General features: G+C 39.5%; 2 protein-coding genes and 1 pseudogene across 2 annotated transcripts; 2 read left to right on the forward strand and 1 right to left on the reverse strand.

Moving 5' to 3' along the window:
• Positions 1-10,331: 10,331 nt before the first annotated feature.
• LOC140232173 (uncharacterized) lies at positions 10,332-11,047 on the forward strand (annotated as a pseudogene).
• Positions 11,048-41,854: 30,807 nt separating this feature from the next.
• LOC140233164 (leucine-rich repeat protein 1-like) lies at positions 41,855-50,954 on the forward strand. The gene is made up of 6 exons (XM_072313284.1): positions 41,855-41,908; positions 43,510-43,725; positions 44,610-44,708; positions 45,462-45,669; positions 46,302-46,833; positions 47,545-50,954. Exons 2-6 carry the CDS (start codon positions 43,543-43,545, stop codon positions 47,807-47,809), a joined length of 1,287 nt encoding a protein of 428 aa, XP_072169385.1. The 5' UTR covers positions 41,855-41,908; positions 43,510-43,542; the 3' UTR covers positions 47,810-50,954.
• An 82-nt stretch (positions 50,955-51,036) lies between these two features.
• LOC140233175 (dual E2 ubiquitin-conjugating enzyme/E3 ubiquitin-protein ligase BIRC6-like) lies at positions 51,037-117,647 on the reverse strand. Its single transcript, XM_072313295.1, has 59 exons — positions 117,233-117,647; positions 110,128-110,309; positions 109,056-109,184; positions 108,334-108,593; positions 107,719-107,764; positions 106,010-106,092; positions 105,380-105,500; positions 104,467-104,810; positions 103,870-103,946; positions 103,290-103,412; positions 101,426-102,946; positions 100,841-101,066; positions 100,126-100,277; positions 99,216-99,686; positions 97,036-97,198; positions 96,320-96,490; positions 95,597-95,716; positions 94,707-94,961; positions 93,738-94,150; positions 92,873-93,075; positions 91,892-92,110; positions 91,127-91,238; positions 90,331-90,545; positions 89,169-89,911; positions 88,906-89,054; positions 87,242-87,412; positions 86,144-86,313; positions 85,284-85,355; positions 81,706-81,942; positions 81,266-81,449; positions 80,381-80,626; positions 77,880-78,847; positions 77,078-77,214; positions 75,843-76,750; positions 74,486-74,713; positions 73,773-73,970; positions 73,109-73,436; positions 72,193-72,455; positions 70,066-70,171; positions 69,434-69,652; positions 68,729-68,898; positions 67,675-67,946; positions 66,810-67,533; positions 66,079-66,237; positions 65,316-65,852; positions 64,681-65,006; positions 63,868-64,234; positions 63,241-63,455; positions 62,619-62,780; positions 61,803-61,998; positions 60,997-61,177; positions 59,983-60,170; positions 59,355-59,474; positions 58,531-58,748; positions 57,398-57,559; positions 56,719-56,796; positions 55,846-56,034; positions 55,320-55,454; positions 51,037-54,743 (listed from the first exon to the last, which is right to left on the reverse strand). Exons 1-59 carry the CDS (start codon positions 117,405-117,407, stop codon positions 54,402-54,404), a joined length of 15,849 nt encoding a protein of 5,282 aa, XP_072169396.1. The 5' UTR covers positions 117,408-117,647; the 3' UTR covers positions 51,037-54,401.
• Positions 117,648-123,584: the final 5,937 nt, after the last annotated feature.

Genomic DNA, 123,584 nt, shown 5'->3' on the forward strand with positions numbered 1-123,584 from the left:
ATCTAAGCGTTACAGATCATTTCATCATGCAACCTCTTCGTGATACAAAACTTCTACAGTAAACACTATGTGCATTCACTAGCAAGCAAAATAAAATTCCCAGGCGTTTGAAAGCAACAATTGTGAAAACATGGAGAGGACAAAATTGCACAAAATTGAGGAGGTTGACTAGCAAGGAAGGATGAGTAAGGTGGATGAAAAAGGGTGAGCAGACTGATGGAAGAAAGAGATGGGTGGGATGCTGAAAGGAAAGCCTACATTATCATAAACAAGCAGGCGGCAGACGATGGCAAAGACAGGTTGATAGATAGAAAAACAGCGAGAGTAGGTAGCAAAGTGGTAGCACCAGAATGAACTCTGGCATTATGGAGAAAAAAAAAGATTATACACTGTTTGCATGGTTGCTGGGAGGGATGGTGCACCAGACTAGATAACATCCATTATTCGCATGCCACTCGCCTGGTCCAAGACTGCCGTTTTGATTAGGATGGCACAGGCAATGTTCGTATAAATAATCATGCAGAAAGACCATATGAGAAAGTGATAGGGTAGAATGATATTAAAACTCTTGGTCTATGCAGCAGGTATGGTAAAGTGAGAGGGGGTTTCAGACTTTCAAACAAGTTTGTTTATAATCACATTTCTTAAAAGTGATTTTAATACGTGCGTGATCATACATTGAAATCAGTCTCCCTACACATGGGTGTAGCAACTACAAATGATATTCCATGTGACAGTCTGTCTCAAACTCTAGCTTGTCAATCAAAAAAAGCAACCATTGATACAATCACATGTAGGAGTATGTATGTATAATGTGCATATCATGGCTGAAGTGAATACAAAGTCGAGATAAGTTTAAATGATAACACCTCACGACCGCAATTTGAACACATGGCCTGAGAAATATGTTTGGAACACTTACAGACCTAAAAAAAAAAAAAAAATGTATGACTTTATTAACATTAAACATATAATATTCATAACCACATGCACATAGGCAATCTTTTCTAAGTCTGAAACCCCTCTGCACTTCCCTCAAGTTCTTCATGTTCAGAAAGAACACTCAGACAACCATAAAGAAACTTGTTGTGATCTGATGAACAAGGTGCATACACACACCCAATATACAGCTTATAGAGATCAGTTAACTCACTATGAACACACTTATAAAGAAGGCTCGGTTTTTACATGGAATGAGAGGAATGGGTACAGAGCAACCTTTCAGACATCTCACATACACATGTACACATATTTTGAATAACAGACATACATTGTATGGTATGATTTAAAAAAAAAAAAATGAATGTGCCTATGTAACAAAAAACAAATGCGTTAAAAACTCATCTAACCTATGTTTAGAAGAATACATGTCAGTGGAGCTGTGGGGTGTGCTCATGGGCACTTTGTGTTACCACTCCCCCCCCCCCCCCACACACACACACACACATGCAAACAAACATACATAAATACCACACATAGAAACAGGGAAACTCAATTGGAAGGTTATTTCAATAAGAATCAAGGACAGAGAGCAGTTCATAGAAAAGAAAAATGGAAATTCCATCTAGAGAGAGGACGAGTCATGGCTAATTAGAAGTCTCCTATATAATATGGAAAAATTCAAAGAAAGGATGATTTAGGCTTTAGTAACCTTTTGAAGACACCCTACCCAAAGTCACAGGATACAACTCTCAGTGTGACGGTCTTCCTCTTTTCCCTGTACTGTGATTTCTGGCTTACATGAATCATGAACCATGTGAAATACTCCTGTGCTGTTTTATCACTGCTTCCCTTTTCCCTGTTATAACCACCACACACGTGTCAACGGGGAACGAGCAAAAAGTGATACTTTTGTCAGCGATATGATATCCCCTCAGGAAATTGTCAGATTAATGGTAAGTGGTAATGCTGGAGATTCCACAAACTCCAATGATCCACACTGTTCCTCTACTCCCGGCTTTCTCTCTTCCTATCTATATGTCTTCTTCTGACAACTTCCCTCATCCTGTCTAGTTGTTTTATATCTTTATGCCATGCTCTTCTTTATTTCTCTACTCTGTACCTCTCCCTTTACTGAAAACTGACAAGTCTATATAAAAAAACAACAACAACAACCTTAAACAGTAGCCTACAGTACCTCTTTCCATTCTATCTGAACTAGAACGAGGGCTGATGCTTAGGTGAAAAATAAGGAGAACATTGACTTCATTTGATTCAAGTACACAATACAAAATTTATCATTCATCAGTATTAGTAGCCTCTACCCCCCCCCCCCCCAAAAAAAGAGAAAAAGTTGGTGACTTTGAAAATGCTGTTGTGCTTGTTTATCATCAGTACAACAGTGGCTACTGCCAAAGCTGGTATAGAGGACTTAAAAAGGAAACTGAGTCCATAGAAATATGAAAACATAATTTGAAGAATTGACTGTTTTAAGAGTTTTCTACAGTACCACAAATATTGCATTAGAGAACATCTTTTAAATGGTAAATTGGATACCATTCTAACTAAATACTACTGATCTTCCCTTCTTCATATTATCTTAAAGGGTCACTCCAGACCAGTTAAAAGTTAGTCTGAAAACAAAGAATAAAATTTCACAAGCACAAGAGTACAAATCTGATTAAAGTCAGATAAATATTAGGGATTTTAAAAACTTGCGAAGTTTTGCTTATTTTCACAACACAGTTCAATACAAATTTGTAAATAGTCAATTTGAATATGCACACAGCAAGTTGATAATGCCATTGAACCATCACTTGCTACATAGTTTGTACATAAAATCATACAATTTCCAGATTATTTATTTCAACACAATTATGCCCCAGTCTAAAATATCTGACTGATCATTTACTATTTTGAAGTTGTTCAGCTGGGAATACATGTAACATTATGTTTTACACTTTTATTGCTGAAGAATTAAATCTTCATCATTCTTTGGCACACGATTAGTGGGAAATTGTGAGGTGATGACTTCATCACCATACTCATTTGCATTATATTCATATCATCTGTTTGACAATTGTTAAGCAAAAATCAGCGAATCTTTCAAATTTCATAACCCCCTTACTTTGAATCCCATTTAGATAACATTTTCACTGTTGTGCTAGTAAAATACTACTCTTTTTTTTGTTCAGACTAACTTCTAGCTCTTTCAAAATTGCCCAGTCAGGATTCTGTTGAGGATGAGTCCCAAGTATTATACTCGGGCAGGTGTCTATGGGAAATGCGTGATGAAGCAAAATCAGTTTGTCCTCAACAGGTTAAACAGCTAGTCAAAGAAAAGGGAGACTTCATTCAAAGCAACCCACAAGCCATTAGGTGAAACCCTTCCATTGCCGTCTGTTCCCACCTTTCCTGGTAGCAAACCAAATGTCTCCACTCCCTGTCTTCCATACTTCCCTTCTATCTAGCAGCAAGAAGAGGGCCTTGGGGTTAGGCCTTTCACCGCTACCTACGTATAGCTGCTTTTTTTTTTTTTCTTTCTTTCAGGCTGTGCTCTCTCAACACTGCTAGCAATTTCATCCTGATGTAACCATGGTGATGCGCATCTTTACAAAATGTCTTGATTCCCTAATCTGACTGAAATCAACTGCCAAGGTGATTGCAGTAATAATACTGACAAAGGCATATTTCTGGCAGCAGGCACTGAAAAGGCATCTTTCTTCAGAGTCTAAGGAACCATGTACAATGTACCTACCCATTAGGTATTATTCTGCCTAGTTTCTTAAATTTTTATCAAGCTTCTCCTCTGAGAAAAAAATAACTGGTAATCTTCATACAGCTTTGCAAATTGAGAGGTTGAGAAATAAGTTCTCTTTCATAGAGTACTACATGATACCTGAAATAATAAATACCTGAAATAATATAATAAATCAATGTCTACCAGGGTGGTCCACAAGGGTTTTCATCATGTTGCTGCAGCATCCTCAAATTTTTATGCAACATCCTCAAAAGCCTGAATCATACTATGCAACATCCTCAAGAATTTGCAACAAGCTCAAAATAAAATGTGAAAAACATGTGCAAAACATACAAGAAACATCAAACTGCCTAGTACATATTTGTGTGCAGAATATGAGAGAGAACATTGAATGTAAGCAGCACAAAGAGAGATAAGCTGCAAAATATTGCATACTACATGCTCGTGACATGCTCTCCACGCACATACAATTTCTACAATATTCTCAGATTCTGAGCTTGCAACATGCTCAAATTTCAAGGTGTGGACCATCCCAGTCTACTACCAATCAATATTTCTTTTCAAAATCTTAACACCAAAAGATATCGTATGAATATATTTTCACTGATCAAATGCTATGAAAAGTGCTCACTCAAATTTCAGATTCAACAGAGGGACATTATTTTGAAATGTGGTACTATTTGACAATGGTGATCTATCACACAACAATTGTGATCTGTAAAACAAAATTTTATGAAAACTTCCTTTCTCAGAGATATGTTGACCCTAAAACAAGTGGAAAAGTGCAAGGTGTAACTTATGTTCTGCTGCAATCCTAAAATTTGTAGGGTTGGTTTTCCCACTTACGCTCAACCCAAGGGTCCTCGAAGCCAGACTAGACATTCAAATTAAATACTGCCTGTATGTTATGAATCTACATTGACACAGATGTAGACCCTCTACATCTGTCTGAACACATTTCCAGCCTCCCAGTGGGGTTAAATTTGTACAGGAACTACCCTTCGTCAAACCATCTGAGTATTTATTATGACAGTCACATGGTTTCCCCTACAGTTTGTAGTACTTGGAGTACGGTTCAATGCTGGGACCCAGAAAAAAGTCCACCATATCTACAGGTGTGAGACCTGCAATGTCACTGCACTTGGGAAATTTTTCTGATCCCATCAGACCCTCTGCTGAAAAGGATGGGAAATTGCACGTACACATAAAACAAGTTCACATGCACACACTTCCCAATATACACGTAGAAAGTGTTTGAGTAGACAAACACACACAATTCTGCTGTACTCATTTCCATGCCTTGTTCTCACAACATCTTACAAATACAAATCGTCTAATTAGCTAATTAGCTGATGAGCATCTTCTCACAAAATTATCAATAACCAGTCAGGTCCTTGACAAGATTATCCAATGATACCAAAGATATTACCTGTGCTCTACCGATGCATTTTTTATCTTGTACGTACTCTGACTTAAATCATGTCATCAAAAGCAACATCTGTTTTTTATGTCTCAGTTCAACAATACCATGAACATTGTTTTCACTATTTTACAAGATTCAGTCTTGAAAATTCTACAAAATTCATGTTTTCAAGATGAAATAAAAAAAAAAAAGGCATCATGATAAAAAAAAAATTAAAAAAAATCACTGCATTTTGAAGTTTGAAGAATTGACTAATTGAAAGGTTCTCCATTTCCAGAACTCCTAAGACAAGACAAATTGCCAGACATTTCAAATGGTTCTTTGTACCTCTTCCAGAACTGGTGAAATTCTGCTCAAATTTCTCCTAACCTGCTGAGCACTTTTTTCTCTCTCTTTTCACTTTAGCTGCCTCTTTGGAAAAAGAAATCATTGATCATTATGTCTACATGTGCATTACTCTAAAGGAGGATATTTCTTTCCATCATGCTGTCATTACTCACTGATATCTAAACCTCTCCAATACGAGTCATGTAGTCTAAAATCACACATTTGGTTCTTGACCCTAGCTCTTTAGGTCATGTTTCCACATCTCGGATCCGTTCCTGTCATCTCTCTGCTTGCTACTGTCTAGTTACCGTCTTCATGAGTTCAGAAGGGTTAATCATATCAGGACAGCAAGAAAGCCTGCCTGGGTTCAAGGTCTGAGGAGCTGACGGGATTGAAGGGATGTACGCTCCTTTCAAACGGGTCTTTGCACAAGATTACACCCCTTCACCCCACATGTACACCCACGTTTGAGGGATTGCCTTGGTTAGGCTGGTGTCCACGCCGCTGGCTCTGTACGGGACGCGTGCCAACCATTAGGCTTCAGGCTTTACCTACAAACCTCAGATTATGCGAGAGATGACCTTGAATCACAGCATTTGAGTGGATTTATCAGCTCTAGCGTACCTCAGTGCGAAGGACCAAAGGCTTAAGGGTGATGTACCAACAACTGGTCACTGTATTATAAACAAGATGCAGAAGACGTGTGCTATTCACGATCAGCAGTCAAAAGCATCTTTACTGTGCATGTTTACCGCACTGGTTTATTAAATCATTTCTTCTCCATTTTTTACAGCCGAGTATAAAAGGACATTGAATATATGAATATGTGTATAGTATGGACTTTATTTATAATCAATTTCAGTGAATATTCATGATAAACATTGCTCACAGTATTTTAAATGCAATTAAAATACAAAAACACAAAAATAAATTGGAATTGCAACGACACAGAAAATGCTTCTATTCTGAATTTTGCTTATACCAAGAACAAGACAATGCACATTTTAAATGAAAAAAAGTGTAACCTTCATTTCTCCAGGGCCCCGTTGCAAGAAAGTTGCAATCAATTGTAAATAATTGCTAATTTTGAAACAACCATTCTGATTGGCTCAGGGTCTGCCCTATTAAGAAGACATGCATGCAACAATGATTTTGATTGGCCAGTGACAATCAGTTGCAAGTTGCGTTTAAACGCAAAGTTTCTAGCAACGGGGCCCTGATGTGGTAGAGTCTCTTTACAAAAATGAATGATGTTCGAACACATTATACCGATAGTCACTGTTGAGACATGGAAACAAATAAAATGGTGTATCGGCTATGCTTCTCAAAAGATGAAAGCTGTCCCACTCCATGATCCACTCCAGAAAAATTTCAAAGAGTACATGAAATCACTTCCTATCATCAGAGAAGGGAACGGTTTGACCTAGACTTCAATCTGATGCTGAATGCTGCCCATGGGGTGAATCTTCTGGATTTGTATGACGATGTGCATCTGAGGATTTATACTCTGATGCAAGACCATGGACTGATCTGATGCTTGCTATTATACCCGCAGCTCTAATGCACTGCTGCCATAAAATGTGATCTCACTACAAACTCACGTAATGTACATCTCTTTTTGGAATTCGTCTGAGTTTAGAAATCACTCCAGTCCTCTGGCACCGCTATTTATTTACTACATTTTAAAAAGGCCTTCCGAACAAATATTGCAAAATGTCACAGATGTTCAGCTCAAGACAGCTGTAAGGGTTTGTGCTTTCAGGACTCTCTGCACACATGCCTCTACCCTATCAGAAATGAATCTGAAATTGGATTTTTCATTTCATTTCCCCTCTACCCTTGCAGTCAGCTGCCAAAAGCGCTCCGATCGGGTCCTGCAGGAAAGCTTGCAAATGGATTTTCCTCATGAGGCTCGGCTAGAGCCACACGGTGGTGAATATGTCTGGTATGTAGGAGTGTGCTACAAATTTCTCCACTATTCTTCCTCATAGAGCTGATAGAAAGGCCATTCTATCTTCCCGAACAAGATGAATACATAAAATATTTCATTTCAATGCAGCTCAGAGTCAGGGTCTCTGGTCCTCATTTGTAAGATCTCTCAATTTCTATCAAATGTCATCAAAAGTTGGCATTTTATGTCAAAAACAAACAAGTACAAAATCTGAGCTCCAAATGCACTTCAAACAAAAATTTGCCAAGAATTTCTGATTACATTTCAATGAATACTATGCAAATCTCAATTAAGTGACCTTCAACAGACCATGAATTCTGAGTTTTCAATTTGAAGACCTATCTCCCGACCCTCTCTACCTCCATCCCAGTGAAAAAGGAACAATCTGCAAATGATGGCCACTGATATCAAGAGTGAGAGAGGAAGAGGGAGGGAGGAAGAAAACAGACCATGAGCCCCTAACCTAGGTGAAGGTAAGAGAAGAATGGCAAGGAAAGAGATTATCACAAATAATGGGTAAAATGAAATAATGGATTACTGAATCACAGAATAATTTTCCTGGTATCGCATCGCAATTTGCTATGCATTTTTACACCACTGCTACACAAACTATCTTTTGTGTAGCAGTTTTCTTCCATAGAATTGTGCAGGATATCATTTGAAATATTGTTCATCAGTTGAAATTGCTAATCAAATTTGAGCTGAAAAATTATTCCCTGTGAATGATACACGACACAAATCACAATGGTATCAGGCTACCTTCATGTGTCTTATACCTGGACTACAAGTCTCTCAAGTGACAGACGAGGCCCATCTAGCGAAGCATCGTAACGTGGCTTGCTGAAAGGCACCATGCTCATTGTCTCTGAAATTTATATACTTGCAACCTTGCAACTACGGTATGCAATTTTGTCACAAGATTGACAATCCTATTCATGTCCTCATTTTGCTGAGGCCTGGAATATTTTTGAGAATTAAACAAAAATCAGAGGATTTCAGTTTAAGTTCCAGGCTGTATATATTTGAGTATGCCTAATGCAGAAAAGCTTAAATTGCTAAAAAAAAAAATAATAATAATAATAATAATAACAATAGATAAATAAATAGATAAATAAAAATAAAAAATGAAAATAAATAAACATATAAATAAATAAATGAATGAAAATGAATAAATATGAAAGAGAGATTTAGAGGAAACTTTTGTGAGAAGATTATGAGTATGATAATTTTTGAGGTTATACACATCAGTTGGGTTTGATATCATCACATATTCTCTCTGTGAAATGCAATATCAAATACAGCTGCTTCTATAGGAGTGGGGAAAACACAACAGACATTATCTTTGCCATATTTTAGTGTTGTTTCCCCTTTTCATATACTGGAGCCTGGAATGGCTTCTTTGGAACAATGAGTCAGTATTCATTACACATACCCTAGTGTTTACTGCTTTGCAGCAGTTGGCAACAAACACATACAGTCAGTCCGCAGCGTCGTATGCTAATGAGCAAATCCACCGAATTTATTCCACGCGCAGGAATTCTGCGCATGTGTCTGGCGACGAGGCTTTTCGTCGACGCAAAATGTATATCCCCAACATCGCTCGTTGTTACGTTGCCATGAACCTGTTTCCGGAGCCGTGACCGGGTAAGTCTTGCAGTCCAATAAAAGACGATTAATTCCATACTTTTTTTAGCCGAATTTGACACTTTTTGAGGGAGATACAATGGATATAAGAAGCTGCTTGCGATAGAATCTGATTTTGACATGCACTGATACATTGCTGGATCCTGACCCATCTACAACTCCTATGGTTATTTTAATCAGTTATTTGAATAGATGAGATTCTAGCGGAAATTTTGATACCAGCCTCATTTTGGCTCAAAAATAAACGAAGTGATCAAAATTGCACCCAAAGTCGAAGCAAATTTCCGAAAATATTGGTTTTGCGATGCCATCTGTATGCATGTAGGGTCACGTGACCTTCACGTTAACGAGAATTCCGGACTCGATTTTGTCTCTGCAGTGGCAAGTTTTGATCGCGCACGCACTGGCCGTAGTCCCGTATGTACAATTAGATGTCCTGTTCTGTAAAATAGTCGTCCACGGTATCGTATCACAGCTAGCGCTACTACTGATAACTGCTGGTTAGAACTAAAAGTACAGAGATCGATATAGATCATGACAGAGTACGATCTACTAGTAAAATGTGCATGACATCAGTCAATTTCCCTTGTTGTATTTGGCATAGACCCTGCACTATTTTATTATCATTATTATCATTATTTTTAATAGAACCAACAGTTAAGTTCTACATTCTATAGTTTGATGAATTCAAAATACATTATGATGGTAGGCCTATGGGAATATGTACAATCATGATAATGTACCACCTCATACTAGTCATACTATCACAGTCGTAGCATTAGCATTTTGACAATTTGAATACAATGGGGTGATGTACCAATGTTTTTGTGACAAATGAAATATTATTTACTTCTGGTTCCACTGTGTTTTAATAGACTTGACAAATGCATGTTTCGTATACTACGTTCATGCCAAATGTCATTTTATTTTCATCTCAATTGTTGCTATTTCACTTTTTTCTTTTGCCTCTTTGTAAAATTTCTATAATGATCTTTGAACAATAGAAAGACAATGCTCTCCTTTATAAATGCCATTGGAATTGAACTGTATAAATTCCAGTTGTATACATTTTTGCAATTAGTTTCATTCCTGACAAATATTTAGAATAATTATAATTGTTGTGTAATTGAATTGTACTGTAGTCCTTCTCAAAGTATATATATTTTTTGAACTCTGAATTAACCTTTCAGCACCAACCCCATGCGAGATGTGTGCCACAAAAGCAGCTTCTTGCCAAAGGTGTATGAAGACACCAACCAAACACCATCTCCTGCCCCAAGCCAACAATGCCCCACCAAGCCAGCCACTGCGGGGACACCAACCCAGTCAGCTCCTGCTCTACGCCAAGAGTGCTCAAGAGACAGAACATCCAAGCGTGTGACCCTCCCGCAGGAACTGGTAAATTGGATACAGGATTGCATCTGTGAATTATAATTCTTGCTCTTTTCAACTTGCACTCAAGTTCCTCAAACAGGGATTAATAAATTGAAATTTTAGTTGGTACAGTTGTATTGTAAATTTTTGTTAATGATTATTGAGCAATAGAAAAAGTGTAATGTTCTTATTTAAGATGCCACTGAACGTTAAGTCATGAAATTTAATCGTACACATTTTAAGAGTAGTCAAATGAATTATGGGCAGTAGCTTGAATGACTGTAATCCTTCTCTGGCTGTCATGTAATTGTAGTTCTTCTTGAAAAATATTTTTTAAACTCTGATTTGCCTTTCAGCACCAACCCCTTACCAGATATGTGCCACAAAAGCAGCTTCTTGCCAAAGGTGTATGAAGACACCAACCAAACACCATCTCCCCTGCCCCAAGCCAACAATGTCCCACCAAGCCAGCCACTGCATGGATGCCAACCCAGTCACTGCAGGGATACCAACCCAGTCAGCTCTTGCTCAACGCCAAGAGTGCTCAAGAGATGGAACATGCCGGAAATGCTCCATTACAGCTTGTTTGTATGACCCTCCCGCAGGAACTGGTAAATTGAATGCTGTACAGGATTGCATCTGTAAATTATGATTCTAATTAAACCCATTTTGTTTGGTCAGTATAACACTCAAGGTGTATCCCCAAGTCAGTAGAATGCTCATGAAGATCAACTGCTGCCCCCTCATTCTGCTCTTAGGTTTCACAGGTTGTAATCATGCTGGGTGAGAACTGTCTGGGCAAATGCCCCAGACATGTCCCACTATTCATGTATCCAGACATCACTCAATATGGCTGCTTTTCAGTTATTCAGGAAAAAGATTCTACTTTTGCTGACTTTTTTGGGATTTACAAGAGACATTGAACAAAGAAGAAATAATGTTGCATATTTAACAAGACAATGTTGATGTAAGAAAAATAAGTGTGTGAATAAGCAGTGCAAATGTAAAAAACAGGGGCAAAATTGTGGTCCTGGTTGTACATGCAGGAATTTTACAAATTTAGATAACCATGTAATTATGGAAAGTGAAGGTAGTGATAGTGACAATGTAAAATCTAGACACTGCAGATTTGTCTGAAAATGGTACAAATGTATAGCCTTGCTTGCATTGTGATCAAAGTTGCACAAACCAAGCATATGTGCATTTATACCTGTTTACAGAAACTTCTTTTTATTTCTTTTGTTTCAAAAAAAATTAAGGGGGGGGGGGGGTGCGCCGGTTGCGGTCCTCCCTGGATCCGCCACTGTGAAGATGTGTCAGTCAGTTTTGATAAGTTATTTTGTCTAATGCGGTGTGTGAAGAATGTGTGTGAATAATGAACATGTATTCATCTAAGAGCAATCCTACCTCTGCATACTACTAGTATACTGATTCTTTGTTTTAGCTTTCTCGTTTAAAGCCTGTATTGTAGTTTATACATTTATGAATTATGTTATTTGCCCTAGGTTTGTGTGGCAAACTAAAGTTTTGATGGGCAGAATGTGACCAAATACCTACCCTCATCAAATTTGAAGTTCCACATACTGTAACAGTGGATATTTTCGCGCTTGGCCGGGTAAGAAGAGTTTCGCGTGATTTTAATTCCACGGAATCAAGACATCCCACACAGGAATATATGGCAAGCAAAAATATCCACATACTTTTATTTTCGCGCTAGTTTTTTGGTTGCGCAATATGCACGAAAATTTCAACAACGCGAAAATTTCCACTTTTACAGTAATCATTCTCTTACAAAGCTTTTATGTATGTGAAAAGGAAAGTACAAATACAGGTGTATCACTGAAAGTAGCTGTGTATGACAAAGGAGGTACTAAGCCTCCTTGGTATGGTATTATATTGTATGTATAATAGATACCAGGCATGCAGCCAACATTTTTAAAGACACGTATAAGATTGGGAGAGAACTGGAATAACGAAATGTTGGACATCAGATACCTCAGTCTATGAAAATGTGAGTTATATACAGCTGAGTTATTACACTGAGAAATACGCGTGTTGTCACAATCATTCCTATGACTACCACTTATGTATGATACACTTACATGCGTTAATGATCTGATTGGTTAAGCATGTACAAATTCATGTGGTTGCTATCATTATTACATCATAATAATACAAATTGATCTTGACTGCAAGTCAGCATGCTCATAAGAAACGCACAATGCCTCTACTCAGATACCACACTCGGGCATTGCCATAAGCATTCCCCATGACTACCACTTTAAAGGAAATATTCATTTTGTTTATTTTCATAATTGTTATTGTGAACCCTGAGGAAGACATTCATGTATTCTTCGAAAATTCAGCCTGAATAAATAGCGCTGTTGGACTGAAATGCATTACTACTCTACTTCGCCATCTTTCATATACTGTATAATAGTCCGTCGCTGGGGTGACAAGACCTTGTATCTGCAACTTTGGTGAAAATGACTTTTTTGGATTAATGGTCAAATAATGGGTTAAGTGATGTCCTGTCCAAATCCCAACTGTCTTACTCCAAAAATGAAGCCACCACGGCATGTCAAAGGAAAGGCTATCCCATTCGCTACAGTGCTTTGGCCGCCATGTTTTTTGGCTCTCCTGAACCTTTGACATTTTGTAGATACGTGGTCTTGTCGCCCTAGCGACTATATATATATATATATATATATATATATATATATATATATATATATATATATATATATATATAGCATATATATATGCTGTTCTTGCCAAATACATGTAGTACTAGTGGTACATGTGCCTTAAAAGATGTAAACAACCAACCTTGCCAACAGAAATGTTTTTGTTTTGTTTTGTTTTTTTGCATCACATCCTGTTTAACAAAGAGCAATAATGTTTACAATATTTTGTTAGTTTGTTATGAACTTTAGGGTAATCCGTATGATAATGAAAAGTTTTTTCCTGTCATCCTATACTGCCAAGTAGTTGAAAAGATAATGCAGAATAACTGAAGAGCGTTGTGGAAACTGGGTAGAGGAGAGAGAAAGAAAGAGAGAGAGATGTACAGTTTAAGGAGGGGAAAACAAGCAAGAGTGTGAAAGTCGTGTCTTGTGGAATTTGAATGTGGATTTCAAATCAGTGTAAATTAATGAATGCTACACTGATGATTACTTTTTTCTGTTTTGATAAAAAGGCTCGAGTACACATACATGTACATCAATCTGTACAATCCATAGTAGATTTTCAGCTTTTGTTCTCTTGTCTTGCTAGCAGCTTGCTTCCATCCACCAGAGACAAAAGATGAAATGTAAAAAAAAAAAAAATAAAATAATAATAATAATAATAATAAAATATGAAAGATATATACATTGTATTTAAATATCTAAGAACATAACAGATCCGCAAGGAAGCCAGCTTGCTTTGACTATCGTCATTCTCCGAGTCCCATCAGTGATTAGTTACCACAGCCTATGTACCGTCTTGTCATCTGGACACTACAATGACCAATGCACCCATTCACACAAGTGTCCAGAGAAATACAAGTACACCTATGCTGGACTAGTACTACCACTGGCTGCTGCTGCTGCTGGCACTACTGGTATGGTATTACAAGTGTACTAGTACTACTAATGTACTAGTAGTCCACTACTACTATAGCTACTACAGTGTACTAGTACTACTATTAGTGCTACTACTATTACTATAGCTACTTACTACAGTGTACTACTACTAGTTCATAACAATCATAGGCACGCATAGATCTACACGTGATACTTCTTACGGAAATACCTGCTTCTGTGGTTCACCGCAGCGAGTGTTCGGTGCAGTTACCGTTTTTGCTGCAATCGCAACACTGCAAAACGAATACTTGGGACTACACTGATGGGTTCGTGTTTGCACTCTGTATATATTCACATTCTTCTGTCGATTCCTTCATTTATTTTGATCGATTGGACTCATCAAAAGACGAGATACATACTGAAATGTGATAATAAGTGTTCAAATCAACTTCAAAATGGTTTGATGTTAGTCTATAAACAGTTAGTTTTACGTCGGGCCCGGCAAAAGCAGAAGCCGTAAGTGGAGATTCACTATGACGTCATTCATGGCAGCCTCTGCAGACGGTAATCGACCAATCACAGCACAAGGAAATCGGATTGTCTTCATTAGGGCTAGTTGACAGTGTAGTTGCTCTAGATTTTGCTGGATCCTGACCCATCTACACGAAATGACCCATAAAGAGTTACATTTTTCGATTGATTGATACATTTCCCCCCATTTCGTGATGTTTTTTTATTAACTCATTGTCTAGAAAAGTGAAATTTACCGGATGATTTTGAATTGAATTATTTTTTTTTCAACACGATTTTTGATGTGAAATTATAAAATGTTATCGCAGTCTTTTCTACTTGATATTATGATTTCTGAAAAATTCAGAATTTCGCTGATCATCTGCAAAAAAACCTGGTTTGATATCATGCACATGAAGTGAAATATCGCAGATTGAAAACCAGTCCTCGAACACGGCACGAGAGACCATTTCAAGGTCACACCGCTGCGCTGTAGAATGATTTAGACACATTTTCGCGACGCTGCCGGCTGGCTGCATAATTGTAAACAATCTGTGCTAACGGACTGAGAATGCAAACAAAGCAAGGGGGGCAGAAGATGAGGAATGTAGGCTTTAATATTTATGTGTGTCAGGCATAATACTGTAATTTGTGGAAGAGTGTGTGAATGAATGACCATGTTTAATAAGAAAACAAGAGGGGGGAAGTCAGCTGCAGATAACGTCTCCGCTTGCCTCATTATTAGGTCACAAAGCATCGTACTGCCTCACTGTACACACACAGTGAGTTGGTGAATACATAGCCTGGCAATGGATAAATCAGAATTAGCAAAAAGTCGGCTGGTGAACACAATGGGATAACAAAACAAACAAACAAAATCACAAAATAGTACTCAGGTCGGGTAAGAGATGATTCAAACACAAAACAGTCTAGCTATGATAAATCAAAACTAAAGACTGAATTTATGTAAATTTTGACTGTTTGCCTTTCTGTTCATCATATTTTTAACCAAGATAACTTCACGAATATACTATTACAGACCTTCATCATATTGGCCAAAATTGCTCAGTAAACTGCTCAATTATATTTTATTCATACATGGCAATTCTCATTGAGTTACAACTTTACTGGATCTCATAATGGGTGAACTGCGACATGTTGGATTTTAAACTTTGGAATTCTAATTTTAGATCATTTACTTCACAGTAAAACTTAATATTTAGACTTTGACCTAACTCCTTCACCAGGTCATCATCTTGAATCAGTTTAGTATGTCACAATTCATCCAGCAGATGGTTCAGACACCATACCTTTACACATGCTGAACACTGTCTCAACCAAGAAATGCTAAAATGTGATCTGGTTTACCTGACCCAATGACCTACTACTGAACTGTTACCACAAGTGAATTTCTTGATTACCCTCTCATATTCCATCCTTTAATATCATCTCATGAAATCAAACACTATGTAGTTACTATGCATGCATAAAACCAAGATATCGCAGGAAACAAAGAAACAAAAAATATAAAATGACATATGATATCTGATATAAAGCAAAATCACACACTCTACAAAGACAGATTGCCAGTATACAGGGGAAAAAGCTGAAGGAAATGACCGCTGACATCCTCGGTGTAAAGGCTCCACAAGGAGAAAACACATTACCCATGGCTACAATGTATTTCAGGTGAGAAGGGCAAATATGGGGAAATAAGTACACATGTTCACTGTAGAAATATGATTACAGCATGCATCAACCACCTTCATCACTCTGTCCATCTGCTGGTTGAGTTTGCTGACCCTCACACATAATGAGCTTCAGTAGCTGCCCAGTACTAATGGACAGTCCTACCCATGACTCAGCCGCTGTAAGAGCATGCCACCCCACCCCAAGATCTTAACCATTCTTGTAAATTAATTTGGATTTCTGACAAGGTTGCAGTATTGATGAAATATTCCTTTGGTCTGGTGTTCAGTTCTCAACCCTTATTTTCACACACACTTCAGAAAAATAGTGACTTTTCATCTCTTTCCAACATTCTGACATCCAAGCAACAAAACTTGAGGGAGGAAGTGTGTATTTTGCTTCACAGTAGCCGAGTGACCCATCCTCAAGAACTGAGCAATGCTAAATGAGTTATGATTTCTATAAATTGATAAAACCTTGGGTTAAATGTTTGTTCAATCAAAGTTAACAACTTGGGCAAAGTACCACTTTCACTAAACAATAATCTAAATGGAGACATGGGGTGCATACAAGGTACTGTAGTGTATATTTCACCTTTTTTTTTGTGAGCTTTGCAAGTCAGGTGCTACAAGCAACAAGTATTTGTGAGTTTTTTGAAAATTACTATGCATGAAATTATCAACACTGACATTGACATGAATGTGACATGCATGTGGCTCCCTCCATTACTGTACTCCAAGATCACGAATTTAAGTACTCACAAAAATTTTCGCGAAGTCCTGATTTGCAATTAAAATAGACTTGCTAATTGCAAAATAGTGATTTTGCCAGAAGGGGTTTAGAATTAGTTCACTCAGCAATCTTTTGGTAAAATCTATATTTTTCTACAAATGTGTGAAAGCAGTAGTCCCAATATGATGTCAGTATGTGTTGATAGCTCTTCAAACATCCCTATAGAGATAGTCTCTACCACATTACTGCTAATCCTGTTACCAAGGATAATGTTGTATGATCAACCACTCAAAACAAACTTTAGACAGGTTCTCCACACATGCATGTACAGTGGTGTAACTTTACCTTGGTGACTTGCTTTATCAATTTGGATGCTTTATCAGCACTTTTCCACTGATAAATTTAAAAACATTAACCCGTTGAGGACGGTTTGATTTTGCTACAACACGCATTTCCCATAGACGCTTGCCCGAGTATACTCGGGACTCGTCCTCAATGGGTTAAATAGAGACTACCAATTACTCTATGACTTTTACAAACCACAATACCTTAGACTAAAAAGTGTTAGAAGACAATATTTGCACATTACACATGCATGCGAATGAAGAAAAAAAAAAGATACCCATTACAAAGCAATGACTACAAATTCAAATGGTTCTTATCTTCTACAGATCTACTCTTGTCAGCAGAGGTTTTTTTTTTTTTTTTTTTTTTTTTTTTTTCATTTCTATCTCGTATCTTCAATCCAACAGAAATATGACGCATAAGGGAAGCCTTCAACATGCTCTTGCCCTTTCAGGTGTCAATGGAGAGCACACTGTAAAGCCAAAAATGCATCCATACTCCTGCACAAACAACCACTCACACATTCTAAACACCTGTTGCTGTTGCCTAGGCAACCATAGAACTGTTAAGACTGCTGCATGACTGTACGTATTAATTATGAAATGCAAGAAAGAGATTCTGAGGACACTTTCCACAGTCAAACGGGTATAATGCCATATATCATAAATCACACAATTCTCATGCCCTTTGAAACCCTCAAATGTGTCACTCTATAAGCATAAATAACTCAGCAATGTGTAATATGAGCACCAGGCTCTGCTGTTCAGTTTTGTGGTCTGGATTCAAGTTGGCAATATTAGATTCTACCACCACCTCACTTTTGTGAGAGACGAGATCACTCTACTACACACACTACACTAGGACATTGCTCTTATGCAGTGGTTTCACACCAGATGTTGACATGGGTCACTCTTCTTTCCTGACCAAAAAAAAAAAAATTATAATAATAATAATAAACAATTAAAAAACACATTTTTTGTAAGTGCATGATCATATGCAGACCATGCAGACACCACCATTTTCTATAATCCATGGAGTGCACTTATTCATGCAACATTATGCAGACGAGTTACTGTAGTTAAGCTGTACAAGAAATATCCAACTTCAATTGTGTTGTCATGGCAATGTGGAAGTGATATTTGCATACTTGGAAAGATTGAAAGATTGGCCACAGGAGCCCTGACATGATGTCTACGACAAGAGGCATAGGCTGAGACGGAGATCCTCCTTTTCTCTGAGTCTCCCATCTTTGCAAATACTCCTTCGCAGGACTGGCTTTTAAGACGCATGACTCATTCATTTTGTCAGTCAGTGCTGAGTGGGAAGCCAACATAGCTTTTGTTGTGATCTTTGTCAAGCTTTATTTCATCTGCCAAACAATGGTGGCCTCGTCATCTCAGCTGATCTAAGGAGAGTGGATCACACGTCTCATTGCAAATACATTTGTACTTCGTCTTGGTGGAATGGCTTAGCTTTTATCAGGCTTCACCTTACTTCATGTCTCCTTAACTCACACCTCTACACAACAACTATCAATTTGATGATAGCTGTTGGGACTGAAACAATGAATTCATGACCATTACAGGATAAGTTTAAGGACCCAGTTGATCATCCCTGTATTCATATGAATTCCAAATTGTCTACATTCTTAGATTGCACTACATAAATCTTTTATTGTATGATGCCATGGGAAAGAGTTTGCAAACATGACACTTTCTCATTAGTTACAATTTGTATCTCACCTACTTTGCCTCAAGTCAATCTTCACATACATTGTATAATCCCTCCTACACTTCTTGAAAACACACACACACACACACACACAAAACAAACAATCATACTGTATACCAGTCAAATGACATCCTAGCAAGCACATTCAATGATATCAACATTGTAAAAAAAATTATATTTTGTGCAAGTCTCCAAATAAAACTGTCTTCCACTGACAACAAAGATGGACTCCAGAGCCCAGAAGAAGGCAATCATCTCCCTTGTCAAGATCTATAATCTTCATTTAACCAAATAGAAAACAGGGCAATACTAACAAATTGAACAGCCTCCTCCTCCTGCATAATCGTCCAATCTAGGGAGCACTTAATGAGTGAAGGTTGCCATGCCACTACAGAATGAGTCACTCAGCTCCCATTGTACACTCGGTGGATGATACAGGTAATAATGCCCCTCTCCCTACCTCCCTCGGGGTACCCTCACGAACTGGGCCAGTGTGGAAGTGTGCTCTGTCTGCTTTCACGCATGGTTCTCATCTCATCTCCTCCCTGATTTGCCAGTTTATGGATTCAATTTGCTTCTGGTTGGATTGCCCATGTTGTAATGGCCTGTATCTGTCTCTGTTTCAAATAGAATGAGCACGCCACTCTCTAGGGACGGGTCGGTTGTAGTCTCAGTCATCAGCTCAATGTCAGTGGTGGAACCAATACTCTTACAACATTAAACATTATGACACAACAACAGCAGAGTACAGGATATCATGACCGATTCCAATCAAAATACTGAAAGAGATGGTCACAGGCAGTCTTTGGTCAGATGAGTCCAAAGAGAACTCTTTGTCCACTACAGTTTGGCTTTGGACCTTTGCACATACACCTGATTGTAATACTGTAATGCTATGCATAGTAGATCAATGGTCAAGGGTGTTGATAATAGAAAGGTTAATGGCAATACTCCTATCACTTTACATTAAGCCTTTGAAACTGTTCACTGCTGGATACTTTTCTAAAGCTAACCCAGGACAGGTGCTTTCACAACAGCCTACAGTGGTTTACTTGCTGTCATAAAGAGTAATATGCAGGCCCCATCTCTCCACTCACTCTAGGCTGTGAGCAATCTCCAACAATTTTCTGTTGTGAAAGGAAATGAAATGCAATGCTCTGAATGATATTGATATGAAAATGGCTTTTCCACTTACTGCAAACCAGTTTTTTATGCATTCACACAGATGTGTATGTACCCTCACATTCAAATGTTTATAGTCATATACACTGTACTATATAAGGCTGAGGTGTATGATGCAGAGTCCACAATTGACCTGATCAGGCTTGCCCACAGACAGACTACTGTAAAAGTGGAAATTTTAGCGGTGTTGAAATTTTCACACATTTCCTGCAACCAGAAACTAGCACGAAAATAAAAGCAAGCGAATCTTTTGCTTCCCATTATGTTTCAGTAGTTGAGATCTTAACTCCATCGAATTAAAAACACGCAAAAGTCCTCTTAATACCTGGTCAAGCGCGAAAAATAACTCACACAAAAATATCCACATTTATAGTAATTCTACAGATGACTTACAAATGGTTACATACCATCCTACACTTTATTTTCACGTGTTTCATTAGCACAAACCACTTCAAACAGAGTCCTTGTGGCAAAATTTGTACATACAGACAGCTCAAACATGGCTTCATCAAATTGCTCACTGTAACTATTACAGGCGCTTTGAGTAGGGCCTCAAGCCTGAAATACACTCAAATTTGACTTCTACCCTTATCAAGCTGCTGAGAAAGAAGTAAACTATTTCATTAGACCTATACATGTTACTTTCCCCAATTCAAATTTTATTAATACTTTCATCACAAATGTTGTTCGGCCGACAGGCAATTTGCCCGAGTTTGCCTGTCTTCACCTACATTATGAATATGCACTGCATATTGGATTCAGAATGTGAATTAAAATGGTTCATTCACACAATATAATCTCAGGGAAAACTGTGCATTTATCATTTAAATACAGTAGTAAACTAGCCTATCAATGACTAGAAACTCATTTTCAGACACATCTCTCACAGTTCACACTCAGGAGAGTAAGATTATTATTAATGAATACCTGCAGCTGATGCTTCTGAATCCTACCATCAGCAGGAAAGCCTGATTATTATTAGCCATAGTTTGATAGAGGTTATACCACTGGTTCATTAATGTTCCCAATACAACGTTATACCCACCTTGATCAACATCTGTCAGGTATGGTAGATGAGCACATTTGTGTAGACAGTGTTGAATTGTGGCTGCTCTCTGCCAGTAACATACCATTTCAGGCTCTGCAAGAATAACAGTGAACACATTACAATTGCAACCCTAGATCTTTAGGCCTATTCAGCATACACACATGTAGAGTTGAGAACACAAAGCAATCTTTATCTTATATTTCTTTCCTATCAGATCGAGTCAGGCCTTTGTTGATCACTTTTTTTTTCTATGTAAGATATCTATAAAAACAAACAATAGCAAAAGTCACAAATTGGAAATGGCCCACACAATTCAAGAAAAAAGCTAAGACAATGGACTACTAAGTATTCCACCACTAAGTAGTCTTATCTTTTAGAAACCATCGTTGACAAGTATACAAACATAAATCCGAACAGATCCTGACTACTCGCTAAAAACCACCATTATAGTATATCAATCTTGTATGGTGGATGTTCCTCTGTTCTGTACATCCCTAGGGCTCAATGACTTTGCTACCTTCATGTACTTGACGGAGTATAGAGCTGAGGGATTAGCAGGTAATGAAAACTGGTGCAAAGGTTAATGATTGAGCATGAATACAATTATAGATTGGAACAGATAATTCCCAGTGTGCACGTACAGTAGCATACAATGTTTGCGTGCTGTTCATCTCTTGAATGATCAATGTGGAAGTAAGAGCAGGTGTTTGTACATTCTTGTGTGCCTTTAGCATTAAAGTGACACTGAAGAAATGCAGAGCCCATTGCTCCCAACATCCAGTCATCACATCCATGCATTTATAAAAACATTCACATCAGAAGGTGAAATTGTGTATCTGTTGCCCATGAAGAAAAGCAGTGAGACATGATAATCATATATAGATCTGTGAAAATTTATGAGGAATAGGCTGAAGAAAAAAAAAGAAGAAGAAAGCTTTAACCATCTAAATGTCAGTATATATTGAATCATCACACATGACATCTTCATAAGCATCTGAAATACACATCCTGGTCATATGACTCCTTAACTCGCTGGATTTTCCCACAGTAACTCACAAACAATACCTGTTGAAATCAATGTTTGTGGAATATGTTATCATAATCTCTGTGATATTATGGAGATAGTGTAGAAAGATCTAACTACACTTGCCATTGTTCTACTTTAAATGAAAATTACTCTTCACACAATGTTCCAAGAGTTCTGATAAATTAACTGTTTTGAGATATTCACAGGATGCAATGTTAAATGACTTGATATTCATGTTAATAGGATTTCCTTTAAACATACTATCTGACTTCGCTAAAACCTGGGCAGATTGTATTCAAAATACAATGTGTAACCTTCCCATACAAAACATTCTCCTTCAAATGTATGAATGGAAACCATTTCTTGAATTCCTTCCTAATGCATCTGCCATCAAAATAGACTTTACTAATGTTTGATTCACTCTGCTCTCAGTTTTCAAGGGCAAAATAGAACATCAATTCATGAGATAGACATATTAGGGTGTGGGTTTCTTTTTTTTTTTTTTTTTATAATACCAGTAGTTCCGCATCTGGAAATACTTGCACAGTATTTCTGAAATTCTAATTATAGTTTCAACAAACTAATTAATGCTTAAAAAGAATTGAAAGCAATGTAGCACACTACAAATGATTAGCCCAACTTATATTGTTCTAAAAATAACCTCATAAACAAAAAATATACAATTTCATGCAAGTCTTTACAGACATGTTGGTCCATTCATATAAAATATCCAAGGACAAATTACAATAAACATAATAAAATCATGTGTAATAATATACCAAAACTATTGCCAAAGCTCACTATCAAGTTCATGGTCGGCTGAACATTAATAATAGTAGAATAAAAAAGTTGCAAGCATAAATTTAAAAGTCACATGTTTCCTGTTTCCTCTAAAACAAAAACATCATAAATCTGATCCCAGATCCATATCTTTAACATATACCGGTAAAGCAAAGCCTAAAACCAACTTTGTGGTCTTTACTGTAATTGTCAAGCAATTCTTGTACCAGACTTTATTACCATGAATTAACCAGGACTGACCCAATTTACAAATGGATCTTCATTCTTGCTCACTGTTTAAACTGCTTTATTGCTGCACAGCTGTTTCTAAACCAATTATAGGTAGATAAGTTACCAATCTTTCTAATAAGGTATAATGGTATCTTCTCTGTTTAATTCTCTAATAGCCTAGAACACACTGCCCTCCAAATGTGTTCTCCAGGCTCACATGAGCCAAAATAAATCTTCCAATTTGTGCATATTATGCTGGGCATACATGTATTTTGCACAATTCCCTAAGCCACTTATGATATTTTTGGACAACATGTGAATGTTGCAATAGTTTTGATTTGGCATGCAACACTTTCCTTAAAATCTTAGCATCCTAAATCTCCTCCCATGAGCATTGTGTTGTAGCTCTTGTGGCAGTTGCATAATGACATTATCACATGACTAGCATTTGTACTAGCTGTGGTACTTGCAATCCTCAGTCGAGAAGCAAATCTTCACATGATGACTGCACAATTATCCTATGTGTTTGCTTCTTTTTTTTCTGACTGTAGACTGTGATTGTCAAACTTGGACTTTCATGTCCCTTGCAGATGTGAATGCACATAAATAGCAAGTACAATATGCCATGTTGTGGTACCTAACAATATAGTACAGTAGCTCAATCTAGTGTACTAGTCCTATATCCTACATTACCTAGGCTTGAATAAGCACATAAATCTTGTCCATCTGAAGAGTCATGATCCATGCTTTTTCACTGGCAAAGATACAAATGTACATCATTAAGATGATTGTGCCATTTAATGTTCTTTCTTTTTTTACATAAAATAAGTCCATATTCAGGGTGTTATGACATATAACTTATTACTGAAATCACAACATATTTTGACCAGATTCTCTCCATGCCTGAAAGCTTGTTTCAAGACACCATGCCACAGTTTTTTATGTATTTTTCTGAAGGTCTGCAACTTATGTAGCCTTTGCCCATATGCCATTTTTTTAACCTACATTATATGAGTGAAGCTAGGTGAAGCCGAGCACATCAATGAGAGCCCCTTTTGATATGATCTATGAATATGATCAATATGAATGACTAGGTAAATACAGTTCTGGTCGAGGAGAGGATTTAGCTTTTAACGTTTTGCGAGATATTCAGAAACCACTCTATGGGATGTCAAAGAGCATGCAATTCTAAGGGGTATCAAAAGTTTATTTGATGAAAATCGGTTTTGAAATGGCTGAGATATCTAAAAATGAGGTGAAACAAAGAGATCCTAATAAAAGGCATGGCCTGTTGCCTTTTATCATTATCACTTTTTTGGATATCTCAGCCATTTGAAAACCAATTTTCATCAAAAAAACGATGAATCCTTCTTAAAATTACATGCTCTTTCGTATTTCATAAGAGGTTTCTCATTATCTCACTTGATATGTTCAAAACATGAATCCCCACCTCAACCAGTACTGTACAGTCCCTTTAACCTACCAACCAATGGAACTGCAAGATTTGTCCACTAGCCATCAGTGTGAAATGCATGCATTAGCTCTTTGGCACAGAGCTCTGTTGCTTGGTGTGAATTTTGCTACCAAATGCTATAGCAAAATTCTGCAACTTTACGCGTGTGAAATATATATATTAAAAAAACAAAAGACCCGCGGGTCTAGCGCTCAACAGAGTATCGCAAGCTCACCTTTCCCGCAGTCACTAATCTAAAGCACACACAGCTCTACCAAAATTTGACCAGGCATTCTCAATTAGAAGATGAACATGTACAAATTAGGGCCCAAATTCGGACCCTCCACTCATAGTATCAATTTTAGCTCCATCACTTCTGGTTCTAGAGAAGAACAGTTTTTTAAAGATTCCTTAATTGGGGGGGGGGGGGGGAGGGGGAGGGGGAGGGGGAAGGGGGATGGGGGGGGGGGCAGGAGCATGGTGCCCATTTTAACAAATCGAGATCCTAACCCCCTAGGGATGCTACCTGCCAAGTTTGGTGAACATCTATCATGAGGTTTTCAAGAAGAAGATGAAAATGTACAATCTAGGCCCTAATTTGGACCTCCCCACCCCTACTCCTGCCCACAAGGGGGGCACCCCTGGATCTGCTATCAAACAAACTTGAAACTACAGTCATTAAACTCATAGTATTAACTTAGCTCTATCACTTCTGATTCTAGAGAAGATTTTTAAAGATTCCTATCTTTTGGTAGGTTTGGGTCCCTTGGGGCCCTCCAGGTGGGACACGGTGCCCATTTGAACAAATTGAGATCCTACACCCCTAGGGATGCTACCTGACAAGTTTGGTGAAAATGGGTCATGGGGTTCTCAAAAAGACGAAGAAAATGTAGAATTTAGGCTCCATTAGGTCCCCTCCTCACCCCCTCCCCTGGGTCCCAAGGGGGCATCCTGATTCCGCCATGTGAACAAATTTGAACTACGGTCATCAATGTACTAACCCATAGTATTAACTTAACTCTATTACCTCTGGTTCTAGAGAAGAAGATTTTTAAATATACCTTAATTTTGAGGGGTTTGAGCCCCTGCGAGCCCCCTGGGAGGGGCATGTAGCACCCATTTTATCAAATTGAGATCCTTACCCCCTACGGACTACCTGCCAAGTTTGGTGAAAATCCATTATGAGGTTTTCAAGAAGATAATGAAAATGTACAGTTTAAGCCCCATTTGGACCTCCCCGTCCCCCCGTCCCCCCCCCCCTCAAGGGGGGCACCCCTTCATCTGCCATGAACAAACTTGGAACTACAGTCATTAATGTACTAACTCATAGTATTAACTTAGCTCTATCACTTCTTGTTCTACAGAAGAAGATTTTTAAAGATTCCTTAATTTTGGGGGGTTTGGGGCCCCCTGGGGGCCCCCTTGGTGGGGCATGATGCCCATTTTTACAAATTGATATACTAACCCCCAGGGATGCTACCTGACAAGTTTGGTGAAAATCAGTCTTGGGGTTTTCAAGAAGAAGATGAAAATGTAAAAAGTTTATGCACGACGCACAACAGACGACAGACGACGGACGAAGAGCGCTTGCAATAGCTCATTTAGAAGGCTCAGGTGAGCTAAAAATGGACAGGTCTTAAAAAGCTCTCTTGCTGGGGCTTGCCTCTCATTAGGCCTGTCTTCATCACACCGAAGTTGTAAAATAGTACCATATTTTGTGGTTAGGAAATTAGCGCAATGTCAAATTAAACCACTACGTGTGCAATGAAGACGCAAATAGTGCCACGCTTATTTGATCAGTTTGTGAAATAGTGCTCTTATTTGTAAATTAGTGCGCAATTTGGGTTGTGTCTCCTGTGTCTCCATCAGCCTTTCTCGATACTACCATTTGAACAGCATGCTGAGCCCCAGGACTCTACGTAGAGTTCTTTGGCTGAGCAAGTCGATCCGAATAATGATGCAAAGTACCGTACGCATGCGTCAACTTCTAGCTAATTTCGAGTTGACAAGGGTGCACATTCTTAAAATCCGGCTATTTTCCTACACCACAAAATAGCCAACTAGTTTGAACTTCGGTGTGATGAAGACACGCCTATTGTCTGCATGACAACCCTCTGCTTGCTTCTCTTGCAATTTACAGCAAGAGAACCTTTGAGAGGGGCTACCACTTGTGCTACTTTATGTGTACATTGCCATTCTGTATTTGCACAACACTGATTAGTGTACAGCAAGCACTCAGTATGAACAAAGATTGGGGCTCATCTCAGCCATGTGTAATGGATTTGTGAAGGAATACATGATGACAGCTACCAGACAGATCTTGAGGTGACATTTGAATTTCTCTCTTTCATGACGTATGTAAGTGCCACTGTGACTACTGTACCCTATTTAAAACTGTGCAGTGATTTGTGAGTTGTGGGATCTTGTGTGAAAATGTTGAAACTCATCAAGGCACGCGCCAAACAACAGTTTCATACTCCAGTTGGTCTTCGACCAGTTTTGGTTGGAACTCCTACCAATGTCCAACAAAATACTGAACATGATTTGAGAATCAGTTGTAAATTCACATTCATATTCCAAGCAATTTGGTCTTCATACAATGTACAATTGTAGATTAATAAATCATGACATTTGTTTTGTTTTGTTTTGTTTTTGCTTCCTTTCTTTTCAGTGCATAATTGCAGATAAATAAATCATGACATTTGTTTCTTTTTGTTTTTGTTTCCTTGCATGAATATCTCACTATGCCCTCTTTATTGATCAGCACATCTACTGGGCTATCTTTGCTGATCAGCACAGATGTTCAAAATCTTGCCATTCGTGAATGGGATTGAGTAATCCTCTTAATCTCTATTGTATTGCAGTGGCTTATTGTGTAGGTCTCCCAATTCGTTTCACACAAGTGGGTTTTTGTTGTTGTTGTGGGGCTGGGTTTTGGGGGGGGGGGTTGCCTCTGATACATAATGACCAAGTTGGGTGGATTTACAAATTGAATATTCTTTAAAAAATGTTTGCACATACAGAGCTAAAGTATAAAGAGATATAAACAATGCAGTCATACTGCCTCCGTATCACAGACCACACTTAAATTAGCTATGTTCACACAGTTCAGACCGGCACCTACCATTCATCATTATAAATGAACATTTGTGTCTCGACAACCATACAAAAAGACTGTCAACCACATAAACAGATTCACAGTGAGAACATGAATGCATCCACAGTTAGCATGTCTTACATACGGTACTGTAAACACAGTGCTCAGCATAAGCCAATAAAGTGTTGTGCAAGATTTATCACAATCAGCCAGAATCCAAGTGCGGCCACAAGGACAATGACATTCATTCACAGTCACATAATATATAAACTATCATCTTCCCACAGGATCCCATCAAACAGTACTCTGAACCTGAATCCCTGCACTATTTGTCAGTACAACAGCCAATCTGCCCAACACATCCCCTAATGGTCTACTCTACAGACTGATTAGACATTTAGAATTCATGTACATGTATGGCGAGTATGCCAACAGCCAGCTGAAATCAGTGACGCAGGAGATAACTTGCCAATGCTTCAACCTCCCATCCCCATCCTGTGTCCAAGCCACTGAACTGTCAGACCTACAAAATCCCTGCACTCTAACCCACAGAATTCTTCCCCAAATAAACATGTCTTCCAACCCCTATCCCTGTCCCACAACTGCAACAGATTACCATGCCTCCGTACCCCAAGTTCTGCAACTGGTGAGGGTGCTGCCTTCCTGAAATGATTCCAGCCACACGCTAAAGGTCACTTTATAGCGCGACACCTTCCTAGATTCTTTCAGCCTGGACCTGCCCCTTCCTTCCAACCTGTTGAGTGGCCATATCACTTTGACCTCTCCACACAAGGTTACTGGGTTCATTGGGGCCACTGACAGCCAGTCCCACTTATAGTAAATAATGATGAAATCTAATATTTTCTTTCCCCTCTGTCAAGTTTAGTCAGGAATTCCTCTTCAGCTTGGTTTCACTTGCCCCTTAGGGTAAGGGCTGTCCTCATTATGTCAGAAATATCACCATGGCTATCTAACTTTTAATACTAGCTTCCAGTTGCATGCCTCAGCATTCTAAACTGTCCAGACTGAGAGGTACACGTATGTGCAAAATTTGGTTGAAATGTGCATAAATTCATAAACTAAAGGGTTAATAAGTAGACGAGGATCTGGAATTTTGACTGGCAGGGTCAAATGATTGCACAGAGAAAAGTCCCAGGTAAAGCATTATCAAAATATTTGCTTTTTTCCTGGTGAATCAGTTGTATGCTCTCAGTAAATTCAAGCAATCTACTCAGTATCAATGGCTGAGACCCCATTTACAGTGAGTGAAAAGGCCGGGCTCTGCCGCGGCCGAGCCCAGCCTTCATTTCACTGTAAATGCGCAAAAGGCCACATGCGGCACCAAAATCGGCTGTGCATTTGGCCAAGCTCTGGAGGTAGTATCGGCCACGACTCCGCCCAGGCTCGGCCTGGCCTTTTCTCACTGTAAACGCAAACTGGGCCAAATGTGGTACCAAATTGCGACTGGCGCACTCCCAGTAATAATCATTTGTTTACAAGCAGAGTGCCGCTACGACAAAATATTGAAAGGTTTGAATTAAAAGCCTGGGCCAGGCCCTCCACTGTAAACGGACAGAATTGCAGGGCTGAGTACCGTAATTGAGGCCGGGCTCGGCCCTGCCTTGTACTGTAAACAGGGTCCAAGTCACTACAATGCAAACATTTACTCTACAGACCTGGCGATATGGTGCAATTAACTCTGCAATAGGAGGCGAAAGCTTTTGAATTTGTAACGGTCATCGAAGCACTGTGCTAAGCGAAGGAAAAAAATCTTGAAAGTTCACCTCCTTGTAACTCCCTTATTTTACCACCAAATCCCTTGAAACTTCACATATATCTGATATCATGGCTATATTATCATCCAAATGAATATTGGGCAAAAATGCTGATGTATCTTTCGAAATATTTGTATTTTTCTATTTGAGTGGATTGTGGGAAAGGGGAAAGGGTTAGGATTATTTCCCAACACAAGTCTGCTACAGCATGATATGCATTTGATTAACATAACTGCTAGTCTGTATACCAAGAATCACTACCTATGAAGTTTTGTGTTTGTGCAATTAGTAGTTAGGTCAAAATCAGAGCAAATAGACAACCAAGTTTATGAGAAAATAGTGGACATGAACAACTAGATTATCCTTTTGCGTATGCGTTCTCTACTGGTCAGCGCATGCTTAGTAATAGCCAATCAGTGATGTCAGGTTCAGTGACACGGTTCGGTCTCACTGTTCGGTCCACAGGGCAGAGGGCACAAACCCTGCAAAGTGCTTCAACAGTCGGATGCAGCACGGAAAATAATACATCGGACTGTGTAACACTTACCCTATACAAGTTTTATGATGAGCCACAAGTGACGGTGATCTCAATTTTTTTCCCAGACATAACCATGCGACATACATTACAGAAAAGATATTTGGAACAGAGTATAGACATACATTGTACTACCACAAGCCATATAGATACTGAAGTTCCATTTTTGGGCAATAAAATAAATGTGAGAAAATAACACTTTTTTAAAGACCAAATTTTCTTCTTTTGGAAGCTAAGTTTTGCCGTTATTTTCTCAGGTTTTCCCTCAATAAAATCCTAAATAACTAGCATTGCAAGTTAGAGAATAGTTTATCCTTCAATTTGCTGTATAGATTTTATAGATGGCTTCTGAGGCGAGATATTGCAATTGTCCTGCAACACTTCCCCAGTGGTTTTACATAAAGATGTTGTTTACCTTATGCAAATTAGGTAGCAAGGGCGAAAGCTTTTGGGAAGTTAATTGCACTGTATCGCCAAGCCTGTTTATGGCTGTCCTTTCCTGAAAATTTAATAATCAATCAGATACTACTTTCAATGCTTTCTACTATACTTGTACACTGTACACATTAAATCAAATCCTGGGAGTCCATTTTGCAAGCATTAGTTGATCCGGGGTTACTAAGCCTGTCTACTGTCTAATACTGTTAAGAGGAAATTTTTGTGCAACATGAAACTACCATGAAAATATAAGCATTTAAATTTCTTCCAGTTAGGGTCCTAAATGAGATACTACTGTATTTTAGAATTTGTTCCCGGGGACTAAAGACACTTTTCAAATTCATCTTACCACGCAGAGCATGTAAAATTACTCACATGAAAATTTCCACTTTTAAAGTATGGTACTTGACTCACTTCTCTTTGCAACACTCAAGTCACTATTTATGCCAATTGTTACATGGTTTAGAAACTGAAGCAAGATTCACTGAAACTTAAAATGATAACCTGTCCTATTTAAAAAATAATAATGATAACACTGAAAACTTTATTCACTTCTTCTAGAGTAACATGGGACACAGACTATGTAGCACTACTTTGTATGAGCTAAATTATTTGCAGTCTATATGTCGTTGAGGTAAATCTTGTTTAACCTTTGTTTAAATGAAAGTTTCACTTTCATTTAAACAAAGGTCAGGATGCAAAAAATGGGCCCAGGAGCTTTGCCATCAGTTAGTCAGGTCACATGGATTCATCACAAATAAGAAGACGATTTGCAAATGGCAGCTGAAATTATTTTTTTCTCTGGGACATTACTCAACAGCAAAAGAGGAAAACCCTTGATATCATATAACACATAAACAACACTGTAATCTCATCTGTTGGGCACAGGCAATCATGCTGACAATGCACAGAATGTATGTAACCAATGGGTATTAGGATTTCTGTCAAAGTCCATGTTAATCCAAACAGCTATTAAAGAGGGTGCTGACAAGTGAACACTTTCCACTGAGGAAGTCACACGCTTGTATTCCCATATGAGAATGCGATACAGGATGTGCATCTGATAATATCAGTTGTGTTTATCGATGTGGCACCAAGCTTTCAATGAAATAAATATCCAATATCCTTGAAACCAAATATCTTAATGACTGTGAAAAGACAAGTGTGATTCTCTGTCGACTACATCTGTACACTGTCATCAAAGTGTAGTTACTGTAGAGAGTGAATGCATTAAGTTGATGAAATACTTTAAATTTCAAGTGCTAAATATATCTACAGCATATCAAGTTTCTTCTTTTTTTAACAGACTCAGTATTCAGTAACCATCAACCGCAAATAGAACTTGCCCTGAACGTTAGACAAAGCGAAAGCACAGAATATAACACAAGAAATAGGACAACTCCTGGGGTTCAGACTACTCTAGAAAGCCCTAGACAGCTGCCTGTTTAAAGCATCTCTCAGCTTCCATGGAAGGAACTGCGCCTGAAATATGCCTAGCGAGACACGCAAAACAGACCCAGGAAGGAAATACTGTCGAAAAGATCATCGTAACATTGACAGGACATGCATTTCTGTACAGGATATATGCATTCTAGTAGGCTGACAAGAACAAAACAAAATAAACCATGCATCATTTTCACCCAAACTTAGATGCTGGTTTTCCCAAAGAATGCCTACAACAAACTTGCAGGACTGGAGTAAAATTGTTTACTATAGACCTTATACATTGTAACATTTACATGTACGGTAATTGAAACCAACAATAATGTACTGTATCTTACAATCTTGCTCAGTGTAACATTTACACATGTACTATGGAAGGCAGAGTATGCTATGGAAGGTAATAACAAGTGCTTGTACCATGGTACATATTCAAATTAAAAAGTGTTTATTATGTGTTACAGTAAGACATAATAAACACTGTAAATTGTAATCGACATCCTACTGTACTACAATGCACTGTCACACTATCAAAGCTTCCATATCAATGCATTTAATGCTATCAAACATAATGCACATGACATCATCATGTGATGCTTGAACTCTTCCAATTTCCTCAACTTCATCCTGTGCTAGAAAGAACAAAAACAAAGAAACACAAAAGCACATAGGCCTACACCCCCCCCCCCCCCTTTATATCAACCTCAGGCAGGTACATGTACATTGTACCAGAAGACCTACATGTACATGTTGTACTTGTATCGACAATGTGTATAATCTAGATATCACATTTGAGCCATAGAATGGACCTTTGAATAGTCAGTAAAGTGGGAATGCATGTTACTATGGATATGAATACACTTTTGAATGGTAACATAAAAGTGAATATCATCACACACAAAGAAGGCAGTTGCATCAAGACAAGCAAGAGACTGAAAGCCGGCTGCTCATGAATGTGCTGATAAGAGGGGCAGACTTTCACTTCTCGCTGATACTGAATCCAGGGGTTGATCAGGTTACAGAGTCAACAGATGGGAGTATGCTGACAGAACCACATGACGGTGTCTATACACCCCTGCTTATTAACTTCTCAACAAGCTTTGTGCATTTCCTTCTTAAAAGATATGAATTCCGTTCCCATAAGAATCGATATGAAATTTTGAGGAAACATCAACGCATTTAATGAAATCATCCAAGCCCTGTTCATGGCTGTGCTTGACAGGCAAGATGTGATACTGACTTCAGCAAGACTAGAATTTGATAGACATTTTCCTACACGTCCCTCACTATTTCATTTAGGCATACCCTCAGGATATCTCCAAACTGAACTGCTTATTATATAGCGAAGATCTGACAATAAAGTACATGTATGAGTACTCGGCTTGCCCATAAACTGTGATACCAACAAACCTTCAGGTTTGTATGGGAGAGAAATGAGAGATGTACAGTACATGCAAATAAGTAGTTCTGTTCTACACAGCCAATAAACTGACCACATACACTGTATGAAAAAGTGGCAGCATTTGAAAAAAAAAAAATTATAATGAGCCTTTTGTATAGTACATAAATGCAAGCTGTCAATTTAAAACAGACTTTCATAAAATTGACTTTATGTACTGAGACAGCAGTTTTTGTATACAGACATTAGAAAAGTAAATCAATTGAACTTTATCATTTTTCATGAGCTGTGCAAGGTAACAATAAGCACTACAGATGATCAGGCAAAAATATGATCTGTAAAATGCAAGTATCTTTCTGCAGTTAAAGTTTTTGATAATTACAGAACTACAATCCATAAACCTGAGAGGTACAAACTGTATAGCCTAAAATCTTACAGTGCATCCATAGTGTCTTTTCGCTCTGTTTTGGTTAATGGGAATACACTACAGGGATCAACTGATTTTTGACCTACAAAGAATGATCTATTTAACAACAAGAGACCCGCGGGTCACGCGCTCACCTGAGTTTCGCAATTTCACCTTCCATGCATTCTTGCACACTCTTACCTGAGAACATTGGAAACTTAGGTCTGCATATGGATCCCCCTCAACTCCCGGGGGGGGGGGGGGGGGGCAGCCCTGGATTTGCAATGAACAAACTTGGAACTAAAGTCATCAATGTACAAACTCATGGTATTAACATTGCTTTATCATTTCTGGTTCTAGAGCAGATTTTGAATATTCCTTAATGTGGGGGGGGGGGGGGTGGGACCCCTAGGGGCCCCTCAAGAGGGACATGGCGCCCATTTGAAGGAATTGAGATTCTATAACCATAGGGATGCATCATGCTACCTGCTAAGTTTGGTCAAATTCATCATGAGGTTTTCAAGAAGAAGATGAACATGTACAATTCAGGCTCCATTACAACTGTACGACTTCTCCCCATCCCTCTCCTGGGTCCCAAGGGGGGGGGGGGGGGGGGGCACCCCTGATTTTGCCAACCCCATGAACAAACTTGAGACTACAGTCATCAATGTACTAACTCATAGTATCATCTAAGCCCTATCACTTCTGGTTCTAGAGAAGATTTTTAAAGGTTCCTTGATTTTAGGGGTTTGGGCCCCTTGGGGACCCCCCAGGTGGGCCATGGTGCCCATTTGAACAAATTGAGATACTATCCCCCTAGGGATGCTAACTACCAAGTTTGGTGAAAATCAGACATGGCGATCTCAAGGTAAAGATGAAAATGCACAATTTAGGCCCCATTTGGACCCCTTCCCACCCCCCTCCCCTGAGTCCCAAGGGGGGCACCCCTGATTCCCCCATGAACAAACTTGAAACTACAGTCATCAATGTACTTACTCATAGTATCAATTAAGCCCTATCACTTCTGGTTCTAGAGAAGAAGATTTTTAAAGATTCCTTAATTTTAGTGTGTTTGGGCCCCCCTGGGGCCCCCCAGGTGGGCCATGGTGCCCATTTGAAGAAATTGAGATCCTATCCCCCTAGCGATGCTACCTGCCAAGTTTGGTGAAAATCGGTCACGGGGTTCTCAAGAAGAAGATGAAAATGTAAAAAGTTTACGCACGACGGACGACGCACGACGGACGACGGACGACGCACGACGGACGACGCACGACGCACGACGCACGACGGACGCCGGACGAAGAGCGATCGCAATAGCTCACTTGAGCCTTCGGCTCAGGTGAGCTAAAAATGCTATATGTAATGTACATGTGTAACTGCCAGCTGAACGTCTCTCTTATCACATATTTTCATTTCAATGCATACGTGTAACTTAGATTCTGTGGAAGAATAAAATGAAGTACCCGGTAAATCACACAATACACATGTAGTTAGGGGTCACAGCTGTGTGTACATATTTTAGGTGTTTAAGCAGAATTCTGATACAGAACCTAAAGGATAAGAGACACACCTTTTGTACTTATATTTGACTATCACTAAGACTGTACCGTAAAACATAATATTTTCGCGGCATGAAATTTTTGCGAGTTGCCTCTATCATTCAACACACATAGTGTAGACAAGATCTTTAGCATGCATTTTAATTTGGCAAAACTCGGCTCTTGCGAAATTTGTGAAATTAAAATGCACGCGAACATTCCTCATTTTCCAGTATTCAGGGTGCTTCAAACCTGTACCCCCCCCCCCCAATAATACAGACCAAGTACGTACTTTTCTCAGTTCTGCTGTCTTACCCATGCTAGTATCAGCAATACATCTGCACAGGTGGCTGGTAAGCAAAGACAATTTGCACATGGGCATTTTGCTCCTAGAGTCTTGAAGCCTCCTTCACTCAAACAGTCAGTCTCCAATATGAAACTTGTCAAAACAAGGCAGTTGACATTTGGGGCTGGGGTAGGCACACTTCTTCATGTCTTTGTGTTTTCATAGAGAGAGCAATATTGGATGCTTTCTTACAATAGCATGTTGAATTACAGAATTTTTATTCACAAGAAAGATATCTGGATAGCTAAAGAAACACAAGGATGAACACTTATTTTTGAAGGTTTCATCAAATCTCATCAATCATCAGTTCATGTCAGTGCTTAGTGAGTCAACTCTGTGGGCAGACATCATGGCTGAGGGAATTGCCCATATCTGCGAGCCCGATTTGCCGAAATGTCACATCTGCAAACTGAATACTCTGGATCCAAGAGAAAATCATGCAAGATGCCACGCAGTATATCACAATAAAAAACTGCCTTGCTGAGACAGCCAACCTATGCACCATAGAGTAACACACCACACAAGATTCTTTTTCTTCTCTCTATGCTTGGATGAAAATTGATGACTTTGATCAAGTTCTGAACCATGTCGCTGCAAGCAAGATCCTTTGCACACCCTCGTACACTGTATCACACTCACAGATAACCATTATGACCCCATGGCACGGCTAGAGGTATCCGGGTGATTTACATTGCATAATTGGCACTTTGGTGCTGCAAAACGTCAGCTTTCTCCCAATCCACATGACAGTGAAATTGATCTTCCTGTCCAGAATCCAGGCCTGTTGGATAATCCCAACAAGACTGAAAGCATCACGTATAGAAATGGAAGCTGTTCACATACACTGTACAACACCTCTTCAGGAATCCTTTCTTCCCTACAGCACTTGGAAAATGGACACGATTTCCAGGACAAAGACAACCACTGTTCCTGATTTTACTTACATTGTGTTAAACAACAACAACACACACACAAACAAACACAAAAGCCCAAATGTGGATACGTCCATTCTCCAAAGATATTTTATCTCCACAAACACTGACGAATTGCTTTGAAAATTTTCATCTCAACTCGGACCACAAGCCAGCAATACTTGTGTCTTCTCAAGCAGTGCATGCTATCATATTCTCCTCCATTTACTTAAGTGATGTCATCATGTACAGATATGAATACCTGAATGTAGGAGAGACCCAAGTCCATTACAGAGAATTTTTGGGGAAAAATAATATTCAAATATTTTTACATTTCAATTATCAAATGGGAATGTTATGAACACAAACTGAATTGTACAACATTCATTTGAATGATTATAATTCACATTACTTCACAAGGAGTCCCAAGAGATGACTAAATTTGGACTCGGGCCATTTTCATATTCAGGTATCCATACACATAACTTAATGTTGTGATAGTTCAATACACTACAGTACATAGTGCACTTTAATGATTGACATCTCATGCTTAGCACATGATGAGAATACTGCTGACAATTATACAGAAGTGTAGCAGACTTATTATTGAGTGCACATGAAAATGGAGAGACAATTGCTAAATAAATTATAACACATCATGTGATAATCCTGTTAAAGGCATTACATGTATTCTAACGGTACACTATGGTAAATGAGGGAAGAGAGGTCCTACTGTTTGGCCACACACTCCTTAAACTTTGATCTGAATGTCTTTGTACAGCTGTACAAAAAAAAAAAAAAGAAGAAGAAGAAATAGAAGTTATCCTACTTTTTTTCCTCTTTTTTTCTTTTTTTCATGTGAAAATGTCAGTGGTGAACACATTGTTTTCTCACCAATGTTGCTTTTGTTAAACTGTTTTCCTTTCACATAAAAATGTAATTGCCGACAACATCAATTTCTCAACTCCTAATTCTTCGTAGCAGGGACAGTATCTGAAATTTTGTGAACAAATACAAAGTGACAGCTGTAGATGAGTAGTACCATCTTAATATGAATATTATTGACAATAATATACCATCTCTTTAACATAATGTAGATTGTTAATTATCACCATTCTGGTAGTTCGTACAGTTTTGGTTGAGATATAATTTCAGGTTTCTAACATTTTTTGGTGAGATAATGAGAAACCTCTTATGAAATATGAAAAAGCATGTAATATTATGAGGAATTCAACGTTTATTTGATGAAAATTGGTTTTGAAATGGCTGAGATATCCAAAAAAGAGCAATTTTAAGAAAGTGTGGGACCCACACTTTATTACGATCGCTTTGTTTTACTTTGTTTTTGGATGTTTCATTCATTCCAAACCCGATTTTCATCAAATAAACTTTGAATTCCTTGTAAAATGGTATGCTCTGTACTATATCATAAGTGTTTTCTTGGTATCTTGCAAAAAGTTAAAAGCCCAATTCTCAACTCCACCAATCTATTCCTATAATATCAAACCACTTTTTTTCTTTTTTTCTTTTTTTCTTTTTTTTTTGCTTTGATTAGTTGAACTGGGGACAATGCCAAGTATGTACAATTGTATATACTCTACAATGTGACAACAAACTACTACCTGCCTATTAACATAGAAAGGAAAATCTGATCATTGTAATCAACATCACAGATTTATTCTAGCACTAAAATCAAATTAAATGTTTGTTATGTAACACATTGTATCTGAAAGGTATCATATTGAGGCTATGCAGCATGAAATAGCCAATGAATGTGAGTAATGAATTTAATGGACTCAACAATAAACATGTCCACAGTTTTCAATGGAAAGAAAAAATAGTGGATAAAAAGAGGAAAAGATCTACAGAACTGGCTTGTAGCACAAGAACATACCCGCTGAAAATGCAATGCTTATCTTTGTCAGGTGTATTACATTTGCCTTTGAACATGCAGTGCACTTGTATACAACTTGCAAAATGTTGGAACTTTATCCAATAAAGCCATACCAGTATGTAGAGAAATAACAAAGTGGAAACATCAAGTCTACATACAGACTGTAAATGCACATAACACGATGGTGCTCAAATTTCAAGAGACCATCACATTAGATTCAATCACACATACATGTAGCTGTGATATCAAGACAATGAGCAATACTGGGAAGAAGCATGCATATTGCCGACACAAAAAGGCGGAGCTTGGTTCAGCAGACAACATTCAACACCGGGCCCAACACCACCTACCGGAAATATGTCATAATTTTGGGGTTAACCGCAGACAAAACAACAACATCGACTGATTTCAGGTTCAGTCTTATTGCCGGTACTAGTGCTGAGATAGCACTACTGTAAAAGTGGAAATTTTCGCGGTGTTGAAATTTTAGCGCAGAAATAAAAGCACGCGAATATTTTTGTATGCCATGTGTTCCAGTAGTTGATGTATTGATTCCGCGGAATTAAAAACACGCGAAACTCTTCTTATCCGGCCAAGCGTGAAAAATTAGTCGCGCGAAAATATCCATTTTTACAGTAACTGTAAGCACTAGCAACTAACTTGAAATCACCCATTATACTATCTCTTCATGATGGAGGACCATTAAACTTTACCATTATCCTTTGCGCTAGTGCAGTTTTGCACCAGGTGCCTAAATTCCAGTTTTATGGCATAAAATTCAATCTTCAAGGTGTGAACACCTTTTCCCAACTCTCTCTGAGGTTGTCGTCTCTTTGAATCATCAAAATGGTGAATTTTCACCTCAAAATTAACATCGACAATGGTACACATTCCATGCGATACAGTCTGTGGTTGGATCTGACTGCAGCGATCTCAAATCAATCACAGCGAGTTTTTCTATTATCTTTAAGAAGATAATTTTGTTTCCACTCTCCATCAGCTGATACCTTGCCTGGTCCAAATCTTGATGTAGAGTGGTTGTATTATCAGCATGATTAGGCCTCCAGATCAGTTGAATATGCCTTGGGTTTTGTTTTTTTTAATGTGATATTGCATGTGTGTTAGTACGTGTGTACTAACATTAAATGAAATTTAATGATCATAAGAAAGTGTGTGTGTGTGTGTGTGTGTGTGTATGCATTCTCCTATCTTTCTATCTTCTTTTATTTTCCAGTACTATCTTTCTTTTTCCTTTCTATTTTTAGACCCTTTTTCCTTCCTCCCAACTTTTCTTCATTTCTTTTTCAATGTTATTTTCTTCTTCTGTCATTCATTTCCTTGCTTTAATACATCTTTCCCTTTCACTACATTTAGTTTCTATCCTCTCCAACCAACCAATATTTTTTTTTCCTTTTGACAAAGTCCTTCCATCAATAAGTATCTTTATTCTTTCCTTTTTGTACAATACAATTCCGTTTTCCTTCTCTATTCATTTTTTGGTAATTAGTTTTTGATCTATAATCTCTCTTTCTCTCTTCTTCTACATTCAATTTAATTCATCATTTCCTCCTTTCTTTTTTAACCCATTTGTCTCTTCTTTCTTTCCTTCCTCTTTTTCTTTGCATTTCAAAGCTATTTCTATCTTTAAAATCTTTTCTACTTTCATTTTTTTTTTATTTCATTTTTTTTTTTTGGGGGGGGGAGGGGGGCTTTTCAGTGCTAAATCTTTGCATTCATGTATTTTCTTTTGCCCTTTTTCCCATCCTTTCTCTTTATCTTCCCTCCCCCCCCCCCCCCCCGTGTTTATTCTCTCCTCTTTGTCTCTATCTCCTGTCTTCCCTCTCTTTCTCTTTAATTTCCAATCAACTAAATTCTATAATTCGCTATTTCCAAGATCAACATAAAATCACATTTTTCGTTCTTATTTCATCCAAAAACACACACACACAGGCACATGCTACACAGAACACTCAACACCTCAATCAACCACTTTGTAAACAAACAATACCATAAACCTTAAGAAAAGCTGATTGAGGGTAAGGGGAAAAAAAAGTACCGTACAGTGTAGTTACATGATACATTGTATAGGTAAACTCGGCCACTTGTAATGAGGGCACTAGTGGCGGAGTTAGTAGTTTAATATACAATACGGTATATCTTTTTAAAGATCCCATAGTCAACGATAGTCATAGAAAAACTCACTTTGATTGCTACATTCAGATCCAACGATCAACTGTACTGTGCACTGCCGTGAGAACATGTATCAATCATGCATTCATGGATTTTGATGTGAAATTTCATCATTTTTAGATTTTTAAGTGACAAGCCCAAAGTCAAAGAGAGACGGAAAAAGGGTTTCACATATTAATGTACAAAAGGTAAAGATTGAATTTTGAATTCAGGCACAAGGTGCAAAACTGTTATCCTTTACAACTAACGTTAGTTCTCAAATCATCTTGGATCCATTGCAACTTTTCTACTGCAAGACTTGGCAGTTACGGTAATATTACGGTAATATTAACGTCCTGCACGGAACCAGCAACAGACCCCAACACATTCACTGTTACTGGTTAGTTACTGCACTGGCACTGGTTACAGCGCACCGGAGTTTAATATGACATGGATCCATTGCTGGCTGGCTGCTATCCTCCACCAGTACCAGTCGAGGTGGGCTAACGTGTAGAATCTACCTCCTAACAGTTGTTAGACCTAGCTAGCTCGTTGGTATCCCGGCCCGTACCACCACTGGAGGTCAAACGTTAACGTTACTACTATGTTACACAGCACAGACGGACAAGGCATGGGCGGCAGACGAGCAGCTCGCTGTCGCGTCGTAGGACTAACCTATAGTAGACTGCACCATATCACATTCACACGGCGGATAGTCACCGACAGTCGCCTTTACCTGCCCAGCTTGTGACGCATTGTTTCGCTGCACGAAAAGGAAAGTTCAATTCTTACCTTACCTAGCTAAAAATTCATTAATCTACAATATGAAATGGAAAACTTACCAATAAATTCAGACGACAGAACAAATTCAGTGAGAGATAATCATACGCATCCGAACGCCATTGACAACAGCATAGCACGTAACTCTTTGCGATCGCGAGTCAATTCCAGTGAGAGTATGCCCTCTGCGGTGATATTGCATGCAGCCGGCCGGCTGAGCGTACTGTACTTGCTCGCTGCGCTAGTACCTCCTTGGTATCGCTAGCTAGCCCAGCTAGCCGTCCGTACCGTTTTCAAGCCGCCGTGTTTGCGACTCGAGAGTGTCGATGCCATGCTTCGGGTAGGTGTGTGTACGTAACCGTACGGGTCACGTCCATTCCGTAAACCGTCCCGTGCGTGGGGAAATCGAAATTTATATCCCGCGGGAGAGATTTGAATGGCTGAAAACTTCCCAAACACTTATCGTGGTGAGTTTGATTTGAAACTTATCAGTTAACTCTACTCATACCTCTCTTACAATCCTTGAAGCCAGGGTAGACTTTAGAATCTATAACTTCTTCGTCGTGTTTCATCCAGACCATCTAACTAACTGTTACTGTAATAGATAAGACAGTAGTGTTAGGATCTTTGCTGTTGTAGACCACCTATGGTACTTGGTAGGATCTCAGTTGACCGAAAGATCGGTCTGTAATCAAAGACTGTATCTGTCCATCGGGGAATGTTCCGCGGAGACTACGTCTGGCTTCACGGATCCCCTGGAGCTGGAGGACAGCGTCAATGGCGATATATAAAAGAGTCCTCCGGACAGACGGATCTTTCTGTCTAGGATCTCAGGCGCTCATTTAGCTTGTATTGGGAGCGTTGGGGCTGGTAGTTACTTGCGGGTGTAAGGTAGTCAAAGAGGGGTTTACTTGCGTGACTTGTGTTGTTGATGAGTCGTGTTATTCATCATTGCACAAGTTTGAAAAAATATCATAACAACACGTTTTGGTTACTTGCCTTAGATCTTCTTCTTCAGCATGTTCAGTGGTATTGTCCAACGTCCATTGAATTTAACGGCCGTTAGATCTTAAAAATACCACTGGCACTAGATGCCTCAATCCAGTTGAGTCGGGCATGACAATACACCACTGCCACTCACTCACTGTCACCGCATGCTGCAGTAATGCACTGCCACTAGGGGGTCTAGGGGTGGCCGGAGGCGGTGACTATGGGTGGTTGCCTGAACATTACTGAAAGGCAGTGTACCGGTTTATCTACAAGTACAACCACACACATGTCTTTACCATCCAGCCACACAAGTGTGGTTGTACTTATGTAGCCATGGCCTGAGACGCTGGATACAGCCACACGCCCGTACTGTAACACTCTTACATAGAATTCTATCCACACACATGCATGGAGAAGCTGGATATCGCCACACATTTGGGGAACTCGCTGCACCGTTAGCGCCCCATGAACACATCCAAGGGGTGCACAATTGCCGAACACCACACAACCAGCTCGCTCACAAGAGTGATGAAAGAAGGATAGGAACCTAACCTCATTTTTTTTTTCGCTCCATTCTTATTGTATTTGTTTTTTACGATGGATTTAAAATCAGTAGCGAGGTTTCAGCTGTCGCTAAATTGTGAGACTTTGGAATTGACATTGCTAGTGCTTGTGATAGAAAACATTGTGACTTGTAAGAATCTGTCTTTTGTTCTCATTGTTATAATGGAAGAGCACGTACGCATGGATTACAAATACACATTGTTCATTATGGGAATTTTTATGCCTCTCACACGAAGTGTCACCAGGGGCTTAATTTTGGGCTCTCCTTCCAACCATCCTTCCGTCTTTCCATCTGTCTGTGACGGCATAGCTTCAAAATTATTTGAGGTACACTAGATTATGTATGTATGAGTGGACAAAATTTGTGCCTATCAACTTTTCTGAAGCAGATAACTGGTTCAGAATAAAGAAAAATAGTTTGAAACTGCAAGGCAGTGTGCTAATGTTACATTTTGTGTGTGTGTGTGTGTGTGTGTGTGTGGTAAAAATCGTTGATATCTCTTTTTTTCCCCAGGAATTTGACTGGTTGCGCAGAGCATCTGGCATCATGAGGCTTCCATGTGATGTGGAAATCCAAAATAGAATGCTGCCCTCTCATGGCATGGCCAAGAGAGGCAGGACAACGAGAGCTTCCTTGGTGATAGGACGAAGGCCAATGACGAGCAACAAAGAAGGCAGCATTTTTCTCGCTGTATGTACAGCAAAGGATAGAGATGGGGCTAAATACTCTGTAAGTTGAATCGTGAAATTCTCTGCTTCGCTTAACCCGTTTAGGATGGGCTGATTTTACTTCAACACGCATTTCCCATGGACACCTGCCCGAGTATACTCGGGACTCATCCTCAACGGGTTAAGATTGTGTGTACTATGTAAGTCAGAAGAAAAGTGCTGTTCATAACAATGCTTCTTGCCATAAGCTCCACTGTAGTGTACACAACCTTTTCCTCATTACAACTGAAATCCTTGAAATGTGTCTAGAATGCATAAACATAGGGTGATGTTTTCATGTTAACCTCATATGTTTTTAGTCATACCGGTAATTATAAACGTTGGACTCTTTGTGATCATTGTCATTGGGCAATAAATGTCATTGAAAAACTACACATAGTTTATTTACTTGGGCCAAAGTCACAATATTTATGATAAAATAAAAAACATAATGCATCAATTTAGTCACAGAAACAGCATAAAAGAGGGCGTTATTATCCAGGGGAATTTATCAGATTTCAACATCTCCCGGAATGTTATCAAAGTATTCATAAAGTAGTTACTCATTTATAATGCAGGGCTCGACACGGTGGCCTGGTGGCCCAGGGCCACCAAAAAACGTACGTCGGGCCACCAAAATTTCAGAAATGAAGAATTTGGTGGCCTGATCGGGCCACCAAAAAAGGTCAAATGTTTGCCTTTGGGCCACCAAAAATAAAAGTTAGTGTGGAGCCCTGTATAATGCATTGTCATTCAATGTATATGTTTCTTTGTACAGTGTATGTACATGGTGCCCAGGTTTCATGTTTGGACGTAGTTGTTAAGTATTGCTCACTTTAAATATAGCAGTCATACTGTTTTTTGTGACATTAATTGTCTTTTTGTCTTTCCATTGTTTATTTTCAGTTGAAAGGAAATGTGGAGAAGATCTTTGCTCGCTTTGCTCAGGAAGGGAAAGCAACTCTACGCCTGCAAGAGCCAGCACAAGACGTGTGCATCAGCAAGGTACACATCAAGAGCCAAGAACAGTGGATAGATTTGTTTGTGATTATTATATGAGCTTACAATTGCATACTGAAGGCTACCAGCTGGTTCCAAATGGGTCATGAGGAAGTGCTGAGTGAAATTTGTGCATAGACAAGCTTAAAGGTCATAAATGATGTGTAAGAATGCAGATTTAGGTAGCAACGTTCTTGTTGTGATTGAAGGTCAGTGTAATAATGGTAACCTCGCCTACGCTGGTAATCCTACCAAAAAAAAAAAATTGAACAACATTTAGTCAAACATTCTTGACACACAATTCTTTGCTATAAATTCCTTTGATAAGAGGCAAAATGGGATGTCTTGGCCATTTTGTCAATGTAAAAATGGCATTGTGCTTGCTTTGCTTTTTCTTCTATCTACTGTAAAAGTGGAAATTTTCGCGGTGTTGAAATTTTCGCGCATTTCGCGCAACCAGAAACTAGCGCGAAAATAAAAACACGCAAATATTTTTGCTTGCCATACGTTCCCGTGCGTGATGTCTTGATTCCGCGGAATTAAAAACACGCGAAACTCTTCTGACCCGGCCTAGCGCGAAAAATTAGTCGCGCGAAAATATCCACTTTTACAGTATCTGATGCTGAAAAGCATTTAGTCTGAAATACAAACGATATTCAACAACGGAGGGTTCTCAAGGTAACTTGTTGGATTGTACCATTGAAAGAGAGACACATTGCCTGGCATTGCCCAATTGATTCTTTCAAACCCCTGCTATAGGCTGACCCACTGCAGTTGAAAGCATTCCTCACAGCAGTGAACATGGCTCACAGAGACAAGTCCATCCCCAACGTCCAGCTGTCCAGTCTGGTTCCAGCCAAGCAGTCCCAGGTTGAGCGTCCTAAGACTAGTGTGGTGGTTCGATGCCCCAGGGACTACCCAATCACAACTAGCTTTCCAAAGACTATGGAGAACCTACAAGTCAATGGTGAGTTGTATCTATTCTTGAGTTCCACCATGGATAATAGCAATATTAGCCTCAACAGTTTTAAATTTCATGCAAGTGTTCTTCCTACATACGACATATTGACTCTGCCTCAAGTTTATTTCCCACAAGTGTACAGTGGCGGATCCAAGTGCCCCCCTTATTTTTGGAAAATGAAATAAATAACAAGAAAAAACCTGAAATATTTTAAAGACTAAAAGTTGCGCTGAAGCCTCTTTTTTTGTCAGCCGATGAGACCTGGAAGTGAGGAAAAAATTGCACAGGAGCCTTTTTTTTTTTTTTTCTGTTGCTTGTCAGTAGATTAAACCTGGAAGTGGCACCACAAATATTTGTTACACCCCCCTTTACGGAATTCCTGGATCCGCCACTGGTGTAATCTGACACTAAACATTTGTGTCTGAGACTACAAGATACAACAACCAGACATGTCACATGTTGCTTATATTTGTAACTGCAATGATTTTATGTCCATTTTTTCCTCTTCATAAGAAAATACTTTGTATACCTGTGACATTCAACTTATACATTTCTGAACCATCTATAGCCAGTGCTAATTGTCTGTGTATAAAGACTTAATTGTAACTTTGGTAGGTTGTTTGGACTTGTCTTCACAGATTGCAGACTGAAGAAAGTGGATAGTAGAATACTGCAGGCAAAGCACCTGAGATTGCTGGACCTGAGTTTCAACATCATCCACACCATCCCTGACACACTGAACCAACTGGCACACCTCTCTGAGATCAACTTCTCCCACAACCAGCTGCAGCACTTCCCCGCGAGTCTGTGCCAGGGCCACTTGACGAGAACTCTGCAGTATGTCAACGTCTCACACAATTGCCTCAAGGGACTGCCCCACCAAATCACCAACCTGGCCAGTCTCGTGCGACTAGATGTCTCACACAATGACATGGAATCCCTGCCTGAGAACTTTGGTCGTCTACGTCAACTCAGATTCCTGAATGCCAGCCACAACAAACTGAGCTTTGTTCCCTTCTCATTTATGGAGCTGCGAATGGACGAGATTGACTTGTCCCGGAATGAATTTGATGCCAATGCCACACAGATGTGCATATTTAGGACTACAGAGCATTGTGGACCTGTGCCCAGCTTGCTTGAGTTGGTTGGAAGGACCATTGTCACCAAAAAGTGAGTAGTTCACAATCCATTGATGTAGCATGATGAATTGCTGGTGTACCTTCGTGGCAATCTTGTGCTGTAAAGTTTTCTATGAGATTCTCTCAGCTCATCATTTCACAGGTTTAATTTTGTGCTTTAATAACGGAGTGCAGATGATATAGCTTTGAAGATTTGAAGAAAAATTAGCATGTTTGTATCATGTGGGTTAGTCAAAGTACTTTGAGAAAGCATACCTTAAACTTGAATCTTCCATGGTAGCCGTTTTTGCTGTGTTATCAACAAGCCCAATGCGTGCATATAGCACAGTTTTTGTACCTCATGGTCACAGTGGCTAATCAGTTTATATGTCACAGCCTCACAAAATCACATTTCCCTACACATCATAATCATCATTGCTTTAACAGTGTTCAGTATTGCATAAATATAGCAAATTTATTCCAGCAATCATGCTCAGAATGTTCTGTCATTCATTTATACACCTGTTGAGAAACATTACAAATGGTCCACTGTCACACTATCAGGTCTATTCAGTGACCGATTGGTATTTTACCAACCCATAAAATGTCGAGGAATGTTATTCTGATTGAAAGAATCTGTCAGTGCCCATGATGGAGTTTGTTATGCTTGCAATCTTTGTACATGTCATCTAAGCGGGTGACCACATGAGTTTTGGAAGGGGCCATGATTCTAGTTGTCTCTCTCTCTCTCTCTTTCTTTCAGGCTTCCCTTCCAGGAAGGTGAGATTCCAGTCACTTTGTGCTTCTACCTCTCCCCCTCCCAGTGGCACTGGTGCTACCACGGGTCACCAATAAGCATTGAGCGGGAACCTCACGGCACATTCTCCAAACCCCTGGACCTATCCCGGGTGGCACACTCCGTGACCTCGTCAGACTTTGGGCGTCGTTCCTCCCTGGTGCCTATGAGAGGTTACCTGTGTTCTCGTGACTGTCAGCTGGACTTCATGAAGAATAGTAGATACATTTGATTTGCATCCCAGACGGTACAAGAAAGTCAATAAGGAAAATTGTTTTGTTTTTGTACTGTCGACCTGTGGGACTGTTTGGATTGGTGCAGTTGAGAAAAATCCCTCTCTCTTCAAAATCTTGCCAGGAAAGATGTCATGGAACCACACCTATCATCATGCAAAGTTGTTCACTAAGAGTGCGCCATTATGGGATAAATATAACAAGAGCTAAGCAATGTATTAGTAACTGTTTAAGTTACATTCAGTGTGAGTGAAATCAGGCAGAGAGTCACAAAGTGGTGACTGTTTTGTCTGTAAGGCATTGGTTTTAGTTTGCCGTGGGAACATCTAAACTATGTTGTGTCAAATTTGTTTCTGTAAAACCAGAAATATTTGTCTGCATCTTGATTTTGCGAGAGCCAAGATTTGCAAAATTAAAATGCATGCGAAAAGTTGTCTACACTGTATGCATTGAATGCCAATGACAATTTGCGAAAATGTCATGCCGCAAATAAGGCCATTGCCTCCAATTCATGAAAATTTCATGCCGTGAAAATATCTTGCTTTGCGTTATTCAGACCTCATGGTATTATGCTTTTAACATTTCACATGTCTTATTGTAGGTTTTCATGTTCCTTGTGCGTTTGCTGGAAACCTGCTTAGGATACCAACTGAAATGCATGGTATTTTCATACTTTGGTATAGGAAATTGGTCTGTTCTCCACATTTGTTGAAGGAAAACTGTATCATGTTCAAAGTGAATGACATCTAGTCATGCAATACCATTGCAGTTGCGTAGAATGGCAAAAGGTGCAATTTATCCGTTATGGAGTTGCTATATGTACTACAAACTAGGATCAACCTGCCTGCACCAAAGCAACTAACTCAGTTCAGAGGGACACTGCTCAATTAACGCAGCATTAGTGTGGCCAATGACTTAACTGTTTGAACAGTGAACTTCAGTTTTTGTACAGTTTACATGTTTTCTTTGTATTGTTGTGGTATGTAAAAGGAGTGTTGTCAGTGACTATAGAAAAAGATCTATTATGTTCTAGTTTCTTGTTTCTTGTGTGACAGGGTCAAAAGCTCAAGTGTACTTTTGGATATATTTGCAAGTGAAATTCAACTTAGAATCCCCTGTATATGGCAATTACCTTACAGAATGGCAGTGCAGATGTGTAGTTAAGACCACTTAAAAACAAGAGGCCTTCAGGTCTAGTGCTCACTTTAGCAGTATACTTTGCCTTCATTGCACTCTGCCTGAAGCAAACTACGTATCTCGAGGTCTGGGGATGGCTGCAGGCCCCTTGGGCAACCCCTTCCTAATTTGGGGTATTTGGGTCCCACCCAAAGGGTCCCCTGGGGGCCCCCACCACCATTTGTACAAACTGTAATCTCCTCCCTACACCGATGATTCCTTGATCCTTGTCCTTGAATATGGGCTATCCAGCCAACTTGTCAGATGGAAAATGAAAACAAACAAACCAGATTTGGTCAAAGTCCTCTCTCTTATTGTCAAGAAAATGAAAATGTCAAAAATTATTAAGATTAGCTAATTTGGGGTATTTGGACCTTACTCTTGAGGCTACCCAATGGGGCACCACTACCATTTGTACAACCTAGAATTCTCCCCCCCCCCCCCCAATCTTTAAGTCCTGCCAAGTTTGGTTGCAATTCAGCCACCTGTTTTTCAAGCTGTTATGTCAAAAATAATAAAACTGCTCATTTTGGGTATGTGGGCCCCATCCTAGGGGCCCCATATAGGGCACCACCACCATTTGTAAAAAATTATGATTCCCTCCCTCGTTTACGATTCCTGCCAAGTTTGGTCAAATTCCACTCTCTTATCTTCAAGAAGATGAACGTGTCAAAGATTATGAAAATTAGGTTATCAATATTTGGAATATTTGACCCCACCCTAGAGGCCCCCAAGGGGGCACCTCCATTTGTACAAATTGTGATCCTCTCCCCCGTTTGATGAACCCTGCCAAGTTTAGTCAGAATCACCGGTTTCCCACGGAGATAAAATTGTGAAAGAGTTGAGACATGATGCATGGCAGATGACATGAATGGCATGATTGACAGTGGATGATGAGCAATGGGTGGCAAATGATTGCAATGGCTTACTTGAGCCAGTCATTTCTGCAGATTTAAGTACAATCACCATTGTTTGATATGGATGTAGACAAACAGGAACACAGGATAAAATCTCTTACATTACAATATCATTTCTGACCTCTGAAAGAAAGTTGCCCAACGACAAAGGTTTCTACTGCCAATGCATCCCCAATGAGGCGGTAGTGACTAATTACAAAACAGTTCTACGTATTACCTACCTTTAGAGAACATTCATTGTAGCCCACTGAACAAAAATTGAATTGTACGGGTAGCAAGGCATCCTACTATACTGTAAAAGCACATGAAAATGAAGCCTTCAGTGTTTTACAGGCTAATCAGCCATTGAAAGTACTCACTGTAAGATGAAATTGTAGGGAAAGTCGGACTTAATGCTAGTGCATGTTCCTTGTCAAGTTACTCGTTCTGAAGACGAGTGAAATATTACTCCCTCTATTGCCTGTTATTGAAGTGTTGTCGTTAATCTCTTGACGGATACCAACCTGCAAGTAGGTAAATGTATCACCTGATGTGCAGAAATGTGTGGTTACCTTTACCTTCCATCACAGGAGATATGCATTCTATGATAACATCTTTAATCTATGAGGTGATTAATCTTTGTACAATAAAGTAAGACATGCCTGTACATGGTTCTCAAGAAGGAAGGAGCTGGAAGGCTTCGGTGCTAACTTCTTGTATCCATGCAACAGTGTCCCTCACTGGTCATCCTCAGTCCAGCTTGTGATTACAAGAGCTGCTTTCACAGCATGGAAATTTTCATGAATTTTTGCATCCAACTGAATTATCACAATATTTGGTATTGAGTTTATCAGAAGATATTAGTAGAGTGCAAAGTATTCTCATCTATGAGCAAAGTTTGCCGACATTTGACTTGTGCAGAAAAGAAACTAGGTAAGTTTCAACTTTCACAGTGGCTGATTCTGCAGCATTCTCAGGACATTTCTGATTACGATGATGATGGTATCAACACTGATTTTGTAAATTTACCAATAAATGACAAAGAACAAATGCAAAAGAAAGCCCTGTCTTCATTGCATGTTTTAAGAATTGTTTTATTTATCTGCCTGTACATGTGACATATGTTTCAGAAGTATACATCATTTCTCAACTGAGAAACATCGATTGAGCAGCTTGGCTCACTGCGTGATTTTCCTTTCAATGGTTGATATGTTTCACAAATATTTAAACACATGAGTCTAAAAGTCATCATCTGGACATATACTCTATTTCTGATCCTGTACAGATAGAAGTTCATAGATTATAAACAAGTGTTTAGTATCACTCCTGTGATTGCCTCTTCAATTGCAATATCTCTCAAGCAATAACTCATATATATATATTTCTTATCTCTCAAGATTCACTCAGTGTCTTGACAGTTTCCCATGTGCAGTAATAGAAGACATCTATGCAGGATACAAGCACTGCAGCATTTCTCAACGTGCTGCACACAGGTGGACAAAATACAACAAAAAATCATTTGCATAAGAAAACGACATACATACACACAGTACATAATCCTCGATAGTCCAATAGTCTCTACATGATGAACAGATTTGGTACAGTAACTAGCAACTTCATTTCCTGTTATGCAACACAACTACAGAAATACACATAAAAAAAAAAATAATTAAGTGGGTGTTCATCTTGCATTTGCAAGATCAATATTCTCCATTAGTCTAATACAATATGTGTCGACATTTACAAGTAAACCTTGTGCTCAAGAACTATGTGCACAGTAAATCTCATGTAGGCATAGTCAGTTGCGACACACGAGGCCGGGACTCTAGACTTTGCACTCAATTAATGACCTTCAGAGTTACTCAGAAGTCATATCTTTAACATTTGGCTCGAGACCTCACGAGCAACACATTGTAACATACTTGTTCTCTGATATATTTGTAACATTATTTGGGACAACCCACTGTTTTTAACCCACAATGTGTGCAGCATAATGCATCATGCACAGAAGGTCTTGCGTGACATCCACTTCCTATTCTAGGACATGTTAAAAACATCTTTCTGACAAAGTGAGAATGTTGCCTTGCATGTTCAGTATTCAAACACACACACACACACAAACACACACACACATACACGCACAAAATCTAACGAGTGCACCCTGTTGTACACAAGAACCATTATCTGCTACAGCTTCTACGCTGATCAGCAGTCTAGAACAGATGGGAGTAAACTACTATCTACTTGGCTTCCAGTTGAAGAGACTTCTTCCAAATCTGGCCTCTGCATAAAACACAAACAAGCTAACAAAAAGAAACTCATTAAATAGCTTCTCACTTTCCCTCTAGTTTAACAATTAAGAAGCAAGAGTGTATCAAATTAATTATAGGTGGTTTTATAGACCACCCAAATTATGTATGCTTCTATATGAAATGTATCAACTCAAATGAGTCAGTTAATGCACATATATCATTTTCAAAAGCAACTATTAATGATTCGACCAGTTAACTACAACAATAAAAAGAAATTACATGGGCAGGAATTCTGACATGAATTCCGCTGTAGAGGACATTGTGTGAAGACATTAACAATTCAAGAACAATTGAAGTAACTTAAAGTTTTCCATCATCATAAACAGCATTTCTTTTATATAGGACCTACAGTTACATCATCAGCCCTTAATGTGCCAAGGCACTAAGCTAAACATGCCATATTTCTTTATTTCAAGCCATCTGATCTCGATTTGGTTGTACAACTGACAAGCCTACTCAGGTGAAGCAATGGGTCTCAATCTAATAGAATGGTCACAGTGATACCGTAGGGATTAGAAGGTTAGATGGTCTCCATTCATTGACAGTTATTCACCAGACATTTGAGCAAAGCAGAGAAGAAAGCACTCAAACATACATGTCAATCAGTGAACAATGCACTGTAAGGGTTAAGCATTTCTGTCTCTCAATATGCCACATCAACTCTTTCTGTCAGTTTACATCCCATGACATTTCTTTAAATTACTTCCTTCTGTTAAAAACAATCTTTGTCATTCACTGGCATTACCTTTAACCCTGATCTACACGAGATGATCTCACTTGACAATGCAAGCATAACATATTGCAAATAGCATTACGAAAAATGTTATAGTTTGCTAAGCTACAAAGATATTCAGTAAACGTTGTCACAAAGTTGTCCCTTTGCAATGAAGATAATGTGCCATATTAAATGTCTGGTGTAAGTAGCCACCCACATGAACCAATGATAGTAATACACAAGAAAATGAATACAAGGAAACTGAAGAATGAGCATTTGGGGCTTTTTTCGCCTCCATTTTCAGTTTGTGTTCTTGCACTTATTTGGCATCAAAGTCCTCAACACATATGATATATTCTGGACTGGTCACCTTGAAATCTCACTGGTTTAGCTCAGTCACACCTGACACACCACACCACTCACATCTCATATCTACAAACACCATCAGGAAAATCATTCTTATCAGAGTCATACACTCTTCCTTACAAGAGAACAGGACATGAAGAAGATAGAAGTTAAGAGTCAAGACAAGAGTACAGTACTGCAGTGGTTTGTAATACTTCAACTCCTCTCTCTCCCAATAGAGAGACTCGCAGCCGATGTCTTTCAAGTCTTACCAGGTTCTCTCTAGATATCTATACACTCCAGCTGCCTGTGCGTTTGACACCATTCACATGTCGAGTATATTTCTGAATTTGTCCAACACCATTTGCTTTTAGCATTCTGATATCTTATTACTAAAATTATACATCAATCAATATGCATGAAACTATCGCACCTTGTATGAAAGTAGATATGAGCATTATGACGCATGCTAATGAGGTTATTTTTGCTTTATCAAAGATTGCATTACCTTACACACACACAGGATTGTGTATGCATAAGTGTCATTGAACATAATTTCCAAATTGCATGCCTTACAATAAAAGTTTACATATATAGCTCTTAACATACTCTGAATAAAATTTGATAAAGCATACAGGTATATTCACATCTACACATTCAAATTAGTACAGACTGCTCTGAACACAAATATTCATATGATGACAGCTCTAAATACACACAATCATCACCATGTAGCATCACTTTAAAACCAAAAGAAGTAGTTCACATAGGTCACAAACAGTTCAAGAATATAGTTAGTCAAATATTTGGATTACAAACTTTCCCAAGGACAATGAAAGATAGAATCACTGGCAGCCTTTAAGTCTGCCATCACTAAGCCACAGATATGGCACAATGCCTTCTGTCACTGCATGGCCCACTGGTATGTGGCAAAATGAACATCTTGTACAGGTTCACTCGTTGATATTGTGGACATGAAGATGCACACATTGCAGCTGCAGAACAATCGGTGCAGTTCTAATCATGATATTTCCAGAGTTCATCTTTACTTCATTATACGCTGTCTATCACAATGTCAAACACGAAAGACTGGGGAACCTGCATCTCACTCCCATAGACATACATCCACTACACATCAGAGGATGGGTCAAAACAGCCCAGCCTCATCCTCCCCACCCCCAGCTGCCATCTCCAGCAGGCTGACAGGCTCGGCAATCTGGCTGTCCGCTGTTGACGTCTCCGCCGTCGTGATCTCCTGCGAGGAGGACGAGGACCCGCTGTGCTCTGCATCGTTCTCGCTGCTCTTGTCCGCATCCTCAGACATGGAGGCAGAGCCAATGTCGTTGGTGATGTCCGAGGAGAGAGGGGGTAGGACCACACCCGAAGCAAACTCAGTGGTGGTCTGAGAGCCCTCCAGCTCCAACTGATCTCTCAAGAAGTCTGGTGGTTGTAACTTACTCAGCTCCTCACGCAGCTTGGCTGTGTGTTTCTGAGGAGGGAGGTACAGAGAATTGAAACCTATTGAAAGTACTGTGGGTCTGTAACCAGCTACGAATGTCCTCTGAGCCAAAAGTTGCATGATAACGTGATGTGACAAATACCTAGTTCCAATCAGAGGACTCGCTCATTTACTGTAAACAACTGTTTACCCTTGATATAAATTTGACAGATGTGCATTCTTCATAACAAATAACAACACTCCGCCTCATAACAACTCTACAAGGATGCATAGTTTCTTATTCCATCTGCTCACATCAAATTAAAATCTTTGCCAAAAATACAACAGATGGTTTTCTATCTTCACATACATTCTAATTTTATTGCCACATTGAAATATAATCACTGTGGTCATGAACAACCATGACAACAAATTTTGTGCAACAAAAGATACATTTTGCTTTGCTCTGCGTCAACGTATTCTACATTGCCCATCCTATTAAATACAGATCTATATCAATCACATATGAAGCGATCCTCCTCAACTCTCAGATCCAGGACCAAGTTGTAATAATTGCGGTCGCTCTGACAAGACCACCACTGGCCAAAGTCTGTCTCCAGAACTCACCTTGAGGTTCTTCCAGTGGTGCAGCATACTGCGTCCCACTCTCTTGTCATTGCAGTACTGTCCCACCTGAGCTATCCATTCCTCGCACTGTGCCATCACTTCAGTCTTCTTCAGGTAGAAGTGGGTTTGGATTACCTGCAAGCCAAGCCAAACCAATTCAACCATATGGATATCAGTGCAGCAATCACACATATCAATGCATTAACATCAACGTAGACATCAATTAGAAATGCAGGCTATACATAGTACAGATACCAAAAGAAAATTAATAATAATTCAATTCAAATGAAGCTCTTTTCTCAACAAAGCATATGACTGGATGGAATGCTATGAGTCATGATCCCTGATGGGGAGAAGGCTTTGCTAGGACTGCTAACATTCATGTATCAGAACAGGAAGGCTCCAAAGAGCCAGTTATTGAGATCTTTGTGTGCAACTACATCTCACTGGGTGAAAATTATTCCTAAAATATTTCCAGAGAGCTTTCTGCAGAATGAGTCAGACTTGGCAGCTCTGCTAAACTCACATCTTTGAAAACTGGAGGAGGGTTCCTGATCATGTCCAGCATGCCCCACTCCACGGTGGCCTGCATGATGTTGGCATCATACTCTCTGGAGCTCCAGGTACCAGCCTGGGTGCCACGGGAACGCTCATAGCCTGGTTCATTGAAGTAGGGCTCAGATACCAGGATGAGTGACTGGATGGAGACTAACACCTGACAGGGAGAGATGGCAATAAGGACTTTATATAAACACCTAGATTTGTTAATTATCTATGGAGTCATGTGGCATGTCTACCAAAAAGCTAAACAGACACCTGCCAACTTCTGCTAATCAAAAAGCAGATTCATACACAGTAAAATGCACATTTTGAAGGCAAGATTCATGCTTTGGTTTGAAAAGGGAAAATTGCATACATCAAAGCACGCTAAATCAAATTTCAGAAAGCACATAATATTTTGCATCTAGAAATGTTCTTATTTGGATGCAAAACAATCATGCTGACTATAAAAACATACCACTTGGCAACCAAATCACCAACTTAGAAAGATACAAAGAATTTCTTTTTCACGTATACACTCAGACCTTCATATATTAATAATGATTTTAACAAAAATTCTACAAAGCAACAGTTGCCAAAAGACTCAGCATACCTAATATCACAAGCCATCTAAGCTACAGATTCAAATGCAGCTTTGCTACTTACTTTTCAATTTTTACCACATTCCAATCACCAGTTAGTACATGATTAAACTGGTTCTGCAACAGAATGTCTTCTACTGAAATTTGAGGAACAACACAAGTCAGCTCAAAAGTTTTCTATGCTTTCGACACAAACAAAACACATACACAAAAGATTCTATTTCCTTTAGAGAGTGAGTGAATGTATTTGACTTTACCTGCAGAAAACTGGATGTCTGTGCATTCCACTTTTCCTCTGGTCTTCCATGCCAAGTATTCAGCACACTTAAACACACCTGAAAAGACAATCATTTTTTCATTACTCTCTACCTATCATGACTGCATAGCTCTCGAGGAAACTGGCATTATTCTCCTTATAAGTCTCTCACATCATGCACGGAAATAAAGAATGTATTCTCCTGTTATTCATATAAAAAGCTATTGCCAGCATTGCACATCCTTTTACTACATAGCACTACACAATTTTAACTATCAAGATAGATTTTACCAATACAAAAATGATCAAGTAAATGAAAAGTATCTCATCATTTTGGAGATTCAATAGTATAATATAAATTGAACATATGTATCACACGTCATGAATTACAAATGAAAATAATCAAGCCTTTTCATCTGTGGATCAAAGTCAATAATATTAGAAGAGTATAAAACTTTGTATAATAACATCTTACCACTTTAACATGAGGAGTTTGGTATAGATGAAAAAACATGACATTACCATGATCTGAGGCAGACACTAGCTGCTATATGATTAGGACCTTTTCATCAGAAAGGTTTCTCTTTCTCAGTCCCATCTATGAATGTCAAAAAAGAAAGAGACCAATCTAAGTGATACTAAGTCCTCTTCCTTCTCCATCAGTGTCAATGACTTCGTACCTTGCCATCATTGTAGAGGTTTGGGTTGAATCGCACAGAGTGCTGGCCTGTGGTCTCTAGATTGACCAGCATGGGGGAGTTGGGGTAGTCTGCTGGGAAGTAAACATCAAACTCAAAGCAGCCATTGGAGTAGGGTGTGTCTGATGGACCTGTGATGAGCACCTGTGCAGAGCAAACAGTAGAGTGATGTTTATTTTAGCCTGAGAGAAGGAAGCTGGCAGTTTCCTTATTTCACAACTATAGGTGTTTATTTGTATATGTGTGCATGTTTTATTTCCTGTCTTTCTATGAGGTAGTTAAGATTTGTTTACATGAAAACATTCTTGGGCCAAAAAAATCCTTTTTATCTGTAATAATTTATCAATATGTTTCCTACTTCATTACTCATAAGAACAATGCATCAATGTAACATAAATCTAAAGTATTCATTCTCTTTATCTTGACAGGTAATAAAACAATAAAGTGAAGCCTCACAATTCTACCACTATAAAACATTGATATAATTCATCCATCAAGGAATTTATCCCTTCTTGCTGACAAGACAAAGTTTAAAGAATTACATGTTAATTGAAAGTATTAAAGGGACTGTACAGTACTGGTTGAGGTGGGGATTCATGTTTTGAACATTCGTAAGTGAGATAATGAGAAACCTCTTATGAAATATGAAAGAGCATGTAATTTTAAGAAGGATTCAACATTTATTTGATGAACATTGGTTTTCAAATGGCCGAGATATCCAAAAAAGTGATAATAATAAAAGGCAACAGGCCACGCCTTTTATTAGGATCTCTTTGTTTCACCTTGTTTTGGATATCTCAGCCATTTCAAAAACGATTTTCATCAAATAAACTTTTGATACCCCTTAGAATTGCATGCTCTTCGACTAAAAGTTAAAAGCTAAATCTTCACCTCAAGCAGAACTGTACACACCCTTTAACATGGACTGCAAAATTTCACAATTCTTTGCCATTCCATTTTTTTCAGGTATCCCAAGCAAAGGTTTAAGAACAAGGAGAGAGAAACTTAAAGGCAAAACTTCACGGACATTTCTCTACAGATCCTTGTAGATGCATGACGAATACACATGAGGGATTGTTTACATCCCATGCTGAGAGGGAGTAAGGGCTCTTTACCTTCATGATGTCCAGTCTCTCCTCATCACACCGGACAAAGACACTGGACGAGGCAGACAGTGGGAGTGAAGTGGACAGGGTCACAGCTTCCTGGGCCAGACGCCTTGCTCTGGACGCATTGGTTACGTTGCCAACGGACTTGGCATTGGACGCGTAGTGGTGTGGAACGTTGAACTGAACCTTGCCCTTAGAATCCTCTGACACCATTTGGAAAGTGTCTGCAGGCAGGAAAACAAAGAGAAGAATATATCAGAAAAGTAGCAAGAATAACTTTATATGAAAGAAAGATATTATTCAGAGGCTTGAAGGTTCAGGTGTGAGTGTCTTCAATTTGTCTCCCTCTACAAATTAAACTTGTTAAGATTGCAACTGCTGATCTGTAGACTAACAAAATAACTTTATAATTGATGTTACTGGACTCTCAAACGCAGATAAAAAGACAGGAAAAAAGACAGCGAGATATATGGATGGATAAACAAGCAGACTGATTTGGAAATGTGTTAGTTCAGTCTGTTCATCAATGGGGTGAATGATATTACTACCATTTCAACTTACAATCTTATTATCTGGCAAAATTCTATGCTTTCTCTGTTAGAAATGAAGGCAACGTCATTGCCTATTGTAGATGAAGTATGTGTGACACAGCAAATACTACATATACATGACATAAAAAAAAAAAACAAGACTTCTGGACACAATTTCTAGACAGTCACAAATATCCAAGAAAATCTATTGTAGCGGCCGAGTATTAGTTTGTTCATACACCTCCACATTATGGTTAAACAAGGAATTCCTCAACTTGCTCTGTTGAACTGTTCACTCACCGAATCTCATTTCACTCATGACAGCGATGTATTTCTCATCAGCTGTCTGTGACTGGGAAGCCTTCTGGTTACTGGCTGCACTGGCTGACATAGCTCCGCCGTCTGGGTCATTGACCTCTCCTGTGAGTAGCACATGACAGGGCCAAGAATACCTCATTATCATTCTTCTTTTATTCAATGATGTCACAGTGCAACAACAAAAAAAAAGAGACTTCCAGCAATGTCACATAATACATTCAGTCCTGCAAAAACCAAGTTTGAACATGTACGTTGTCATCGCTCATGCATTTAGGAAGGAATTGTGGTTCAACACTACATATGTTTTCCCCTTTTTTTTTTGGGGGGGGGGGGAGACAAAGAGCCAACTACAATATCATTTTGTCCTCGGTCCTGGAAGAAGTATGCTGCACATGACTCCAGCTCCATCATAAACTGGCCATCATACATTTATCTTAGTGAATGGTCACAGTATATTTGATGACTACTACCATCGCAAACACCCAAATACTTGGAAGAAGATTCCTTGAAGGATCTCTAGCCATGCAAGCATGTGTGGTTATGATTTATGATAGCATAATAAAGACTCTCAGTACAGGCATACATTGCAAACCATCACTCTTGACAGTACCTTGTTTCTGTGCCAGTAACTTGCTGGTAAGTCTCTTGACCAACTCCACAGTCCTCTGGATCTCAGGCACTAGCTGTGTCAGTCCCTCGGCCTCGGCCTCCTCTTCCTTTGATTGCGATGAAGACGACGATGATGACTCCTTGGAGGAGCTGTGTCTGAGGCTGGACTTCTTACCAGTCTTGCCAAGTCTAAAGGGGGATAGATAGAGCACTCCTCCATTAGGAATCTTCTACCACAAGGAAACAGTATCCTCTTCACATCTTTAATCAGATATCTTATATACTTCAGAATCAACTCCCTGATTTTATTTTACGGTGTCATGATGATTGTGACAATCTGTCTCACTTAAGCACAAACATTCAGTGTATGTACACATAAAAAGACACATTATAACAGCAAGCATAATTAGAGTCAAACAAGGAACATTATGGGTCTTTAAAGAGTTTCACATTCTCATAAACTAGTGACAATAATCTCCACCAAATATTACAGCAAATAAGGTGAGGCACTGATGTAATCACCTTATCTGATTCACAAATGTAATTGCATGTATTACTGTTCCATGAAAGCATACAAACTTTACAATGCCACAACTTTCTTGTTTTCTGTCCAAAATTAGGGCATTTCCCCAGTTCGCTTGTCTGAATGTCTACTTGAAAACAGAACGAACCTGATGTTATTTGATAATGCTGCATAGATAACAGAGGGTGTATTGATTTGATTGCTTTTTAGAAAATTGAAACTTATTTTATCAGCCAGAAAGTACATGAGCATGAACAATTTTTTTTTTTTAGAAAGTGCTGGCATTGGACAAAACCTCTTTGTAGAACATTCTTATGAATACATGATAACACCTAGTGCCAGAATTTTTAAATAATAAATGATCTGAACAACATTCGATCTCTAAATCAATTGCTCCCCAAATAGTATGCAGGTGACACAAATATATAAGTAGCTTCCATTTTGAGCATGTTCTGACTGAGGGAAAGTTAGGTGTGGAGACATGTGACTTACTTCAGCTTGGATGTGTATGTATCAACGCATGCCTTCATATTCTCCAGGAGCCTGATGACAGACTTGTCACTATCTTGGCCCTGAGGGAGCAGTAAGTGCACTAGGAGGGGGCAGAGAGCCAAGGCACGGAGGTTCTCCAGGAGGGCACAGTACAGAGGGACGTGCCTAGACATGTCCAGCACTACAACAAACATCACAGAAGAACATCCATATACACTGGTCAGTGATTTGCTACTGTCATTACTGTATCAGCATGACGTTTTGAAGAACACCTCACCCGGTTTGGCTTGTCACTTCTGTACGATGTCATGGAAATGCATTAATCCTGCAACGGATTGGCGACCACCTTTTCACAACCAACAAAAATTCTGACTAAAAACAATACATTTGCCCCAATGGAAGTCTTACCTTGACAATATGCAATCATAGTGCTGCTGAAGGTAAACATCTGAGCACACTAAGGATTCCAAATGACTTCTAACACTTCAAAATGTATCTCTAAACAACAGTTTTGATAACAGTGTCATTCTGCACCCTGCAGATTTTCAAAAAGCAACACATGCATTCGTAATTTATGTACTTATAAGATCAAACAGAATTTATTTAACCAAAACCTCAGAATCAGATACTACACTGTTTTGACATTCTGATCTTTCAAAACCTATCCTTCACCCCTAACATGGAGAAAGACACTTTAGCTTGTTCAATCAATTTGTATACCCTACTCTTTCCTTTACTGAGAATAATTCATCCCTAAAACTCTGAGAGAATTGTCTGCATCCTGGGGTATACTGAGGTTTCCTCACCAGAGTCATTCCTGAGATAGGAGGACATGGCTGGAATGAGGCAGGACTGGGTCAGTAGCTCCACAAAGACTGGAGGGAAGATACTGGTCAGCTGATCCTCACTCAGGTCACTGGTTGGGTGTTCACTGGATCCTGCCTGCTCACCGGTGGGACAGTCTCCCATGCTGCCTGCTGGGTTGATGTAACTTGAGAGAACCTGCAGTAACATAAAGCACACAAATAGTAATGAGGTGCCGCTAGTGTCATCTACACAAAAATATAAATCTTTGTCATACTTCATGGAAGCCTTTCATGGAGCGTTTTGACCGACAAATTTGTCGCACAAATTTGCTCTTAGCCAATCAGAAGCAAAGGACTTCATTAGCTTATAACAGTTTGTCAGAAAGAATATTTGACAAAATACTTGATGAAATGTCCTCATGTCTGTGTTGTAACCTAACAAACATCCACATATACTGAACAATGTTAACTACATTTTTGCATGCCCTCTTCACTTGCCCATCATTACCCTTTTTGAAAAAAAAAAGAAAAAAAAAGAGCATGCACAACTTCTTTTTTTCTACTGGTAATCATGAAGCCACTGATATACGTTAATACATGACTGACCAAAGAAAAGGAGAGAAAAAATATAAAACATTCCTGCTGGTCTTTTCTCACTTCCTAAAAAATAACTCAGACAACACGAATGTGATTTGGGTTCCACAATTAAATTTAAAGGACATTTTTAACTTGCACAAGGACTGTGTCCTCTACCACATGCCACCTCTTCAAACAGTGGTAAAGCACCATACGAGCATACACAGAAGCCTTTAATACCTTCAGCAGACAAGTCACATGTTCCTCTTCAGCTTTCTGTCTCACGAGGGCCTCCTCCACATTCCATCCAGAGGTCGTTGACCCTGTGCCAAAGCCTGTACCTTTGGCCCAGTAGTTCTGGTTTTTATCTGCACCGGCTGTGGCAGGGGCACCATTGTTTCCCTGTTAGTTCAGGGGAAGATTCAAGAATCAAAATATGAAGCTTAATCAACTTTGAACAGTGAAATGCCATCAAAATACTTTACTTTTACTATAATACCAAGTTTATACCTTTATTGGCCACATGGATACTAATTCATAATGTAACTTGCACTATGAATGCACTGATGCTAATACAATGACCTCTCAAACACAGAAACCAAATTCTGACCACTAAAGCTCAAGGTCATCACTGTCATCTTTCCTGAATTCTTAATGAGTAAAGAGAATCAGCTCACATAATTTTGGGTGATGAATATCATTCTTCACATCTACCAGTCTAAGATAAATCAGATGTTACAGCAAACGAGATATTCTTGGTATATTAACTTACAATTGATCTTGCAATATTTAAAGTTCAGTTACACAAATAGACATGGCACAAGACTACAAAAAGGGGCAGAGAAATGAGACACATCTGTACCTCTCCTTGATTGGCCGATGCACTTCCCCTGGGTCCATGGTGGCTGAGCACCGACAGACAGGCAAGCACCAGATGAATGGCACCGATATCAAGGGTCATGCGGCGCAGCAGTACGCCATCATCGGTGGTGAGTGGAGTGGAGTCAAACAGACTGACGAGGACAGTGAAGGGAAGAGTGGGTAGGGATGCAGCCAGAGGAGATGATAGTATCTGGCCTGGTGGGGGCAAAACAGAACAGGCAAATGGTAATATCAGGTACTTTTAACACTTCTTATACATGGATTACTCATCATGACTGCTGTATAATAAACTCCATAATGTTGGTCATAAAAGTAATTGTGCCCAGGCTCTCTTGGTTTCATGTACAGACATTCACATGGAACTGTATATAGTTCTTACCCACACTTCTTATATTTACAAACTCTGTATGGTATGCATTAAGTTTGCAACATTCATGTTTACAGGTAGGATACAAAACTGTGTATTGTTTTATATCATTATTATTACTTTAGCATGCTTAATTTCTGTATGTCTGGTAGATACACAAGGCAAATGTGTTTCTAGTATGCTCTTCATGTCATCTTGCATTACACTTCATGAATTAGAGCAGTTATTCAGACTACACACCTCCATCTCCATCATCAGTGACACCCAGCATCAGACGCAGCAAGAACTGAGCCTTCTTCTGCTCCTTCAGAAGCACCTCAGCATACCCTGGCAGCCGCAGAAATAGGCCAAAGGCAGCCAGAGAGTGGGGAGGAATGGCCGCCGCTGAGCTCCCCATGCTGGGCCCTGACGTTGAGCCTTGAGGGGCGCAGGTGGAGGAGGAGGAGGAGGTTACCGTGGGAACCTGGGGAATGTTGGAGAGGTATGCCGATGGGAGCTGACTGGATCCACCAATCTGGACGTTAGGTGCATTGGAGGTGGTAGTCAGGGTACTGCCTCCCACTGAGGTGATGGTGGTGTTGGGTGGGGCCTCCATGATGACAGGATACTGTACACAACAGGAAGCAGCCATCAGTCATTCACTGTTAACACCTCATATTTTGTTTTGAAACATTGCCCTTGCACACATGCTCCTTTCTACTGTGCTAGCTTCAGCTCTTTGTGTTCTTAGAACTAATAGGAGTCACAAATCAACAATTGTTTACAATTGCTTACCAATCTGCAGTGTTTTATCACACAACTTAAATGTCCAAAATCCAACATTTTATGGCCTTAATATCGTATTGTTTATACATAGTGTATAAATGATTCGGCCAAAAACCACAAATTAAACTCATTAAGAATATGCAAGATAGCTCTTGGCAATGAAACTATTGTTCCCCATACATGTTCTTACTGTAAGAAAGAGTTATGCTCTTGGTAAACAATGTATCTACTTGCGAAAATGACACATCATTAGTACTGTCATGCAACAAAAGTTATTTCAGGGCCCACCTCAAAGTCCTCAAACTCTCCCCAGTCTTTGAAACCTAGATCTGAGCTGTACTTCCACCAGTTGGAGGATGATGATGCTGAGGACGCTCCTCCAAGCTTCTCTGAGGCACTCCCACCATTGGTGCCTGCTGCACCATTCTTGGCTTGCTGCTGGGCTAGAGGGGCTTCCTGGTAAAGTTGTGGCAGGTGCTCCGCAATCAGGGCCAAGCCTCCAAGGCGGGCAAAGACCTCCAGGAAGGATGAAATGGGAGGCGTGTCTAGGAGCACTTGGTCTGGGATGTGATCAGATTCCCCAGAACTGGCCATTGCACTTGCTTCACTGCGACCTAGAGAGCAGAAGAGAATTCATTTATGAAGGCAGGAACATTTCTGCAGCTTTTCTTGATTTAAAGAGGAAATTAAAAAAATAAAATAAAAAACAGAAAATATCTTAGCATACATATATTCTGACTACTCTAGTCTGGACAAACAGGAACCCTTGCTTGTTGGTCAAAACAGCAATTATAAATCTATACATATGCTATGGTAGCATCAACTTCAAGTGAGAACACACAGTAATGATTGTAACAGAATAAAGATATCAGTGTCAACTGTGAATGTCAATCGCAAATCCTCCAAGTCAGAGAGATAATGACCTTCTTGTGCTTCCTGTGTCTTGGAGCTATCAGTCTTGGACACACCCAGGAGGGAGGAGCTCATCTTGATCTTCATCTCCAGCGTTGGACATCCCTCTGGGAGACCACGCCCCTGCAGGATGGTGATCACCTGACCAATGGTCAGCTGACCTGGGAAGTTCTGGCTTGCCATCAGCTCATGGGAGAGGACGAGGCCAGGCATGCTGAAGGAGTTCCCAGCAGAGTTTGGGTTGGGGAAGGAGGAGCCCGAGAAGAATGGTGGCCACTGATCCATGGACTTGGAGAGGAGATCAGCAGGGAGGGATGAGACTAAGGAAGATGGCAGAGCGTTTCCTGGGAAGGAGACTGCCAACTTCTCCATGTACTTGCTGGCAAAGCTGGCTGAGGCCGTGGCTCCAGTGCTGGTTGAGGAGGACTGGGGAATGGTGGAGAAAATACCGCCCAGGTTTGGAAACTGCGATGGCGATGGTGATGATGATGTTGACAGCTTTGCTGCACCTGCCTGCTGAGATTCCGAGCTGGTCTTGGGCTTTATGTCTGCAAATGTCAGATAAGAGAATCATACATATGGTTACACAGACCCCAAATAATATCACAAACCTCTTCGCTGTCTCATATTCTAAACCAAGCAAACCAAGAAGATATCATTCAAGTTTGAAGGCTGCATTCAACAAGAATAAACATCTGATACTATTCCCTACTATGAGTAGATAAGAAAAGTTTGATGATTATATTCATTGGTGAGTGAGTGATAATATCTTACCAATAGAGTTGCCCATGTTTCCATTGATTTCCGTTTCTGTGACATCAAGCTTGTCAGGAGACAGGTTGACCATCACAAATGACTGTTTGTCAGTCTTGTTGTTATCACTGCTAGACTTGGTCTTCTTGTCTCCTTGGATGCTCTTGATGCCAAGTGTATCTAGCGAGAGACAAAGTTCACATGCAGAGAAGTCAGATTTAGGGCATACGGAGAAGATATCATCCCTCAGGTCACAAGAACTCGTATCTCATCTCATTCTCAAACATCAAAAAACCTCCAACCTGAATTATTATTATCAAAGATATTTATTTCACTTTTAGAACAAAATTATTAATGTAATCCATAACAATTTTCTACACTATTTGAGGCCAACATTGTTGCTATTTGCAAAAATGGTGAAGAAGTGTTAATCTTTTCTTTACTCTCCTGAAAATTCATGATTTTGAGATAAGAGGTCTTGTCACTCGGGGATGATATGTGCTTGCAGAAAGCAACTATCGTCACTACATAGTGTACAAGTGTAACTTTGCCATAGCATAATCTAGCATTTATTGTACAAAATGTCTCTTTTTCCCCTGTAATTTTCTCCTATATCTAACCACATATCTAGTACTAATTAGAGTGTTACTCAGAATGACATTTCATAATGTCACTAAAAGATGTTTCCAAATAGCTTTGACAGAAAACTTTACAGCATGAAACTTGCTCAGTTATCCCACAAAGACACTCACCATTAAGGTCTGAAATGAGCTGAGAACATGTTGTGGTCAGTTTGGTTTCCAGCAGTACATTCTTGTGCCCTACCCCATGGCTGGGATGGACAATGTGGCCTGTCCAGGACTGGGGCCCCTTGACCAGCTGGCAGACTGAGCTGATGGCGATAGCGACACTCTCGTCTTCCAGCATCAGCTGCAGGATAAGGCGGCGCATGAAGCCGGAGATGACGAAGGGCGACCCCATCTGAAGATCCTGCCCACAGATGACATCACAGATGACCTGTGCCAGCAGCTTCTGGTTGCTAGGATGACAGGAAGTGCAGCTGGAGAAAAATGCGATGCTCGCATCCTCAAGAGCTGTCCTCTGCGCTGCACTCAGGAGGTGCTGTCGTCGTGGGGCACCACCAAAGCTGGGCATGGCACTCAGAAGGATGGTGGCCGTGTTGGATGTGCATAGAAGAGTCAAGAGTGGGGCCCAGAAGATGACACCATCGGGAGACGCCAACCAGTCCTTGATTTCACTCTGGGATGACAGGTCTTTGAAGAAGTGTAGGACAGGAGCAACAAGGTCTGCTGTGAGAACTACCAAGGCATCAGTCTGGAGAGAGTCTGTGCTGCTCCTACGGGATGCTCCTCGAGGTGAACGTGGTGATTGGATGCGAGAGCCAGATGCCTTCAGCTTTGAAGCATCAGTCAATGGGTCACTTGAACCATTTAGTGTCTCACCTCGCATTAATTCCTTATGAGGAAAAAAACACACAAACAAAATAAGCAATACATAAAAAAGTTGCTGATGATGAAATAATAACCATTTCTTTATCAGGCAAGTCACAGGAAGAAATGTCATAGAGAAACTGAGAAATACTGCTAAGGATCTCACCTGTGCACAGAACTCAGATAGAGCTTCGGCCAAAAGGACCAGGAACTGAGAATCCAAGAGCTTCTTAGTGGCCACCTTGGACTGGCATGCCAGCGCCAACAATGACAGGTGGGCCTCGTCAATGATCACATGACTGAACTCCTGCCTGGTGATTGGCTGGTTGATGGACTGTGGTGGAATTTGTGGCGACACAGATTGGTGGAGCTGTTGTCGATTGGCTCCTTTGGTGTCATCAGTGAGGGAAGCATTCATTTCGCTGCCTTTGCTGTCATCTGTGGTAAACAAATAAGAGAGTGGGTTGCAGAAATGCACTGTGTTTGGCAGGAAATAAATGTAAGAAGTATAATATTATACTACTCAAACCAAAACACTGTCAAGAATACTTACAACACTGATTACTATATTTGATCTAGCAAATTTATTCTCTGAAACATTTTTACATGGCATGATAGAAGCAACTGTTGGTTGAGGCAGGCTCCTGCTTAGTTGTAAGATATAAGTGTTGCAATACATCGGTACGGGATCTTAATTTTGCTATAAACATGTACAGCCTAGTATGTTTGTGATAGTAAATCTACTTTGCTATTCATTAGACCATAACTTCCTATAGCACATTAATCACTAGATACCTCACTGACCCAAGAAAGTCACTCCTACTGGTTGTCATAATGTTGGCTCATACCATTTTGTTCTGTTTTATGTCATTTGGTCAAGTTCACATTGGTTTCTTTCTCATTGTGAAACTGCAGTGTCGCTCTGCTAAACCATTGCTAGTGGTTGCTGAACTAACACTAGGACATTAGCAAGCTCACAAAGAGCTTTGACCAGGGGGGCATTTCATGAAGCATTCCGTCAGACAACTTTGTCGGACAAATTTGCTCTCAGTTAATCAGATGCAAGGATTTCAGTAGCATTTAACAGTTTATCGGACAAAATATCTGACAAAATGCTTCATAAAATGCCCCCTGAACAACTCACCAGTCATGAGACAAATATTTCTGCATAAAAAGTCACCAAAGGCCCACAATTTCACCCAATAACAAAAGACACAAACCTGTGAGTGGTGCCTCTGTCTCCACGGCCCCTCCCACTACCACACCCATCCACTGCAGTAAGGAGTCAAAGTGTGCTGGTTGGATCATACACATGGCACACAGCACAAAGTCAGCTGACCTCTTGAGGGCGGAGCTCACAGGGAGGACAGTGGACCATTCATAGATGGAACTGTAGACAAACACACATAAACTTTAACTGAGGAACTCAAGTTGCCAATCTCTAGGTGCTTGAATAATGTCTCTTTACATGATAAAAAATTAGATTGTCTTTACTAGAATTACCATTATCCACTCTATGTATTTTTATTGTTTATTTGTTCGGTTATCACAAAATTTCGACATAACAAAAGAACACTGCCGGTCCAAAGGACTTCGTTAGGACAGGAGTCCACTACATCACACATCCACATTAGGTTGTACAGACAAAAACAGTTATATAATGAGCTCACATTACAAGTAGAAAGATATGAACACATAAACCTAAAAATCATTGTAAATTCAATGTCCTGAAGGATTTAAAAATAACAATATCATCATTGCTTCCAGCTATCTCACATTTTTTACTATGATCATGAGATTAGATAAGTAATTCATAATATCAACGGTCATCACAAAAATTCATCAACGAGACAAATGAACTGAACTGAATCTAAGTAATACTGTGTTGTGAGGGATTTCTGACTAATTCAAGCTCCCCTTCTTACCTGAAGAGCTCTGTAGTGATCATATTGACCATGTTATGGATAGTGCTCTGTGTGAAAGTGGCCCACAGGACGGCTGCCACACAGTGGACATGGATCGGTGCAGGATGTAGCAGGCCGGACTCCACCGGTGAGAAGGTGTGAGGGGCTCGCATGTAGCTGCTGTGCATGTGAAGTGCCACCCTAGCTGTGTCTCCAAGCCAGTCCAGTAAAGTTTGCAATCTGTATGGTGGTATGTTGGAATTATTGACATATCATTTCTCATGATGGTTACTTGGCAAAGTAGTGACACTGACACTGTAAACACTTGAATAAAAGAAGACATTGCTTGACAAAAGGCAAGACAAATTTCATGCCATGTTCATTTTCATCTCACCTAAAATTTTAACCGTAACTTCAAAACAGGCACTGTCCATGTGAATAGGCTATGAATTAAACTGTAAAGTAATCAATGCTCCATTCACATGAATAAATGTCACATATATTTTCTGACTATACCAGATGCATAGGTACAAGTAAATAGTGCAACAGATAAAAATATCACGACATCCCTGTTATTCAGATATATGACCCGAGTCATATTTGAGTCACAAATATCATTGATACAAAGACAAAGATATCTTTGAGATACACACCTGTCTCTAGTCCCTGAATCTGAGCCTGTTCCCAGCTGATAGATGATGTCAACACTGGAGTCTGAAGCCAGACAAGAAGGGCGTCCCAACAGGAACATGCCGGAGTCTGACAGAAACAGAATGAACGATCACTCAACTCTCACATAGTTACCTTGAGGAATCCTGAATGCCCTTACATTCAAGACTGCTTCTCCAAACACTCTTTAAACGACATAAAACTAATGATCCGGGGCTATCATTTGCTTCTTCTTTCCTTTTTTTTTGCCTACTAGAAAATCTAACATCTTCAAAAAATTTGATTCAATTACTTTGATTTATTTTCCTTCTCACTATGTAAGATACAAGGATATTGTACCTGGCAAATTATGGTTTAAAATCACTACAATAATCACCAATGGCTTTACTACTCTGTACAAAAGTATATAGGTGTTTAAAGGATGGTGAACGAGACATTAAAATCAAGAAAATCATACAAAAGAAGGTGTCAAAGCAGAGGGAAATGTCTGTTAAAACAGATTTTTTATGTGACTTTTTAAAATATATTCGTACCACTGAAAAATCGCGAGTTAAAACTGACTGATTTACTTCACCGATTTTCGCTCCAGAACGGCCGTCTTTTCGGGGCCCTAAAATATGACGTCATGACATGGACGAACGTACCCTTTAAGATCGAGTGTGCAGCGCTAGCTAGCTCTACATCGAGTCCGCCATTCATAAAGCACGTAGTTCTTTGTGAGCGGATGCAATACAATACTGTACCTTGCCTGTCTTTAGTCGCATCTGCTTTATCGGCAGAAACAGCAGGGTAAGATGTACCATTATTTAAAAAAAAGAAGAAGAGATGAATGAATAAATAAATAAATGAATAAATAAATAAATAATAGCCATAATAATACTAATAATATAGTCTGAAGCAACGTCAGTAGCGAACCGCCGAGTCCCCGCCGGAGAGCTAGTTTGGTGTGTATGGTAGCCCCACTACATATCCGACCGCGTATAATTCGCGCACTGAACACTTAGTACGCACTTCGTCTGCGCGAAAAGCACATAAAAATGGATCAGCTTTGAATGTAGATGAGGATGGTGTGGGAAAACGCGATAATTCACTGTTCATTAATGGTTTTAATCAAGGACAAAATTTCGAATGAATACTTTCACCGAATCGTAATGACAGCACAATGTAATGTCTATGGAAGTTCCTAAAAAGCTTCGTTGACGTTTTCTAGAACACGGTGTTCAATACAACTCGGTTTGCGTGCATTGTCAATGCAAAAAACAGCGGTCGATCCTGATAACCCGATTTACCGCGGGGAGCTGAAACGAGGCCACGCTAGTTCGTCGGCGACATTTTTGCACTGAAACTTCGAATCGAAAAGGGAACAACGGCATTTGATAGAGCTGGATTTTCTCAATCACGTAGGTCAAGTTTTTAACGTGAATTTCAGTGTTAAATATTCTTATCAAGCAAATAAACATTAGGCGGTCGATGAGTAGTAGGTCCAACCCTACATAGGCTACTCCACAACGTAGATCCTAAACGTTAGCTAGGTCAGAGTTCTTGTTCTACCGTAACGTTAGGCTCTACTACTGTACTAACTAGGCCTATTAAACGGTTACTATAAGCCGTTTAAGAGTAGAGACTGAGGCGCGAAAGCGCAAGTAGAAAATTAAAAAGGTATACTTCATGGTAATTCGAAGGAAGATGGGTTCAATAAGTGAAATTATAACTCACTTTAGCTTGATAGAGTAAACAAGACACGTACAGATACCTCGGTGCACTCAGGCCATCGCCCGCGGCGGCGTGATACAGAGCGTAGCTTGGGTGCAAAGTTAGCTAGCGGTAGCGTATCACATCAGCGAGCGCAGGGCTGATTCGTCCATGTCATGACGTCATAATTTTGGTCACCAAAATTTCGCCATCAGATCGGGTTCAGGTGGTCTAAAAAGGGCCTCAAAACACCATCTCTCAATCGTTCTAAAGACATTTTCACCTTCTGAAAGTTAACTATTCATATTCCTAGAGACTTAAGCTTTGCAGAAATATATAAATCACTTTGTTTATGAATACCGACATTTTTTTCTTGTTCACAATACTTTAATTCAAAAAGTTACAAAAAAGCTTCTCACCTTGTTCCCCATGACTAAATGTGTAGTTGTTGCGTAGGAACATGTCCATGAGGGCTAAGCCCACCTCGGTCCTGGACCTACTCAGCTGGAGGAGCAAGGACTCAATGTCCCGTCTGTAGGGCCGACAGTGAGGAGAAGCCAGCAGTGCCATACAGGTGGTCAGCAGGCCGGGGGTTTGGGCTGCAGTCTGGGCAATACTGGACACGGTGCTGCTGAGGAAAGTTCCTGCCAGGCAGTGATGGAGCAGTCTCAGCCACCTGGTGCTGTGAGCAGTGATGGAATGTTTGGTGGAGAGATGGTGGCAGAAACAAAGAGATGAAAAGCAAATATGCACGAAGCTTCTCAAAATGCAGAAAATAACTTGCATACAAAAACACAAACCTTGATGACGTACATGAAGAAGGGTAATCATTTGAGTTTATACTAAACATAGAAACTAAGGATCGTAATGATGACGTACATGAAGAAGGGTAACCATTTGAGTTTATACTAAACATAGAAACTAAGGATCGTAATAATAAAAAGCGCTCGATCATGTAATAAATATCACAAAGTAATTTCAAGTTTGGCTGAAAAGAGCCGTCTCCTTTTGAGAGTGTTTAATTAAATCAACCGCTCTTTTACACAACAGACTGGCTGTTTAGTAATATAATATAGGATATAAATTTTATTCGAAAGGAAAGCTTGCCCATCATGATTAAGCGATAAACCAAGTGCTTTATATCTGTGATTAATTCATAAACCATGAATGCTTTTAGTGGTGTTTCAAATCATCTGCATCACTGCCAGTATTCATAACAATCAACGCAGCCTTTAAGTATAAACCACACATACAGCCACTGAAAATTAATACTTTCCTTGTCTACATGAACAAGAGCTCAATGTGAGTGATCACAAGTAAATATGTCTTCTTTACCTTCCTCTCACTGCTTCATCCTCTGCCATCTGATGGCCTGAGGCTCCCAGGAAGCCACTCAATGGGTGACTTACACCCCCTCCAACACCACCACTTCCACTTGTGGAACTGGCCCCAAATACTGTAGTCCCAAGTAGTCGAATCCGAGTCAGAGCCATGAGACTGGACTCTCTGGGCCGCCTCAGCTGCAGGCAGACGGACGACGTGACTGATGGGTTTGGCATTCTGAGCTTGATGGAGGTAAGGCCACTGGTAGCAAGGGGAGGACAGACGGGCACTGGAGTGGAGCCACTGGGGCTGATCTCGATAGAGACTGCTGATGGACATGCTGTTGATTTCAAACCGGAAAAAAAAAAAAAAATGTATCACCAATATTCCCAGACTTACAGTTAATACAAACATCTTAGCACAACTGCAAATCTCACAAATTATTATGACAACTGCAAATCTCACAAATTATTATGACAACTGCATAACACAAACAACCTGACAAGCCTGGTTCACCTGAAGCAATATCACCTTTAAAGGCATCACAAAGTTTGACTTCCGTATCTATCACATTTCTAAAAAGTAACAAAAATTGTTCTCCTTCACATAGGTGTACCATAATAAATCTCAGTGGATTATTTTCTGATGCTACAAAAATAATCCCATTTTTGCTTACTCGCTAGGTTGGTGACATGCGGTAGAATGTGAATTTCTTCTAGCACCACAGCACATGGAAGGGTGATGGTAAGGTCACACCATGTCTCCTCAGAAGAGAAGGTGTGGGCCCATGACTGCCTGCTGCGCCGGTTGGACAGGGTGGGTAGAAGGAGGGACTCCGCTGGCCGAGTGGTCATGTTGCTGCAGCTTATCACACCTAAACAGACACAGTAAAACAACAATGGGGAAAGATAACAGTCAGTACATCATGTTTATAATTTCATACAAAGTCACACATGTTTATAGATAATGTATATACATGTATAACGTATTCACATCTTATCCACATTTGAGAATATACACAATACTGGATGCAAGCTTGTGAATAAGAATCATGACATAATGGAAACCATACATATTTCAGGGTGACTTGAAAGTAACAACATGTACTAGGGTACTTGCAAAATAACATTTTTACTGAAATTCCAAGAAACACTGCTCAATATACGATACTGATGTGGATTGTAATCTACATATCAAAACTTAGAGCAATTACAATTTGTATATTTTGAGATAAAATTAGCTCAGTCTGATTTTAGTAATCAAATCTTTTCTAGGTTTTCATCATTTTAATTGTAAATACAGAATCTACTATGTCTTCAAATGCTATTTTCAACATATGCTTTTACAATTCCTGAGCAATAAAAAGCATCAAAGTTGTCAAAGTTGTACCATAGGGTGCAAAATTTGTCAGTCCTTCTACACTCTCTTCATCAGCAGTAGATGGCGCCCTCTTGGTGAAGCCCGGTGCAGAGCTGGTATTAGAGTTGGCCACACTGTTAGCCGCCGTCGGCCGAGATGGGTAGGTCAGTTGCATGATGGGAGAGATGATGCTGGGGTTGGGGTCAATGCTGGCTCGGCTGCTGTTGACCAGGTTTGTGCACAGTATCTCAATGCCTCCTAAAACAATGAGAAGAAAACAGTGTCACAATGAACACTCTTGGGAAATGATAGGATGGTGTAATCAAAATCATGTGCAGAGACTCGGTTCATGGTGAAAATCACAAAATGTGTACTGCATGATTTCCATACTTCATTTTAACCCACTGAAGACTAGTCCAGAGAATACTGACAGGTGTCTATGGGAAATGCATGTTATAACAAATCAGCTCGTCCTCAACGGGTTAAGGTGACAACTTTCTCTATTGTTCATTAACCCTAAAAGGGCCGGGGGGGGGGGGGGGGGGGGGGGGGGGCGGAATCCGCCCCCCCCCCCTCGACGTTTCGCGCTATAATTCTGTAATGCGAGAAGGCCTCATCGCGAGGCTTCTTGACTTTCTTCGTTCAAGTCTCGCGCAACTTTTGAGACCAAATTTGCAACGTCCGCGCATACTTTTGCGAAGCCACGCCCATTTTTGTAACGGAATGTCGCTCCAAAACGGGCACAATTTTGTGATTTTGTGTACATTTCCTATGGAAAACAGTGCTCTGTCATGAAAGGCATAAAAACCTGATTATTTTTACAATTAATCACTTTCATTGATTAATTTTGTGCTAATTATGGTAGAAAAGTGGTCAGTGACAATTTCCAATGAAAAAACAAAGAAAAAACAAAAGTTGAAAAACAAAGAAATACATAAGAAATTCTGAAAACAATAAAATACATAAGAATTGAAATGAGTTTTGGAAGTTTTTGTGATGTACAATTGTTGAATATGCTAAAACAGATTTACAGATCAAAAATTAGACTCTCAATGCTTTTAATTAAGCTAAAATATCACCTTGAGCTTAATTTGCATAATTAATTAATTAAAATTAGAAATTGATTGTTTCAAAAAATCTTATAACACAATCTTGTAGATTATGATGCGGGTCCCACGCATGCAAAATTTCATCGCGATCACACCACCGATGTCCGAGCCCCCCCCCCGGTCTGAGCATAGCCAAAAAAGCCCGGCCCCTTTAGGGTTAATGTCAAATAACTTTTGTAATCAAATGTGTGACAAATTCTTCAAAACATCATGGCATCATTCACAGTCACATAAATAGTAAGTGTGACTGGCAGATAAGTCAGTCAGTCAAGTCATACCTATTTCATGCATGGAGTCCATGGCAGCTGGGCTACTGAGGACACTGAGTGTGTACCACAGCAGCGGTTCTGACAGGATCTCCCCTCGTCTTCCATTCACGTTGTTGAGATAGGAGAGGATGGCCTGCAGGACAATCTTCACATGGGATGCCTCCTTGTTGAGGGTGGCTAGGATCTGGAAGATGTGATCTCCAATGGAAACTGGCTCCGGTCCCAGAAGGGGTTCAGAGCCCTGGGAGAAGAAGCCAGGATTCAGCATGGCTGCCATGGCCATACTGCTGGAGTGACCCAAAGCATACAGGAGATTGGAAATGGTCTCCTTGTTGGTTAGCACCAGGTCTGCCAAACGTACGGGTGCCGAGGACTGAGGTGGTGTGTTGGATGACCATGATGATGCAAATGCATTGCTGGCTGCTGCAGAGAGTCCAGCATCTCCATTGCGCTCCTTATCATCATCACTCATCGATGCTGGCATCAGGTTTGACGTCAGCGGGGTTGGATAGGCCACGCCTCCACTATGAAGCGAGCCCCTACCTGCTACAGGAGACCAAACAGATGTACCAAATGGATCAGGGGAGACTGTCATCTTGAGGAGTTCATTCACCAACTGCAAGAGTCCACACATGAGTGCTTCCCGACTGTTTTCATTTTGCAACACCCTGGATGCGCTTCCTTTCAGCTTGCCAGCCAGGACATTGGCCAGGTTGGCTTTGGAGGAACCATTGGTGTCATTGCTCACTTGGGAGACACCGCTCCCATCAATGACATGCTCGTAGATGAGTAGGGCAATGTTGTCCACCATAGCTGCTATGCTGCCAAGGTCTGTGGAGCTGAAGGTTTGCTCAAGGATGAGTTCCAGGAAGGTGATCTGAGCATCTAGAGGTCCTACACCAGCATGAATGGCCTCTCTAAATACACACACAACAGAAAAAAACAACAACAAAAGTGATTTAGTTCTTATTTGAGTGGAAAAACATATTATATCAAGGATAATCATGAATGTTTTGTTTTATTTAAGTAAAATCATAGCACATTTTTCACAATACAATAAAGACTAAAACATATAATGCTTACGAATGATTAACCATGATATCATATAACCAAGTTACCACAAAGTAACTACCTACCATTAAAGAAATACATTCACATACCAGCATGACAGTGTTCATTGTATTTTGGTGATAATCCTGCAAGCAAGCAAGCACATCAATTCTCACAGGATGGCAGCCACTTACCTTGGCTGTACCAGGGTCTGCACCACTCTGAGGAGGAGGTTTTTGAGAGCCTTGGCCCCTGATGAAGGTCCTGAGAAGACTCTCAGGTGCAACCTTAGAAGGAGCTGATGGAAGGCTAGGGTCACTGTGGGTCCAACCTGGCCAGCAAAGGAACAAACGAAACATCAAGCGTTAAGAGTTTACAGATGTGATGAAAAGACAGGAGAAAACTTGCCGAACAGTATAAGGCGGCACAAATCCTCTCGGTCAAAAGAGAACACATAGCAAAATACATGTAACATGGCTTAGCAAAATACATGTAACATGGCTGTGCAAACTGAAACCCAAGAGATATGCATAGTTAAGTCCTTTATAAGGATTATATTAATGTTGTGAGATAACAACCATTCTAAGATATCAATTTGTTAGATATAATTTGAAATCAGAATTCACAGCTTTTAATTAATTCTTATCTACTTCTATCCAGAGACAGCAATTTTCCATTTGAAATAAGACCTACCCTGTTTCAAAAAAATCTGAAATTCTGTTTTACACTGGCTGAACAGCAGAAATTGAGCACTGCCAACGACTTTGTACATAAACAATAAGCAAACTTCAGATTGTCTTATAGTTCCACTTTTTCATATTCTGCCTGTTTTCCCTGGCCAAAGAAAATTACTGATTACTAATATATTACTAATCTATTTTCAATGTTTTACTCTCTTGTACACAGGATCTCATAACTTGGATATACATTGATTATATGAAGTAGATATTTATACTGGATATTTGCTCTGGACATACATGAAGTAAAATGACAAACCTGGAAATCTTGGTGTCCTGATCTGCGGCCCTGGAAAGACCCACCAGACAGGAACTTGACAATGGCGTGGAACATGTTGGGATCGTTGACAATGGAGTTTGCTATCGAGACAGCTTCCTTAGTGGAACCTCTGGTATTTATCTGGACAGTCAAAACCCTGAAGGCTAAACACCAAGTCCATACACTGAGATTTCTCTCTTTCCTCAGAGTGGAGAGGAGGTGGCTAATGGAGGGCTTATCCAGGGGATAGCTGGGCACCCTGGAGTCATTGAAGTGGCTGGTGTTACCTTGTAAGTCAGTGACACTACCCTCATTGACAGTGAGCCACAGCTGGAGCAGGGAATGTACTCGGATGTGTCCCGTCTCCAGCTTTGCAAACAGGTGATGGAAACACGCTGAGATGAGGTCTTTGGAGGACCTGGCGGAGGGATGGAGGTTGCCACTTCCACTCATAGCTCTGCTGGCTGCCAGATCATCGTCAGTCTGTCCAACGTCTGATGGTTCTAGTTCTGGCTCTGCTTCTGGAGCAAATGCTGGAGGTGGTGGAAGACTGGTGAATGTCTGGCTGACCGTCTCTGCTTCCATCAGAGTGGAAACTTTCAGGAACCATTCTGCCCCCATCTCCAAATCCTGGTCCAGCCTTGCATCGACTGCACTCGACATGCGAGGGGTGAAGGTTGACCCAGAACCCTCGCCTTTTCCATCCCCTCTGACGAGAATCTTCAGCTTGTCCTTTCGATTCTTCTTAGCATAAGCCAGAAGGGCTGCTGCAGGGAATTTCCCCACTGGATCCACCAAGGTACCACCGATACCCTTGATGACAGGCTTTTTGGGAGTGTTCTCTGGATAGGCTATGCCAGCTCCTGTCTTCCAAGAACCAAACAGAGCATCCATCTGGTACTTGTACAAGTCCCCAAGTGGGTCACTGCCAACATCAACACCACCTTCAGGATCAGTACTCAGCTCATCTGCGGATTCAACAGATCAGTGATATAACAACATTTTTTCAATGACTTGGAAAATAAGTTTACAATACAAATGTAAAAGTAATCACTTCAAAATGATGGTCTCTAGGACTACCAACACTCACACATTAAAATCATGGAGGTTTCGAAGATTAACCCTAATCAGGCTGGGGGGGGGGGGGCGGAATCCGCCCCCCCTCGACGTTTCGCGCAATATCTTCGCAGCGCGATAAGCTCCCGCCGCGATGTTTCATGACTTTTTTCTTTCAAGTATCGCGCAACTTTTGACACCAAAATTGTTGCGCCCGCGCGTACCGTTTTGACGCGACGCCAGTTCGAAAAAAATTTGTCAACCCCAAAATTGCTCCAAAACGTGATTTTGTGTACAAATCCAATGCAAATTGTGTTTTTTCAATTAATTCACATAAAAATTCATATCTTGACTTAGAATGGATAAAATTAATTTATTTTAGCATAATAAAGCTTCGAAAAATGTCTGTGACAAATTTTGGCCAAAAAACAAACAAAAACAAAAGGTCGAAAAACAAAGAAATACATAAGAAATTCAAAAAAACAATCAAATACATAAGAAATTGATTTCGATACAGATTTTTTTTTATCCTATGTCTCAGGAGAATGATACAAGAAACATTTTTAAAAAGAAATTAGCTTAATTAGAGCATTAATAAGTGATTTAGAGCCCAAAACTGATTTTATGCATAAATTACTATAATTAATTAATATGAAATATAAGAACAATTTTTCGGAGAAAGCAACCATACATTTTGATAGTATACGTCGCGGGCGTCGCGTGTGCCGATTTTCGGCGCGATCACGCGTTCCATAGGCGAGATCTGAAGGGGGGGCGGAATCCGCCCCCCCCCCCCCCAGATATAGCATAGCCAAAAAAGCCCAGCCTGATTAGGGTTAAAGTTCCTTGAGACTATCTGTCCACACAGAAAAAGACCTCTGAATTACTGTACGAGCTGAAATTTTCGCGTACAGATATTTTCGCGAATTGCTACTTGGAGGACATTTTCGCGTGTTGTTAATTTCGCGGTTACGAGAGTCTAACTGAACTTAGTTAATTGCGCGTTGTTATTTTCGCGTGTTGTTATTTTCGCGGTTCGAAGGCAATTCGCGAAAATAAAACCACCGCGAAAATTTCAGCTCGTACAGTATACTGATTGCATTACAAAAGATATCGGGCATGAAATAGCTGCACGTGCAGACACCGATGTATGATGGACAGACATAATAGGCATGGCATTGAGTACTTGATCTCCGATGCGTTCATTAAGTAGTTAAGTAGTAGGTTCCAAAGAGTAAACAGGGAGATATTTGTGTGTGACATGTATCTCAAATAATTTCTCATCCAGGAGATGGGGGAGGGTTTTATATTCTCTTGTCACAAAACTGCACACTCCTTCAGGGAGACTATTGCAGAATCAGGGAGACAGGGGCAATTCTGTGTTCTCATTCTGTACTTATTACATCAATAACCAACAGCTACAATCATCTCAGCAACCTCCTCACCTATGATGAGTGGTTCCTCCAGGCCCTCGTTATCCTCTCCTTCCGCTCCTGTTCCTACAGAGTCATACTCGCCACCGATGGCGCTGTTCGCTTCTGCATCGGCATCAGACATGGCGTTCTCTGACCCGCGACTCAGGGCATCAGGAAGCAGGTCTGGGTCAGCACCCTGGGCTCCAGCGGGTGGGGCATAGGCAGCACCACCAGTGGCACCAGCTGGCTCCTCTACATAGGGAAACATTCTTTCCCCTGGAAGATTGGCAATCACAAACAAAATCAGATTATACTCAACTACTGACACAGGTTTCATTGTTCTCAAATAATTTTCTCTTACTGCAGCATCAAGCTGTCATTTTTACAAGATTTATACCACTTATGTCAAAAGAAACATGATCGCAAATATTACTTCCCTACATATGTCATACATACTAGTGCATTTCACACCGAAAACAGTGTGCAACAGCACATTAAAATTTTGCACCCACTTGCATTAGTAGTGACAAAATCTATCTTTACTGTAACAAATAGAAATGATATTGGCACCACCAGCATTTCAATATGCACAAATTGAAAAATCCAGGAATGACTCTGAACACAAGCAATTAATATGGCAGTATTTACCTGCGAAATACTCTCTACTATAAGCATTGTTCCCTGATGGCCTTGCCATTATTATCAAACAAACATTGCCATGTATTCATTACACATAAGGGGTTAAGTGTATCACAGTTGATAAACATTTTGCCCAGGCAAATACAGTTTGAGTGAGATTCTAACGTGGGATCCTCAATTTAGAAGTCCAGAGTCTTCTCACAATACGACAGAGAGCTGTATAGATGCCCCCTTCTTCAAGGACTAAGCCTAGCTTTGTAGAGAGCTCCTACTCACCTTCTAGTACATCCAGCATGAGGCATGTGATGGCATGGGAGGGCCAGGGTCCACCCCATGAAGAGCTCCCTGAGCAGTACTCATTGCTGCAAAACCTGGAGACAAGCTGAATCAACTGGTCTTGATTTAGCATCTCGGACAGTGTGATGGCCGGACGGGTGGCATTGGCTAGCCTGGCCAGCACCTAATAGAATCACAGGAGAGGCAACATGACACATTATATAGCTCATTTGATGAATCCCTGAATCTAAGCGGTTAAAATCAGGGGCATAAATTAAACAATTACCCACATGCAGCCCCATAGTACCAAAACTGCTCCTATAGTGTCATAGGGCCCTCACAAACTTGTAGTATACATTGCATTTTGAAATATTTTTGTATGATGGTTGTAAAAATCACACTCTTCGTTCCAACTATGAAACACAAATATATCTTCCTACCTTGCAGGTCACCAGGAACAGATCAACATGGCAGGTGAAATCCATGGCTAACAGGAGTCTCACAAGCCCCTGGACGACAGGAATACACTTGTCTCGAGACAGCAAGACTGTAGCACACAGATCCATAGAAGCAAGCATGCTGTTGTCCACACTTCCACTGCTGCTCTGACCCTGCGCTGCCCGTAGGCTTCGGGCGTTACGGGCCAGCATTCGAGCACGTAGGACATTGCGACATTCCTGTGTACAGTTTCCAAGATTAAAAATGTGTTACAAAGTGTTGATAGCCAATTAGAAATTTCTAAATAGGCTTGAATATTTGAGACAACAATAGACATTACAAACTGAGGCTGAATTCATATTTCCATTTGGATAGAGGTCTGGCATTATCATTTGTAAGAGTAAAGTATTCAACAATTTTGAAGCCTTTTTATTGACTCATGACCAAGTATGAGATCATTTACACTGCAATTGAAAAGACTACCTTTGACAAAATGCATTTATGGATAATGAAGGAGGTATGATGAGTGAATTGACAATTGCCTACAGATGTGAATAAGGAAATGCTCTGGGAAAAGTGAAGAAGGAAACAAGTATGCAGTGACTTTCTTCCATCATCACTTTAGATTATATAGATTAAATGTCTGTGCAAGAAATGAAAAACAAAACATAACAAAGCAAAGATATGACATGAATTTTGTGAGACTATAAGGCAGCAAAGCTTTGCTTTATGTGTTAATTTCTTTCAATGAATGCATGAATAAAGCCAAACCATGACATGAAAAGAGAGTGTTGTTCTGATTCATTTGTTATTTATCCCCAATGACACAACAACAGCAATATCACAATTTAAAAGATATTTTTAGTTTGCTGGCAAAGCAAAAGCAAGTTTTCTTTTATGTGTGTTTACACAAGACACACCGTTTTTCCAAATTATGAACTACATGGAAAGTTTTCATGAAGCATGCATTCTATATCCATGAAGTTTAAGTTTGTAAGTGATCACTAAGTATCCTTTTGATCATCAATACACAATGCTTGTTCTGTACAACCGGAAATTCATTCAGTATCAGATTGTTAGCTGATGGACAATGAATTTATAAAATAATAACATACTTCAAGGGGATGGCTAGTAACTGATCAGTGGGAATGCTGGGGGATGATTGTTCCAATCCTTGTGGGAGTCATTTAACCCTATTTTAACTGGGGGGGTCAAAGAGACCCCCCCCCCCTCGACGTTTCGCGCCACGATTCCGCAACGCGCAAAGATTCTGCCGCGTCGTTTCATAACTTTTTTCATTGAAGTCTCCCGCATATTTTGAGACCAAATTTGCTACGTCCAGGTACACCGTTCTGAAGTTACGTAATGTTTTGCATATGCATGTCAACCCGAAAACAGCTCAAATTCATGATATCGTGTGCAAATCCAATGCAAATTGTGTTTTTTGGTTAAATTGATATAAATTAGATCATTTCAACTTTTAATCATTGGAATTAATCAATTCTAGTGTAGATAAGCTTGAAAAAGTGCCTGCAACAAATTTTGGCCAAAAAAAAAATAGAAAACAAAAGGTTGAAAAAACAATAAAATACATAAGAAATTAACAAAACAATAAAAAACAAAAGAAATTGATTTGATTGTGCTATTTTTTTACAACAAAATTGTTTGATGTGTCTTGAGGAATTCTGACACAAAAATTTAGCAATCCTTCAGTCTTTTTAATGGAGTTATAGGTGAAAATATGATTTCATGCATAAATTTGCATAATTAATTTATTAACTAGAAATGCCGCTATGGCGACTGGTATGCCGGCGACTGGTATGCCTCCGCCATAATGCATGATTCTCCTAATAGGTCTATAGTACATGTGGACAATGTGTGATTACATTTTCACAAAATTGGCAAAATATTAAAATGACAAGTTTGTCACAAATGTGTTGAATGTTCACCTTGCTTGACCTAGGTTTAATTGGATGAATAGGAGAGCATGTATTTGGGGATTCAAGGACTTTAACTTGACTTTGACCCATTCATATGTTTATGCATTGAGTAATTTTCAAGGTATGGAGAAAAAGTGCAATTTCTGTATTGAATAGTAAATTGTTACCATTTTCATCTGGCCTTTGACCCTAAAATTCATAAGATAATCACTGTCAGGCAGAACATGCATAAATATGTAGTAAGTTTCAAGATAACTTGAGCCACTTCCGAGATATGGAGGAAAAAGTTAGTTCAGCACTTTCACTTGATCTTTGACCTTTTGACCTTTGAGGCAAAAAAAAAAAGGAAAAGAAAGAAACTTTCCAGAGGATCTCTATTAGGTTATAAATGCATACACCAAGTGTAAAAGAAAAATAATCCTGTTGGCATTGCATAAATATAAGGGAAACAGTAAAATTTTGAAGTGTTGCCCTTGACCTTTGACCCCTGACCTTTGACCCCATGAACCCTAAATTCTCTAGATAATCACTGCCAGTCAGTACATGTATATATACTATGTTCCATGAAGATACCTTAAACAATTTCCAAGGTGCGCAAAAAAAATGAAGTTTTAATATTTTTACTTGACCTCTTGACCTTTGAACTTTGACCTCATGACCCCAAACTTTAACCAGAGAATCTTAATTGGGTAATACATGTATACACTAAGTTTCAAGAAAATATCTTCAAGCATTGCATAGATATGGTGGAAATAATGAAATTTTATGTATTTGACCTTGACCTTTTGACCTTTGACCTTGAGCATGTGCACCCAAAAGTTGATAGGCACAACTTCACCCCCTAATACACATACATGCCAAGTTTCATTAGGATACCTCAAAAGGTTTTTTAGTTACGCTGTCCACAAAATTCATTACGGACGGACGGACAACCCGAAAACATAATGCCTCCAGCACCACTTCGTGGCGGAGGCATAAAAATAGAAAGGCAATATTTTCTATTGTATGACCATGTAATCTTGTGGTTGACATCCGGCTCTATCTTTAGGTGAAATTTCGCGGCGATCGCGCAATCGGCGGCCAAGATCTGAAGGGGGGGTCCCGTAAAAACTTGGTCTCAAATAGCCCAGTTAAAATAGGGTTAAGAGTACATTATATTTCTATTATTATGTGAAAATTATTTGCTTCAGAATGGTCTCATATTAGATATATAGTGTACTCTTAAATGAATCCCACAAGGATTAGTATAATCATCCCCCAGCATTCCCACTGATTCCCACTGATCAGTTACTAGCCATCCCCTTTAATTAAGATAGCCATTTCACCTGTCTAACACAGCACAATAAAAAAAAGCGCACTCATGTATGAGTTTTCCATTCCCTTGATTAGACAATGACTCACCATAAGTGTTAAAACTATTTATCATTACATATTAGTTTCGTGTGAGGCCCAATTTACAGGTCTACAAACTGATAATCTCTTAACCCGTTGAGCACGGACGGATTTTGCTACAACACTCATTTACCACAGACACCTGCCCGAGTATACTCGGGACTTGTCCTCAACGGGTGAATAATCCTGAAGTATACATTTCTCAAGAACACACAAACACAGCGTTTCTACAGTGTGAGACTAAATACCTGATGCCAGAGAGCCTTCTTGGATATTGGATTGCCCTTGGAATCTTCTCCATATTTGGCCTGACTTGACTTCTGAGAAGGAAAATGGGCAAAACCAGCCTCGCATTGCTTACTTTTTCTCTTCCTATTTTTTGCAAGTACGCTCCAATGAAAAATTAAAACAGCTGTCCATTCAAGCAAATAGTCTAATATCTCGTATATCTAGCCACACAGCATCACTGCAAACCATATCTCTTTAGAAAAATTAATCAGCACACACCAAGAGCAATTAAACCAGCAAACACCATCACTGCATTTTCCAGCAATATTTGCCCTGACAAAATAACGATAAAAAAATAATAAAAATTGCACTGCAATTGTTTGAATTGCAAATGCATGAAAAATACATGTTAACATAAGATGGAATCATGACAAAGCACTCCACACTCAAATTAATCACAAAAGCCTAAATGATCATCTGCTTGACAACCAAGATGTGTAACATATACATGTACAAACAACTAAAAATCAAAGGAAAGAAATCCAATTGCTCATTGTGAAGATGAAAAAAAAAACAATTATGCATGTGCACCATGCTAAGCACTGTGTTTCTCCTCCACACTTTAAAGTTTATTACAAATTACTATATTTTGTCTATTAAAAATTATGCCTTAAGTCTTGAAGCTACTTGATTAATTGTGAAAGATGTCTCTTGCTAAAGAAAAAAAAAAAAGAAAAGAATTGGTGTCAAGCTGCTGCTTATGAATGAAAAAAGCTGAAATGCTCATGAGGTTTGCTGTCTGATGACAAGGATAGATGTCGCATTTTGCAAGGCTTTATGGGGGTTGCTATGGAGACAGCTCTCCCTGCGGAAGACGTACCTTGCCACCTTTGATGTCGTAGAGCAGGTCCTTGTGAGACTGGATCTGTTTCTTGGCACCGCGGACCAAGCTCTTGGAGCTACCTTGGCTGGAGTGGTGGGAGTTGCGTCCTGGAGCCTGGAGCTGGCTTGTCAAGAAGTCCCAGCGATTGGTCTCACTGCAGGCTGGAGCTAAGGACACAATGAAAACAAGATGTGCTTTCTTCTTACACATATCACTTGCTATAAATGTTTACCCAACTACCTATTTATCAGTCTATCTGTCAATCAGCTACTGTATACGCCGAATATTTCGTGAGGTTTTTATTTTCCTGAATTTCGAGAGTCAGGTGCAATTCGCAAAATTAAAGTCAAGCGAAAATATTGACTGTAGTCCCGATACAAATGTGATGTACACATATATTTCTCTGTGCAGTTCAGTACTCACAATCGCAAATTCAATCACTTGCGAAACCGTTTGGAAGTCCCAATTCGCGAAAATTTGGACTCGCTAAATATATGGCATATACAGCATTTCTTTATCTCTCCACAAACATACCTCATTCTCTCTCCTTATATCCAGTCATCTTCAAGCAGATCTTAAGTAGATATGTGAAGACTATCCACTTTTTACTATCAACATCTGAGCTGGTTCATTTTTTGCATAAATCAGACATGTCATTATCTTGTATTTCATTCCCTACACTGCTGCTATGTTCATGGCAATGTCTGTAACAGTTTATCTACTTCCAATGTTTATTACACCAAAACTGCCACTGTTTCGGCATAGCATCATAATCGACAAACATCCTCTGTAAGCCAGTAAGATCTGTTTGGGACACCTGGGCCCCGTTTTATCAAAAGATAAAATTGATTTTAAATTTCCTTACCACACAGTCTGCCATAGACTTACAGTTGAAATCAACTTTATAATCGATTTTAACTCTTCATAAAACAGGGCCCTGACAATCTAAATTTGCCACAAATGCTTGATTAAAGTAGTTACTGTAGGAAATCATTGTCATTCTGTGCACTTCACAGCAACATTCTACAATATATTGACCCACTTCCCCCATGTAAAAGCTGACGAGAGAAGCATTTGGTATGTGCTGTTACTCACGTTTGTCCTGAGTATTGTCAGCCTTGGTAGGCGCTGCAGTTGCTCCAGCCGGGGCATCAGGGTCCTGGGAGCCCTCCTGGGAAGAGGCAGACCCCTGACCACCACTGCTGTGGTCAAGCACACGGGACAGGAAGAGTAGCACCCATCCCACCAGAGGGAGGTCCAAGGAACCTGAACAGATATATGGAAAAAGAGACAATTCAGACTTCTGGGGGGTGTTTCATCGACGTTTGTCGGCACTGACAACTTAAATCACCATAGTAACAGTCAGTGACCAGAGCATCTCAGCCAATCAAAACCAAGGATTTTGCTGAAATTGGTCAGCACCGACAGTTGTCGGCGCTGACAAGCGTTGATGAAACACCCCCCTGATGTCAGCCAAGTGAGTAGTCTTATTTCATTTTGCAGGTTTCTTACATTTCAGATTTCAGTATGTTTCATTTTATTTCTGCCTTATTCCCAGAAACTTACACATGAAATAACAATAAATATTTTGAGCAAAAATCTACAAAATAAACGTGCAAAATGTAAGTGACAATAATTTTCACAATATTTGAACAAATTCATTGAAATAAAAAAGGCAATGACACAACAAATTCCAATTTAAGAGAAAGACAAGAAAATGTAGAAGTCTTCCACCCTGAGAAGGTGCTTGATAGTTGATGGCAGCCTCTCTCCCTGTATGAATTTATGTCTTAATCTATACGAATACATCTCTATAAATGTCCATTCAGTATTTACGGTGCCAGTGTCTCCCAAAATACACAGCAGTAACTGAATGTAAGACAATGAGGCTCTAACAAACAACTTGGCAAATATATGTACATATTATTTGTAAACATGGGATACCATCAATAGAATCTATCAACAGTCAAACCTGCCCATAGCAGCCACCCAAGGCAGACATAAAGAGCTGCTGTCATAGACAGGTGGCTACTATATACAGGGTCTTTAACACTGCTTTTCTCTTGGGGAAATTTTTCTTTTAGTGGCCGTATATGGCAGGTGGTAGCTACAGACATATGGGGTGGTATTCTGAAATCCTTCCCAGAAAGAAATTTTTTCCTAAGTCAGGATTTTTTCCTAAGTGGTATTCCGAAAATCTTCCAAGGTTTCTTACTAAGTCTGTTCCTAAGTTTTTTTCCTAAACTTAGGAAGAAACTTAGGAAGGGGTGGGAATATGCAAACTTCTGACTTAGGAAGAAGTTGGTATTCTAGAATGCACTTAGGAAAGAATTTTAGGAAAATATTTAGGAAAGCTCCACCCGTCCTAAATACGTTGTTAAGAATAGCAAGCTGCAAACATCGTGATAGGCGCACTTGTCATTCACTGCGCGCACATGTACTTTGATGCGCGAAATGCGCGTGAGAAAGGCGACATGCCACGCATACGTGTATTTGACCCTACGTCATAGTAATATGCGATTGTCATTGGTTAGTTCCTTATGATACGGCATTTCGTATTGGCTTAAGAAAGGACGTGGGTGGGGATAAGGATGGCCTAATTTGCATTAAGAAGTGCCTAGGAAAAACTTTCAAAATACCAATTCTGTCTTTCCTAGGCACTTCCTAAGTTTCTGACTTAGGAAGAAACTTAAGAAGAAACTTAGGAAGATTTTTAAAATACCACCCCTAGTCACTAAGACAGGTTTGACTGTACTTACCTTCTGGTGTACCGTAACTAGTGGCATACTGACTGCCTAACAGAGGGGAGAGTAGCTCAGTAAGCAAGCCCAGAAGATGTTCCAGCACACTGCTGGCATTACTGGATGCCAGCGAGGTCTGCCCAAGTGATGTCAAGAGTAGAAATACTCTGCAACAATGAGACAAAGAGAAATTAATGAATACAAACCCATAGATAACATCTCAAGGAGGAGATGAGTAATGTATCATGACTAGTTCAGGGCAGTGATGTGATTATTCTCACCTGTCTTGAGGGAACACTGTAGGTTGGTCTGACTGGAAGAACTCTCTGAGAGCTGAAGCCAAGAACTCCCCCCACCAGTGGCGTGAACCACACACCCTCACCAGCAGGGTGCCTGTCAGGAGACTCAGCCGAGGCGTGCCCATGACACAGAGGTGCTTGAAGATCGACTTGCAGGACTCGGCGTCCAGAGCACAGCAGAGTGAGGATGGTAACGACACGGCTCCTTGAGTGACGCTGAGAAGCGCACCCAGAAGATGTTCGCACATGATCCGTAGGGCATCTGTAGACGTGTTCCTAACGGCCAGTGTGGGGTTTGTAATTGGTGATATAGAGTGCGAGGAGTGATGGCGGTGCTGGCGAAGGCGGATGATTGTGCGTTGGACGACATTGAGCTGTTGTTGAAGCTGCACACACTCAACATAAGCCTTGCGTATACTGCCATTCCTGTCTGCCTTCTCCCGTGACTGAGTAAATGTCCCATCCATCTGGCTCTCCATCTCATAACTTGCAAAAGTTTGTAGAAGTTTTTGCAAGCGGCTGGTGGCGAGACTATACCTGCACTGGATGTCATCCAGTATAGCCGTAGCCAGTCCCACATACTGCTCTTTGTGTAGTTCCATCAATGCGGGATCTGAAGAGTCTCTTTGGTTTGATTCCACATGGATGAATGAGTGGCCATAGAATGCTCCGAGGGGAACTTTCGACTTTGGATTGTTGCTGCCATAATTTCCCACGACAGTGATCTGGAAATAACAAGTAGTTTTGTTGAAGTGAAGTAATTGTATAATCAAATCTTTATAAGCACTCTCGTAATTCATTATCTTTAAAAAAACAACAACAAAAAATAGACGCTTACGCTTAAGAAACTCTTCAAGCAGTTCCTATAATTAAAATCAACACTTAACGATTGTGTAAGTTAATAGCAGTCACAGGTAATGAACTGATTCCAGTACATACTTGCGAAGCCTGGGGGGTGTTTCATCAACGCTTGTCAGCGCCGACAACTGTCGGCGCTGACCAATTTCAGCAAAATCCTTGGTTTTGATTGGCTGAGATGCTCTAGTCACTGACTGTTACTATGGTGATTCAAGTTGTCAGCGCCGACAAACGTTGATGAAACACCCCCCTGATCAGTCTTAGAGCCTTTCAGCCCTCAACATACCTTGAGGTATCTGCACACAGGAGGTGGGAGAAGATCGTTGAGGACCAGGTCCCGAGACTCAATGTCCATGGCTACAGCCAGCCGCTGACCGTCCACCTCTTCCCCCTGGGTCCAGATGTCCACTGACAGGGATGTCAGGTCACTGCAGGCTGGAATGTAGATGTCGGTAAGGACAATCGGCCGTCCAAAGTCAAGCACTGCATATCTCCTGGCACCTGTGAGTGAGAAGGAAAAAGATTGTTACAAGTAGCTGAACAACAGAGTGTTTAGGGTCATTAGATAACATTTAACAACATCTACAGGTCCTTGCCTCCATTTGTAAGGCAGCATTATTTTGTCAAACACAATGAAATTCATCATAAAAGCTGATGATAAGATCTAACATATGGATGGCAGACCACAAAACAACATTTTAATATTGATATAATTATTATAGGAAAAACAAAATTTGGTCCATTCTGCACATTAAATGAGTACATTCATCAAATAACAAGATATGCAGCTGATGATTCATAACACAGATACATTCATCACCTGGTGTATTTGAAGTGATGAGTACATTTTCTGGCTAAAAAATTCTGGGAACAATAATTCAATTGATTCAAAAGCAAAATATCATCAAGTGTTATTGCATCAGATGCCTCAGATACTTAGACACAAAACAGACAACCTGTGCTTCTGTTTTCCTGACATGCTAACGCATGACAAAGCAATGTTTATTGTTCATATATTATAACCAACTTGTGTGATCACTAAAGGGTGTAAACAGATTCACACCTGACTGATAGGTTCTTACCAGAGTGCATTCTCTCAATGACCAGCATGTGGGAGGAGGGGGGATGGAGAAGATTGCGCACTAGGGAGGCGCTTGATGGGACACCCTCCTCCATCTCAAACTTGGCTGCACCCTGGAATATAACAGTAACATGGGTACAAGCTTTCCAGTTAATTCAATAGGTCCATCGTCATTCTCCAATCATCATCCAAATACATAGCCAACTCATCATTACAATGCAAACAATATCCTCTTCTTATAGAAAAGCATGATCTCTAAATAAAATGTGCACCGGTTTTGTTGATTTCTAGCTATGTTATTCCAACATCTCTACATCCACTCCTTTCCATCACCTGCCGAGCACTCAATGCCAATAAACCAGCAGTTTTCAAATCCCTACTCGCAGGTAAATTTATCATCTTCATTACAAAATCTTAATGAACTTGGGGAATAAAGCTCAAAATTTCAAGTCCTTTGAAAAATTATGAAAGTTGACTCCATCCCAAATCTACATTCCTTCTTTAAGTGCATTCTATCACTAATAGTAATCAATCACATATGACCCTTATCCGTAAGCTATTTGTTAAAGTGGACATTTCATGCAAGCAATTTTTCACACTCGTGAGGGTAAGATGAATTTTGGTACTTTAAATTCTGCGGAATCAAAAATATAAAATAGCATTACATGCAATAAGCAAAAAAAAAATGTGCTTTTATGTTTGCACAAGTTTCATGACTTGCAAAAGGGGGGAAAATTTCCACTTTTACAGCATTTTGTCTAAGTACCTTGCTCCCAGCTTTGTCTGCTGCTCCTTTGCCTGCCTGAGTGCTATCACCAGGCTGTGCCTGCATGTTGTACATCTCTTCAGTATCAGACAGACTGAACACTAGAGGGGGCTGTTCCTGGCTCACCGGTCCAGCAGGCTCAGTAGGGGGTGAGATGGGCGGGGTCATGAATAGGGGAGAGTTCTTGGGCATCGGCTCCCCGCCATTCTTTGCAGATGACTGGTGCAATGAGACAATGCAGCAAAGAGAAAGGTTGAGCTTGGTACATTACTTTATGTATTTTGTCAAATGGTGATATGGCCAAATTGTGAAAAGAATGATGAAGTGCTGATATTACTCATATCATTGTTATTAAGACAGAAGAACACACATTTCAATATTTTAGAACATTTCATGCATAGACTATAATATAAGCATATGCAATTTTACACAAAAAAAAACCCACCACAACCAAGCATAATTAGTTGGTCACCAAACCTTCTAGGAATTCTGCAGTTATGAGTAGCCATACATATAATGTGATAGTAATCAAGATTCAGTATAAACACATCGAAAGAGACAAAACAATGTAAGCCTTCAAGTTCTTGTAATCAAGTTAATGGGAGATGTCACACTTTAACATCAGTGAAGACAACACAAACTTGGGCTAGCAATCTACTCCCTTATAACTTCACAAATTTCATTTTACTGTGTGCTGCAACACAGGCTACCACACTATAAAACCAGACACATTCGCGGCATGAAACTTTCACAAATAGGAGCCAATGGCCTTTATTGCAGCATGAAACTTTCAAGAATTGCAACTGGCATTTAATACATTGTGTACACAAAAACTTTCATGTGCATTTTACTTTCACGAATCTTGGCTCCTTACAAAATTTGCAAAAGTTTCACGTACGCAAAAATTTTTGGTTTCACAGAATCTCTCCTAGCCATACTATGAATAATCAGAATTTGATATTCTGAGTACCCAATACTCACAGAAGGAAAGTAGTTGTATTTTTGCAGTGTGACCAGAGCCTTGGTCTTCTGTTTCAGCTTTTGGAGCTGCTTCTCTGCCGTTGCCATGGCATTGGTGAGCGTTGCTAGGTACGCTGGTGTTGGAGGATTGCCTGCTTGGGACATGCTGCCCGTCCCTCCTGCCCCGGCTGCTCCCGACGGAATGTTGGCAGTGGTGTGGACTCCTGTAACACGACAGGAAGCAGAATTATACACTGTAGTAGACGCCAGATACACTGTAGTAGACGCCAGATAACAACTTCTCACCAGAACATACATAAACTTCCAAATCAGATATTACTGTCAAGCTAGATAAATTCAAACAGCTCCACTTTTTAATGCATGTGTTACAAAGAGATTCAAATGATCACTTCATTTGTGCACATCTATTTATGTTGACAAAGCAAGTTAGTGTGGTAGACATATCTTAACCAGTTCTTTAAAATGAAAGAAGTATGAAATTGCATATAATGACATACACTAGAGGAAGAATGCCTCATTCACTTGCAGGTTAATCTATTTAAAATGAAAAATAAATTCTCCTTGAAAAGAAGTACCAGTGTGCAAATTAAATAGAACTTGACATTTCCAACCAATAAAGTACTACCTAAAACAAAGAATAGTGAGACTATGTAAGCTACACAGGATTCCACTGATAATAATCTATACCATACACGACACGTCATGAGTAATGACTGACTGATGCCTTTCATGAAATGTGTGTTTTTCCATGTTTGGTCCATGTATTACTCCTCTCGAGGATAACTTTAATTGATGATTTGACAGTATTTGAAAACATTCAGGTAAAAATTTGGCTTTATAGCGAGCAGTGCCAAATTGCACATACCACCACTGATCCGTTCTATGTGAGCTCCATCACTCATGCCACAGCAGGTGAAGTGTAGTGGTTCCACCTCCAGGAGACCCTTCATGAAGTAGCCCCCACTTGTCAGGGAGCCGTCTCCATTCTCCGCCCCAACGATTCCACTCAGAGAGCCGCGGGCCCTCAGACCGGCTCCCTTGCTGCCAATATCACCACCGATGTCAAAGATACCACTTCCCAGGGAGACGGGCAGGCCCTGTTGGGAGCCGTACGGCCCCGCCCCAGTCCAGGATATCTGTGGAAGGGGTACAGAGCCAGAGGCAGTGGTGCCTGTGGCGGAGGTGGTGGAGGGACCCGTCGACTCCAGCTTTGAAGGAGGGCGGGGTGGTTCCACATCAAAGAGAATTGGCTCCAGTGGTGTGCCATAAAATCCAAATCTGTGGGGATGGAGTCGCACACGATTATTGAAAGTTCCAAAAATCAGCATGACTTCTTCACCATATAACAGATCAAATTGTATTCCAGTAACCTCATTTGTATGACATCAGTGCCAAGAAGTCAGATTTGCCTTTAACATTTAACAGCATCCTGTAATTACACATCATTACAATTTCTTCAGAATGAACATTATCCTTCAATCAACATGAACCTTTTCTTTACATTTTGATCATTTTAGCTATGAAAGACTGTAAAGATGAGATGCCCAAATTTCACAGGATATATTGAATAGCATATGTTATTGAACTGAAATTTGTTCCAGTAGTTGACAATCTCCTTTGATATATTTTATTTTGTTCATTTTGTCATTGCTGTTACTTTTTGTTTGCATTTTCATGTTGTTTTTGTTTCTGTTTTTGTTTGTTTTTTAACAAATGCTGCTGATTTGAATAACCTTTTAATCAACTTGTTTACAAAGTGCCTGTACAGGAATGTGAATGTTCCTTCATCAAGCTATGCTTTGAGAGATAAAGACGTTTGAACACTGAGACTCACTTAGCCCTGAGGAGTATGTGCTGAGGCAAGGTTGCTTCATCAAGCTGTCTGGCTGCAGCCTTCAGCATCGCCATGCACTTGCCACTGGTGGCCTCAAAGTCCGACTGTTTGACCAGTCCCAGCATGATGAAGAACCAGTGGATAGAGCCAGAGGAAGGGGCACAGGCCACAGTAGGCAGCCAGTGCAGCAGGGCCTGAAGGAGAGCCTTCTGGAAGGAGGCAGCCACTGTGGGCTTTTGGCTCCTCTTGGCACATCTGTGTTATGACAGGAGGGGAGGGAGAGCTTGAGTATTATCCTATCATTGTATGCCACAGTCAGTATGTGTAGTCTCTTGACACAATTCAACTCAACTCAACTCAACTCAACTCAACAACTCAACTAAACAACTCAACTCAGCTCAGCTCAGCTCAGCTCAGCTCAACTCAACCCAACTCGACTCAATGCCATTCCATGTCATTCCATTCAATTCAATTCATGTTTATTTCTTATCAAATAAAAGCAATAAAACAATACAGTAGGAATATATGTGTAGAGTAGTACCTTAAAAAGCAGACTGCTTGTCTAACAAAAGTATATAAACTCTGTACCAAGTAAAATGGCATTTGACATTTGACATAGAATAAAATGTATAGTACAGTGCACTCCCGTTATAACGAACACGGTTATAACGAAATTCCGGTTACAACGAAATAAAATTTAGGGCCGCAACATTATCAACTCTATGTATTTTTATTGTTTATTCATTCGGTTATAACGAAATTTCGTTATAACGAAAGAAAACTGCCGGTCCCGAGGACTTCGTTATAACGGGAGTCCACTGTACAGTATGTAGATAGTGTGCACAAAATGCTAAGTAATCATTAACAGTGTGATCCATGATCAGACTTACCCCAGACACAAGACCAAGAATCTGCTGCACTTGTGGGCTAGACTCCTCTCAGCTTCAAGGAAGCAAATCCTGACGATATCTGGTAGGAGGCGCTGAGCAGCCTCCACCAGGCCAATGGGTCTGGGGGAACGAATAGGACATCATATCAACAAGATATTTCACCCATTCCACCTGATTTTGTGTCAGCTGATTGTGATACAGACCTCCAAAATAAAAATGCTGCAGTATTACGATCTCTGTATACTGTCGTCCTCATCAGTTTCACCTTTAAAGAATGATAGGATCACTACTGCTGAGTGTTTCTAGGTATCATGTATTGACATTTGCATGCATATCAGTTTCAAGCCCTAAAAATAGAAAAATGAGATGTATACCTACAACACTGTGTGGCTTGATTAAGATATTAATATCAAATAGTTTCTTTTTTGTATGCTTTTCAGCTAAAAATAAATTAAACATTTGACCTTTTCCAGAATAAGAAATTTCTTTCGAAAACAAAACTCTGCAGGATAACCAACCATACATGTATATTATCTCTGTCACCCAAGTTCCTTTTTACTCAGCTTTCCATGTGGGTCTGTGAAAATTTCCTGGTTATGAAACTTTGCTACTGTTTTACACAATTTATATGAGACAGCATGAAATTGACAAACATGTACACCACTTGTGAAAAAACAAACAAACAAAGAAACAAACAAACTTGTATCAGAAAGGCAGGCATACCTCTCTGGTTCTGAGATGTGAACACCAGCAATCCAGCAGAGTACATCAAATGCAAGAAGCTGCTTTTGCCGATAGATTGAGATGGTTTGTGATGGAGAGCACGGTGACACAACCACATTCAATAGCTCTTGGTGGAAATCTGCAGATTCAACCATCAGAGCTCGCTGCAACCTGTCAAAAGATATGAGTTGATATACTCTTTATCATTCAGCAGGTATCAAATCATCATTCCATTCACACTTGTCCTATTGTTATAAAGGCAGATAGATCATGACCATGAGTCTTATATAACCCTTGACCTACTTCACCATAACTTATCATATCAAATAAAACTGTGAATTTTAGTTTGATTACTAATTCATGTTTATTGATAAATGTAATTGTCATGAAATATACAGATTCAATATTTTTACCACATTGTCACAAAACTTTGAGGGGCATACATTTTCATAATTTCATCATTCAAAGTCTATCTGAACAGACAAAAGGAATGATAAAGGCATTTCATTGAATGAGAACTGTCACTTATCATCTCTACCTAACCAAACCTTTTTTTGGCTATTCATTCACAATATATTTTAAAACTAGCTAACTTGGTAGGAGTACATTAAGTTAAAGTATTTAAAATTGCTCATGTGTAAAATGATTTCTATAGGTACATAACATCATTCAAGCCACTGCCTAAATGCTGCATTCGTAACACAGTCATGACTCACTTTTCTTTCTTAAGGTTGACTTTCTTTGACTTGCAAACAGTGATGGACAGCTCCTGGATCCAGTCACAACCTGTGTACTTCTCCATGTCCTTGCGGAGCTGGACGGTGGTCAGACGGTCAGCAATGTCCGTATTTGTGTGGAACTGAGGGATAAAGCCTGTACCTAGGACATGAAAAACACATGTCATGTGACATCAAACACATGTTTCATCCACTTGTCAAATATCAAACAAAATCAAACAATATCATATCAGTAGTGAAGAGTGATTGTGATGGTGACAGTGATCTACGGATTGCAGTAAATGTCAGATCATAAAACAGTCACATTCCATTCATTAGTACAATTGTTATTTGTGTTGCATAATCCACTTCACTAAAATAATTCCAGTGGATGATTCCTAACATGAAAAAAATATGACATGATATATTACACGCAGGAATGCTTATACAATAACTTGCCAAGTTTGGCCTTCACTGTTAGAACCTGCAAACTTCATTAAGGTAAAAGTGCTTCATACCAACAGACAGCCATACCGCACGCAGAAATTTGAATCAACTTTTGTGGGTATACAATGTGACCAACTCTGCAACATACTGTAAACTGAAAATAGAAATGAGTGGCCCTATAGTGCCATGATATAACTTCACAGATAAAAAATTGTCATACACATGCACATTTAACTTGATTCACTGCAGGAATTGTGAAAATGATACAACTCCTTAGTAAGTATCATATTTGGCTTACTTATGTATAGACAGAAAGGAAGAAAGATAGATGGATGATAGACAGATGGACAGCCAGCAAGAGACAGATAGACAGACAGATAGATAGATAGATAGGTAGGTAGACAGACAGACAGATAAATAGATATTAGGATTCCTAGGTTAAGGTGGAACAGACTGTGATAGACAGCCAGCCAGAGACAGACAAACAAACAGACAGACAGACAGACAGACAGATAGATATTAGGATTTCTAGGTTAAGGTGGAACACACTGTGATAGACAGCCAGCCAGAGACAGACAAACAGACAGACAGACAGATAGATAGACAAGAGACCCGCGGGTCTAGCGCTCACCTGAGTATCGCAAGTTCACCTTTCACGCAGTCACTTTTTATTCACAGCTCTACTAAAATTTGACCAGGCATTCTCAAGTAGAAGATGAAAATGTACAATAAGGGCCCAATTTTTTAAAGATTCCTTAATTTGGGGGGATTGGGGCCCCCTGCGGCCCTCTGGGTGGGGCATGGTGCCCATTTTGATAAATTTAGATCCTGACCCCCTAGGGATGCTACCTGCCAAGTTTGACGAAAATCCATCATGAGGTTTTCAGGAAGAAGATGAAAACGTACAATTCAGGCCCCCATTTGGACCTTCCCAACCACCCCCCCCCCCTTGCCCCCAAGAGGGGCACCCCTGGATCTCCTATGAACAAATTCAAAACTACAGTCATTAATGTACTCACTCATAGTATTATCTTAGCTCTATAACTTCTGATTCTAGAGAAGATTTTAAAAGATTCCTTCATTTTGGGGGGTTTGGGCCCCCTGGGGGCCCCTGGGTGGGGCATGGTGCCCATTTTAACAAATTGAGATCCTAACCCCCTAGGGATGCTACCTGCCAAGTTTGGTGAAAATTGGTCATGGGGTTCTCAAGAAAAAGATGAAAATGTACAATTTAGGCCCCATTAGGACCCCTCCCCACCCCCTCCCCTGGGTCCCAAGGGGGGCACCCCTGATTCTGCCATGAACAAACTTGAAACTACTGTCATCAATGTACTAACTCATAGTATTAACTTAGCTCTATCACTTCTGGTTCTAGAGAAGAAGATTTTTACAGATTCCTTAATTTTGGGGGGTTTGGGCCCCCCTGGGGGCCCCCTGGGTGGGGCATGGTGCCCATTTTAACAAATTGAGTTCCTAACCCCCTAGGGATGCTACCTGCCAAGTTTGATGAAAATCGGTCTTGGGGTTTTCAAGAAGAAGATGAAAATGTAAAAAGTTTACGCACGACGGACGACGCACGACGCACGACGGACGCCGGACGAAGGGCGATCGCAATAGCTCACTTGAGCCTTTGGCTCAGGTGAGCTAATAAATAGATAGATAGATAGATAGGTAGGTAGACAGACAGACAGATATTAGGATTCCTAGGTTAAGATGGAACACATTGTGAATACCTGAGCTTGTTGGACCAGTCTTGGTCCTGCCATTGCTGGCCTCTGCCCCTTCATCACAGGCCCAGATGTGGAGGAGGAAGGACCGTCCCTTACACAGCATCAAGTCCCTACTGGTCAGCATGACCGTTCCTGCGTGGCTGGGCGTGTCCACAAAGAGCTCCAGGCCACATGGACCACACAGGATGTCTTCTTGGTGCCTCTGGAGGAAAGAGGACTCCAGCAGGGGAGAGGCTGGGGTAAAGTTGGTCTCAGCTGAAACCGAGGGCCCCGCCTCTTGGGACTGTGGTGTGGCCCCACTTCCTGCCTCCTCCACCCCAGCAGCATCCTCACCAAGGAAAGGAGGGGGCAGATCAGGGGGGTCCAAGTTCTGCTCCTTGGCCTCCGCTGGCTGAGTGCCTGCAGTAGCATTCATGTTGAAGTTGATTTGTGTGTCGACAGGGGTAGAGTTGATGTTCATCTTTTGCCTGTCACCTGGAATTCAATCAAACACAAAAAGATAATGGATGCAAGCATTACATCTGTTAAACTGCAACAACTTCTTTACAGAAACTGAAAATACTATTTCTCATTAAAATCATAATCTTCTTTACCACAGAAAATACTCACCTAATTGGTGAAATAATAAATTTGTTTAAATGTATTTTACAAACTTGTAGTTGTCCGGTCTACTTGTCTGCGGAGTTATAGCACAAATAATTTTATATGTTAATAGTCCTGCTGGTGTGTTTTGATAAAATGATTAGATTGGCTTTACTTCAAGGTCTTATTTCTTCCCATAACCATTCTTTAACAACCTCTTCAACTTGCTGCCTTCACAATAACCTAAAGTTTCCCACACAGTTATAATCACTTTGCTATGGTTTCATGCCAGAGTAAGATCCCTTTAGCTCTTTGAAATTCAGTTCAGTACCTGCTCTGTATTTTTCACTCTGCTTCAGCAATGTGACCTGGATCCTTGGTGGGGTGTTACACAATGGTAGGAGGCTGAACTTCACATCAATGTGGCCCACGGCACACACCCGAGGTAGCACAATCTCAAAGAGATGTTCTTGATTTGTTGACCTACACAACCAGTCAAAGTCACAGACAAAAAAAAAGAAAAAGAAAAACAAAACATATTGAAGATGAATACAGATCCTATTTCATAAGTACACATGCAATGACATGTGATTCGCTGCATACTATACCATTATTCTGCCTTCAAATCTTTCAAGGCACAGTTAAGACTTAATGCTAGTGATTCTGCATGACATTCTTCTAGGAAGCTTTCGATGTTTCTACAACAGATATATGGCATTATACAAATGCTGTCGATCATCATCATCATCATCAAGAAAGTCAACTCCTTTATATCACTACCATCCAATAACAGTACACCATTTCCACTACAAAGTATTCCTTGCTTGCTCACTGCAAATGTGAATAGTACCTGGATACACTGACCTCCTACCAGCTTTGAATTGCCTCATGTGAAGAGTGGCATTATAGATTCATGTCACTAAAATCAACAGAACCATCATAGTGGCTATTGCTCGACCCCTAAACAATGTGGTTTCAAGTAAATGATTTTCTTGGTATGACACAAAGGAATGACCCGGGAAGACATATATCCTGTGTAGGCTTACCCATCAGGCTGGAGTTTCCAAGTGCGTGTGTGCTGGAGGGCATCTCCCTGCTGTCTCTGGTGGAGGTGCTGTGGGTGGCGGCGCTGCTGCTGCTCCTGCTGAATCTCTGACCAGCAGGGGGGCACCGTGGCAGAGAACCGTGGTACGAGGAGCTCAAACTTTGTCAGCTGGTGGAGTGTGCGTAGTGTAGAGATGGTCAGACTGGAGTTGATCACAAAGTCTTTACCTGAGAATAGAATGGAGGAACATGTAGTAGATACACTCCCAAAAATACTGAATAACACAGCTGACATAAATCCCCAGTGTTTACAGTTTATCCATTGTTCTCATGGTACTAGAACCCATACAAAACTCTCCTAGCATCAAGCTAAGTATATGCAATGTTGGCATAAAATTTCATATTTCTTTGAGCAGGTACATGTATAAATAATACTTAGAAAAACATTGATAGCAATATCAAATCCTCTTATCAGCAAACAGAATATCCGTTTTTCCCCTTGAAAGCTTATGACACACTTGGTAATGACTACTGAAACCATAAAATGTTTGCAAGTGTGATGCATCACTCAATCCAAGTGCACTCACTTGACTTATCCAAAGCCATGCTCAGCTTGTCATCCAGTCTGGACTGCTTGCCATGGTCGGTCTGGTCTGCTTTGCTGCTTCCTTTAGATTCAAACAATGCTTCCCCATCATTAACCACTAGGAAGCTGATCCGTCCAGACCCAGTGCACACACACAGCCGTTCCATACCCGTACAGTATGTGAGGGCGACATAGCGGTTGGCACTTTCGTCAGGAGACAGAGCAGCCAGGTCAAACTGGGATGGCAAGACGGAGAGCAGTACTGAGAACGAAGCAGCATCAAATATGACCAGGCGCCCATCTTTGGTCAGAGCTGCCCATTTGCCTGGAGAGGGGGCAGTCGGTGCGTCCGTTTCGTCTTCAGCAGCGGCACGAAGACCTACAGGATCCTCCAAAGACAACTCTACTTCCTCGTCACTAGCCACATCCGTGACCCTTGATGGGAGAGGGGTGAGGTAGGTCAAGGAATCCTCAGGGGAACTGATTCTGTGAATGTGGCATGGCTCACTGTCTATTAACACCACCTGACTGTCACGCTTCAAGCGATACACCAGCACAAATCCACCTGATTCACTTGGGTGGGACGCATCATCTACATACTTTCTTTGGGAAGTCCTAGCATCATGTCCAGCTGAATGGAGTCCATCTACCTCATCCCCTCCTATACTTTGCTCCACATTGTTGGTATCGCGGAATGAGCTCCCCTTATTCAAGTCATTTTGCACCGATTCCTGTGTTGTGTCCTTGCTGGACTTCACACCATTATCAGTCGAGTCCTTCTCAAAGATCTTGCCTGAGTGCGGGCTGAGGACCACCAGGAGATGCTGCTCATCAAGGGTTGTCCTCACTGCACTCACCCAGAGATCATTGGTCTGCACCACGTCTGGCAACTCGATACACTGCACCACACTCACACTCATAGACACCTGCCTGCCCATGACAAAGCCAGACCCACTAGCAGCCGAGGGTGGGTTGTTGTTCACCATGGGCGAAAACTGAAAGTGAAGAGGATCGTCGAGATCTCCGTATCCCGTCAACTCATCATCCTCCAAGTCCAGCTTCTGTGTCTCTTGGGACAGAGTGAAGTACATGCTTTGTGTTTTGTGAAAGCTCGAGGACGATGCCTTGTCTCCAGACTTCTTTGCTACTGGCAGTGGTTGCCCCTTGTATACCAACCCATACACCAGAAGATAATTGGTATACACATGTTTTTTCTGAGTGCTCTGACCTGCATCCACTGTGTCGCCGAGGTATGCATCAGCAAAAACAAACTTTTGGTTTGTGTTCCCACCGGTTCCTGCATCATCACCACCTTCCTCCTCCTTGGTATCCTTACTGTTCTCACTCTCCCTACTGTCAACCTCTTGGCCCTCCAAGTCGTCTTTTCGTATACTGACTCCTGCTACCAGACATGGGAAAGAAAGTTCTGCGGCTGCAGTCAGGTTTGCTATCCTGCTGCTGTTCATCAGACCAAGGGCTGAAACTACCACTCCATCTGATCCTGCTTGCTCTCCATTTACACCTGTTGGGTTAAATAGATAACTTCCCGTTTTAGGGACTGATTTATCAGAATCACAACAAAATAGGAATTTATAGTATTCAATACGAGTACTTACACAAGAAATGTTACTTGTTTACTTTTTACTCCAAATAGTTTACCTTGATGAAAATTCTTCAAAATATTCAAGACCTATAACCACACAAAATCAAAACACTGAACATGCTGATATTTTGAGACAAAATATCACAGGCATGCATATTTCTCATTTCTATTATGGGTGTGTTTCAAAACCATCTTGTTTAATCTGGGCCTACGGGTTTACAGGTTTGACTGACACATCTTCATGGCTACGACACCAGCTTACCAGTATTCTGTGTCTGGGTACACTCATCAACAGATGACCCTTTGACCTCCGGCTTGCCCTCATCGGGAACCTTCCATGCACCACCAACCTCTATCACCTCCAGAGAACCAAACGCTCCTTTTTCTACACACACAAACAAATGTGATTTCTTATAACTGTTCTAAAGGTTCTTCAAAAATATTTGTTGCCACTAGCATATAATATCTCTTTTTAAGCATGAATAATCAATGAACACCTTCTACACATCAGTGATCACATACTTCAAACTACTGTCTCTGAAGAAATGTCCGACTACTTCCAAAAGGATTCAAGACTGCATGAACTGAAATGGAAACCATATGTCAATGAGAGTATCACAGCATTGTACTCCAGTACCTACCTTGCATTGTGAGATCATAATTTCATCACCAATCTGGCACATACTCTAGGAAAATTCATTGTCTTTATCAATTCATCTGTTGCTGAGTCATCTGTAGTAAGTAATGATTTGCATAAGATATCAATCATGTATCATTTTTTATTGAGATCAAAAGAAGACCTTTATGTTTGTTAGGGAGGCAAATATTACTCAAAGTCCTACCTCGCTCTGATTCCTCAGTAGAAGGATCCTGCTTAGGGGCTTCTGGCTTGGAAGAAATTTCAGTTCCACTCTTTGAGCTGTAGGTTAGAACAGTGATATGGAAAGTTATGTCATGCTACTGTATACATAACTGTAGCATAATTGCTTCTTTGAAGAGTAAGTCTGAATAGACTTTACCAAAACAGACAATGAAAGAGTTTTCAGGGGGAATGCTACCCTCTGAGAGTTTGACCCTTGATTATTTCAAGGTGACCGCAAAAACACCATTCTGTATACATCATAAAGACACGATCTTGTTTGATTTACACTACCATGAAAAAAGTATATTCATAGCCTAGATATGCAAGTTATTTCATACAAAGACATCAACCATGCACTTCAATCACTGGGTTGTTTTGTTTTGTTTGTTTTTATTGACTATCATACTTTTCTTTTTCCAAGTAAGATATTAAATCTACTTATTCGTCTTGCCACTGCTATAATTCTCTTCAATGGACCTGAAACATGGCTCACATTGAAAATTATTTCAAGAAAATTAAGCTTGGCTAAAGACTAAAGAATATCAAGAGGTCATAAAGTTGAGAGAATCACACTGACTTTTCATTTGGTGCAGGTTCTTCCTTCCCCTGCTGGTTGCCTCCGCTGCTAATACTGCTACCACTGGTTGTGCTACTTGTGGTACTACTACTTGTGCTGCTGCTGCTGCCACTGCTGGTACTGGATACTGGCACCTCTGGTTCCACCCATGCCTGCTTCACTCTCTTGGGCGGTTCCACATCCACAATGACCGGCGACTTGCCCTTGACAGTAGCATCCTTGGGATTGACAAAGAATTTGGTGGCCAGCTTGAGCTGGTTGCTGACCTCCCAGACACAGATGCAACCAGAATGGGTGGAGGTGGCCATCAGGGGGGATTTGTTGCCTTCACTGACACAGGAGATCTAGGGGGAAAAAAGATACATGGCTTACACAAGTCACACGCTTATTGCACATGGAATCAGTTGCAAGATAAAATCTATCTTTCAAAATTGATTAGCACAGCACTGTAATTGCCAGAGTGCCGATGAGGGGTGAGCATAAGACTCAATATCCCGTCTCTTCATTCTCCCATCCCTCCTCCAACTCATTTCAATTGGAACAAACCAATGTGGCAAAATAATGTTTCTTTCTGTAGCCAATATTCACTCAAGACTTCAAGAAATGGTAAAACACACACACAAACACATTTTTTCAAAAAAAAAAATTTCATCCAAATCTTTATGAGTCTTTTTGTCAATTTTGATGTTCACAAGACACACACACACACCACAAAACAAACAAACAAACAAAAAAAAAAGATATCAGACATTCCATAACCATCAATAAACAGAGTAATATGAATATCTAACACATCAAGGTGAAACATTGAATCAGGTATTCTATACACAAGTTACAACAGAATAGACACACTCCTACACAAAAGACTGGGATCACAGCGATCACATCATGAACTCAAGAATGAGAGTCTTACCTTCTCTTTCTCATGGTGAACTTGTGCTGGGCCGGTGGCCAGAGTGACCGACAGGGGTACATTGTGGGTCGGTTCCCCCCTCACAAAGGGACAAGTTGGGGAATGTCTCTCATGTTCAGACCTGTACAGTTGAAGAAAATAATTCAGTGTCTCATTCAAATGCAGGAGGTACAAAGTGCACAGTGCATCAAACTAAATTGCAAGATCCAATGTATTGGATTTAAAAACCAACATGTGTAAGCTGGATGAAAAGTTTTAAAGTCAGTTCAACTCAATTCAATACGTTTTTCCTTTATACATCAATTCATAGCCTGAATTGTGAATAATTCATAATGTAAACAAAGGATAAGAAGTACTCATAAAATATAAGGACAAATACAATAGCTTCACATTACATCAGGTTTGATGAGAATTAAAGTGAGTGACAGTATCCTAAATCATCTTGGTGTTAGACTAATAAGGTACTATCATGTGCTGGAGTATTTGCAGCAAAATCAAGTTGAGATTTTTTTTTTTATTTATTTATTTTTTTTAAGTTGCTGAAGTTTGAAAACACTGCCAAAGGGTTTTTACGAATTTCTAAATGACTGCTTGTGAAAACATTCACTACCTGTAAAAATACAAGCTTACCAAGGCTCATCAGTAGGCTCCCAACAAACTAAGCATACACTGCATGTAAAGCACATGGCACGGTCATCCCCTATGGAGGAAGGCTGTCAAACAAACAAAAGAGTTTTGACATCACACTTGGAACATGATTGTGCCTGACATTACAAAATAGAGCAAGTAGTGATGTCTCTTTGTATACTTTGATATTTTTTTTTTTTTAATGTTGAAATTTTATCATTTTGTTCCTGGTATTCAGACTGCCCAACCTTACGGCATGTGGTTTACTTATTATGCAGCATAATGCTTTCATTTATTTCCTCATTGGAAGAAAAATTCCAGAACAAGCAGACAAAGAGAAAACAATAACTTTAATGACATGTACGGATCTAGAAGGGAGCTAGAAAACTTCATCATGATTGTCAAACATATGACTAACAGACATGCCCCTGGTCATCAGTGTGCTGGTAATGAGAAGAACCAGAGTGGAATTACTGCTTACCTTTCAGTATGCATGGCACTTTTCTTTATGAAACATTAACCCTAAAAAGACGGGGGGGGGGGCTTTTTGCCCCCTCCTCGACATTTTTCGCGATAAATCTGTAACGTAACAGTCTCGCGGCACGATGTTGTATGACTTTTATGACAAATATGTGACGACCGGGTACGCGGTTCTGAAGTTACGCAATATTTTGTATGTGCATGTCAGACCCGAAATTGCGTGATTTCATGTACAAATCCAATGCAAATTCTGTTTCTGACCAAAATTCATAATGTATCATTATTTTTACTTTTACTGATCAAAATCAATTTTTTCCTGTTGTTTATGATCGGAATAATGTCGTCGATGATTTCCATAAAAAAAACAATAAAAAACAAAAAGTCAAAAACAAAGAAATACATAAGAAATTTAAAAAACAATAAAATCATAAGAAAAAAATTTGATACCGCCATTTTTTTTTTTTATGTACATTCAATAAGAATCCTACAAAGAGTACCTTGACCAAAAATTAGCAGTTTTGGACCTTTGATTACAGATTTACAGCCACTTTTTTTGTATTTCATGCATAAATTAGCGTAATTAATTTATTAAAAATAAATTTGAATAATTGTGAAATCATTACCTATTCAGTTTTACAGATTACCTTGTGGGTGATGCGCGTGCCAATTTTCTTTGCGATGACGCGCTCAACGGCCGAGATCTTAAGGGAAGCCCAATGAGCCCCCCCCCCCCCCCCCCCCCCAGTCCTACGAGGCATCAAAATAGCCCAGTCTCTTTAGGGTTAACACAGAACAGCTATATATCACAACTTAAAATTTCCAGGAAAAAAAAATGTGTGTGATGAACAACTTCCAATTAGCAATGACAATAGCAAACTTGAGGCTATGCCTAAAGCAAACTCATAAAAAAAAGTGCTCCTTGTAAGTGCTCCTTGTACATCAATAATGCAATAGAAAGAAAATACAAAATATGAATTTAAAGTAAACAAAAAACAACTAAAAACAACAATCGCAAAGTGGTCAAAAATAGAAACAATCTACATTGGCAAGTCCTTGAGTAACTAGCTAAATACTATGTTGACTAGCAGGAGGGTTGCCTCAGTCAGAATCAACAGCCCTCTCAAATTAAACTGGCAATGAATATGCAATTTCATCTGTCAAGATACACTTCATACCAGTATTTGCTTGTCTCATTTTTTTCTTTCTTTCATAAGTTCTTATATGACACCCACCTGATGATAGAAGCCAGCTTGTGCCATAGGTTCTGGGAGAGCCCATCTGTGTCAGATACAATGACAATTATGAATGACAACAGGACTTTTACATAGCAGCCATTAGGATGCATCCAGTAATCATGACACATGAAACATGCTACAGTCACACTACTATACTTCTCAGGAGTACTTGGATCAAAGTTGTTGTTGTGGGGTTTTTTGTTTAGTTTGTTGTTGTTGTTGGGTTTTTCTTTTCTCCGGACTGTCTCACTAAGCCAATGTCATCTTTATTCTATTTTTATTTATTTATTTTTTAATTAATTAATTAATTAATTATTTCTTTTTTTTTGGGGGGGGGGGGTGGTGAAAACAAGAAAGGTTAACTGTTGCCCAAGGGGACAACATCAAAATTGGGGGAATCCCCTAAATCTTCAAAGCATTTCATGACATTAATTATTGCATTTGAGTAAAAAGCATACATACATCTTTACCAAAATACTTGAGATTTAAAGATATCATGAATATTACTTCACCTAGTTACACACACAGTAGAAATATAAACACAAAAGTAATGAGCTTTATGCTTTGGTATACTTTCTCTCATGGGGTTTAAAACAACAAATGGACTTTTACTTGTAGTCCATGTGAGGCCATTGAGCAAAGGTCTGCCGCCGACTGGCCTCGCTGTACATCTGGGATTTTTCGATGGTGGTGTCTCCCCCAATGACAAGGGGCTCAGCTCCATCGGGGTGCAGGCCCTGTAGACGGTCCAGGATGGCAGTTGAAATGGGCAGGGCTTGTACCCTCTGGTGGGATTGACAGAGTGCCATGACAAGAGAATCCATCACCTTCTTCAGTGTGCTGTGTGGGAGACGCAGGTGGACAGTGGCCCACTGGAGACAAAAACAGGCAAAGCACTTTGATTAGACATCACTTCCACAAAAATAGACTGGTAGTTATAAATGAATTAAATACAGTGAAATAAGTAAAACATTAACACTTCTACACAGATAAAGTGGTAGGTATAGGTGAATGAAAGAAATGTTTAACAGTGAAATAGGTGAAACATTATAATAATTCACAAGACACAAAACCAACAGGAAGTCATTTAAAAGGCACAGGTATTAGAAATAGACAGTTTGTCTGAAATCTTGTTCCATATGTGGATATATCTTCATGCCAATATTACATATAAGAATTGAAGATGTTGAAAGTTAGAAGTTCCCATTTTTGTAAAGAATTTAATAACAGTCTCAAAAATTGCAGTACAGCAGAGTGATGAAGGAACTTATCATGCACTTGGTCTAATCAATCCAGTTGTTGAAAAGCAGCAAAGTTCAAATTTTGGTCCTTACCTTGGTGATCTTGTGATAGGCGTGGTCATTGGGGAGTTTGTATCGTTCCAGCTCTTCTTCCAAGTCCTCCATCACTGCCTCAGCATTGGCAATTTTGGTCTTCCTGAGACAGGCGAGCAACTGGCTTGCCTGCAGACATCAAACACAATGTTCAGGACAATTGGTGTTAGAAAACGGTACATATAAACTACAAAAGAACTGTCCTTCATTCAGGATTTACAATTATACGCTTGAACGGGGTGGTCCACGAGGGGTTTCAGCATGTCGCTGCAACAAGCTCAAATTCTTGTGCAACATCCTCAAGAATTGGCAACAAGTACGAAATAAAATGAATTCAAGCATGTGCAAAACATAAAAATTATCAAACTTCCTGGTACTTAGATATCCGTGTGCAAATCATTCCAGAGAATGTAAGCAGCAGAAAGAGAGATAGGCTGCGAAATACTGCATACCACATGCTCATGATGTGCGCTCCGAGCACATGTATACAATTTCTGCAATATTCTTATTCTGAGCTTGCAACATGCTCAAATTTCAAGTTATGGACCACCCTAGTATATGTGAAAACACAGAACATTCTCCTTGAATATCAGACTGAAATATCAATATCAGAGAATAGTATCACACAGGATAAAGGTAAAGAAACCTCGCCAGAAGTGAAAGAACATACTGGTTTATAGGAAAATGCATTTCTGCTAAGGAAACCCCCATTCTTCAACATGATAAACATATTTTTGAGACACAGCTTAATACCACTTCCTGATATAGAAAGTCATAATATGAATCTGTTCTTTCCTTTATTACACCAAATTTCTTGTCAAACTATTTATCATGGGCAACTGATCCACTGTGCACAAATGAAATGGCTGATGCTCCATTATATTATTACCATATGTTATGCGGGAACTTTGGCTCAGTTTGCATGCATCAACCAACAAATAAAAACATGTACACTCAGTCAGCAACTACGAAGAATGAATGAAACTGATGAGGTACTGGCGGTTTGATGAGATAGAGATCATAGGCTAAGCTAATGAGACAACTACAGATATACGTAAGTGTATCTTCTCACCTCAGAATATGGGATCTCCACCATGACATTGTCAAAGGTGCTGGACACAGGTGTTTGCAGGGCAGAGTCCAGCAGCAGCACCCCACCAAGATCCTTCCTCAGGCCAACAGCATGACCATCGGTCAGAAACAGCTGGTCTGAGTCACTGACATAACGGCATTCCACACTCCTACCATTGGGAGCTGTACAGGAAAACAAAATATTGATTTGATATACAAGTAAATAGATAGATGGTAAGATAGATAGTAAGATAGATATATGTATGTATGTAGATAGACAGATAGATAGATAGATAGATAGATAGATAGATAGATAGATAGATAGATAGATAGATACTGTAAAACAAGGAATGTTCGCATGCATTTTAATTTCGCAAACTTCGCGAGTGTAAAGATTTGCAAAATTAAAATGCACATGAAAGTTCTTGTCTACACACTATATGCATTGAATGCCAGTGGCAGTTCGTGAAAATTTCATGCCGCAAAAAAGGCCGGCGGCTCCAATTCGCGAAAAATTCATGCCGTGAATATATTATGTTTTACAGCAGATAGATAGATAGACAGACAGATGGATAGATTTAAAAAGAGAAAAGATATTTTTAAAGAGTTCAAAATGTTCAAACAGTATCAAGATAATGCTACAAGCTACGTGTATACACACAACAAGGGTCTCCTTTCTGATATAACTAATTACATCCTGGGAATAGTATTGGCATTAGGCATTCTAGGCTCACTGCCAAGATTCATTCTTGCATTGCAAGCTAATGATATGCCTGTAAATCCACCATTTTAGACATACATTATATACATGTATTCGTGTAACAATACACTTAGTACATTATACACTTGAAACCATGCCCATTTTGTGCACTCTGTATGCATAGTGTCATCTATTCCCTGTCAGAAACACGAGGCAAAATAATGATGACATCAACAACAACATTTACTAAATAAATAGATAACTAACTAACTAAATAAATAAATAAATACAAGAATAAGTTAATGGAAGATCATATATTGTACATCAATTTGGACTATTACAGATTTACAAATACACTAGGACACAGCCTGTTATGTTTCTCTTAATATCCCTTCTACATATTTATTGTGAAAGATAAAATTTCACTGAGATACAACATAAAGGATGCATATGTGTCATTCGCCAAACATACTTTGAAGGATAAGCTCACCTTCATTAACATAAGGATTGAGAGAATATAGCAATATTAGTAGAACACATCATTGAAAGTTTGAGGAAAATTGGACAATCCCTTCATACAGCATTGTAAGTTATGAATTTTTGAGGTTTTTGTGCAGTCACCGCTGGATGAGAAGACTACTGCAGTGTATGATGTCACATGCGTACAACAATAAGGAAAATATAAAGAGGAATTTCACAAAATTTCATCTTTTGAAAAAAGTACACATTCCCTTGACTCGTTACTGACATATGTTATGGGTAATATTATTCCCATTGCCTTTAGAAAGAGGCAAGTCCAGTGCTCTTTTATTATGCGAAAAAAGTGAAAATATGTTGAATTTTCTTTACATTTTCTTTATACTGTTGTACTCATATGACAGTAGTCTCCTCATCCAGCGGTTCCAACACAAAAAATTTTACAATTCATAACTTTTGCATCGATTGTCCAATTTTCCTCAAACTTTCACTGATGTGGTCTACTAATATTGCTGCATTCTCTCAATCCTTATGTTTATGAAGGTGAATTTGTGTTTTTTTTAGAAATACATTGCTGTTCTTTTCCAATTATAATATTGAGTACAGACATGACAATGAAACAGATGGCATACAATGTACATCCGACAAGGCTGACAAAATTGATTTGAAGATTTATCAGTTTTTTAGCTTCTCTCATTTCCTACTACCTACATATGTATATTTGGAGTGGATGTGATACTCATGTTTACATCAGATTTTCTATATCAATGCAAAGGCAAACCAAAGTTCAAGCCACAAAATATTAACTCTATGGGATATTCATATGTACAGGGTAATTGCAACAAGCCATTAAGTCCTTCATCATACAGTCAGGTTTCATGTGTCCTATCCTTACAATGTTCCTGCTCACATCAATTACCAGGGGCCTGTTGCATAAAACTCTTTCCCGGAGAAAAACTCTGGTTGATATTCAACAGAAATTTTCCTGTGTATTAAAGTCAATGGGGGAAGCATACTAACCCAAGTTTTTCTCAGGTTAAACATTGTATACAAGAGACTCCTGGGGTATGTACCAAACCCACTGCCATAGGCTACAGTATGCATGCAATGATTACAATGTACACTGTGGACTCTAATCCACTATGATCATCACCACGTGAGTACATCCCATGGCTTCCTGTCTTTTACAAGAGACATGTTGACTGTATAATAACACAGAGTCACACAGGTCATACATACAACTCACATACATACATACATTTCACAACAGCCCTTCCTCTTTCCTAAGCACAAGTCTTGACAACATTGAGCATGCTTACTGTACTATGAGATAAATTGTAATCATATTTGATGCATAATCTACATAATACAATGGTTCGTGTATTATAAAACTGAATGAAAGTATTTAAACTGGGTGTGGGTACATTTATCACTTACCAGGAAAAAAAAAATACCCCCAAAATGAATTCAAGACATCTGACTATTGAAATGAGATGGCTTTATGTGCCATAAATTAGAAGTTAGAAAGATTAAGCAAAACACAATGGATGTACCTATAGATGTACCAGGTATTATTGTGTATAACAGATCGTACATTGTATTCGTATTGTCATACTCTCATGTTCATGCAAATAGATGTATGAATGTTATGCAACACTGCACACTGGCACTGGTCCAACAGTCCCTGACCAGTAACAATTGCTGTTGGACCAGTAACTTTTTAACCTTCATAGGTCTTATATGCTTTGTTTTGTGGGTTTTTTTTCTGATTCCAACACATGCTATTATATCTTGCATCATTTTCTTGTTTTCCATGTAAACATAATATGCAATAAAATGTCACTTTGGTGATTTTTTTTTTTTTTTTTTTTTTTTTGGGGGGGGGGGGGGGGGGGGAGGGTTAGCATGTGGAATAAATAATGCAAATTGATTGAATTAAAAATGTCAATATACCCCAGGGTGGTCCACAACTTGAAATTTGAGCATGTTGCAAGTTCAGAATCTGAGAATATCGCAGAAATTGTATGTGCACAAAGCGCACATCATGAGCACGTAGTAAGCAATATTTTGCAACTTATTTCTTTGTGCTGCTTACTTACATTCAATGTTCTCTCTCATGTTTTCCACACAAATATCTAAGTACCAGGTACAATCACAATGTAGTTTGATGTTTCCTATGTTTTGCACATGTTTTTCACAAGTTTGAATATATTTCATTTTGAGCTTGTCGCAAATTTTTGAGGATGTTGCACAACATGTTGCTGGCTTTTGAGGATGTTGCGAAAGATTTGAGGATGTTGCGAAAGATTTGAGGATGTTGCACAAGAATTTGAGCATGTTGCAGCGACATGGTGAAACCCCTCGTGGCCCACCCTGATACCCTCAACTATGGCACAAAGCTTGGGCATGCTCTGCAGGCTTTTTTTTTCCCCTACTCAGAAGGAAATAGACCCCGTTTACAGTGCCGGGTCGGGCCGAGCGGCGGCCGATCCCGGCCTCAACTGCGGCACTTGGCCCCGCAATTTGTCCGTTTACAGTATATATATTACAATATATTGTCGTGGTGGCGCTCTGCTTGTAAATAAACACTATTATTGGGAGGGCACAGGTCGCAATGTGGTATAGTCTGGTTTCCAGACCCTTTGCCAACTGGACTCTGCGGCCGCCTTTGCTGAAGGCAAAGACCTCTGCAAGACAAAACCACCTTTAACAATATTAGTTTTCGACGTTGAGGGCGTTAATATCCTGAATAGTGAGATAGTACGGGCAGAGGGTATGGAAGCCAGACTAAATTGGTACCGCGTTTGGCCCAGTTTGCATTTACAGTGAGAAAAGGCCGGGCTCCAGATCACCTCCAGAGCTTGGCCAAATGCGCGGCCGATTTTGGTAACGCATTTGGCCTTTTGCGCGTTTACAGTGAAATGAAGGCCGGGCTCCGCCACGGCCGAGCTCGGCCTTTTCAGTCACTGTAAGCGGGGTCTAAGTAAAAATGTACATGTTTTGCGATGAAATTTAATACATTTTAAAAGTGATTGCATGTGATAATACACTGCCATCAGGTTCGTCAGCTGTTTCTGTTAATGTTAATATAGACCCAAATCACAATTTGAAAACAAGCGCGGCATTTCAACATAAACATGTGAAGCAAATGCAACTCAGAGAACATGATAATTCTAAAGCCAAGAGTCTCACTTATCCAATGTCTGTGAAGCAATTGCAACTATTGTCAAAAGTACACAATAGCACATTACAGAACAGCGTTCAGTGAGTATAATGTATGTAGGCATTCCCAATGTTTGCTTTCTTTTGCAACTTAGTCTTCCAAAAATCCCTGAGCAACTACTCAGTGCTTTTTAAGTCATGGCTATCAGAGTGTTTAAAGACCCCTCACCTTTCTATAATCACAGAAGGAAATCTATGCTCTTGTACTAAATTACAGCACATCTACCATCAGTATCGGCAGGATGATGAAAACTTGCCTGTAGCCTGACCAAACGATGTGCTTTGCACGGCCTCTGACTGGGAACCAATACACCAACCGAGCTAGACCCCTCACACAGCTACAAAACTGTTGAAAATTTCAATATTCTAGGACAAATTTTCTGTTACAAATACTCACATGGAATTTGAGCATGGTATAAACATACCATTCTATAGCAAGCCTATAGCAAGCAGGTTTGTGTGAGGGTATTTGTGTGAATGAAAGAAGATCATGAAAAAATGATTGTAAGACAAAGGTGACAGAATAAAAAGAGAAAAGATAGGAAAAGGGGGAAGGGAAATGAATGAAAAGATGCTGAAAAATGTAAACCTAGAAAAATGAAACAAACGATTTACAGAATAGAATGTATATTAGAAGTGAAAACAAAAGATAATGGTAGAGAAAAGGTCCAACTTAATAATAATAATAATAACAATAATTCACAACATTTATATGGCGCATTATCACATGAAATGTCTCTAAGTGCTACAGGAAAGAAAAAAAAAATAGAAAAGGAAGAAGACGAAAGGAAGAAAGAAGAAGAAGGTACAGTTTCAGAGATGGTAAGACATCAGTCATAGTCATAGAACTACTCAATAAACAAATAAGTTTTTAACATGGATTTAAATTTGTCTAGTGAGTCTGTTTGTTTCAAACATTCAGGTAAACTACTAGTATTCCAGAGCTGAGGCGATGCTGACTGAAAAGCTCTAGAACCATAAGATTGTGTATTGACAGGAGGAGGTATTAAAAGTGATTTGTTGTTTGACTGCAAGTTCCGGGAAGGTAAGCATTCAGTTATCAACTGTTGAAGATAAACCGGTGCAATATTTTGCAAACATTTGAAAGTTAACAATAAAATCTTGTATTTAATAGGAAAGGGAAAGATGAATATGTTTGAAAAAAGTAGAAAGCAAAGATGAAATAAAGATTGAAAGCAAAAGAGCACTAGGCCAAGGTACAATAATAGAATGAGAGATGAATCAAAACTGGATGATGGCAAAGATGAATAAGAAAGGAAGGAAAGAATTATACAGGCTGAAAAGGAAATAAAGAAAAGGATACATGAGAACAAAACGTAAGAAAAAGATATTCCAGAGGAAAGAAAGGAAAGCAACACTTGTGTACAGCGCCAAGGCTGTGTAGAGCTAGTTACTGTAAAACATGATATATACACGGCACGAAATTTTCGCAAATTGGAGCCGACAGCCTTTTTCGTGGCATGAAATTTTCACGAATTGCCACTGATGTTCAATGCATATAGTGTAGATAAGATATTTTGCATGCATTTTAATTTCACAAATCTTGGCGCTCGCGAAATTAAAATGCACTCAAACATTCCTCGCTTTACAGTAGATGGAGGCTAAGATAACCCATGAAAGAAACAAAGAACAATTTGGCAGAAAGTAGATTGAATAGGACATTGAGAAAGCATGACAAGAAAAACCTCACAAAAAATGGTTACTAGGAAGGAAAGGGAAAGTTAGGAATACCTGAAAATGAAAGAAGAAAATATAGAACAGAAAAAGAAAGATATGTTAACAGGTTGCACACATAAATGCTCAACTGCTTTGTGAAGAAGCTACAAGCACAACTGCTACTGCAAAATTTGGCAGAGGAAAAGGAAAATTAAACACATTTTAGCTTTTCAAAGACACCATAGAAAAAGTCACTGTGATCACTACATTCAGATCAATCGATCGACCTTTACTGCATGCGCGCTGAACATATTAATATTGTGTCAATTGCTAGAACACAGAGCAGCATTTCAAGCAACCAAGATTTTCCGACAGCCACACTTGTACATATGTTAAAACTTAACTTCTAACAGAAGTCTATATATTCGACTTCAGAGACTGATGCAATTGCAATTATTAGGTTACGTCGTGATCATAAGAGACAAATCTACCCTAGATAACTACAATTGTAGACATATAAATTTACTAAGGTGAGTTTGTGCAGGTTTCGAAATCGATCGACAAGGTCAAACTCCAAGGAGGAGCAAAAGTACACTACCGCCCCAAATTTATTGTGTCACCACTGCAGGTGCAGGCTACTGCAGTAAATTTATCTACCACAAAAGCAAAAGCTGATGCTGGAAATTGACATAAACTTGATAGATGATGCAGTATTAGTGGCAGTATTCCTGTACACTAGTTTAACTTTCATAAGCTTAGACAGTTACATTTATTTCCTCTGGAAATCCCCTCAAACCTCCCATCCTATTTTGAAGACAAACTATGCCGGAAGCACGCCAGTAGGTTGCAATGAGCAAGATAAAGCAATCGTGTATTGATAATATGCTAGCCAGGAGCATGCATGCATTTATAGTGTTCCTCAGTTTGCGAGTGCGAACTGCAACTTCACGTTCCAGTATGAAGTCTGTCACCTACTCATCTACACAGTACGATCGTGATTGCAAGAGAGATTAGGCTGTATCACGTCTACCTGAAAGGGATGATTTCTTGATAATAATCCCCGAGTTGACGTCCAAGACTTTGATGCTGGGTTCTTTAGTAATTGCTATTACAGTATTTAGCCTTGGATGATAGGCAATCCCGACCGTCTGCTCTCCAACAGCAAGGCTTCCATCTTCTTCGACGCTCCATCCCCGAGTAGCCATTGCTGATGAGTGACGTCACTCATGTGTAGTGGAGAGGGTCGTTGCGAATATTGCCTAAACCATTCACTTATAATTATGCCGTTATTCACACAATAATATGCAAAATTTAAAATAAAACGTCCAGAATGAAGATCAAGTAGTCAGTTGGGGAGCAATCAGGGCGTCGGTTCCCTTGTAAACATCCACAATTGCACTGAAAACACGCAAAACATGTAGAAAATGTTGACCTAGCCCTCCCGTTCCGTGGGTGCGATTGGCAATGACTTGCCGCAGGTGGCGCTGCATCGGCATTTGCATTGGCAAAAGTGACATGTCATCGCATATCAATTTTTTATACATGATAAAAAATATTGATAATATATTGTACATGACTAAAGAGAAAAAAAAAGTCATTCTATCTTTGTTGTGTTTACTTCCGCTTTTGTTCTTCTTTCATTCATGTAAATGTGATGTGTTTTTTTTTTTTATTCTTATAAGCTCTCAAGACTAAAAGGTAAAAAATCTTCAAATCCTCTGACTTCTGCTCTGACTTGTCTCAAATAATTATAGTTATTCAGATTTTCCATAAATCTTTCTACATTACCTTTGGTTGTAATATATTGGAATAAGTAAAATATGTGGATGCAAAGTAACAAAGGATAATGTGAAATTATGGAAGTGTGATCCATCATTTCATTGTCATTCTAATTTTCTTCATACAGTACCTTTTAATGATTATCAGTTACATCCTGCATAAAGTTGACCTTAGTAGGCATATAAGAATCTCTCTCTCTCTCTCCTAAGGTTTGTACATTAACCATATCCACTTCGGCTGTTTTGAGCAATATAAAAACACTGGGGAGGGATCTCAGAAACGCAATGTCCGATGAACTTGAAATTTTACTTGCTGATAGGGCCTAAATCTCTCTGTGCTGAATCTGGGCCCCGTTTTGTGAAGAGTTATAATTGGTTATATAGTTGATTTCTGTCATAAGTCTATGGCAGCCTGTGTGGTAAGGGAATTCATAATCATTTATATCTTTTGATAAAATGGCACCCAATGGCATAACTTATCTTAATTTTGATAATTTGCCAATTGATTCATTATGCAAATTTTATGCATAATTTCATAATTTCATCCTACAGAAGTATATACATAGAGACATATGAAAACTGTGTAATAATGAAGAATAATGTTGCCCAAATGAGAAATGAATAAAAAAGATACTCCCTATGTCAATCATTTCTGTTTATAGAAACTCATTTTTCCCTCTCTAAACAAAAGACATTACCAAAAGTTCTGTTTTGTATTGTCTATATTTCTCATGTCTTATTGTTTTCTACTTTTCATGCATTTTATTATTTCAAAACTTTGTTTCTATATGAACCAAAAAGAAGCATGAAACAATTTCAACATTAATTTCTGTGCAAGATCCTGAAAGAAATGTGATCCACTGTGGACTGACAGTTTGTGATTGTAGGTATACACAAATATATGAAGAGTTTGTTCGCAAAAACTGATAAGTCCATATTTGCCAAATGGAGATATTTGCGATTAAAGGTCAAGAAAAATAAAGAGAATAATAAGAAAATTTATACTTCTTTTGACCATAACTTCAAAAATGTACCTGTATATGTAGTGACCAATATATCATTTAAAAGGTATTATTTTGTACTTTATGACAGAGACCGTACTTCAAAATCTTCAAAAATGGACTTATCGGTTTTTGTGAACAAACTCTTCATATGTAGTAATGAGTCATTTTAATGAAGTGCGCACATTTATTGACTGACATGGTATAAAAATATGTGCAAAACTTCAGTGGAAAAAAAAAAATCATGAAGCAAGAATCAAAACGTCTCGATCACTCGATCAGTCACTTAAAATATGGGGGGGGGGGAGGGCCCTCCCATCGCTCAAATGAATATTTTTGCTTTATTTTTTTTTTTACTCTACCTAACGAAATACTAAGAATGAATGTTACAAGTCATAACAACATGATAACAATGTTAATGCTACTAGACATGTACTACCCACAACTACCGGTACTACTGATGATGATGATTGAAAAATAGATAAATAAATAATGATAATAATAATGATAATAATAATATAATAATAATAATAATAATAATAATAATAATAATAATAATAATAATAATGATAATGATAATGATAATAATCATAATAATAATAATGATAATAATAATATTATTATTATTATTATTATTATTATTATTATTATTATTATTATTATTATTATTATTATTATTATTATTATTATTATTATTATTATTATTATCAATAATTAGAATAAATATTGATGTATGTGTAGCACATCATATACCGGTAGGTGTTTCTAGGCGTGTTGATACTGAACAGAAAAGTCTAATAAGATACCGAGTATGATTGAGAACATAGTGATTGTGATATGCTAAAAAACAAACAAACATTGTGATTGATTGAATAAGTGAGTTCTGACCATATGATATTACACACACACACACAAAATCCAAACTACATGTATATCCATCATCCATCAATCAAGCCACAGAAGTACTGTTTATGTGACTTGATGTACTAAAGATTGCATAATGACCAATACATGTACCACAGGTTAACCAGGGTTTAATACTCATATTTTCATGTGTGTACAGCGGCTCAGACATTCGCATCATCACGAGGATTCCATCAAGCTCATAAAATCATCCCTGCTTCTCAGAGTAAACAAATTTTTGTTCTTCTGTTGTTGTTGCTGTTTTTTTTTTTTCTTTTTTTAAATCAATAAATTGTACAAGTACTGCCACCTACACTTCAGGCAAAAATGTATAAAAATAAACATATAAATGCAACATATATATGAAAAAAAAAATCAAGTGACTCTGGAATAAATCAATGATATCTATACCTTCAATTTCTCATTATTATTCCTCTATTTACACATATAAAGTGCTGCAAATATGCAACAATGATACATCATGGAGTTGGTTGTGCATTCCAAAGCCAACAAATTGTTATAATTCTTCTGACCTCTAAAAGCAATGGTTATATGTGCAATATATATGATCTAGCTGGAGTCACAAGTTATTAGCTCATTGACAACCAACAGGTACCACTCTGTATACACACATAAAAAAAAAATGTATCCATCCATCAATCACTGATCAATGTGTCTCTTTAGCGATCAATCAATCCATCACTGAATCAGTCTTTCACATAGCACACACATGCAAGTTGTAGCTGGTGTTTTCGATTCAATTTGCCTCTTCATTCTTTTTTGTCATGCACAATATCACTTTGCCCCCCCCCCCCCCAAATACATGTAGGCTATTGTAAAAGTGGAAATTTTTGCTTCAGTACTTTTTCACATTTCAAATCCTGCGGAATCAAGACATTGAATAGTGTAACTAATGACACACACAAATATTTGCCTGCTTTTATCTTTTCTGTAGTTTCTGGTCACCTAAAGTGAGCAAAAATTTCCATACTGCAAAAATTACCACCATTACAGTAGTCAGTTATCCAAATCAGATATGAATAATGATTTCCTCAGCCAATTAAGAAAGGAGGTTAATGTTTTCATCTGCGTTTCTGTGTTTGTTTGTTTTTCTGTGTGCAAAATACAACTCAAAAAGTTGTGAACTGATTTGAATGAAATTTGCAGGAAAAGTCGATAATGACACAAGGAACAGATAACTAAATTTTGGTAGTGATCCAGAAATTTGTATGGATTTTTGAAGGATTTTTGATCTTTTAGTAGATAGGGTCAATGAACTTGGAAGTTCGAGCTGCGCGTATTTTAGGTTTGCATACACGCACCAAAGAACTTGCTCTGCTCAGGCAAGGTGCTGCGCAGCTGGAAGCTGATAACATAAACAATAGGCTTCTATATTGGGAAATTGGGGATTGTTTTCAGCATGCATGTATGAGTGGAAATCACTGGTCTCTAATTGAAGAATAAGATCAGTGGTGGAAATGAGCTGAACTCGGCAGAGGTCCGTGCTCTCAGAGTGCTTTTCTAGTTTCTTTCTTATTCTGCTTTTGCCATCTCTCTTAAAAATTGCAACAGATATCGAGATGCAGTCAACAGTAACCACATATAGAAAAATACAAAACACAAACAAACAAGAGAGTAAATATGATCTGAACAAACAAATCAAATGAAAACTAGAATCTCTGAATAATGCCACGGGCCATACCCCGGACCAATTTAATGGCGTACTCTAAGTCAAGAGAACATGAGGAAGCATACATTGTTTTGTTTGAACAAACAATGTAAGAGTTGACTTCTTTCAAAACATCTTTTACAATGAGACATGTTGGAAAATGATAGCAAAAATTCCATTTCGTGCAGTAAAAATCTATGTGGATGGCTGCCATATTGAATCAAAGACTATTGATAGTATTAACATCTTTACCATCCTGCATGAAGTATGAGATATGACTCAGTGAGGAGACCTTACTACACCTAGGCATGGAGCTCACTATGCTCTATCTGTTTTATGTGAACCAGAGAGCACAAGCTGCAGACCAGGTAAAGAAAGGAAGATGGGACTTTTATTTAAAAATATACACCTGAAAACAAATGCTACACACAATCTTTCAGGAGAAAACTACTACCGAGCTTGACTGTGAAGGAACTAATCCTGACATTTCAGTAGCAAAACACTCACTTATGAGAGAAAAATTAGTACAAATCTAGCCTTTGATGCTATGTAGGCAGTAAAGATGGGTGCTCACATGTGAACATCACATGAAGTATGAAGTTCACATGTTAACAGTACAAAGTAGCTAAAAACAATGAAAACGCAAATTAACATTCATAATTTCACATCAAGGTTCATCAAGTGATTTCAACAAGCGCAAACTTGTATAATTCTTCTTCTTCTCTTATGGCACAATGCTGTGCCGCGTTGTTACCATAGGACTAAACCTATTTTGTAAATTTTGTGCCTCCTTCATACGTAATACAGACACATGAGGCAAATGATGCAGTCAGGTTATAACATGACATAAACTACTGTGGAAAAAAAAAATATCCTTACTGACCTCAGCTGCACATGTAATTCAAACATGAACTCTCCGATTCAATGTGACTAGAGGTACTTACAATCTTTGATCTTTGGAGCCATGTCTTTATGCATCAAGAACAATCACTGATTACAGTTCACATTCTGGCAAGAATGTGCACGAAGTCGATCAAAAAGTCAGAAAAATGTGCTGTCACAATACTCAAAAAATCTCTTCACAATGTATCTACGCTGCCAATGTCAGTGTCATTGCTTGAAACAAACTGCCCAAAACATCACAAAATCTGCAAAGTATCTTTGAAAGTAGAAATATAACATGAACAACAAATGAGCAAGAAAGGCACAGGGAGACATTGCCTAGTGAGGGTGTTTGTTTGTTTGTTTGTTTGTTTGTTTGTTTGTTTGTTTGTTTTTCCCCTCAATATCACTATTGGATACCGTTACTACACCTGATTAATTTCAGCACAAGTGTCAACAAAGATTCTTGAAAGTCTAGACACATAATTGAACAAATTAAAAGGATTTACACTGGAGAGAGGCTATATATTTGCTACAACCTGGGCCCCGTCTTATAAAGCCTTCAAATCAATCACAAGTCCCCAAATCAATCGCAACTTGCATTGCAGCACACAAAAAACTTGTGATTGATTTCTATCACAAGTCTTTATAAGACAGGCCCCAGGAAAAAGTCATTGCTAACTTTCCTCATTGTGTCATATTACCATACTGGATACTTTCATTGCACATTTGAAAAGTGAAGTATACACACTGAAACAGTGTACATTAATTAAGAATGGCTGACAACTCATATTTTGGCAAACTAAACAAGAAAACATAAAAACATATGACTTGTGACAACAAACTGGGAAAAGAAAGAAAAAAAAAACTGGCATTCACTGAATTAACAAACTTTGAGAGAAGGCAGTAATAATTTCACTGCAAAACATGTACTGACAATCATGACATTGTACAACTTAAGATTTACAATTGCAGTGGTTTTGTGGGAAGAATTTATATAAAAAATATAAATGACCAACATATCTCGTACATTACACAGGTCAGAGGAAACAGTTATTATAAGCTGCACTATGTCAAAGCAATGGACCTTACCCCTGGGAGGGAGAGTGGGTGAACACCAGTAGTCTTTCTCACAGACCTCGCAAAGCT

This window comes from Diadema setosum, chromosome 1, assembly GCF_964275005.1.
Source record: "Diadema setosum chromosome 1, eeDiaSeto1, whole genome shotgun sequence".
Classification (NCBI taxonomy): Eukaryota; Metazoa; Echinodermata; class Echinoidea; order Diadematoida; family Diadematidae; genus Diadema; species Diadema setosum.

Excerpts from the sequence above, each read along its gene's own strand:
- LOC140233164 (XM_072313284.1), top strand. The coding sequence starts at position 43,543 with ATGAGGCTTCCATGTGATGTGGAAATCCAAAATAGAATGCTGCCCTCT. Across the intron at positions 43,726-44,609 it reads GAGATGGGGCTAAATACTCT|TTGAAAGGAAATGTGGAGAA; the intron begins GTAAGTTGAATC and ends GTTTATTTTCAG. Across the intron at positions 46,834-47,544 it reads AGGACCATTGTCACCAAAAA|GCTTCCCTTCCAGGAAGGTG; the intron begins GTGAGTAGTTCA and ends TCTTTCTTTCAG.
- LOC140233175 (XM_072313295.1), bottom strand. The coding sequence starts at position 117,407 with ATGGCTACTCGGGGATGGAGCGTCGAAGAAGATGGAAGCCTTGCTGTT. Across the intron at positions 91,239-91,891 it reads CAGACAAAGCTGGGAGCAAG|GGTGCAGCCAAGTTTGAGAT; the intron begins GTACTTAGACAA and ends GTTATATTCCAG. Across the intron at positions 85,356-86,143 it reads ACGACATCAAAGGTGGCAAG|AAGTCAAGTCAGGCCAAATA; the intron begins GTACGTCTTCCG and ends TTTCCTTCTCAG.